This window comes from Haemaphysalis longicornis, unplaced genomic scaffold (genome assembly GCF_048455015.1).
Source record: "Haemaphysalis longicornis isolate Haplotype H1 unplaced genomic scaffold, Haemaphysalis longicornis Haplotype H1 scaffold_67, whole genome shotgun sequence".
Classification (NCBI taxonomy): Eukaryota; Metazoa; Arthropoda; class Arachnida; order Ixodida; family Ixodidae; genus Haemaphysalis; species Haemaphysalis longicornis.
Window position 1 is genome coordinate 924,856 of NW_027526419.1, and position 141,286 is coordinate 1,066,141.

General features: G+C 47.8%; 8 protein-coding genes, 1 long non-coding RNA gene and 1 other non-coding gene across 12 annotated transcripts; 5 read left to right on the forward strand and 5 right to left on the reverse strand.

Annotated features, from left to right (window-relative positions):
• Positions 1-19,782: 19,782 nt before the first annotated feature.
• Positions 19,783-46,067, reverse strand: LOC144144244 (F-box only protein 11-like). The gene is made up of 12 exons (XM_077675615.1): positions 45,547-46,067; positions 44,358-44,384; positions 37,849-38,112; positions 33,827-34,137; positions 32,951-33,235; positions 31,394-31,612; positions 28,013-28,420; positions 26,470-26,807; positions 25,180-25,619; positions 24,311-24,419; positions 22,757-22,855; positions 19,783-22,018 (listed from the first exon to the last, which is right to left on the reverse strand). Exons 1-12 carry the CDS (start codon positions 45,644-45,646, stop codon positions 21,889-21,891), a joined length of 2,730 nt encoding a protein of 909 aa, XP_077531741.1. The 5' UTR covers positions 45,647-46,067; the 3' UTR covers positions 19,783-21,888.
• A 30-nt stretch (positions 46,068-46,097) lies between these two features.
• On the forward strand, positions 46,098-47,066 carry LOC144144247 (BLOC-1-related complex subunit 8-like). The gene has a single exon (XM_077675618.1). The coding sequence runs from the start codon at positions 46,248-46,250 to the stop codon at positions 46,797-46,799; it is 552 nt and encodes a 183-aa protein (XP_077531744.1). The 5' UTR covers positions 46,098-46,247; the 3' UTR covers positions 46,800-47,066.
• Positions 47,067-48,485: 1,419 nt separating this feature from the next.
• LOC144144246 (serine/threonine-protein phosphatase 2A 56 kDa regulatory subunit gamma isoform-like) lies at positions 48,486-63,572 on the reverse strand. Its single transcript, XM_077675617.1, has 8 exons — positions 63,418-63,572; positions 63,221-63,298; positions 62,388-62,696; positions 60,235-60,987; positions 52,615-52,982; positions 51,882-51,954; positions 51,677-51,781; positions 48,486-49,612 (listed from the first exon to the last, which is right to left on the reverse strand). The coding sequence occupies exons 1-8, from the start codon at positions 63,442-63,444 to the stop codon at positions 49,469-49,471; spliced, it is 1,857 nt and encodes a 618-aa protein (XP_077531743.1). The 5' UTR covers positions 63,445-63,572; the 3' UTR covers positions 48,486-49,468.
• Positions 63,573-63,880: 308 nt separating this feature from the next.
• On the reverse strand, positions 63,881-92,530 carry LOC144144243 (uncharacterized). 3 transcript variants are annotated; one of them, XM_077675613.1, is made up of 21 exons: positions 92,232-92,530; positions 91,237-91,361; positions 91,077-91,163; positions 90,964-91,009; positions 87,900-90,004; positions 85,632-85,751; positions 84,458-84,485; positions 83,416-83,573; positions 82,660-82,758; positions 80,318-80,526; positions 79,332-79,422; positions 78,451-78,630; positions 76,818-76,838; positions 76,572-76,641; positions 75,686-75,824; positions 74,205-74,306; positions 72,684-72,744; positions 71,189-71,224; positions 69,502-69,569; positions 67,180-67,589; positions 63,881-64,254 (listed from the first exon to the last, which is right to left on the reverse strand). In XM_077675613.1, the coding sequence occupies exons 1-21, from the start codon at positions 92,350-92,352 to the stop codon at positions 64,154-64,156; spliced, it is 4,377 nt and encodes a 1,458-aa protein (XP_077531739.1). In that variant the 5' UTR covers positions 92,353-92,530; the 3' UTR covers positions 63,881-64,153. The 3 variants fall into 3 exon arrangements, with proteins under 3 accessions (XP_077531739.1, XP_077531740.1, XP_077531737.1); XM_077675614.1 differs by lacking the exon at positions 76,818-76,838 and having other exon boundaries at positions 76,572-76,662; positions 87,900-88,027; XM_077675611.1 differs by lacking the exon at positions 76,818-76,838 and having other exon boundaries at positions 76,572-76,662.
• A 96-nt stretch (positions 92,531-92,626) lies between these two features.
• Positions 92,627-106,721, forward strand: LOC144144245 (NADH-ubiquinone oxidoreductase 75 kDa subunit, mitochondrial-like). Its single transcript, XM_077675616.1, has 7 exons — positions 92,627-93,366; positions 94,304-94,621; positions 96,041-96,248; positions 99,438-99,703; positions 100,212-100,517; positions 103,658-103,813; positions 106,324-106,721. Exons 1-7 carry the CDS (start codon positions 92,707-92,709, stop codon positions 106,624-106,626), a joined length of 2,217 nt encoding a protein of 738 aa, XP_077531742.1. The 5' UTR covers positions 92,627-92,706; the 3' UTR covers positions 106,627-106,721.
• A 1,942-nt stretch (positions 106,722-108,663) lies between these two features.
• On the forward strand, positions 108,664-109,293 carry LOC144144248 (uncharacterized). Its single transcript, XM_077675619.1, has 2 exons — positions 108,664-109,010; positions 109,076-109,293. Exons 1-2 carry the CDS (start codon positions 108,820-108,822, stop codon positions 109,269-109,271), a joined length of 387 nt encoding a protein of 128 aa, XP_077531745.1. The 5' UTR covers positions 108,664-108,819; the 3' UTR covers positions 109,272-109,293.
• Positions 109,294-109,445: 152 nt separating this feature from the next.
• Positions 109,446-110,570, reverse strand: LOC144144249 (uncharacterized). Its single transcript, XR_013317207.1, has 2 exons — positions 110,115-110,570; positions 109,446-109,514 (listed from the first exon to the last, which is right to left on the reverse strand). It is a non-coding gene; the product is annotated as an uncharacterized LOC144144249 (long non-coding RNA).
• Positions 110,571-110,883: 313 nt separating this feature from the next.
• On the forward strand, positions 110,884-110,957 carry Trnat-agu (transfer RNA threonine (anticodon AGU)). Its single transcript has one exon. It is a non-coding gene; the product is annotated as a tRNA-Thr (tRNA).
• A 15,130-nt stretch (positions 110,958-126,087) lies between these two features.
• LOC144144253 (anaphase-promoting complex subunit 11-like) lies at positions 126,088-132,745 on the reverse strand. The gene is made up of 3 exons (XM_077675621.1): positions 132,610-132,745; positions 131,077-131,196; positions 126,088-126,413 (listed from the first exon to the last, which is right to left on the reverse strand). The coding sequence occupies exons 1-3, from the start codon at positions 132,626-132,628 to the stop codon at positions 126,298-126,300; spliced, it is 255 nt and encodes an 84-aa protein (XP_077531747.1). The 5' UTR covers positions 132,629-132,745; the 3' UTR covers positions 126,088-126,297.
• Positions 132,746-132,942: 197 nt separating this feature from the next.
• On the forward strand, positions 132,943-136,201 carry LOC144144252 (heat shock protein HSP 90-alpha-like). The gene is made up of 3 exons (XM_077675620.1): positions 132,943-133,090; positions 133,239-134,561; positions 135,167-136,201. Exons 2-3 carry the CDS (start codon positions 133,239-133,241, stop codon positions 136,040-136,042), a joined length of 2,199 nt encoding a protein of 732 aa, XP_077531746.1. The 5' UTR covers positions 132,943-133,090; the 3' UTR covers positions 136,043-136,201.
• The last annotated feature ends 5,085 nt before the right edge of the window (positions 136,202-141,286 follow it).

The following is a 141,286-nucleotide window of genomic DNA, read 5'->3' on the forward strand; positions in this document are numbered from 1 at the left end:
GTTTGCGTCCTCTGCGTAACGAAGGCATGGCGACGGTTAACCTTGATCTAACGAATTCGCTACGCTGATGCGCCATTGTTTTTTGCACTTTTTCTGAAAAATCGGCAGGAGATATGCACTAATTTTGCGAACTTGCCCGCACCGCAAACTACCGTGCGTTTCCAGTGTCGATTAGGTGCAAGCCCCGCCTGTCGCTGTGTAGTCGCGCGTCTCCGCTGCTTTCTGAGCCATATAGGTTCGTCGGTTGTGAGTTCTGCTGTCAGAAAACGAAAAGTTTTAAGTGCGAATGCACTTCTTAAGCGACCCTGAACCTGCGTCCACCGGCGATGTCCGCGCTCGTGCAAGCTGACATGGCACATACCCACGTGGGGGATTGGCCAGGAATCGGGCGTGAGAAGGGCTAATGCACCTGCTTAAAGGAGTACTGACACGAAATTTCAAAGCTGAGATCCGCTCTAGCAATCAAGTACAACGACAACACAAATAGGTGTCTGTGAATAAATGCATCTTTCTTTCTTTGTAGTTGTGTGTGTGTGTGTGTGATCTCTCTTTCGCGAACATTACCGAACCGCGCAAATTCAACTCGTGCATTCGCACTTTCACATTCTTCCCCTCGGGGAAATGCGGGGAATTTTTGCCGTTTCAAGACAAGCGCGCAGTTTCAGGTGCCGTCTCCGCCGGCAAGAAAGACCAACGTTTTCGTCCGGTACCGTATTTTTTTTGTTATCAAATCTTTATCAAATCAAATCAAATCTTTATTTTTCTCTTGAGAAAGAGAGGGAGGAGCAGGTAAAAAGCTGCACATTTGCAGCTAGCCGGAGCCCAAGACCCCCCATTTTATTTTGTCCGGTACGGTTTTGTAATATCCAATGGTTATCACTGATCAGGTAGCGTCACGAGTACACACAATTTTACAGAAGCAAATATTTTCCAACTGCGAATAAGAACGAAAAAAAAGTGGACGTTTTTTATGAATATAAGTAAAAGAAATGGTAAATAAGAGATTTTCGAAGAAACTATGGGAAATGCAACACAAACACGCGTACATCTATACATCTATACATGCATATACACATACATATGTATAATTGCAAAATATCCACGCTGGAACTCTCTCAAAAAGTTTGAGTGCGACAATGAGCATCCAGTTCGCGAAAAGGCGCCCTTTCAGCCTACGTTCGGCCCTTGAAAGTGGTTAAGGCACCGAAGATGGTCAAAAGGCAAAATTGATACTTAAGTTACGTTTGCGAATACAGGGGTAAGTGACCTTGATGCTTTGGAGGACCGTGTATGGGAAAGCAGAAGGCGCAAAGCACGCATTTTTTCTCTCTGGAATAAATTCTTAAGGGTGGTTCACTTTCCACAATGTCTAGCACTTTGATTTAGTTTCTGCTTCATATACGAGAGCCTTAACTCGAAACCTGCATGTAACGAAAACCTGCATTTAACGAAAAATTGCGAATTTTTATCAACTCCGTTACATCCAGGCTTAACTGTATATCTATGTCGGCCATTGTGGCTGAGATAAGAAAGTAACTAGGGGCTCGATTTTGTTTGGTGATGTTCTTGTTGTTGAAAAGGTTTATTAAGAAAAGAGGGGGAGGGAGTTGGGTTAAAAAGTGGAGCAATGGGTGGCCACCCTATTCCGGTTGGCCGCGGGCTGTGGCTGCAGTCTTCGCCCGGAGAATCAGGGCTTCCTGTTCTTCGAGCTGGCTGCGGCGCAGCGCGCGCTCCCAATGCTCAGGAGAGGGGGAGATATGGGCGTGGAGGGGGGATTGCACGGACATGTCCAAACTAGGTGGCTGGTGGTGTTGGGAGAGTTGCAGTGTGGACAATTGAATGGGTAGAGGGTGGAGGAGACATGGTGAAGGTGAGTGTGATTGTGGTACGTCTGTGTTTGTAGGCGGCGCCATATGCGGGCGTCGGTGGTTGTGGGGGAGGGAGGGGGGGATAGAGTCGTCGGGAGTTCCGGTAGTGGGCTAAGATGTCGGAGTACGTTGGGGGCGGGAGGTGGAGGGTTGGTGTGCGCTTGAATTACCGCTGCTACCTCCCGAACTTATGCAGCGTCATCGTTCGCGTGTACAAATGTAAGCGTCAAGTTCCGAAAGTACTTTTTGGCGTCTGCTTCCCGAGGCAGGAATATTGGCGAGGCACTGGCGTGTTCGTGTAGGAGAAGGCACAATGGGCGAATTCATATGAGTGGATGTCACAGAAACAACCTCACATGCCCCAGTGGTTGTAATTTCGGAACCCAGTTGAGCGGCTTTGTTTCGTCTATTGAGACCACCCAGTGTGTCTGAACGGCCAGCATAGCAATCGCATCTACAACGATTGGAAACTCATTAAGGAAAATTGTCAAGCGAAGATGGAAAGATTACAACTTTGGAAAGCCGCATTTTTTGCTCTAAGACTACGCCAGGTAGCCCGAAGGAGCCTTTGTGAAAATGAGACCACAGCCAGTCGGGCTTTGGAAGCTCAAAAATGTAGGGAGCAAGAGGTTTTGAGGAATTCTCAAATGCGGCAATAGCAATAAACTCCTCGTTTTTGAGGTTGGCCATAACATCGAGCTCCAGGGGATAGAGCGGCAGTTCCAAGGTGTTAAACTTGGTCCACAAAATCAGAACAAAAATTATTTCCTTCTTCACGACACTCATGTCCACACGCCACCCTAATAAAACTTTGCAGATACGTACATTTTCTTCCGTATTGAAGTTAATGCAGAGGCCTAGGAGGCTTGTCTAACATTAGTGCATGACGTGACATCAGTGGCATGACGCATGAAATCTTGGCCAAATTTATTTAACAGGATAATTAAAGACAAACGTTTCCTGCTCCTCGCCTATACTACGATCTCGCTAAAGCTATCGTATATTTAAAAGCAGTTGGGGAATCTGATAGCGTTATTCGTGTGAGATGCTCTTAGGATAACAAAAAAAACACTTCGATTGAAAATGACGGCTTCCAAATACCGACGAGATTGCCGGCCTGAAGACGCCATCAAGAAATTCTCGCACCAAAGTGTACCACGCGAAAACATTCGCCTCTTCGATCCTGGACAATTTAGTAAGTGGTTTCTTGTGACACCACCTGACGGCCATTTCTATGATTGGCAAACCGAAGGGTCGTTCTTGTGTTATGCCTTCTTGGTGGCAAATACACAAGAAATGGTTTTTTTTTTAACCGGTGGCTCGGATACTCTCACCGTCGAAATAATGGTGTCAGTACATCCATAAAAAAATACGTGAAAAAATACGCCCGTGAACCTATTACTGCTGTGGAAAAAAGTTCCTTCAGGTTATGCTTCAAGCATCCCGAACACTAATCAAAATTTAAATTAATTCTGCAAAAATTGATTGATTGTAGGGTTTATAGGGTACGCGCCGACGTAACGCAGGCGATGAGGCGCGCTGTAGTGGAGGGCTCCGGATTAATTTTGACTACCTGGAGATCTTTAACGTGCGCCGAAATCTCGTACACACGGGTGTTTTTGTTTTTCGCCTCCATCATAAAAGCGGCCGCCGCGGCCGGGAATCGAACCCGCGTCCTCGTGCTCAGCAGCACGACGCCTCAGCCACTGAGCCACCGCGGCGGGTGCTCTGCAGAAATTCAGAAAAATTGTATAGTAATGCCGCTCTTATGCCGCTTGTCTATAATGTGAGCTCTCTTTAGAGCCAAATTTGGCTGTGAGCAGCCACAGAGCTGTGTTATTTTTATTGTTTTAAAGTTTTCCTTTGTTTCTTCTGGCCGATGACGTAACTTTCAACTACTAAAGCGACCAGGTTCCTTTATTTCGCCAATTATAGATTTTTCCGCAGATTCAAGGTGTAGAACAGGTAGTTCTACACCTACCTCAATCTTACGGCAGAAATAACGTAACAGCGCAATAGTGCACAAAGAGGAATATTTTATAGCATTTAGGTTGTCGTCACCCAAAAAATTCCGGCTTTTTTGAGGTGTAGCTTAAAGGGACACTGAAGTTATTTGTAAACATTGCGGGATTACTAGCGCAAATTGTAGTCCGGAGTCGATAGTTCATGTTTCGACCACTCTGAGCGCGTTTACGCGAACTTATTTAGTATAAAAATCAATTCGAAAATGCTGTCCTCCTCTGTGCATCCTCGCCCATTTTCTGTGGAGTTTTCGTGTGTACGTCAGGAGGAGATGACTTGGCTTGACCGCGCTACTGCACGGCTCGCCGACCTTCCGACAGATTCAGTCGGCCCAGCGTTCAGAACGCCGGCCGACGACGGGCCGTCGTAATTCGTTCGCTCAGTTGAAACTAACCCACGACACGTTTGTGAATGGAAAAATGTGCGTTTCTTTAGTTAGTTAGTTGTACACTGTATCAAGCTCCAAGTCCAGGTGAATGAGTGAAAGTCCTTTATTAACACAAGGAGAGCCCAGCGACCGGAAGGGGAGCGGGCGAAAGAGGAAGTGAGAGGTGGTCACGAGCTGATGTTCATTTGAAGATCCTGGAGAGGAATAGTCAGTTCGTGAAGGCACAGATAGGGGTGGTATAGATCCCCGGTGAACTACTTTTGCGATGCCACTCTCGAGAGCGAAGCGCCCAAGGGCAGCAAGGAAATCGGGGTCGCTGAGTGTCATCATCATCATCATCATCATCACCACCAGCCTATCTACGCCCACTGCAGGGCAAAGGCCTCTCCCATTATTCTCCAATTACCTCGGTCCTGTGCCAACCGTGACCAATTTATCCCCGCAAACTTCTTGATCTCATCTGCCCATCTAACTTTCTGCCGCCCCCTGCAGCGCTTGCCTTCTCTAGGGATCCACTCTGTTACCCTTAATGACCAGCGGTTATCTTGCCTTCGCATTACATGCCCTGCCCACGTCCATTTCTTCTTCTTAATTTCTACTAATATGTCTTTAACACCAGTTTGCTCCCTGGGGGGTATCTCGCTTGTATTGGGTAGGGCATTCAAGGGGATGGGACGGAAGGATTGGTACGCAGAGCAGTGCCATATAAGGTGAGTCAGATTTGCTACTGTAGCTGCGTTTCAATATGGGCAGTAGGGCGGAGGATCGCCCGTCGGGTGATGTCATCTGCGTGTGACGTGGGGAGTCAATGCAGCGTTCGCGCGAAATTTATTAATAAAAACGTCAGCAGGACGAGTTAGTGATGGGGCGTTATGCAGAAAACCTACAGGAGTGGCAGCGGCAGGGCGGTTGTGCCTAGCCTGACGAGGGTGATCCAGCTGTTGCCCGAGGGAGAGCAGGGCTGTCAACCAGTGGAGGAGTTACTTGAAGGCTCTCCTGCGCTGCATCATGGGCAGCCTCGTTACCGGAACCCTGAGCCATGTGTCCCGGTATCCACGCAACACGTACGCAGGTACCACTACGAGCAAGCAGACTAATCATATGTTGAATCTGATGAACCAGGTCGTTCCACACAAGCACTGCACAAGCGCACATGCGACGCTTCGCTGACTGGTACTCTAGTAGGAAAATCTAAGTACACTTGAAGGCGGAAGAAGTCAGCGAAGTCTATATATGTACTAAAGGAATAAAAACAACTAATGTGTTTACCGTACAGCGTAAAACTAGGGAGCAGGAAGCACTTTTTTGCGCTGGGTGAACAAGCACAGCGGTCAGCAGCACGACTACGCATCTGCGAAAGCTTTTCCGTCTAAGAAATGCAATTGCTAAACGTGAGATATTGTGGAAATTTGGGGGAGGCTTGCTGCACCAGCGCTATACAACAAACAGTCACCTAAGCTGCTTAAAATGCTCAAACTAAATAAAAGTGTAAACTGGTTATACATTATATACTTCGTATTTCCAACGCCGGTTGCGCTGTATCAATGTAGTGTTTTGTTGTGGGTGTTTGTATTGTCAAAGCAAGGCAATAAAGAAAAAAAAAGTACCGCGGCCGAATGGTCTGGCGCGCTAGGCATGTTATTTTGCAAGTTGCAAGTTCGAATCCCCGAGGAGACATTTTTTTTTTGTAAGTTGATCTTTTTCGTTTTCGGCCGATGTTTTCTATACTGAGTTCACCATTTTAGGGCCGCAACGTTCACTGCTTCACGAACGAGTTCGCAGAACGCGCGCAGGCTGACATTGGTGCGCTAGCGAGTTCTCATTGGCGTGCTGTTGCCATAAGCAACGACTGCTTTTGGGCAGTGGGCACAGGCCAGAATCAGCAGACCCTTGGCCTGGTACGAACACGCTTTTTACGATACAGGCTTGAGTGAGGCAAGCTCCAAATATGGGAGAAAAGCGCATGGCATTTGAGCGTCTGCGGTGACGCGGAGGGCGTTCATCCACTGCGTAGGCCTCGGCGAGTGATTGCTACGATTCCAAGCCGTCCTGGGAGGCTTATCTAGGCATTTTACAGCCGACAACATGGCAGAAGTGTGGTATGGTGATTATTGAGATATCGAGGATGCCCATCCAACAATAGTGTCGGATGTCAAGCGTAACATTGTTTTACAGAAGCGAAACCGAAACTTGTTTGAATGATCTTGGACATCGTCCAATCACGGTGCACCTCCTCCCGACGTCACAGCGTTTAGTTGGTGCGGCCGCCGCAGACCGCGCATGGTAGTATTTCTTCTTTCGGGCTTTATAAAATAATTACCGACTTATAAAGCCGATAAACGATGAAAAGTGTGTTAATTGTGTTAAGCAAAAACGGGAGCTTCAAATTCACTTCAGTGTCCCTTTAAATGTAGTTTGAGGTGTAGTTTATTCTTCGTTTTTCGGCCTTACACCTTCCGGAGGCGGAAGTTGAAAGGGACTCCCCGTTTTTCAGAGAGAGATAACTCTTTTTTAATGTGCGATAATTTGCCCAATGGCTTATAAATAACATTTTACAGGTACAGGTAGGCACCCGTCCCGCGGAGGTAACAAGAAAAGGGCCCATCTCCCCGCGAGGGGGACTCGAGTAAATGCGTCGCATAGGGGGTGGGTGTATTGCGTTAACGTTTAGTGTTTGGGGAGTTAGTGGTAGTGAATGAGTTGTATCAGCAGCTTCTTGACGTAGTTTGAATGAGTCAAGGATATAAGGCGCGTTCGTATCCTTTCATTCTGTGTCGGTTTTGCGGCGTAGTGGGAAGAGCACCATGTACCTCGCGTTCCGCCCACAGGTAGTGAATGCGTTGTGTCAGTAGAAATTGGCGTAGTTTGAATGAGTCAAGGATATAAGGCGCGTTCGTAGCCTTCCATTCTGTGTTGGCTTTGTGGCGCAGTGGGTAGAGCACCATGTACCTTGCGTTCCGCCCGCAGGGTCGTGAGATCGAAACCGGGCGCCGGTAAGTATTATTTTTTATATAGTGTAGGGGGAGGGGTGCGGACTTGTTGTTGAGAGCGGGGAGGGTAGCGTGATGCGGGAGAGGAGGAGTGGGGGAGAGGGCGCACCTGGAACGGCTGTTGCGGACGCCGAGGCACGCCAACGCCGGGTGACATCGTGAGTTAAAGAAATGCTCTGCATTTAAAAGAGCGGAGGTGGCCAAGGTGTCCGCCCGGATTCGGAACCGACCCGAAAACCGGAACCTAACTCGAAATTTTTGCCTGCGACCGGAATTGAACCGAATCCGTGTTTTCTCGCCATTTTGTAACTGAGCCCGAACCGGAACGAATCCAAGAAACCATTCCGAACCGGTTCCGGGAATGCGTGCGTGCGCGCACGCGTGTGTGTGCGCGTGTGCGTGTTTGTGTGGGCATCATGTATGCGCATGTGTGTGTGTATGTGTGTGTTTATGTGAGTTTGTATGCGTGTGCGCGCGTGTATGTGCGTGCGTGTGTGTGCCAGTGTGTGGCAGCATTTGATGGTGCCCAAAAAGATGGCGGACGAGAAGGCCCTGTGCTGTCCAGATTTTTCTAAGCCATTTGATAGGGCCCCACAAACGTTTAGAACTCAAAATTCGCAATCTCAAGCTTGACAAAACTACAACACAATGAATCCTGGAATTTCTGACTAACCGTTAACAATCTGTAAAACTACAGAGCTATGTCTCTAACCGTACTATGGTGTTCCACAAGGCTCGGTTCTAGGTCCTGTTTTGTTTTTAATATATATTAATGACATAGCATGCAAGATCAGTTGCGAAATCACCTATTTGCAGACGACTCCGTAATTTGCAAACAAATAACTAACCCTGGGGAAATTACCATGTTACAATCTGACCTCGATAAGTTGACTGAGTGGTGCGTCACGTGGCAAAATGGAATACATGTAGGAAAAACTAAGCACTTATAATTTAGTTCTGTTTCAAATCCCTCCTATAACACATACACATTTAATGATACCCAAATTGAATGAGTGCTGTCCTTTAAATATCTTGGGGTGTTCTTCACAGACAATCTTAACTGGGCCACTCATATTGAACATATCACTACTAAAGCAATAAAAAAAAACTTGGCATCCTCAAAAGGCGACGTGACATTTGTTTACACTGCGACGGTTCATACGGGCCCCCATTTTGTTTTTTATGAATTTTAGTCCGTCAACACTGGTAGGCTTAGCTTGTCCTCCCTGCTCTGCGGCTGCGCGCGACTACGAACCAAAGATAACGCGTTAACAGCCTTTCGGCAGCAGAAGTATGTCCAAAGATGCCGTTTTGCTGCATCTTCGGTAGGGTTGTTAACAATAACGACCCGGTCAAAGTTAACGGCGAAGCCGTAGATGCCGCAGTCTCACTACACTGACGAACGACAAAATGGCCGCCGTTGCTGAATTGCGTGCCTCAGTGGCGGCACCACGTGCTCTAATACCTTATCTGCTGACACTACGCTCGGCTTCTCTGGTGGCAATGGATGCTAGGTCCTGCCTAGCCTGGCGCATTCGCTGGGCTTCTTGCGCAAGAACTGCTCTGTTTAGTGACACTAGTCCTGCCTAGCCTTCAAAGGTAATCTGCAAACATCATTTTTACGAGGAACACATGGTGGGGAGTTCCATTGTTCACAGGCGCCTTATCATCCATAATGCGGTTTGGATGTGTGTTTTGTAGTTTGCTTAAAGGAGCCATGAACAGAGAGCACAACTTTGTGTTATTCGAAAGATTTTGTGTTTTATAGTGGCCCCAGCACTTGCCCGAATGAAAACGATGCTTTATTCACTGAGAATTTAATCAATTTAAGTTAACATTTTTATTTTCCCGTTAAATCGTGTGTTTTCGTTGTCTGCAATGACGTCACAGGGCGTTGTTTACCGTTAGTGAACCTAGATGGCGCCACCACAGCACGGCAAGCCGTCTACCATTTCAAAATCTCACAAAGTCGGACGAGGAGCACATCAACGCCATAATACGCACAGCGTTCAAAGCTGCGCTCAATCTACCCCAGTTCACCTCCAATGAGAAGCTCACTCACCTGGGGCGCTCGAACACCATGGAAGAGATAAAACACACCACCCTTCAAGCACAACGAATACGACTAGAAAAGTCCCGCACGGGGAGGGCATTCTTATGGCAAGTAGGCGATCCACCCGATTATACACCCGATTACACCGTGACCCGATCGCAGACGCCAAGAGCACGAAACAGACCTAAACCCTGCACAACGATCCCGGCATCAAAGCGCTGCCCCTTCCAAAAAACATGCATCCTAATATCCACGTAGAAAGAACAAAGGCCGGGGTCAATTTCCTGCAAAGGAAATTCGAACATCACGATAATACGGTGTACGTCGATGCAGTGAAGTATGATGAAGAAACGGCGGCAATAGTGGTGACCACCCGTGAAGGGAACATCATAGATTGCATCACCATGCGAAACACCACCACAAAGCACGCGGAGACAGGAGCCCTCCTCGCGCACACCTTCATCGCATATACCCCGATCAGTACCCATCATTCCTATGCCCCCACTTCGGAGATGTCAACACCATCTGCCATGCGTGCCCTCGAAACCCCTTACCCCTAATCCCCTCTGCTGATCAGTGGGAGGCGGCGCTGGGCGGCTCAGGCCCCAGGGTCCAGAACGCCTTGATGGAACGTGCTGCCGAAGTCACCGCTGGGCTGCGCCCAGTGGTCACCACCCGCCCCTAAATTGCATACTGCAATAAAGTTTATTCCTCCTCCTCCTCGCGATTCGCTGGGGAGAACGAAATGGCCGCGGCCTCAACATCATCACCGATTGCAAGCGGCCGTGCGAATGCTAGCGGCAAGAAGAATACCACGTAGACCCCCGGACACGAGGGACTGCCGGGTAACGAGGCGGCGAACCGGCGGCGAGCGTGCGCCTTCACTCACCACACCCCTGTGACTGGCGCCTTACGATACCCTAGCACCACTACGTACGGGGAATACCTACAAAATACCAGAAAACAGCGTGCTACGTATCCAATCCCGCATCGCGAATTAACAGCAAGGGAAGCCCAGATGCTACGTAAGATTCAAACGAATACCTTCATACATAAATCTCGCTGGGCGAAGATTTTCCAACAACGGCACCCCGACTACACAGAAGACTGCGGGCTATGCGGAGAGACTGCTACCCTCTTCCATGCCACGTGGGCCTGCCCACGCCTCTGGGCAGGGGCCTAACACCAAAAGAACCCGCCACTGACCTCCCGTGAATCATGGGAGGCCGCCCTCGATCGTCATCCCTATTTACAGATCCAAAAGGACCTAATCAGCCGGGCGAAGACAGGAGCAGAAGCCACTGGAGCCCTGGACAAAGGGTTCCACCTATGATTCTTCAATCTTTTTCCCCCCTTCCCCCTTTTCTCTATCTTTACTTCAATAAAGTTTATTCAGTCAGTCAAGCCGTTTTCTGCCTTTGGTTTGTTTTTGACCGTATTTAAACCTGGCTTCTTTTTGTTCAGGGGGAAAATAATCGTTTCGTAAAACATGGTGCTCGCTCGACAAATATGGTCACGTAAGACACCCTTCCTTGCGTCAATCGGCCAGTGTCGTCTGAGAAAATCCCAAATCCCCGCATTCCTGTGCAGCTAAACCAAGGATAGTGTGCGCAGTATACCAACAGCAGTACGCATCGGTACTTTTATGTTTACGTGTGCGTTCGTAACTTACACTGTTTGTCTCACCATTCTTAGGGCTTTCAAAAGAATGTGCCCTAAATTTAAGCGCAGACAGCTCGTTCGGCAAGCTTTTAAAAAAGCTCTGCCTAATTTGCGTTTGCTTTTGCCGGCCTCCGCCAATCACAGAGCTGTCTCGTATGACATCATAGGTTCTGTTGCGGGAAATGGGCTAGTGGGTCGCATGGCCATTCCTTTTTTTCTTAATTATGCAGCTAGCTTATTTGAACGAAGTTCACGTCAAAATTGGTGTCAGTATGATTCTAACGAGGCAATCTTTTGAATGAACCAAACTTGTGTTTTCTCTTCATGGCTCCTTTAAACGAATTCTGGGCTATACGCTGTATGCCTGAATAGCCTGACATACGCGCTCGCTCGGCGTCGTAAGGGCCGGACATATTTGCGGAGAGCGGCGCGTTTCCGCAAGCGCTTTTTTTCCCTCTCCTAAACCGGTCCTGTAGCCTTCATGAGTGCACCTGACCGCGGCCGGACCGGTTCCCACAGAGGAAAGAAGCGTGCGAATACGCGTCTGTCTCCGCTCATGTGTTTCGCCTTGGTCCCTTGGCGTTTTCGCCCACGAAGATCATTTTTACCCAAGGCGATGAAACCGTTGGAAAGTAGAGGTATACTACAGCTTTGCTGTAAAAGTAAGATAAAAATCCCTCCTGCTTTTTGGTATACTGCAGCTTTGCTGTAGAAGTAAGACAAGAAAACCCTCCTGCTTTTTTTCTCCGAACCCGATTGAACCGATGCGAACCGGTTCGAACTGGAACGGAATGATGCTTGTGAACCGAACCCGGAACCGAACCCGCAATGCATGAACCCGAACCAAGCCAGAAAAAAATTCCGTTTCGACATCCTGGTGGTGGGGTCCCTAGAGCCGCTGCTGGAGGTCGGGGGTCTCCCAGGATGGAGGCCTGTGCCCCGAAGGTGTTGACTTCATGCTGGTTCGCGTGAAGGGCACGTCCGTAATAGATTATTGGCATCAGCTTGTTCGGCAGGAGTTGTGCAGAAGGGGCAGGCATCATCGAACGGGGCATGGACCCTTCCTGGGCCACAGCATGTGAAAAAGCCACTCCAACTCCAAGTCTGCGCAGCAAGACCTCCTCCAAGCGAGCAAGTCTACTGGGGAGGTCTGTTCCACAGAGTGGGATGAAGACACATTTGGCGCGACGCAGATCTTACTTGCGTTGGAGAGAGTTCTCTCGTGGAGCTATTGTCAGCAATGGCAGCGGCCTAGGAATAAATGTAGGATGGCAAGCTCCATCCCCCGCAGTGTGAGCGGGCAGCGTATTTTGCCGATCCCAGAACCGCCGGAGAGGGATGGGCTACTGTCCATTGCCCCATGAGATAGTGGAATCGTTGGGTACTGGGCGTAAATCCCGCACCGCCGATGTGGTTTCCGTATAAAGATGTAGAACCCACTAAGGCGCGAAAGGGTGCCCACGTTAATGCCTGTATCTGCAAGAGCTACGCCAGTACAGATGGCATGGTCGGATTATTTGGTGGTGGCAATTTTGAGGAGCGTCTCGGTAGACGGGACACTGCAACACGTAGTTGAAAAGGCATCGTAGACCCTATGGTGTCCACAAAGGCCTGTGCCACCTGGGCCTTGGTCTCACCCGCCAGTGCTGCCAGCACTATTCGCATCTGCATTTCCGGTCGATCGATTGTGAAGTCGTGTCAATGGTCGGTAATCAATGTAACCTGGTAATACAGCTGCAGGGCGACCTTGTTACAGGGCGATCTGTTCAGGCTATGGGCGTTGGCAGGATTTTGCCTTGTGGGGGCCAAACACGTGGCATCGCGGGGGGAGATGGAGCGGGTGGGGTGAGGGGGTAAGTGCTTCTTTGACTCAAAGGGGGCAAGCACCCCATTTGCACCCCCCGGCCGACGCCGATATAGGTCAGGCGGGTAGTGAACAACTCATGTAACTATCTATGGGTGCGTTCCAATTTACCGTTTAGACAGCTTCGTTGCCGTCTTCGCGGACAGTACGCCATGTTAAGCCCCGTTCCAATTCGAACGAAGCAGTCAACGAAGACTGCTTCGAGGAGACAGCATCGAAGTCAGCAACGACGCAGACTACCTTCCTGTCTAAACTGAAAAGCGACGCCAGCGCCACCTTTTTGCGTTTTTATGTTGAACCAAAAGCACCTGTTCCTTTATTGCAATATTTAGTAAAATTTACTAGTCATGAAGGTGACTTTGCCTAGTTTTTAAATTACGAAACGTTTGTAATAACAACGGTAATATTAGTTACGAAACTTGCGGCTTGCTCATCTCAACATGTCTGCAACGACGCTGTCGTCTGCTGGTCGTCAGCGCTGGTGTTGCGTTTGCGACCGAGGCGCCGTTCCAATTTCATTCCTTTAAACGTCTAGGTAGACTGCTTCGTAGACTGTCTACCAAGCTGTCTGCGAATTGGAACGCAGCATATGGCTAGTCTCACTAAACAGAGGCCTATTGAGTGACACTAGCTTACTATAGTGGCTCTAGCTAAGACCACTGCCTTCGAAACAGGTACGTTTGTGCTTACGGGCTGAGCAATGCTGTTCAAGAAGTTCATCAAACGTGTTAATATCGGAGTCATTCTAGGAAGACGGGTGATGGTGCAAATACTATGTATGGCTTCCGAAAACATCTGTGCATGCAGGCCATACACCTTCGCATAAAAGAAATTGTCGTATCAGCCCCACACAGTCATCTTGGGCCATTCTTTCATTGGACCTATACAGAGCCTTCAGCAACGTCTCTTATTCCGTGATACTCTCCCGTTTCAACGAAACAGGTTACGGCCTGCGCACTTCCCAAGCAAACATGGACGTCCGTGGAAGGTCGAAAAACAGCCGAGCATCCAATGCCAGGTTTGGACGGCCACTGTACCTACGTACATGTTTGGATGTACATTTTCGGGCGTACAGGTGACATGCAGCAATGAATGTAGGAAGGATATACATTTCCGTACCCAAGCAACCACGGATGTTCTTTGGACGTCCGAAATACAGCCGAACATCCAAGGCCCAGTTTGGACGGCCACTGTACGTCCATGTTTGGACGTACATTTTCGGACGTACAGTGGACATCCAGAAACGGATGTACAAGTCCAAACGTAAAAAGTTACTATGAAGCATCAAATAATAGCGTAAATTGAATATAAAAGCAAAAACAAAAAATCTACTGTGCTTTTCAATTAAAAAGATTTTGTACATCAACACCCTGGCTTGTAGGTTGGAAGTTTCATCTGCATATTTCTAATATTAAGCCTAATTTTTTAAGCTTTTTTGAAACACCTCACCGACTCCAACGATGATCTCTTTGGGGAGCGGTATATAAAAATTGAGAACTGCTAACAAAACGTGTGAAGCTAGTTTACCCTCTTCGTGTATGCTTGTCTGCTCGGTAGTGCGTTGGTGCTGTGCGGTGTATTCGTTGTAGGAACATATACTTCTCCTTAAAACATTTGTGATTCTGTAAATTTTTACTGAACATCCGAAATACATGTACTTCCGCACGTCCATTAGAATTTCCGAAATTGGATGCATCCAATTTCGGAAGTTCTAATGGACGTACGGAAGTGTTCAATCCATCCGTACGCCTCACGGACGTACATGGTATGTCCATAGGCTCTGAAACGAGTTGGAATGGACGTACAGTCTTTGTCAAAATTTTCTGGGCCAAGCCGGGAACGCCCAGGCTGCAAAAAGTTCGATGTGCAAGTAGGGTTGCCACCTGACCGGCTTTAGACCGGCCCGACCGGTTTTTTAGACAGCGGACCGGTTGCCGGTCTGTACCTAAACCGGCTGACATTGGCCGGTTTTTTGGCAATCGTGCCGCGGTTTTTTTTTTGCATTTTGTAAGCGTAAATACCGCAACAACGACAATAAGTATGTCTCAGCAAGCTGTGCAAAGACGCCCGAGCAGAGGAAATATGCGGCCGAGCGCGATTCCTGAAATGGAGGGGGACCAAAGGGAGGGACAACACAACGAAATGCCGCCGGCGCGGTCAGGAAGTGCGGTTATTTTTCAGTGCAGCACATTCAGAGCAAAAGCCAAAATATCAATCACCTTCAGTGCAAACGTTATGTTGATTTCTCTGTCGGAAAACGCTACAAGAAATGGCATTGCATGTCAGTTAAAAACGATAACGTTGCGTCTTTTTTTTTTCAACACAAATTTTACCTTCAACTTACCCCCCCCCCCCCCTTCCCCACTGAAAGGCCGGTTTTTTCTTCGGGGAAAGGTGGCAACCCTATGTGCAAGCTTACGTCCCGAGCGAGGCTGAAACGTTTTATGCAGGAAAGCTAGAGAAAACACCTTTCTTTCTTACTGCCTTAAAATATTTTTGTCACACTTAAGGGCAAAGCCGAATCCTAAGCCTTCTAAGTTTAGTTCTTTGTGGTCGAGAAGGCTTAGGATTCGCCCACAAAATTTTGACAAAGGTTGTACGTTGTGCGGCCGACGGGCGTCCGGTAGTTGCTTGGGTTACTCTCAGATTGCCGATTTTGCTGTCAGTCAAGCAGTCCTAAAAGCAGGAGTTGTCAAATCTGGTCCCATAGGCCTAGAAGACCGAATAACAACTCAAGGTTGTACTGTGGGAGAACCTGATGACCAGCGCCTGCTTAGATGCCCAGACACTCCTGGTTTCCAGGTCTGAAACAGCACAGTTAGCACAGTCGCCTCATGGCCTCCTGGAATGGGACTACTCTCACACCACCAAGCTTAAAATAACGTTTTTCAGCAACAGCTGTGTTGATTTGATTGATTGTAGGGTTTAACGCGCCGACGCAACGCAGGCGATGAGGCACGCCGTAGTGGAGGGCTCCGGATTAATTTTGACCACCTGGGGATCTTTATCGTGCGCCGAAATCTCGTACACACGGGCGTTTTTGCTTTTCGCCTCCATCAGAAAAGCGGCCGCCGCGGCCTGGAATCGAACCCTCGACCTCGTGCTCAGCAGCGCAACGCCTTAGCCACTGAGCCACCGCGGCGGGTAACAGCTGTGTTAATTGCTTCAAGTCGGTCCCCACTGCGTCTGGGTCATGTGCTGGAATTCAGCCTGGTAAACAAGTAGAAGCTGAAGTATTGATTCCACCAAGACAGGGGCCGTTTTAGTGGAGTCACCGGTCTTCTGCTAGATGCATCAGATCAGATGAAACATTTTGGCCTGCTTTTTGGCGGGCAGACCGAAGCCACAGGGCAGCTGACCGAGATGCAGAAATCTCCAATCCTAGCATGCCAAGAGAGGTGGCCATGCGTAGTTTGGCCGGAGCTGGGCCGTTTTGGAGACATCAAGTTTGCGACAGCCCCAAAGCACAGGCCACAGGCACAATAGCTGTCTTTTCCACTTTCGTGTTAGTCCAGCGTATTGACACAATTTCTGATTGATTTGATTGTAGGGTTTAACGCGCCGACGCAACGCAGGCGATGAGGTGAGCCGTAGTGGAGGGCACCGGATTTATTTTGACCACCTGGGGATCTTTAACGTGCGCCGAAATCTCGTACACACGGGCATTTTTGCTTTTCGCCTCCATCAGAAAAGCGGCCCCAGGCGAAAAAAACAATTGGAGGCCCAATTGGCCCTGTCGAAAACACAATTGGGCGAAATGAAACCATTTGCATTTTCAATCATTTTCAAATAGTTTTATTTGAACCGATTGTGTTTTGGGCAGGTCCAAATGGTCCTCCAATTGTTTTTTTCGCCTGGAGCCGCCGCGGCCGGGAATCGAACCCGCAACCTCGTGCTCAGCAGCGCAACGCCTTAGCCACTGAGCCCCCGCGGCGGGTTTGACACAATTTCTGCATGTCCGTCAAGGCTTGTTGGAAGCACACAGTTTGCCAATGCAGATTTGGAGAGACGGTCCACACTGTAATGTCCGCGTAGACTAGGAAATGCAGGTCCGGTATGGGGCCAAGATGTCAGGCATGTGGCAGCATTATACTAAATAGGAGGGTCGAAACAACCAACCTACGAGGCACTCCGCGAACTGGTGTTAAGTGGCCATAGCTTGCCCCAGCGATTCATATCGAAAAGGATCCTGTAGTACGAAAAGTACGTCTGAATGAAAGAGCAGACCTTGTCTGGTACAAGAAGGCTTTGAAGAATTCCCAAGATGGCACTGTGGTGACGTTACCTAGGCCTTCTGAATGTCCATGACAAGCACCATCCACACTGAGTGTAACCAATTCCCAAGTACCACCATTGACGACATATGGTCAAATCTATCCTCTATGTTCAGACGAGGTTTAAACCCCAACCCAATCTGGGCCGAGTGGTACCACAGGAATGTGTCCAACCACCATTGAAGGCAGGCTACCAGCATGCGCTTCAAGTGTTTACACAGAGTGCATGTCAAGGCAATTGGGTGCAAATTGAGGAGATGGCTGGGAAGCTTGCCGGGTTTCGGTAGAGGCATGATATAAGCGTGAAGCCATGACTCTGGTATGTGATCAGCAAGTCAAACCTCATAGATGGAGTCAAGGAGATGACTAAGCACTGGTCCATCGAGGTTCTTATAAACTTCATATGTAACACCGTGCAAAGTTTTGCGTGGTCAATCGCTGCTAGGAACTCAGCCACGAGGAAAGCTGATTTAATTCAATGGACCGCGTCGTTGGAAGAGTAACCAACATGCCATGACAGAGGAAACGGGCTGGAGAGCCCGCTTGTTGCAAGCACGGCCAATCCGCTCTTCACCATCACCGTCAGCAATGCTTACGGTGTTTGCGACGCGACTTTTACCAAAGACGGTATCTGAAAATGCCATTAGCCTCGTTCATCGATTGGCTGTGCACCTGCGCCAGACGAGATTGTGCAGCGCAGCAAGTCAGCTTCCAAAAGGAATCGAAACTCCAACGAGGTCCACAAGTATGATGCAGTGGCCACAAGATACCAAGATGGAAACATGCTGCCTGCAGCAAAAGCGGGAATGGTAGCCTGCCGTGACCTACAACCTCCTGGAAATGCAGCCAGCAAAATCGTGTGCTGTGCAGGCGGATCGCACGATCTGAAAGTGTTTACAAGCTGTCGAACACAGTTCACCAAAATGGTTGACGCTTGTCAAATTCGTGGCAAGGGCCGACACCCTCTACAGGAGGCAACGTTATCAACAAAGGAGGAGGAATTAGTCCTGCTGATTGTGGAGTGCCCAGGCTTTTTGTCTTTTCAAGTGTACCTTAGGATTAAGCATATAAACATTCAGAAAACATAAAATACTGCAACAGATAGCCTGTTTCAGTGATGGAAACCAGCAGGAAGCTCCTGTTCCTGGGAAAATCACAAAATTTGCACACATTTTTGTCCATTGTGCAGAACCCCTACCAAGCCCGAACGGCAAGATACAAGGTCTCTTTTTTTTGCCTGCTCAGAGCAGCTCTGAGCAGTTCCAGGCAGCCCAAAACTGCTCCCGCCATAGATGTTATATGGGCAAATAAAATACGGAGCTGCTTGGAGCTGCTCAGAGCTGCTTTGAGCAGGCAAAAAAAAGAGACCATCATTTTAACCTTTCTAACCCTGGATAATCCAACCCTGGTTGCTGAAACATCTAATGGAGTAAAGAGCGCAGCACAGTCACACCACCCAACACAGATGCAACACTTCTCAGCGAGAAGTATTGGGCAGTAGTAATACAGGGATCTTCTACCATTATTGACAATCTATAGTCTATTTCACAAGCTGTGTGCAGCAGGTGGTTCTAGTTGCACAGGGGTGGGACATTTCCTTCTCAAGCACCCACGGCTACTGTCACTTTCTTCAGCTGGCCTCCATATAATGCCATGGTAAAACATGCTCCGGTTGACAGCAGTGTACCACCAAGTGTGGCACACAGCTTGCGAACTGTAAGCCTAATGGACATATGCTGTCCATAATTAGTATTTTTTTTTTAAACTACAACAATAATGTTCAACATTTAATTTGTGCTGGTGTTGTACTTTGAGAAATACAAGTTACCAAAACAGCTACTTTTGCAAGGAAGGTTCGTCCCAGATCAGCAGCACAACACCCGCTTCTTCAGTTGTGTCTGGGGAAGTGGTTTAACTTCTAGCAGCACAAGTTTCACCCATCGTCGACAACATGCAACCTTAAAGTTGGCGGCTTTTGGTGTTTTCCACCTCGAAATTCTACCAGAAACTCCAAGCACTCACAACCCCGTCTTTCGGCTGCTGGCTACCCTGCCTGCCCATTGAGGGAATGCACTTGCCCAGACCACATACATGGCACAGAAGGCAAATTTGCAACTCCAGCTGACTTCACAAGCTGTGTGCTACACTGTTCTGAACAATAATCAACCGACATCAGCATGTGTAACACCTCGACATTCTACAGTGGCGAACTTTGAAAAGTGGTAATAGGTTGGGGTCTTTCAATACCACCTGCCAAGTGGAGCCACAAAAAAGTTCTTGCATGGCTCAAGGTAAATGTAACTGGTAGCGAAGCTTCCATAGAAGCCCGTACGTTCAGAAAATGGCGGCTCTCAAGCTGCTCATGGGGCTTAGCGCCCTCTGTGCGAGGAGGGATCAACACTTTCATTGAGTTTACTGTACACGAGTTACATGCACTGATGCAGGTGGTTTCTTGAGCAGTGAGTATCCACAGTGCTGCAAACAACTTGTGAAATGAACTGTAGGTCAGAGAAAACACGCCGGTCAGGTCCCGCCAGGCCTTTTTTTTCGGGGGGAAGCTCCAATCGGTGCTACACTGACGCTGTCCAAACTATCCAACACAAGAACGAGCATGCCAAGAGAGGAGTTGCGAAGCCCTCCACAAGTGAAGGTCCGGGTCGCTTTGAGGCGTCCACTGGTTGTTATCAGTGAAGACGTACGGGGTTTATTGCGCACAGCAGATGTCGCACATTGAGGGGATCCCCCCCGAGTTGTACGTGCATTCCAATGGCGCACAGGCTCCTTCATGCCATCGCCAGAAGACCTTTCGCCATCGCAAATGCTGGTGCAAAGAGCTGAGAGTGACGCGCGTGCTACCGGCAGTACCCACAGCTCGTTAGCCAATGCCAGACTACATTCTCTCTGTACAGCTGCACCGAAGAGGCCTTTCACAGCCTGCACGGTGATAAAGTACACTGCGAAATTTCGAATACAAGCGTCGCCACGCCGCGAGTCACGACTGTCGTGGCCCAACACATCCCACCACTGCTATCTCACACGAAATTCGCTCTTCAGGCAGTGTTATCCATCACACGACCCGCTGCCGTCGGCCAAGAACAAACTCGCCCCTTTCTTTTTCAAAAGTCTGAAGTGTACTTTGGGAGCCACAGACAGTAAACAAAGCTACCGTTTGCATAGGCACCGTTTCCCCCGACACATTTTTCAACCCCCACGAGTTACAACACTACTGCTCTAGTCGAAACACACAAAAGATCAACAAAACATTGTCGGTGCACCAGGTATGTTACACGCAAAATGACTCCGGCGTTGTTCGCAGCCTTGCCTCGTCTCGTACAGCTAAGGGGTGGGGGAGGCAAAATGAAAAAGGAAGTGAGCAGCGTTCTGGTGTTGTTGTCACGAGAAGTGGTGTACTTTATGCGACACACAGTTCTTGGCCAAGACGTCGATGGCAGACAATTGCTTTCGTAGACACACTTACTTCTTTCCACTCTTCTGTGTGGCAGCCCGTGGAGAGCCCCATGCCTTGCGGCAGAGTTTGGCACCTCTCGAACAGCATCCGACAAAATGGCGCACATTTTTAGCCGCAGCGCACTGCACCCTACTTGTGCTTTGCAGCGCTGCATTGTTATAAGGTATAGCGCTACAATCATATGCATGCCCAAGGGTGGGGGAGGTTGTTCCGCTAGTTTGCTCCCTATCCGACGACCAAAAAAAAAAAGAAATCTGTCTTCCAAACTGACGCACGTACACACAACACAGGCAGAGAGAGAGAGAGAGATGTCGGTCATCAATGCATGTCCGCAGTTGCTGAGGTTGTCACGGGCTGAAGAGTGGTACGCAAACACACGAGAAGGTGGGTAAAAAAAAAACGGAAAGACCATTGTAAAACGATTTTCATTACACGTAAATTGAATCGGAGAAATAAACAAGCGGCAGCAACGAGCTGGGGTGCAAGCGCTCGTCAGGTCGTCACCATCTTTCTGCGCTCTACGTTTCGCAAACGCAAAAAAAAAAGTACTCTGCTTACATACACTAGCCCGTCGAAAAGCGCAATAACCGAAGACAGAACTCAGCGGTTAAAAATAAGCTCTTGCGGCAGTCCATTCGAAATGCTCGATAATAGTTGTAGTAGTAGTAGTAGTACTTGTATAGGAGTGTGGGGTGGGGGGTGGGGTGGAGGCGGGTGGGGGTGGGCTTCGAGTAGGTACGCATGCAAAAACTGTCACCACAGCACAACACTTCATTCACTCGGGCGGGTAGGCGCAGTAGAAGTCCCATGAGTCCAGCCGTCGTCGAACCCTCGGCTTCCGACGGTCGAAGAAACGCGACCCCCGTTGGCAGCGGCAGTTTTTTGTCCCGCAGCGACGGGGGGTTTTCTCCACAGCAATGCGCACGCACAAGGCGAGAGGGTGGGGGGAACAGGGCAGTGATGGGGGAAGAGTTACAACACACTGGTGTAGTAGCAGCGATACAAAAACCACGTCGTCACCGTCTTCGTCTTTGCGGTGGTGTAGGTGGTGGTGGTGGTGGGGGGGCCAACTGCATAGCGCGACAGATCCAGCTGTCGGGTGGGGGATGGGGGTGGCCGTCGTCCACCCAACAACCCCCAATAAATAAAAAGGAGGGCCGCAGACACCGGGCAGTTCTTGTTTTTTGGCACTTTGGTCGGTCCACCCGTGACCGCGAAGTGGGGTTGGGGAGGGGGGAGGTGCACACGCGCGCGGTCGACACGATAGAGTCCGTGCTTGGCTTGGCTTGCGGCGGCTCTCAGTTGACCAGCAGGGTGTGCGACTCCATCGGGGCGGCCGAGTCGTACAGGGTGTCCGTGTCCTGCGTCGGCTCGCCCTGCAGCTGACACTGGTTGCTCAGCGTGCCGGCCCCACAGTCACAGAAGAACCTGGGGTGGAAAGGAATGCGCGCATTACGGGCTCGGACTCGCATCACCCTCATACAGGAAGACACCGAGCCCAAAAACAAAATTTACAGTTCCCTTCACAAGATGTGTGCAGCACAAAACTCGTAGTTCACTGCAGAAGCTGTGTGCAGCACAGCTTGTGAAGTGCTGCACAATCCGCCGCCACGAACACATCCAACTCACTGTGAAGAGAAGTGGCAATAGATGGGGGCCTTGCAAGATCCCCCCACGACCGGTGAAACCTCGAAGCCCCAATGCATTGTCGCTTTTTCCTCAGCCAAAAACAAAGGCTTTCCCACAAACAAGCGTGCAATTGTGATGATACAAACATCAATGCCAAAGAAAGAACAAAGGCCTTCCCCACAAACAACCATTCTACTTTGATACGAACAGCTAACAGCTACGCCTTAAATAACGTCCATAAGACTACCAGTAATCCCCAAAGTCGGCAACACACTTTTCCAAGAACAAGCATACAACTTTGATACAAGCAGCAATGCCCAGAATTCCCATGAACAAGTGTTAAACTTTCGGGTGAACAGCTATGCCCGAAATGCGGAAAAGGCTTCCCCATGAGCAAGCCTAACATGAATATGAACAGCAATACCCAAAACTTTGATATGGACAGTAATGACCAAAAAAGGAGAAAGGCTTTTGCCATGAGGATGCCTTTCAGGCCATATCCATGCTATAGACGGAACGGAGGAGCGCCGGCCTTACCTGTCGTGCCGGATGAACTCCACCTCGTGGCCCGAGTGACATGTCTTAATGCAGTTGACGCAAATGGCATTACGGTCTGTCGTGTTACACGTCTTGCAGCTGCAAAGGCAAGACGGGAGGAACCCAAGAAGTGGTGTCAAAATGCATCTCAGCAGCAAGCATCTATTACACACTGCAAACTGCACCTGATGCTGATACAGTAAACCTTGTTACCGGAGACACTCAAAGGATCTGCAACAAAATGTCTCCTGCAACTAAGGTTTCCTGTAACCAAAAATTCTAGAAGCACTGAGGAATGGGACTAGACCGCTTCGTTCTACATCAGCATCAAAGCGCGTTTAGGCGGGTTGACAAGGAAGTACTCGGTACGGCTTAAAAAAAGTGTTCACAGATTTTATTAGCTCCCTTCCCAGCTTACGTACGTAAAGCACTTCACTTTGCAAGCCTTCCTGTTCTCACAATACCATTAGTGCGCTCTTAGATGTTTATCAGCCTCAATTGCCCACTTTCTGCCCTGCAATGTCTTTATCGTGGTGCTCCTCCTCAAGTTCATTCTTTAGGCCCCCATTTACTTTTGCGAAAACCACATAACCAGTAAGCTCTTCCGAGCACACAGGGTTCACATCTGCAGAAACAGACAGCACAAAAAAAAAAAAAAAAAAAAACATCCCCCTCGCGAGGGGCACGATCAAATGCAGAGCATTTCCGGGGGTGCACGACGTTAAGTAGTTTGCGTTACGTTAATGTTGTTGCACTTGTGGCAACTGCTAAGAGAGCGCTCGTCAGCAGTAATTTGAATGAGTCAAGGATATAAGGCGCGTTCGTAGCCTCCCATTCTGTGTCGGCTTTGTGGCACAGTGGGTAGAGCACCATGTACATTGCGTTCCGCCCGCAGGGTCGAGGGATCGAAACCAGGCGCCGGGTAGTATTTTTTTTTTTATATAGTGTAGGGGGAGGGGTGCAGACTACAACTATGGACGCCTATGGACGTCAACGCGGGTGACATCGTGAGTTACTGAAATACTCTGCATGTAAAACAGCACGCGAGAGGCAGGAAGATGGTGAAACGTGTCGTGAACTGCCTGCCGCGGCTATGACGAAACGTGGCGCGGCTATGACGCAACACAATCCAACACAGTCCACTCTAATCCAATCCAAATCCAAACCAATCCAATCGAATCCAATCCAATGACAGACCGACGGGGAGCGATGCGGACCACGACTACGGACGTCAACGCGGGTGACATCGTGAGTTACTGAAATGCTCTGCACAAAAAATTATGGAACCTCTTAAATTCAGGCCCCAACTTTATTGTCAAGGCAGTTTTCCACAAGAGCACATAAGTCCCTCCATATAAGAATGCCCCTCTTCCATCATGTCTCTTCTAGAGACCCAAAAAAATTGCCCTTGGTAACAGAGTGTCTCCTGTATGCAGTGTTCCTAACACGGTGAACACTGAGAAGCCAACCAAACAATTTTCGAACGTCTCTCACAACCAAGCGTCTCATGCAACGAAGTTTTCCTGCACCCGCCAAAAACGTCTTAAAACTCACCGATAGAAGTCGTGCATGGGGAAACTGGTATAGCTGGAGATCTTGTACAGGCATTGGCCACTGGTGACCGCCTTCTCCACGGCGTTGTGGTTGTCAAAGATGCGGTTGCCTGCACGGGGGAGAGAGCACAGACTTGAGCCGCCATCCTCAGGAAGGAGAAAGCACAAGCACAGCCAACCGTGCGTCGCAGGAGGCCGCCAGTCATCTTACCAGACTCCTGTACCCCCACCCTTACCCAGTGGTCTCCACGCAAACGTTTTAGCCAGGTGGCAGCGGAATCCACAGCGTGACCTGCACATCCACTACTTCCACTGACCGCACAAAGGTGAGGCAACGGCCATTTCTCCAACCTAGGCCTAACCAGTGCAAGGATTGTTCAGCAAATTTTGTACCCTGTGAAAGCCTCGGATGATGCTTTGGCTTTCTCTATACTCGGTTACAACTCGAGAACGGCACCACCTCATGTAGTGTATCACTCCGCCAAAGCGCCGGACCCGTGACGTCAGTGCGCGCGCGTTTTGAAAGGGGTTTTGCTATGAATGCGTGATATCGTCTGCCTTGTCTCACGCAGTTTGTTTGTCGTCACTGAAGTCGTTTATAAGCATATAAAGTCCAAAAAATCACGGGAACGGCTCACGCCATGTTCAAAATATTCCCAGTAACGCCCTACTTGCGCCGCACGGAGAAACATCCGGCTACAGTGATAAGGCACAGCGGCAACTTCCGGTGCCGTTCTTAAGTTGTCACCGAGTATAGCTACAGCAGCACCGCAAACCTCACCAATAAAGGTAGCTATCAGTGGATAACCCCCCATTTTTTGCAGACAACATAATCGCCAGAGGTTCCGCTTAGGGCTCAGTTGCAGTCACCTTTGAGGATGGGCTGGACGCCGCTGGCCAGGCAGAGCCCGCCGAAGCGGTTGTTGAAGATCTGGTTGAACTCGAGCGTGGCGGTGGCGTTGTTGGTGATCTCGACGCCCGCGGCCAGGCCATCGAAGATGCGGTTGCGGCGCAGCACGGGGTGGCTCTGGGTGGAGATGAGCACGCCGGCCTGGGCGTTGCGGAAGATGTCGTTCTCCTCGAGGACCCCCTTGCCGCCGTTGAAGATGCAGACGCCCCCGTCGCGGCCGTCGTAGATCTTGTTGCGCCGCAGCGTCGGGTTGCTGTCCGTCTTGATCCAGACGCCCGCCATGGCGTTGTCGAAGATCTCGTTCTGCTCCAGCACGCCCAGGCCCCCGTTGTACACCAGCACGCCGCCGTTCTGCCCGCCCCAGATCTTGTTGCGGCGGATGATCGGATTGCTCCCCGTCCTGCGTTGTTGTTCGGGAGGACACTCTTGCGGAACGCGCTTCGACTGCTATACTACACTACATTTCACCAACCCCGCGCAGAAGGGAAACGTGGAAGCGCCAGTACTGCTCATCATCATCGTCCTCATCAGCCTATCTTTGCCCACTGCAGGGCAAAGGCCTCTCCCATTAACCTCCAATTATCCCGGGCCTGTGCTAACTGCGACCAATTTATCCCCGCAGACTTCTTGATCTCGTCTGTCCATCTCAATTTCTGCCGCCCCCTTCCCCCCTTGCCTTCTCTAGGAATCCGCTGTTACCCTTAATAACCAGCGGTTATCCTGCCTTCGCATTACATCCCCTGCCCACGCCCATTTCTTCTTAATTTTTACTAATATGTCCTTTTCACGGGTTTCTTCCCTGATCCACTCCGCTCTCTTCGCGTCCCTTGATGTTACACCATTCATCTTCTGTTCCATTGCCCGCTGAGTCATCCTCAATTTAAGATGAACCCGCTACGCAGCTGTCTTATACTTTCTTCAGGAACAATGGTAGGCTGCCATTCATTATCTAAGAATGCCTGCTGAATGCAATATTGATACATGGCGTCTAATGTGATCGCTAGAAAATTTGCAACTCTTAACGGATTGCAATGTGTGCCCATGTCTTGAAAACCACACTCGGTAAAACTGCAAGCAAGATCTGCTCATAGACCACTGAACCAGCCGATAGGTATACTGTTCTTGCATATGCAAACAGAACATCACTATTCCGTTCGCTACACTCGCAAATATTATAAGGTGCAGATCACCTTTACACCTAGTTTATACAGGTACAGGTTACAAAAGAGCAAACACGACAGGCCGCCTACCTGATCTGGACGCCCGAGTAGAGGTGGTTGAAGATGTCGTTCTCCTCGAGGCGCCCGTGCCCGTTGTCGTAGAAGTAGACTCCCACCTGCTTGCCCGAGTGGATGCGGTTGCGGCGCAGCACAGGCGTGCTGCCCGTCGTGATCCAGACGCCCGCCAGCGTGTTGGCGTACACCTCGTTCTCCTCTATCAGGCCCTGGCCCTTTTCGTGCACATAGATGCCCCCGTGCTGGCCGTGGTGGATCTTGTTGTAGCGCACTATCGGGTCGCTGCTCGTCCGGATCTGGATGCCCGCCAGGGCGTTGCCGTGGATGTTGTTGTGCTCAATCAGGCCCCGGCCCTGAAAATAAAAGGTGGGGGGCTCAGGGCGGAACCTTGCGGCACGCCCAAATTTTGCAAATGTCATGCATTACACAAGCAAGTGCATGCAGATATCGTGTTGAAGCACAATCTTGTTCCGCTCCCAAAGTGAGCAGTCGAGGGAGGAAAATAAAAAGTAAGGGGCTCAAGACAACACCTTGTGGCACACCCAACTGCCAGGGGACAAAATACACTAGTTCACTTAGCACACGTCATGCACAACACAAGCGAGCACACCGAGACTTCTCGTTGATGCATACTGCTGCTACGCTGCCATAGGGAATCTTGTTCTTCTTCAGCAATGTTGACAAGAATGAACATTAGACCGGACATAGACGGGTAGATTTAGCTGTGACTATATAAGACTATTGATACATTGAGTTTTTCTTTTTAATTCGCTTAAGAATTTGATCTATCCAGGGCTTTCGCACCTTTCGAGAATTTCTTTGTTGTGCCACTGGTTGAAACGCTAAGTTGTAGCACGGCAGTATGTACCTCAAAAATAGGCCATAAGCTTTGTTGGAGTCATTCTGATGTGCCCAGCCTCAAAACCACCCCACAATCTTGCAACTTACAAATAGACGGTGACCTGTTGGCAACTCCATAAATAGAAATAAATGCACGGCTAAGCTTTTACAGACGTAACCGTGCCTGCAGCTCGACTGCAACACCAGTTCATTTTTCCACCAGAATAGACTCCCAATTTGTAACATCAGGACACAATGCGATTCAACACAAACCACTGCAAAACAGACGGGGGAATGCACTCCTCAGTTCAATAACCTGATTGGTTGATTGTAGGGTTTAACGCGCCGACGCAACGCAGGCGATGAGGCGTGCCGTAGTGGAGGGCTCCGGATTAATTTTGACCACCTGGGGATCTTTAACGTGCGCCGAAATCTCGTACACACGGGCGTTTTTGCTTTTCGCCTCCATCAGAAAAGCGGCCACCGCAGCCGGGAATCGAACCCGCGACCTCGTGCTCAGCAGCGCAACGCCTTAGCTACTGAGCCACCGCGGCGGGTAGTTCAATAACCTAAGAAAGGTGGTCAAAATTAATCCGGAGCCCTCCACTACGACGCGCCTCATCGCCTGTGTTGCGTCGGCGCGTTAAACCCTACAATCAATCAATAACCTAAGAAAGCCCCTCTAAAATATTCGAGTTTACCAAGAAAGAAAGATTACCTCGCCAAATATGTAGACGCCACCCTGGTGTCCGTTGTAGATGTCGTTCCGGCGGATGGTCGGGTTGGAGTGCGAGGTGATCCAGACGCCGGCGAAGTTGTTGGAGTGGATCTTGTTCTCCATGAACTGTCCCCGGCCGCTCTCGTGCACGTAGATGCCTCCGGTCTGGCCGTGGTGGATCTCGCAGCGCACCACGGTGGGGTTGGCGCCCGCCTTGACCTCAAAGCCCGCAATGCGGTTGTTGTGGATGTCGTTGGCCTCGAAGTAGCCGAGGCCGTTGTCGAAGGTGAACACGCCCACGTCGCGGCCGTGGTGGATGTGGTTGCGCCGCATGATGGGGTTCGCGTGGTTCTTCACCCACACGCCCGCCAGCGCGTTGCGGCTGATCTCGTTCTCCTCGTAGATGCCCTGCGTGGATGGGAAGGCGGGAAATATTTCAATTTCAAATTCAAGTTCGGGAGGTTTTACAGACCGCATCTATTGGCCGTGGGGTTTGATGTGCGAAAGCATTTCACGCTCCGCAGTGGAGGGCCCCCAGTTGATCTCGACCACTGGTGGATTTCTAACATGCCCAAAAGTCATGACACACCGGTGTTCTTTGTATTTGCCTACACCCGAAAAGCAGCCACTGTGGCCTGGATCCAACCCACGCCCTTGGGCTCCGCAGCACACAACGCCTTGGCCACGGCGCCATTGTAGCGGGTGGCAAGATTTGAGCTCGTCAGTGCAGATGATAGACAAGAACCAGAAATACCGTGGCTTGCTAGCAAACACCGGTTTATCAGTGACCAAAAGCAACAGCCTGGCTGGCCGCAGCTCAGGAAGAACACTGGTCTCTAAAAAATGCAGGCTAGCTCCTCTTTCAGGCAACACAAGTGCCAACCATAAGCAACTTAAAAAACTCTGGTAACACCCCTCCCCTCCCCCCCTTTGGACTACACGAGAATACAGTTAAACCTCGTTATAACGAGATGGGCTATAACGAAATAATGGATATAACGAGCAAATCATAATTCCCCTTGAAAGTCCCCATACAAACCAATGTATTTAAAACCTCGTTTTAACGAGGTAAAATTTGCCCGTTACGGGATATAACGAACAAATTTCGTTGAGAAATCAAAATTTGAGCTAATTTTTAAACAGTGCGCAACGCGGATTTGAGACAGTGCGCAACGCGGCAACTGTATTAGCAGTTCAAAACTCCCGCCACGCGCGCGATGCTGGATGGCGCGCCATGCGGACGCTGTGCCCGCGAAGCCATTCCCACCCTCCTCTCGCTGCGCACGGCATGCAGACAATGGGGCCCTTCGATTTACAGTCTTGGACTCACCGCGGGCTCCCCGAGAAGCAGTCCGACGTTCGATTTTCACATGCATCCCTATGGCTTCGGGGAATCCTCGGACTACCCGCAGACTATCCGCGGTGAGTCCGAGAAGAGCCCCAATGTGTCGCCTTCCTCTCCCCCCTGCCACCTCCTCCCCTGTTCGTATCGCCGACGTCGCTGCGTAGTTGCGTGTGCGTGGGTTTTGGCAGTCTTCAGCCTTACCTTTTATCGTACTGCTCGCGTGATTCCAACAACGCGAGTGCGACAGGCGGGAAGCGAAAGCTAAAGGCTATCACGCTTGAACAGAAGACGGCTATGATAAAAGCCGTCGCATCGGGTGCGAAGGAAGGTAAGGTGCACTCCGTGGTAAGGTGGCAAGAGACTTTGACGTGTGGATGAGTACGCTGTCCACCATCGTGAGCAACCGAGAGTCCATCGTCAGCGCTGTTGCACGTGGCGTGAAAGGAAGCGCTAAGGACAGCGTCGGAGGCACTAGATGCGGTGGACGTGCTGCGCCGCTACTTCGGCACGCACGAGGGCAGCGAAGATGGCGTGAACATAGCGGCCGCAGCTGAGCGAGCCATCGCTCGCATCAGGAAGGTGCATCAACGTCCAATTACGGACTTCTTCGAGCCAAGTCTGTTTGAAATACGAGTTTTGAACTGCAATAAAGTAGGTTCGTGACTTTTCCTTTTTACCTCCGGAATGTGTTTATTTTGCTGACTACCGCCGTGCGGCAAGATGCTATTTCGCCCGCTTTTTGTTTTAGGTAACTACAATGCAAATATTTGCAGTAAATGTCGGCTACGGCTATAACGAAATATTGGCTATAACGAGCAAATCGCGGCGCCCCTTCAATTTCGTTATAACGAGGTTTAACTGTACTTACTTGCAAGGGACTGGAACCAGTTTTTAGACTTTGCATTGTGCAATTTCTGTTTTCCCTTTTAGTCCATTTGAATTTAAATGTACCATCAAAACATTTTTCACGTCAAAAACGTACAATACAATGCTCCGTTAGAATTTCCCACCAGAGTGATGCAACAAGGTTAGGATGCAATTAGGCAAGTTCTTCCCTTCTTCATTGGGGGAAATGATGTGTCACGTACAATGGAAGGCTTCTTCCGTATGATACAGAAGCTGTGCCAAGTTTGTGCCAACTGAAAAGATCAGAGCTCTCAGTCCTTGTTCAGCACTGAAAGGTGCTTTCTTAGCTTAGAAATGTCCCAACAAAAACAGAACTCCCTCCATCTCCAGTTTCGCCAAGATTTCTTTTCTTTCTCGTAGTGCCAGACATTGCAAACTCCAATGTTACACCACACAGTTTAGCAGCTGTAATGGTGAGAACGGCACTCTCTTCCATTTTCGGCATTTCCGAACCGATCACTCAGTATGGCGTGCCTGCAGGCTCCGCCAGTTAAAGGAGCACTGACACCAATTTTCGGCGTTAATATTATTGCACAGTTCGCTTCCTTCACTCAACATAATACCCTGGCTGAAATATGAGCGGCCTGCGACGCGAAGAACGTAGTTCAATTGGATCTCATTTATCGCGCCGACGGAGCAGCGCGCGGAGCGGCACTCAGCAAATGGACATCAGCGTGACGTCAATCCAAGAGCGGAAAAGAAGTGACCCGACAGCGCTCGTCAAAAACTCGTGACGTCCCTTCACGCGCGCGACCCCACGAGCGGCGAGCGGGCGCAACACCCTCTCAAGCGGGCGCCGGTGACGTCCGCACAAAGCGGTGACGTCTGTCCGGGAGTCTGTCATATGCGCCGTTCGGGATGAAAGCGCGGGAATTTGAAACAAACGATTTTCAGGCCGTTCAATGTAATTAACTATCGCGCGCTGAAGTATTTGAAGGGCTGTTTCGGGTTCGCCAGACCATTAAGCATCGATAAAAACAATAAAAGTGGAACATGAAATTTTCGTGTCAGTGCTCCTTTAATTCATACAAAAATACCCACCCTCCCCTTTTTTAAAATGAAGACCCTAATATAATCAGAGAGCTCAACTTCACTACTTAGTGACTCGTTCTCAAGAGCCTGGAACCCACCTGTGCGTAGTCCGTGATGTAGAGTCCAACATTCTCGCAGTCGGAGATGTCGCAGCTGCGCAGGCAGGGCTCCGCTCCGGCGCCACTGACGCACACGGCCGCTCCGACCACGGACGTGCTGCGGATGATGCAGTGGTCGATGGTGGGCGAGCAGTTCTCGTTGATCTCCAGGCAGTAGTGCTTGTGGTGGGGCACCGACGACGTGATGTCCGGCGTGAACTAAGAGGAGAAGATGCAAGTTGGATTGCTGAACAAAGCCTTTGAAACAGCTGCGGCTCATTGAATTTTTACCGCCCTGGACTGTCCCTTTTACCCGGGAAGGAAAGATCAACAGGCCAGAACAATGTCTGCGTAACAGTAAGGTTCTCAGCAACGAAGAATTGATGTGCTGAGACGTAGACAACCACGGCCTGTGATTTAACTCCGCACTGGCACTCAAGGGGGGACACCCCTCTTAAAACTATTTCTTTTAATTTTTAAGTAAACTCTGTGAAACTTGTCAGTCTTGCTGCTTTCCCCCCACTGATTTCAAATATGGCATTATTTTTTTAGTTGGTCAATTACGTCCTGAGATAATTAGTGGTAATTAACCATTTTTGGAGGAACAATAGACAAAACTGTGTTGGTCAGAAAACTGTAATCTTTACATTTTCCAACACTATGAACCCTGGCGAGTGCAATAAGACAATAAGTTTTTTTATTCATCGCTTGGAACTGATTTTACCGCTCATTAAACTTCAGTGTTTGAAGTTGGCACTCAAAATGGCTCCTTGCCAGTGTTGCCACCAAGGTTTAACGAGCTGTAAAATTAGTTTCAAGCGACGCATCAAAAAACTAATTGTCTTATTGCACTCACCAATGTTCATAGTATTAGAAAATGTAAAGACTACAGTTTTCTTACCAACACAGTTTTGTCTATTGTTCCTCCAAAAATGGTTAATTACCTCTAATTATCTCGGGACCTAATTGACCAACAAAAAAAATAATGCCATATTTGAAATCAGTGGAGGAAAAGCAGCAAGACTGACAAGTTTCACAGAGTTTACTTAAAAATTAAAAAAGTTTTTTTAAGAGTAGTGTCTCCCCTCAAATACTGTGGAGACCCGCATGCCCGCATCAAATTCCGCAACCGCAGCATTGCTGGCAAATGCCCAAGTACAACTTTCCAGCATTCAAAATCGAAGAACAGTAAAGAAGAACCACATCTCGGTGGTCACAAATCCAGATGTCCACAACTCAAATTCAGCCCACAAAAGAGGAAGTGCAGTATCTGCTAATGGCAGCAACAAGTTTGGCCTAAACGGGGAAACAAGACAGAAATCAATCCCGCAAAGGCCACTAGAGGAGTCAGCAACTTGCATTTGCTTCAAAAGGGACACAAGAAGTCTAAAGCCAGTCTAAAGGCCACTGAAGAAGTCGGCTACTGGCTTGGCTTCAACTGGGTCAGAAGACAAACCAATCCAAAGAAAGCCACTGGAGAGGTCACCCACTACTCTGGCTTCAACCACAACACCAGAAGGCGCAAGTCAATCCAGAGACGAAGAAGAAGCCGGCTACCTTGAGCGTGAGGTAGCCGAGGTAGGCCCCCCGGGCGCCCTCGACGAAGGTGACGGTGGAGTCCGTGTCCCGCTCGAGGATCACGTGTTCGGCAACGTTGCCCGGCGCGGCCCCGATGAGGGCCACGCTCGTGTCCACGATGAGGAACTCGCCCTTGTAGGTGCCCGCGTGCACGAAGATCACCGGCCGCTCCACGTCCTCGCAGAAGTTGAACGCCGTCTCAATCGTGTCAAAGTAGTTCAGCGACCGGCCACGGTAGCGCTGTGGCTGGTTGTCGTACTGCGCCTGCGTGGGGTCGGTCGGCAGGGGGACGAGGACAGCAGTTAGTGGACGTCGTCATCACGCAGGTAGTGTTCACTGCAAGGCATGTTCTGCCTCGCCCCGTGTTTTTCCAGTTGCTTCTGCTTTACAGTGCTCTAGAACATCCTTTCGCTCCAAACAACTTGATTTCTTCCTTCCGTCACGTTAATGGCAGGAGAGGAGGATGAGAGAGAACAAATGGTGAAAACGAAGGAGCGCAAGGGAGGAGGATGAGTATGATGAACAAAAGATGACGAAGACAGAGAACAAGAGATGTGAAGGATGAAGGAGAACAAAGGAGGATAAAGGTGGCGAACAAGGGTGAAAAACAACAAAGGATGAAGATGGATAACAAAAGAGGAGGAGGAGGATGAAGAACAAGGGAGGAAGATGAGGATGAAGACAACAAAGGATGAAGGTGGAGAACAAAAGAGAGAGGAGAATGAAGAGCAACAAAGGATGAAGACAGAGGACAAAGGATGCAGGACAACAAAAGATGAAGATGGAGAAAAAGGGAGGAGGCGGAGGACGAAAACAGAGGAAGAGCGAAAAGAGGAGGAAGAGGGGACCGCCCACCTGGAAGTGGGGCCGCACGTGGATGCCCCGGTGCAGCTGGCGGAAGCTCTCCTTCCAGGGGTTGGCGCAGTCGGCCTCGTCGGGGGCAACGAAGTCGAACTTGCAGGGGGCCGGGTGGAAGAGGGGCAGGTCATACTCAAACACCCCCTGGTACAGGGTCTTCCACAGCTCCGTGTCGTTAGAGATGGTGTGGAAGCGGCGGCACACCTGCGCCACCCGGCACAGGTCCTGCTCCAGCAGGTACGAGAAGATGGTCAGCAGCACCTCGTCCGGCACCTCCAGCAGCAGGTAGTGCGCACCGCTGCTGCCCTCTGCGGTATCGGGAAGGGATGGTTGCACGAGGTGAGAGGAGGTCGAAGCACACCGGCAAAGCACGCTCTCCCTCCCCCCTTCAGTCAACGTCCAAAACTTTACCACCCGTTCCCAAAGTGTGAAAGCTTTGTCGCAGCAAAACTGGGCCAAAAGTGCACCAAAACCTTTGCTAGAAGTGCATCTCTAACCTTCGCTGAAAGTGCGTCCCATCCATCGTCAAACCTTGAAGGACCCAAATCACAAACGGAGCCACGCAACGATTTTTCGCGCGCTAAATAAACGCACCTACGAGCGATCTCAACGCATACCGATACGTGGTTTATGAGATAATAGTATGTCACTATTGTACACCTTCTTCGCGATCATTTGCGTGTATTGTCTTATCTAGACAACCATTCTTTTATTAAACGCGATTTTCAATTAACCATTTTTGCAGAATGGAAGCCCGGTTTCACGCATGCGCTGTGTGTCCAGAGATCTCACGAGAGCTTTTGGGTCGGCCAACCGGACTGTGCGGAAATGCACTAGTTTTTTTGACAGGATGCCATTGGGCCCACTAAGAAAGCTTTCACTTTAAAAATTAGGCTTAAGGGGGGACGTGGCTTTCAAAATCAACTTTTTTATTTCTTTGTGGATTTTGATGAAAATTGGCACAGCAACTGGAAATGCTTCTGTGATAACACCATAAAAATTTGAAGTTAATATTTTGATAACTTTTTTATGTATGAAATTTTCTTTCTGTTCCGCTTGTACCGAGCTTGAGCGGCTTATCAAACACGATAGAAAACTTGTTCGAAGTGCTTTGCATTCCCAAATGAATGGACGAGGTCGTGACAGTTTTAGAATTTTTTTTTTACAACACAATGTTTTTTAGTTTTCATTTTTTTAGAGGTTAATGTGCAACAGGCATGTCAACTGTGAACGATTATTTGAATAAAAAAATCACAAAAAACAAATCTGGAAAACTAAAAGTGTCACGACCTGAACAGTTCATCAAGGAATGTAATGCAAGAAACGGAATCAAAATAGACCCAGCGGTCACGAAGAAATCCCTGGGACAAGCGACACAGGTGGCAAAAAAAACTGTTTTGAGAAAACGGCTTCCGAAGTTGCAACATAGGTTTCACATATCAAAAGTCGTCACAGTTGTAGCCTTTCATGTCCTTTTGAACATGGGGCTTCTGGAAGGCCTTGCCTTGAAATTGGAGTGCCTTTTCAGCCTTTCTCTTTCCAGAAAACATCATTTTCAGCTCCTCCGTGAAGAGTACATACCCCCCTTTGCAAACCAAACGGAGGGGAGATGGGTTTCAATGGGCTTTCAATGCAAAGTAGGTTAGTTGGTTGGCTGTATCGCACTGGACAACCTCCTTTTGCAGTGTTGTCACCATGGCAACAAGTTAAGCATTTTTTTTACTTAAATTTGAACATTTTGGCTTTTTTTATGTTTTATCTTGCCTGGCACAGCAACGTAGTACTCATAGTGCAGGTGTTCATTGCCAAAAGTTTGCATACCACAAGGTTGAAAATGAGCTACTTTGAAGCTTGGTAGAGTATTCTGCATAACTCCCAACTTCAATGCAAGAGCATATTTTTTTTTACTACTTTTGACATTCAAGGCATCCAATATTTCTCGCAGCACAGCTAGTATGCCCTGAGCAATGGTATCAATAATTTCTCTGAAAAAATCACTGTTAAATGCTGCCACAGTAACGTACATTTTTAACGCAGAGAGCATATTTTTATTCCTATATTACTTACTCAAACCTGTTTGCATGAAAATTACAAGTGCACGGGAAACGTTGCGCAAGAAAGGCGATATGGCTCGCGCGCATCGCAGCGCACGCTTACCGCGACATATCGAGCTTTGATTATACCTGATATGGCTGGTCAGGTCGCTTTTAAGATTAAAACTAACGTCGCAGGCATTAATTACAACTACTGGCGTTCAATCGTAACCGGTTGCCCAGTCATGTGATGCTCCAATGCGCGTCGGCTATGCCGTGCGCGCCGCAGCGTTTAACGCGTCGACCGTTTCTTTCTCAAGGCTAGCGAGCCCACAGTCAAAACACAGCAATAACTAAGCGTGTAAACATCGCAAATCCGACTAAAAGTTCACTTCACGAACCGCTATCGCAAGCGCGCACACCGCGTCACCCTCCGGGGTCTGGCGACGGTAGAGTCACGCGCACCACGAAGCGTTCTATGACCTCCGCCTTTCGAGCCACACAACTTCCCGTAATCTGGCTCGTTATCTCTGGCATTCCCATCGCGATAACGTCCGTGTTGAATACCACAGATTGAACAGAAACTCGGCTGAGCGAAGCGGCGAAAATGAACTCAATCCGCTCGCTACGCAGCTCAGGCGGCCGCCATCTTGCGTTGCGCCCAAGACATCCAATCAGGAGGGTCGGTGTTCTGCGCCCCGACCGGAGGACCAATAGCGCTTCAGCATCTATATCTAGCTTCGTTTGTGCGTCGTTTCTTTTCTGTCGTTTGTGCGTTTGTGAATGAACGAAGATAAAAGAGACGAGCGGAACGGGAAAGACGATCGCTCGGCCGATCTGACCATATCAAAATGGCCGCGCCCGGTGGCACCGTTGCGGAGATAGAGCGCTCCGAAAATTGCCGTTTTTTCGCCCTTTTGCGCTGATAGTTTGTCACCGCGCCTGACAAAAGTATTTTTTTATGCCACTTTGCGACGCTTTTCAGCGTAAAAACTTTGCAGACGCACAGAATAGGAAACATAGAAGCCGAATATGTTGGTTTCAAAAAAACGATGTTTTGGTCATTTTTCCGAAGTTGAAAGCCGCGTCCCCCCTTAATGTGAAAGTTTCGACGACGGTCTCATTTAGTGCTACGATTACCAGTGATAACTGTAAGAATCACGCAACGCAACCATACGCCGCAACAGTGAGTTTGCCCCCATCACTTCTGTATCAGGAGGCTCCAGTAGAGTTTATCTTGAAAGGAATGGGTCTTGGAGGTATCAGTAACGATGCAGTCTTTCCCTAGCTTCACCGCAAAATGGCGATTGACATCTCAGTGGAGACCACTGGGGCAGACCACTCCACAACGGAGTCCTCTCCTCCATACAGAAGGTGGCCTACAATGATTGTGCACCGCTAACACCGACATTGGGGCCAGCACTCTCCCTTGCACATCTCCACGGTTTTGCGAAGCAGAACGCTAGCCCTTACACCCGTTGCACCTTTTAAGAGCAGGAGAGGTGATATTCTCTGCATAACGTGCCCCAGATTATGATCTCGGGGAAGCTTCCAGTAAACAGCTTACAGTGCAGAGAATTTTCCGCCCTCAAGAAGAAAAAAAAAAAAAAAAAACTCAGCGCTGCCAAACACATTATCAAGGAAGGCAGTCAACGAATAACCCGAGTAAACACATTTCCTTCAATGTTCGCAAACATTTAAGATCTAAGCCATGCACCTTCTCTGGCACCGCCTGGCGACGTACCTGAGAAGGTGACAATACCAGTCATCAATACCAGTACCAGACAATACCAGAGAATACTAGATCTGTGCCACCGCTATACCAGTACCATCAATTCCAGTACCAGACAATACTTGATCTGTGCCACCGCTCCCCACCTTTCATGGGAAATGTCCAGTCAACAGTAAACAAGCACAGGTAAAAGCTAAGACCAACACCCCCGTCCGCACCTACCGCCACCAGGGCGACACCAGGGTCGCACTCACCTTCTGAGGAGGAGGAAGAGGAGGCTCCCTGGGAGGAAGAGGGGGTGCGGCGCTGGCGCTTGCGCGGCAGCGGACAGGGGGGCGCCCCATCGTGCGGGGGCAACTTGCGCCGCAGGTCGTAGGGCGGCTGGTGGCCCCCGCCGCCCGCCCCTCCCCCTCCGGCACCACCCCCGCCCCCAGCGCTGCCCCCCTGGGGGGGACCCCCGCCCCCCACCGTGCACACGCCGCCCAGCACGCTCACCAGCGTCTGCTCCACACCTGCACCTGCACCACCAAGGAGGGGGGGAGAGTAAGGCACCACTCTCTCCACCGACAGTCCCCCTCAACAAAGACAGCCCACCAAAAGACCCCCCACGATCACACCCCCTCAAAGTGTTGAGACCTGGCCTGGTTGTTCTGACTGGCCGTGAGGTTTAACGCGCTAAGCTACCCCGGGGCTACAAGACGTGAGCAACGGCTTTCACGGTGTGATCCTTAGGAAGGAGCTTTCATGTTTTCCTTGCAGGCATCGGTTTATTCCTGTTTACGTTCTTATTGCATTTCTGCCCTCTTTGTGCCACATATCTTTTTGCCATCTTTATGCCACTTCTGTACACTCTTTGTTGTATACTCACCCCATCAAACGTCGGCGCACAATATTTTCTCTACGTGTCAAGTTTTCTTTTGTTTATACGGTAAAGTTGATCATGCTATATTTGAAGTAAATCGTTGCTGTCTTAATGAATCGTACTCTATTATGTCTTTGTAGTGAATTGCCCGTTGCCATGTTAAACACGTCTTCACCCATTCCGCAACAATGTTCCCATACATCTCATGTACAAATGTGCTGTAAACGTCATATGCTGCAAAATGTAACGGTCTTCAGGAACTGGCCAAACTGCCTAGAGTGGCGTTTAGCCCTGAAGAACCACCCAAACTTTTCTGGAAAAATAAAGATTGAAAAAAAATAATAATAATAATAATAAAAAGCACACAGTAGTGGAGGGCTCCGGATTAATTTTGACCACCTGGTCATCTTTAGCACGGGCCCAAATCTCGACACACAGACGTTTCCACTTTTGAACTGCACCAGAAAAGCGGCCGCAGCGGCCGGGATTCAAACCCGCGTCCTTTGGGCTCAGTAGCACAATGCCTTAGGCACTGCGTCACCACGGCAAGTAGGTAGGGCTTGTTGTTCTAAAGATTCGAGCGCGATAAACACCACAACACCAAAGAAGTGGGACGGGACAAGCACTCCAGCTTCTTCTGCGTCGCCGTGTTTATCGTACTCTAATTTTTTGAGCAAGCCTGTACCAACTTCCCTAACAATACGTTTTAATAGGGCGGGTTGGCACATAATCGGAAGAACGAGAACACAGCCTGACAGACGGGAAACACGAAAGCAGAGGCAGCAAGATTTTGTCTCTTCTTTCGTGTGTCCCGTCAACCGCGCTGTTTTCATTCCTTCGATTGCCCCCTGAACTATTGAAATTGAGGTGCAATGCCGCTTAAAAGGGCCCTGCAACACTTTCCTCAACTTTTGTTCTCAATCCTAAATGGTTGCAGAACGTAGTCAAACAACACATCCAGCACTTAGGTTAGGAGTTCTCAAAGTACCTCAGCCAGAAATTCCTGCTCTATGCCCATCAGATAACTTGGAAACTTGCTCTCTAAAGACTTTTCACTCTTTCCCGGTCTTGGAGTTCTTCGAACGTTGGAATTGCGTCATTTACAGCGGTGTAGCAGCCGCGGCGGCCGAGAGTCAAACTCGCGTCCTTGAACTCAGCAGCAGAACACCTTAGCCACTAAGTCACCACGGTTCTGATTGTTCCCAAGTGTTCCTGTTAACACTCGCATTTGGTGTTTTACCTGACACTCTACAAGTATGCAATCTGACATTTCTGCCTAGATTTACTGGTAAAACATAGATCAACTATTTTATAACAAAACAAATAGGCATAAAATGTTCGCCTAAACCTCGAATGATTATTATTTACTCTGTTCCCAGGAAACCCAACATTTTTCATGGTCATCACAATACGGAGCACGAAAACTAAAGAAAGAAACCAGTTGTGGATACTGAATAAACCGCGAGGGGTCGGAGGAACTGCCAGTTTTTACGCAGTTTACGGGAATAAAAATTAACAAACGCAGGAAGGAGAGGAAACGAAGCAGTGTTGACAAAAAGAAAACTGAACTCTGACAAGCTGTGGATAATCAAAGCTTCTTTGCTGATGGGAGTTACCGAAACAGCTGCACCCTACTTCACTTCCATGAGTATCATTAGTCTATGTTAGAGCGTCACTACGAAGTACATCGGCAAGTCCTCTGCTAGTGCGTACAACAGTTTCTCCTTCTTTGGCCTTCACCCTGCATGGCCCTCCATTTTCAATTGTAGTCGGACAAATTTGCGTCACTCTGAATGCGTCCAAAAGATATCGCAATGCTTAAAATGGCCACACAAGGGGTTCAGGAAAGGGTCACAGAAGCAGGGTTCGTACGAGCTTCAAAAGCAAAAATTCAAGGGTTTTCAAGGACTTTCAAGGACTAGAAAACACATTTTCAAGGCCGCCGTCTAATGTTTTATCTGCGATTATTTACAACTTTTTCAACACAGTGCGAAATTTCGTTATTGCCCAATACCCAAGCACATTAGTGCACATTTAGATAGGCGCTAACGGGTTCGTGAATGCTGCCCCAGTTTTATTTTTTATTTGACAGCTGGCATTTAGAGGTCTTTCTTTTTTCCTGGTGTTTTGCTGAGGCTGTTTGATTTCAAAACTTCATAATGTTGCCTGCATCTTCTGCTTTGTCAGCAAGAATATGAGCTGAAATTAAATCAGCAAGTGTTGCTGCAAGGCAGGAATAACTATGTACACGTCCACCATTTGCACGTAAAAGCAAACGCAGATGGAGCGTATGAGGCACAGCAAACATGCAATGAGCGGCCGTCCACAGACTAAATAGAACATGCAAGATAGAGAAGAGAAGCCGGCCTTCACTGGATTGTATCATGACATGGATTCTATTGAGGAATTCTGTTCCCAATGTTGCCTCATAATAATGACAATCCACCAAACTCGTAATTTCATGCAATACACTGAAACTTGATTGTTACAATGTTTCTTTACATTTTTAACACCTAAAATCCACGACAAACACTTTAAATTCTTGTGAAAAGACAGAGTCATTGGTTCTCTCCAGAAAAATCAAGGGTTTTCAAGGACCATTTAAAAATTCCAGGACTTTCCAGGCCTTGAAATTGACACTTCTAAATTCAAGGGTTTTCAAGGACCTGTGCGAACCCTGCAGAAGTTGTTCGAGTTGCGGGGCAAAGTGCAAGACTAGAAGTGGGCTCTGTCGCTTTTGCCAAGTTTTCCTGTGTTGGTCCATTAGAGACAAGACAGCGGCCTGCGACAGAATACAATGTGGCCATGTCCCCACCAATACATACAGTTTCGTTGTTGACCAAAAAAAAAAATTTACACAAAGTTTGAAAATAACACAGCCCCATATAAGAGTCCTTGGTACAATGAAACTGCATAGGAAATCGAAAAAACAATAAATCTGTTGAGACAGTTTATCCAGAAGGAATGCCAAGTACATTACGACACACCACAACAGGCTGAATTCTCAAAATACAATGCAAGGTTACGATCAATCGCCTGTAGTAACGAACAGCTGTGCGAGACCATGAAGTACTGATACACAGCTGTTCTGGTGTATCTATTTTGACAAGCGCTGTTTTGTTGACACAGCCCCTATTTTAATTTGCGCGACACTTTAGGCAATGGGCAAAGAAGCTGCCACTTTCGCTGACTGCCCAATTTGTCGAAACGTGCACGCCTTCCTTGCTAAGTCTATGGGCTTAGGCAAAAAAGCTAAGTTTGCAGCAAAACAGTATATATACACTGTTTTGCTGCACTGATAAGCGACATGTGTTATCCCGTTCTCCGATGATACCGAACCGCCCGCTCGAAGATAACCACATGTGCTTAGATTTTTAATAATCTACAAAAACAAGATTGCAATATGCCAAGCCCTTTTAACCGCTTGTTTCTTGCTGACCTGTCTTCCTTTGAGAACCCAGTTTCCACATTATCAAGGCAATAATACTTTGAAAAGTATGTCAGTTCAACGGTACTAATATTACAAGAGCACTGTACACAAAACTTGACAAAAAAAAATGTATTGTAAAAAGTTTCAGGAAGGGTTATCACAAAAAGGAGGTGCAGTTAAAACTTCCGATCTTTTACCCCTACCCGGGATTTTTTACATCCAACACGAAAATATCGGGCTCTGGTTCACAAGACGTCACTACAGTTAACTACAACCACACGAGGTCACAACGCCTACAACGCTAAAGAAATAAAATTTAAGAAAAAAAAAGGCATTTAGCGGTGTGACGGCAGCAACACGTGAAAAGCCAGAGCAGTGCACAAACTCACTTTCCACACGATCGACTGGGGATTCAAGTTTCAACCACTGCCACAGTGATGGCTTGTTTCTTCGTTTTTTTTAGTTTCTATTTCATAATGCTGTCAAGCAACTTGAACTTTGGAAACTGATATGCGCAGCCTCGTGAACCTTTTCTTCCTCCTCGCCACACTAAACTCCAACACAACACACTTCACAGTGTTTGAATAACAACTCCCGCACAAATTACAGGATAAAGCCAAATGCTTATTAATTGTCTTGGTCTCGTGAACAAAACTGGTCAGTAAAGAAGAAATTATACATGAAGTTCACCGGTGCTTGTCACGGAACGTGCGAAGAAGTATGGGATCACATTAGGAGGGGAAAATATTGCAGAACTGCCACTATGTTTGTTTATAAATTTTGTCCCCTTCAAAAAAGGTTCCAAAGAGTCATATACATGCAACCTTACTTCATTCGAATGGCTGCATCATCAGGATTGTCCTGACGCCAATTCTAAAGCTAACTTCAATCAAATAAGCTCACCAGCTTCATTGCCTCGTGAAACTATCACCCTGGTTGAGCTTCAAAACAACATCAACACGCCATAAACGGATACAACGCACAAACATACAGGCAATTGCCACGAACCAGATGTGAATGGCGCAAGTGGTGAGGGCATTATTGCACTGCCACTGAGAGGGCATCATAAATTTGAAATCGAAATCACAAATTGTTTCGACTCCCCTTTCTTTCCCCCAGAGGACTGCTAAGATACAGGTGAGCTTGAGTCCTTCAATATCTGTAGTCTGTCTAACTGCCTGAAGCAAGAATGAAGCCAAACAGCATAGTGCCTTTACCCCGTTAAGTGCCCTAATATGTTTGTCTTGGTTTGAGTGGCAATACCCAATGTCTAGCTTCTGTCGAGAAAATCAAATTTATGTACTTACTGCTCCACCAGGTATATCACAGAGTGCTTTGCACGTCATGTTATGGTGGCCAGAAAGAAAAACTTGGAATCCACCCATTTAACCACTAATTACTGAGAGCGACTGCACGAATGTTTCCTACCAAATGGTGAAGTATTAGATGCCCAGGTGATTAAATTAAACAATGTTGGTTATGGTACCACCAGTTACTTCGCAGCTTTAAGAAGAGCAACTTTGTCATAACAGCACAATCACAATCATAAATTTTATTTTGTCGACAGAAGCTAGGCATTGCCACTCAAACCAAGAGCAACCTAGTAGGGCTCTTCACAGAGGCTGACGTTTTCTTTCGATGCACAATCTAATGAAAACTTCTCATATTCGAGAGCTAGCGTCAACATTGGGGGTAACCTCTAATGTCAACGACCAAGTGGTCCAATCCAATTGCCGCTGTAACGCGTAGGAGTGCATATACCACTCAGCGCCCCGATTCAAAGATTTCAGGGGATTCCCCATGCGACATCAGGTGGTTCCCCTTGAGATTTCTCGAAACTCTTTCCAGAAGAGCCAGTTTCTCCTCAGCATCACATAACGGCACTACAACTGCCGGGTTTGAGGGGTTTCCCCTTCCGATTCATGGCAGCCTTCTTAACCATTCTTCGCAGTGCACTCTAACGTCACACTTCGCACGCTGCATTTATAACATCGCAACTCTCGTGCCCTGTGCAGGACCTCACATGCAGTTCTTGCAGCATGCTTCGCCAAACTTCACACAAACCAGCAATGCTACTACCCCAGGTTGTGCTCAAAACTGAAGGAAAAACAAGGAAACGGACAGTTTTGGAAAATTCGCAACAAAAAGCACGAGGCAATCAGTTTCCACAATCTCCCCCCATACAACACACCCCGCCACTGTGACACTTCACTCGCAAAGCACTTTTGTCACGCGAACAACGAAAACAATCTTTGCAGCAACCTTTGAACAGTGCGGGCACACGAATGCAGGAAGGCGCACAACTGAACAAACTTCTAGTTCACATTTTCCCTGTCCCGGTTCAACGGAACAAATTTTCTCGGCGTTGCTGAGTACACCAGAACGTCAGCAACACTCGGCCAACACTGACAAGCAACAGTGCTTTGACTAGTGTCAACAGCAAAAGAACTGACAGAAGTGACTGCGCTTACCACAATCCTGCGGACCACTGGGCTCATCTGCAAAGGACCGGAAAAAGATAAGCTTGTATCTGCGCACCAAATCTTTAAAAGTTATCTCCGCAATATTTTCTCGCGTTTTCGACAGCCAAGATTTCAGTGTGGTGTACAGCCGAACACAGAGCGACATGCAAAAGTTTCTCAATCAATTTCCCGGATGTCTAGTACGTTTATCCGCGTACTGCAATTAACGGCACAAAAAAAAAACGCTCGACGGACGGTTCCTCACACAAGACGCGTCACATTTAGCCTCCGTATATGCCCAAGCTGTAATTAACGGTTTTGCGTTTAAACGCCTTCACGCCTACAAGCCACGTTACATTACATCTCGTCCAGCAGATGAACTCTCCAGCTCGGCGGACTGCGAAGACCGATTTCGCTTGACTATTGTGCGTGTGCTGCTCTCAGCGACAACAAAAAAAGGTCAGCCCGACCTAACATACGCATCCGGGCAGATTCAGCTAAGGCTACACGCTAGCACACGCACTTACAAGAACCTCATCGGAGACGCGGACAGCTAACACGAGACATGCCTTCCGAGACATCCCTCGGCGATCGGTCCGTCAGCGCCCGTGTTACGCCACAATCCGACACAGCTCACCAACGCGGAATTTGACGCAGACCTTCCAGAGGATTCGCTCCCACCATACGGCCACACACGACTCGATCGGCGATGCACGCCGAACGCGCCTAATGACGCGTGCTACAAGAGCCGCATTCCCAGCGCAGATTAGGGCCGCATCTCGCGTTTCACACGCGTCCGGGGTGCGTAAAACGCACAGCTTGTACGACGGGGCAGGGCCTAGTTGGCCCAACAGTCAAGCTTAACGCTTCGATCGCCGGCCGCCAACCACGCGGGGTTACAATCAATGCCGCCGCCTCTGTTTTGCAATACCGAAGCATCTTGCCGAAAGGAGCATTCGGTGACGCTGTCGGGGGCCCCGAATCGAACAAGGGCCTCCGATGCACAGCCGAGGCACGCGTTCGAGAGCGGCTGTTCGGGTCTAGGACCGCGCCCCGATCAGCGGACAGAAGGAACCTAGCCTCCGGAACGTCGGCGGAGGTCTAAACAGCGCGGGGAGGCGATAATCGCGGAAAATATTCCTGCCGACTAGGCCTAATCGAGGCCCAAAGGATCCCCCACAAAAGCAGGACCGCGTACCTTCGTCGAATGCCCTGGACGTGATCCCGGCTCGCTTGACGGGCTTCTTCCGCGTTTTGCGCACAGTCTGTCTCGACGGCCGGGTCGCCGCACTGGACATCTTCGGGGAACAGGAGTCAGCGCGGAGATTTTTTCTTCTGCACCACTTAACAAAGGCAGAACTTGTCAACCACCCCCATCAACCTTGCTGTGGGGCCATTTTCTTGTTCCATGTCGTGAACGTCGGGAAACATTAGGCCGACCAATCGCGGCGCCGCTGGCGGTCACGTGGGGTGCTCTTTTGGTTGACTACCGCAAAAACCACGCGCAATAAGCGATGCACAACAAAAACAAAACCGGAAAAGAGTAAGAACAAGCTGTTCGCAGTTAGGAGCAGGCTCACAAACAATTAAAATTTACCGTTGATACTTTTTTTTATATTGTCACCGCTTCGCTGAAGTAAAATACAAACGTTTTTTTCCGCGGCGCAGCTGGAAATTGGCGCTGCATGCCGTGTTACTCGAATACCAAACTCACAATAATGCGCAGCTCTATGATTGGCTGCATCTACGATTGCATCCATCTGCGCTATCGATCAGCTGAGTCGGCGGTGGTCACGACCGCCAAGGATCCGGCTTAGGTTCAGTGCTTTTCATTTTCCATGTTCGTGATCGCGTCAACAATCCTTCCCATTCCGTGATTCGGCTGTGTAGAGGACAGCCATGGCCACCGAAGCCGTGACGGTCGCCGAAGAGGCCCGTCCCAACGTGGACCTGGAACTCGAGCAGCGCGTCAAAGGCACCTGCGGTCGCATCTCCGAAAACGTGCACATCTTCGCCAACGAACCGTCTCTTGCTTGCTACCGGCTGCAGGAGCACGTCCGCAAGTCTCTACAGCCGGCCGTGGAAAGAAGACTGCAGATGGCCGAACTTCGGCAAGAGCTCCGAGGGAAGTGCTACGACCTGGACTACGCCATCGCGGCCCTGCGCGGATTCCAGCAGAGCGGGCAGCATCTTGCAAACGTCCAGGACCTGTTACGCAACGCGGTTTTTATGAAGCAGCAGTTGTCGCACCGGGAGTCTAGAGCAGCGGCGGCTACGGCTCAGCACAGCGCCGGTGCGTCTGGACGGCGCCAGCAGCTTCAGCAGAGGCTGTCGCTTGAACTGCCCCAGTCGGCGGCTCGCCTCAGCAGCTCGCCTTCGCTGGGAGCGGCCGACATGCGGCCTGCGGCGCAGCGCTCGGCCTCGCCCCGGCGGACTAGCGAACAGCGCTAAGACGAGTTTGTCAGCGCGTCGCTGGAGCTGTTCGAGACTAGTCGTGGCCTGGCGGTTGTGAATCTCTCGTGCTGCGAGGACCCATGAAGCTTTCTGTGCGTACGTTAGCCAGGACTTTACCACGAGAGCGTTACACGCTTCATATTAAATGTGATAATGTGAATCTTATTATGGTTCAGCTGTGCTCAACAAGGTGGCTGGTAGACAGTGGACGGTAATTATGCCATGAGCAAATAAAATCAATATCTGCTTTGTTGCAGTTGAGCAGTCGTGACCAATAGGAAGCCTTGTATTGCTGGTGCAGCGGTCCCTCGTGGCATGATTCGACGTCAGTCTATCACAGGAAGATATTGACAGGTTTGCCAGTCTGGTTTGGAAACAACAGAGGTAATGACTCCAACTGTAGGACAAAGTACCTCTCTTGTAGGACAAAGTACCTCTCTCCTAAGTGTCTGGGCCATGCTGCAGCGAAATCTTTTAATTGGCAGATAGCAGGTCACCAAACATCCATTACTGCAGAGCACAGTGTAGAAATTTGTCGAGTTTTCCAAGTTAACAACTTCGGTTATCTCCTGTTCCCTCAATGTGCCTCCACCTCAGTCACAATTAGACCGTGAAGCTTACAGAAACAGAGCCCTTGCTTGCTCTTGCTGTTCGCTACGTGGACTGTTTTCGTGCAGTTACAACTTCAGACAACGCCTAATAGCACCATTCCCTTTTTTTGGCAAAACAAGCAACAAAAACCAACTAGAGCCCCAATCCACACTTATTGCCACCTTCACGATTCTGCTCATACTGTCAGCCACAAACTTTTGTTGCACACTCTTTATTCCACAGAGCCAAAAGTCTATGGCCCAGACATAACGTGAAAATTCAAACAGAGCAGCAATTCGCTAGAGGGGCTGAGGTGCCTTCTCTCGACTAGTTTCAGCATCAGCCTGATGTTGATACCGCAGTCACAAGACGAGTTTCGTTGATGTAATTATTGCATTCACATTTTTTTTTTTTTTACCATTGTGTACTCATTTCTCGCCTAGCTACGGCAGCGTCCATGGCAACGGCCAACCGCAAAGATCACCCCCAACAGTTTGCAGATGAGTGCAAACGTGCGCCTCCACATTGAAAAGAATGTGCACATCGTGCAACAAAGCAGATGACTGTTGTCGTGAGCAACATTCCGTGCATTAAGTGCCCCTTCTCCTTTATTGGACAAATAAGAACGTCTTCCACAACAAATTCGGCAGCACATTACATTAGACCAAAAGGGCGCTGTGCAGTTTCCAAGCCCTGCGAGACATCCGACTACACAACTGACTTCCATGAAACAGCCATCCTCGAAAGCAAGATCAATTCAGCTACTTGAGTCGCAGCCCAGTCGGAGAACAGTACCATTCACCTGGAACTCTCCCGACTGTCTGCACTCACAGCGAGGCACTTTGCAAGGGATCGCTCTTGCAAAAACACTATAAAACACCGTGACATGACCACAGTCATCCCTGAGGAAGCAACCAATAATGCGGTTCCACAACATTGGGTTCTTTGTAGTCCTTCGCATGTTCTCCCATTCCACCCGGCCAGCCCACATACTATCCAGGAGGCTACCTCCCACCACAAGCAGACCAGGCATTGAAGTGCACTTCGCACGACTTGAAGCAACAACAAGACCACACAATCTCACACGTGGCATGAGATTATCGATACTCTTTATTCAACTTGGGATAGTTAGGCGTCACGCCTATACTGCCCTAACGACGTGTCATGGGCCAGACACGCGCGTTCTCGCTTGTCTGTTACGTACCGCGCCCGCGGTGCCTCGTAGCGGCGGCAACACGGCGAGGCCTGGCGTCAAAAAGTGTCCGGCGGCAACCTCTCCCGTCACTCTCTAGCTGCATACAACTGCAGCGACCCCTTTCGGTCGTGCCAAGGCATCCGGAAAAAGACTGCCCTCGCACTCACGTCGCCGCCTACTCCGCTCCCGTGGATACTCTAACAGGCACAGTGTGTGACTCGAAAACATGCTGAAGCCAAGGCCCCCGACTCCTCGCACAAGCGACTGGCAAAATACTCGTCGAAGCTACCTCCAACGGGGGGAGACAAAAAAAAGAAAAAGCGTGAAACAGAAAGCTACTACTACTCGTCCTACTACTGGCACGCGAATTGGCAGATCATAAGAAACCTCAAAAAAACCGACATCATCGGTTGCTGCCCGCACGAGGTTATCACAAAGTCATTGCACGCCGCTCGTCTACCGAAGAGAGATTGTATAACGGTCGCCGAACGCCGGCCGCTGTGTTGCCGCCGCTGAGAAGAGAGAGACCACGGGCGGGTCGGCCGCCGGGCTGCCTGCTGAGCGCGAACGCCACGTGCCGGGTGCCGCCGACGCTCCTCTAACGGAAAGCGCGCCGCACTCGGCGTGCCTAGCGGTCCGTCGGAGGCGGAGGTGCGTCCCTCCGCCCCCTGTTGTCGTTGCTAGCTGGTCCTCGGGCCTCTCCCCCTCCGTGTGGTGTTGTAGTAGTGGTAAGTGCTACGCCGCCGCCGCTGTTCGGGCGGCGGCCGCGGTGGCCTTGCCCAGCGAGGCGCCAGAGGAGAGGGGAGAGGGCGTACAAAAATAAAGGCAAATAAATAAGCCGGAGGAGGAGGAGGGGGTGGAGGTGGGGAGAGAGCGGTCATCAGAGGGGGGCGTCGGGGGGAGCCAGCAGCTGGTCGGCCCTCTTGTGGTCGCTCAGGGCCTTGAGCGTGAGCGAGTCCAACGGGAGCTCCGACTTGCGCCGCAGCAGGGGCTTCTCCTTCTTGCCGGGGGCCAGGGGCGTCACCTGTGCAGAAGCATTGGCAAGAGCCCTCAGTCTTGCCACAGAGAACGCACTGGCTGGCATACGCACGTGTGCAGAACAAGCCTATGCGGGCCACGTGCGTAGTCTAGTCCACTTAAAACAATATTAGGCGCCAAGATAATTGCGAGAGAAAAAAAAAAAAGATGAAACAGAGATCAAGAACATTTTATTCGCATGCAAGCAAAGTCATATTACTAATTTGCAGAAAAGATGCCGGAGTCAGCTTTGTTTGCTTCACGTGAAGATGGCGCACATCTTTTTCAAGCGCATTTATAGGTACTTCAGCTAGTTGAGCGAAAGCACCTAGGCAAAAACGGAATTCCCTGAAAGACTGTGTCACGAGTTGGACCTCCTGCAAGACGCTACCCGAGTAGGCCGCGCAACCACGTCGTCAGAGTCGTCACTATCCCCGCTGTCCACAGCACATATCCATGTAACGACTGCCTCTTCAGTGAGGCACTCGGACATTTCCACAACATCGTCCCCCGACGTCCCTTCCTCGGAAAACTGGGGGCAGTCGAAGAGGCACCCAGTCGAATTCAAAAAACAGAGCACACGTGACACAAAAATTAGTAGTGGCTTAGCTCTGCTATGCCAGGATATACGTAGCGTGAGCTAAGGTTCAGCAATCCAGTCCAGTCCAGTCACTACTACTCGCGCATGCTCAGCACGGCTCTTCACGAGCCACGCGAAACGGCTATCAAGCGGCTCCGGTGCAGTGCCAGACTTGGCTACTGCACAATTGAGGCGCACACCAGAGCACACGCAGGCGCCAGTGCGTCTGCCGCAGCTATGACGCAACACAAGCCAATCCAATGTCTCTCGCGCTTGCGCAGAACGGCCCTTCACGGCACACGCGAAACTGCTCAACCTCGGCCAGTGCAGCTTACGCTACAAAAAGCGAACGCGCAAGCGAGCGGCGCCGCGATTTCGCGAGCGAGCGCGGGGGTGCTGCCGATGCGCGGTGCTGGGAGGGGGTCCGAAAAAAAAAAAAAAAAAAAAAACTGCTTTCCTCCTCTCGTCTTGCTCGTAAACGGTGCAGTCGACTCGTTTTCTCAGGTGTGGAAGGGATGCAAGACGCATTGCAGCTCACGGGGCATGCCGTCGGCGCGGTGAGCCGGCGGCAGCTCGCATTTTCAGCATGCGCTGGAGCCAGATTCAATCGTCACTTCCGATATCGCTGCACTGGGGCATTGTAATAAGCGGTTTATTTTACCATAGAAAGCATACGAAAGTGGATGGTGCTATAGTTTGTTCATCGTTATATCAGATACCTTGTTATGAACAGATCGCTGTAAGTTGGCTCAACTGTACGGTACTTCTCAATTTGGATGGTGCTGCTCAAAATGGTCCAACAAAATGACACTTGCTGCTTTGGGCTCCAACACTTTCTGTTCCATTTATTGGAAGGGTTCACCAACGAAGGACACCAGAATTTCCTTCGAGCCAAACAGCACACTGCTGGGAACGGGATTTCGGGCGGAGGTCTATGCAACACCACGCCAATGTGTTACACCACTGGCTCACTATCATCATTTAAGTCTGCTGCAGGACAAAGGCCTCTGCAATTGACCTCCAACAAACAAGCAAATCCTGCCCTACACTTTCTTCTTTGTTGCACCAGAATTACGTCACTGCACAGAGTGCAAGTGCTGCCTGCTCTGGAAGCGGCCGTCATCCTGGATACCCACGAGGCTAGACTAGGTGAGTGAAACTATGCTAGGAAAGCTCTTAGGGACACAAATAGCACTCCCTCACCAGAGAAGGATCTGGCCACCCTAGTGTAGTAGCTGGCCCACACCTCCTACGACTGACCAAATTAAAAAACCAACGGAGTTATTAAACCACTACCTTCACAGTTTTGGGCCTTTGCACCCACAAACGTGAGCTGTTTCATTCTTCCAAAGCTTTTCCCTTCCACACAATTTCTTTGCGAATACAGCTGCAGGAATGAAATTCGCGTGCAGTCAGCTCTGCAACTGTCTAGCGAATTCGTGGTTCGCGCAACTAACTTGGCAACCCATGCAGCGCGTCAACGGCACCCACCTCCCTGGCTTGGCTCTCCAGCCTGTCGTAGAGCATGTCGTCGTCTTCCGGTGGGCTATCGGGTGCCTGGCTGGGGGATCCTATCGGCGGCCGTACCAGCTGGAACTGCACAACGGAGGAGGAGGAAGAAGTATGTATGGAACCTTCGTTTCCGCACACGCAAGGACCGAGCGCCAACAGCGAAGCGAGAGCCCCCGAAACGCACCTGGGGGTTCTTCTCGGCTAGGGACTCTATCCGACTCCAAGCATCCTGTCGTTCCCGCATGCGTAGCTTCTCGCTGCAAGGCAGGGCGCAGTCAAAAAAGCGATCAGAAGGGAGAACACTATCAAGGAGAGAGTAAAACTTGGTGCACACAAACTCTGGCAGTCATAAGGTGCAGTTCAGTGGCGGGCACTGCTTCACAAACAAAACACCCCCAGGGCTGCCACATTCTGATGCAGCAGCAGTCATTTAAACACACACTTCTCAGCTTTTTTTTTTTTTAATGTTAAAGGAACACTGAGACCACCACCTGATCACACCAGTGTCTAATGAGTAGGCCATGCTGACAGTTGTTCCAGCCCACTCTTCATCGTGGAAAGATGGCACGTGCACCAGTAGACTACCTAATAATTGGGTAAACACTGGCTGTGTGTGTTTAACAAATGCCAGGCATGTTTAACCTAACCGTAACCAGCAGGATGCAACAACAGGGCAAAGTACCTCGAGTTTCCTCTCCTTACCAGCTTTTCATGTACACCATAAGCCTCTATACTTCAGCGGGTTAAACTAAAGTAGTAGATACACATCCACAAAGAAAGGACCCACGCATCCACTTCAGCGACCCTTAACAGAACAAGTGCAGTTCTATGGCAGCATTCTGGTGAGCCTTCATTCCCACTCCTGGCAACGGGCTCAGAGATACGAGAAGGAGAAGAAGAAAGGAGAAGACGCTCACATGTGCCGCTCCTGGCGGTAGTTCTGGACGCAGTCGTCGAAGAGCTTCTGGTTCATCTCCATGAGCAGCTTGAGGGCGTTGTAGACGAGCCCGTAGATGGTCTTGTTCCAGTGGGCGCGCGAGTTGCGGTACAGGGCGGGGAACACGATGGGCAGCAGGGCGGCCGCGTTGTCGCTCACCAGGCTCATGACGTACTCGTTGTTCCAGTAGTACAGGGCCCGCTCGGCCACCTGGAAGTGGGGCGAGGCCACGCAGCGCGCCAGCTGCCGGAACAGGGGCACCATCACCTTGGCAAACTCGGCCGGCTCGATCACGTCCAGGATCTCCTCCAGCTCGTTCAGGAACATCACCTCCTTCGGGGAGTGCACCTGAATGCAGCACCGAAAGCGTCGCCCCCTCTCATCGAGTGGCACACAACTGAAGCTGAAGGTCCACATACAGTGTACCATCTCAACATCCGCCTCACTTCAACCCGTCCTAAGGGTATGCGCAAGCATCATCACCGCATCATCGCCTCACCATCGTCACAGGAGGCTACCCTCACAGACCATGACCCCTCTCTAGAAGAACTATGCCACGTAGCAGAGGACGCTGCATTGCCCCGAAGTGATGCGCTTGCCCAGTTGGCCGTTTAGCAACTAAAGTTATCTCTTTCTCCAAAGGCCTCTATATTTGTCTTTTTGGGCTGCTCAGAACTGCTCTAACGCAGCTCCATATTTTATTGGCAAGTAAAAATTTCGTGCTACCCAACAAGTTCCCAAGAGCAAGTTCCCAAGGACGACTCTGAGAGCTCGGACGAGTGACTTCGGCAGGCATAGTGAGTGGCAGTGACGGACGGGCGTCGAAAATATAGACATTGTGAGTGCGCTTCTGTGCCGAATTATTTTTTTTGTCAACTTTTCCCACCTCAAGGTAGGGGGTCGACCTATAATCCGGTTTATACGGTACTCACAGCCCGCAGCCCATCAAAAGCCACTTTTGACACATGCCACTTGGATTAGAGGGGAGCACATATGCAGAGTCTGAGAGAATCAATCATCACCATCATCAGCCCCTCTGTGTCCGGCCATTGAAGGACAAAAGTCTCTTCCATGTTCCTCCCCCCACCTGTCTTGCAATGCCATCGCCCATTCTTTGCCAGCGAATTTCCTCATTTCATGAGACATTAGCATCTGCTTACAACAGTTGGTAAAGTCGCAGAATTGTAACATACCACACTACATTTATCTAGATAGTCCTCCACAATACCGTAATGTTTGCAAGAAAAGAAAAAAAACCCAGTCGTTTCTTTTTATGATAAAACCTACTTTCCTGTGCATGGAAATAAAAGTAGACTGACAGTTTGTAAAACTGATCCCTTGCTAAAAAGAAGATATAAACAAAAACTAAAATTGTAAAATTAAGAACGTCATATCGTTCCAGTGGTAAATATCAGTAGACCCGCAAGCAGCGACAAGCTACCGTCCGCACATGATTTCGCAGTACACCCTGGGCAAAACTTCAAAGCCTGGCAAAGCGCTTGCAAAAGGTCACAAACAACACAGCAGCCTGATATGCGCTTGTCAAACGAGCATATGTTTGTGAAACACATTGTCAAACTGGCACATGCAGCAAAATACGAAAGGGCGGGGAGCAATCCCTTTCACGGAAAAAAAGAAACTAGTCTTTTGAAATGTGATTCAGCCTCAAAGTGGTTTTTATCAAGGTCAATAAAGGTTTCCCGATACTATCTCTCGGCAAATTTCATTCAGTCACTTTTAAGAGGGGACATGGCTCTTTAAACAATTTCTCTTAATTTTTAAGTAAACTCTGTGCGACTTGCCAGTCTTACTGCTTTTTTTCCCCACTGATTTCAAATATGCCATTGTTTTTGGAGTCCCTCAATTCCCAAGATAGCTAGCCATTTTTCGATGAACAATAGACAAAACAGTGCTGGCCATGAAACTAACCTTTATATCTTCCAATACCACAAGCCCTGGTGAATGCAATAAGAGGATCAGTTTTTGATGCACCTCTTGGAATTGTATGTATGTTTGTGTTTATTGGCGCAAGGGTATCTAAGACCAAAGAGTGCCAAAACTATGTTACATGGTCCTTCAATTGTCAGGTTTAATCATAAAACAAGTATGAGATGAGTGTGATACATTCTAAAATATTGCATATATGGATGTAGAGGGCCCATAGATTAAAACACGGAGATGTTCATAATGGCTGATGAAGCGGATTATGGAAGCGTGACTGCAGATCGAGCCAAGCGGGCTCCCCCGTGCGAACCAAGGAAGGCTCTAATGTCACGCACTGTATGAAATAAGTTTCAAAAAATTTATGTATGCAAGAAAAATTAAAAGATTTCTTTGTAAACAGAGGTTCATCTCCTGAAAACAGTGACGGATGTAGCTGAATGTTGTAGCTATAGATTTTAGGAAAGTGCCGTTTTTCTGGCCTCATTGCAGGATGTGCACTCAATTAATACATGGAGGATGGAGAGCCGTTCCCCACACTAGTCACAAACTGGTGGGAGTGTGCCATTTAAAAGATATGCGTGTGTTCAGGGCACAAGTGTGAACAAGTTCCCTTGACCCACAAAAGTGCAATTGAATGTTTTTTTAACTACATTTGAGATCACCACTTTCAGTTGAGATCACCAATCAAAACTAATGTCTGTGTCGTGAATTTCATAATTTGAAATACCAGTTTTACCGCTACAATAAAATAGCAAGTTTCAGGCATAAAAAAAATCTTGCAATATCATTTTCCAGCAGATTTACTCGTAAACACCGAGTTTTGCAAAAACTGGTCCCATTTTTAAAAGTTTAAGTCAATGTACTTTGTGCTTAAGGGGGGACGTGGCTTCTACGTTTTTATTTCTTAGTATATTTTGACGAAAATTGAAACAGCATCTGGAAACACTTTTGCGATAACACCATAAAAATTTCAAAATATTTTGAAAATGTTTTTTCATTTATGAAATTTTCTTTCTGTTCACTTTGTATTGAGCATGAGCGGCTCATAATTCAAAGTACTTTGCATTCCCAAATGAATGGACAAGGTCGTGACACTCTTGAATTTTTTTTAATTTACATTTTTTTTTTTTTAGTTTTTCAGTCTTCTAGAGGTGAATGTGCGACAGCATATCTACCAACCTGGTAATTCGTAAAACCCGCGAAACTGTTTTTTTTTAAGGGTTAACGTTCTGTGACAACCATTCTCACGTGTTCACAACCATAACTGAAAACCATCAGTCTTGAAGAGTAATGAGCAACAACTCCAATGGGCGTGATCGCTGACGCTCAATGGAATGTTGAGTTCGACTAAAAAGGCATTCTGCACAAACCACACTGAAGTCCCCATCAGCACACACAAAAGGTGTCAGGCTTTGTTGGTTGTCTGTGACTTTGGTGCTTTTTCGAGGCGATGTGAGCCAGGATGTCAGACTTACCGCCATGCGAAAGGTTTACATGTGCAAATTCCACGCTTCTCTCCTGTCTTCAAAACGGCACTAAGCAAGAAAATTCTGACGTGCACGATTTCAAGAACACTGGTAATACTGTCGTGGCTTAGAGCCAGCCATTGTGGTGTGAAGCAACTACCGCGGTCGTACCCCCAGTCGTATAGCATCGAACGCAGCAGTCATACAAAGCGCAACGCGAACACAGAAGTCCTAACCGGCCTACGAACAATGTGCTGTAAACAGGCTTGCTGAGGTGGTAGCAAGTTTTGGATATGGATGTGTAGCCCTTCCCGAGAAAACAACAACAAAAATAGCAGCTTCTGCTGATGACAAAGTGCGTATTTCTCTCTCGTGACGGCACAAAGAACCACAGTGTTGTTTTAATAATGTTCCCCTTCGCTCGAAAAACAGAATATTTCCCGTAAAACTTCCCGCAAGATTCGTAAAATAGTAAGACGGATCGAAATTTGTACATCTTATGGAAAATTCGGAAGAGTTGGCAGGTATGACAACAGGCACGCTGACTGTGAACGACTACTTGAATAAAAAATTCACAAAAAGTAAACCTGGAAAACCAAAGGTGTCACGACCTGAACTGTTGATCAAGGAATGTAATGCAAAAAAATGGAATCAAAATAGTTCTAGTGGTGACAAAGAAATCACTGGAGCAAGTGAGCAGGTGGCAAAAAAAAACTGTTTCCGAAGTTGCAACGGCTTCCGAAGTTGCAACATAGGTTTCACTTATCAAAAGTCGTCAGGGTTGTAGCCTTTCATGTCCTTTTGAACATAGGCCTTCTGGAAGGCCTTGCCTTGAAATTGGAGTGCCTTTTACAGCCTTTTTCTTTCCACAAAACATCATTTTCAGCTCCTCTGTGAACAGTACATAGCCCGGTTTGCAGACCAAATGGAGGGTGAGATGGCTTTCAATGCAAAGGAAGTTAGCTGGTTGGCTGTATCGCACTGGACAACTTTGCAGTGTCGTCACCATGGCAACAAGTAAAGCACTCTCTTTTTTTACTTAAATTTGAAAACTGAGTTTTGGCTTCTTTTATGTTTTATAACCTTGCCTGAAGCAGCAACTTCGAACTCGTACTTGCAGGTGTTCACTGCCAAAAATTTACATACCACAAGGATGCAAATGAGCTACTTTGAAGCTGCACAAATCCAACTTCAATGCATGAACATTTTTTTAGTACTTTTGACATTCAGGGCATTCAATATTCCTCACAGCACAGCCAATGTGCACTAAACTATGGATGAATACATAGGTATTAATGATTTAATCAATCAGTTAAATGCTGCAACAGTAAGGTACATTTTTAATGCCGTGAACACGTTTTTATTCCGAAATCAGACCTGTTTGCATGATTATTAGAAGCGCACGGAAAACATTGCCCCAGAAAGGCGATATGGCTGGCGCGCATCGCGGCGCAAGTTCCCCGCAACATATCATACTTTATCTCCGATATGGCTGGTCAGGTCGCTTTTAAGATTAAATCTAACGTCGCAGGCATTAATTACAACTGCTGGCATTCAATCGTAACTGGTTGCACAGTCAGGTATTATGCTCTACCGTGAACAGTTAGAGCGTCAGACCAAGAACATCAGCTGTTGGTGCGTTTGCCGTTTCTTTCCCAAGGCTAGAGTACCAAGTCCACTGTAAAACATAGCAAAGCAATAACTAAGTGTGTAAACATAGCAAATCAGATTAAAAGTTCCCTTTGCGAGGTGCAATCACAATTGCGCACACCGCGTTTCACCCTCCGAGGTAACGCACACTATGAAGTGTCCGATGACCTCCGCCTTTCGAGCCACGCAACTACCTGTAATCTGGCTCGCAATATCAGGAATTCCCATCGCCATAATGTCCGTGTTGATTACCACAGCAGATAAAATGACTGTACAGAACCATGGTCAAGCGAAGCAGCGAAAAATGCACTCAAACACACACTACGCAGTTCAGGCAGTTGCCATCTTGAGTTGTCGCAGCGACGCCCAATCAGGAGGGCCGTTTCATCGCGCGCCAACCGGAGGGCCAATCGTGCTTCAGCATGTATTTCTGGCTTCGTTTGTGCGTCTTTCTGTTTCTGCCATTCATGCGTTCATGAATGAATACAGATAAAAGAGACGACCGAAACCGGAAAGGGGATCGCTTGGCTGATATAATGGTACCAAAATGGCCGCACTCAGTGGCAATGTTGCGGAGATACAGCGCTTTAAAGATTGCCTTTTGTTTTTACCACCTTTTGTGCTATTTTGTCAACACGGCTGGTAACAGTTTTTTTTTTTTTTTTTTTTTAGCGCATACGGGTGAAGAGGGCCTGGACTGGCCAACCAAGGCCAGGGCGTTCCGGACTAAGGACACCCCCCACCGGGCAGGTGCCCTAACAGCAGCACCAGCGCTCGTGGAATAAACATTTATTCCTCCTCGTCCTCCTCCTCCCTACACCACTTTGTGACTGTGTTTGTCGGAAAAACTTTGCAGACGCGCAGACTAGAAAACAAAGAAGCCGAATAAGTGGTTTTCAAGAAAACATTCTCGTCATTATTCCGAAGTTGAAAGCCGCGTCCCCCCCCTAATTACTTCAGTGTACTGAGGCAAGCTGCACCCAGGCTGCGCCCATATATACAATGAAGAAACCAAAAGTAGTTTGGCATGCTTAGGTCCAGAGTAAGACTCGATAACAGTGTAAGGGCCAAAAGGGGAATGAATGACCATTCCTACTCAACAATTTTGCTGGGTTTTAATATTCCTATTCACCATGCACCCATCAGATATGCCGACAGAATGCTGGATTACGGCGCTCATTTTGCTGGATTCTCTCAATGGCAAAATGAAATGAAAGACTTCACAGCAGACACACAATGAACCAAAGCGCAGGCACTACAGGTATGACCCTGACCTCATGGTAGAAATCTTAGGGGAACGTTCCCTTATTGCGATTCACAACTATAGTGAGATGCTCTGGCAACAACATGTCAGCTCAGAATGTCAGATAACCTCTTTGCAACTAAAGTCAACTAAAAAGAAATGGCATGGTAAAAGAAGTAAAAGAAATAAAGGGGTACAAGTAGCGGTCCTTGCGAAATCTCCCAACCTAGAGCCAGAACTTGAGCATGGCCGCTACAACGATCTTCTCGCAATTAAAATAAACTAAGCATAACTAGCAATCTTAGTAGAAGAAACAAAACAAAACAACCAAGAAAGAAGGAAGGAAAGTAAGCGGAAAATAAAGATAAGAGGAACAAGTAGCAGTTCCTGTGCCGCCACCCCACCCCCCTAACCTTGCACAGGGACAGTGCAAGAGGCTCAGTGATGTTTTCGTACCGTAATTACCCGATTCTAACGCGCACTTTTTTTCCGGAAAAATAGTTAGAATCAGATACGATACCGAAACAACGGAAATTTTGTCCCACCCATTGCCAAAGCTTCTAGAAATGATTTTTTGGACGCAGGAAACAGGCGCCTAGGCTTTTCTATCGGCATTCACACAAACCATCAAATCGGTCCACTTGCGCGCGTGATAACAGCAATGGCAGCAGTGGCTCTCACGCGTTCAAAACGAGTGATCGGCTGAAGCGTGCGCCTCTGGAGAAGCTCGCGGGATGGGCGTGTGAGGTGTGGGCCACGATCCCATCGACCATGGTTGAACATTCGTTCAGAAGTGTGGCATCGCGAACGCGCTTCACGGCACCGAGGACGAGATGTTGTGGTCAGTGGAGAACGACGAGGAGTGAGATTACTTTGGGAAATAAATCGCCCGTTTCTCTCGCATTCGTTTTTGTTGCTCAATTTCCGTGCATGTTACAATCAGAGGCGCAAGTTTTTTCGTTTTTTTTTTGCCAGGAAAATCGGGTGCGCGTTATAATCGTGGGCGTGTTAGAATCGGGTAAGTACGGTAACCAAAGTAAACTAAAAGCACCAGGCATCTTAGTGGAAGAAATAAAAAAAAGAAAAAGGTGGAAGGAAGGAAAGCAAGATAGAAAGTGGAGAGGTCACAGTAGCGGCCCTTGCGGCATCCACCCTCCTTGAAGAAGTGAGAACTTCAGCAGAGCACTACATTGTGTTCAGTGAACTTTTCAAAAACAAAGTAATACCTAGCCTTCCTAGCAGAAGGAGGGAAGAGGAGAGGCACGAGTAGGGCTCCCTGTGGCACTCCCCCCCTCACCTTGGGCCAGAACTTGAGCAGGGCCAGAATGACGGGCTCGGTGAGGCTGGGCTCCTTCTCGAGGAACTGGACGACGCAGTAGGCCAGCTGTGGGTGGTACACGCTCAGCGACTTGACCTTGTGCAGGGGCATGAGCACGCGCAGCAGGAACAGCTTGTGCTCCTCCTTCAGGGGCAGCGCAAAGCCGTTGATGATGGAGCCCAGGATCTCGAGCAGCTCCGCCACCCCGTTGTGGTGCTCCGTCTCGTAGATGAAGCGGTAGAACATGTGGTTCACCTGTTTGCGCACGTACGCCCGCAGGCCCAGGAACTTGCCGTAGATGCGGTGCAGCGTCGTCTTCAGGAAGTCCCGCTCCCGCGGGTCCTCCGAGTCGAACAGCTCGAGCAGCTGCAGCACGAACCGCTGGTCCAGGTGCCGCTTGGCCAGCGCGGGCTGGAAGTCCGGGCTCTCGAGGAAGCGCAGGAACAGCTCGTACACCAGCTGGAGGTGCGGCCAGGCCGCCTCGAGCGTGGGCTCGTCCTCCTCGGGGTCAAACTCGGCGCCGTTGGGGTTCGAGGAAGGCGGTAGGGTTCGGAAGACGTTGGCCCCGAACATGTGGATCATCTCCGGGTAGACGGGCTCGGTGAGCACGCCTCGCTGCGAGGTGATGTACTCGACCATCTCGTGCAGCGCCGCTCGCTTCACCTCTTTCCACTTGAGGTCCGACAGCGGATCCGTGACAAAGTCGAACAGCACGCAGCACTGCCGGATTTTCTGCACGGGAGGTGGGGGAAGGGGGCGGCCATTTCACCTGTCGAACATGTACACGACATAGTCCCATATATAGGACCACACATTGAACATATATAGATCGGCTGGAGACGTATCTACACACAATTAACCGTTGATGTATACAGGACAGTAGAGGACGCAACAACGTCCTTTCATCTCCTAACACATTTGCCCACAGAGAAACTGTTCACAGACACCCATAACAAGACTCCCCTCGAGGCATTTATCTGTTTTTGAACAGTTCTTTCACCACCTGTTTATTAGCCACCTCTATTGTGCTATGACACTGCTCCGCTGGGAACTGTCTACAATGGCGACAGTCAGCAAGTCAACTGCACGAGAACTTGATGAACTCGAAACCCACACCAAGCCTACAAAATGCTCCTCCCCTTTCTCAGCTACCATCATCAAGGAACGGCCGCAGTGCAGTTAAATAAGAAACTACACCGAAGAAACACTTCACAAAGCAGTCTCGGTGACCAGCTGCACAGGTCACAAATGCTTGATTTCTTCCTTGAAGTGAGTAGCAATACAAAAAGGTTGTTGCTCTCTCAAGACATACTGTAAAATAGTGCTTTAGGGCTGCATTGTCTTACGATATGAGTCAATCTGCATCAGGGCTTGTTTTTTTTTAACGGTCACAAGTTCCCAACGCTGTCAATCTGCATCAAGCTACACACCACTAACCAGTAAACAAAACCACACACCACTATAAGTAATCACACAATAGGGGTACGAGGGTTTGCACACGAAATATACAGAAACACTGCTGTTATCAATCATTTACATTTTCCGCCCTGTTAAATGAGTAAGGCCATTTGCAATCACAATGATTCTAATCCATCCCACCATCCCATCCAAACTTGAACGCAACGCACTTGAGTATGCGTCCCACTAGCAATTGTCTCATTAGCCATGCTGCGAAAATGAATGAATGAATAAAGTTTTCATACACCACCCTGAACGAAGACGACATCGCAGCGTATTGCAGTGTGTTTAACAATTAAGAGGCACAGGTTTGACCAGTTAACCATGTTGGAAACACTGGCTGAAAGTATATGCCTCTATGAACCATCTGGAACCATTGCGCAACAGTCAGTAAATCCACAGTAGCGACGGCTCGCCACAGGCATGGCGTGTTCAAAATATTAGAACCACGAAAACAAGACACGTGCTCCTGACCTTGACCTGCATCTGGCCTTCGCTAATTAGATCAAAAGCTGGGCTACGTGACACACAGTTGTCCACTTTTTAAGCAACAAAAAACCTGCGATACCAACAACACGCGAGCTAAGTGCAGCAATCGAGTGGCCATAAAAACACTTTTCCCACCAGCCCCACGCTTCGCACCGGGGCAGCGACCTCGAAAGGGCTATCCTCACCTGGAGGAGGAGATCTTCGCGCTCGGCCAGGGGCGCGTCCTTGAGAGAGGGCAGCTTCTGCAGCTCGCGGTTGTGACTAACGTTGAAACGCGACGAATTCTGTCGCTTCTCCTTGCGTACCCCGCTTCCAGGAGCCGTCGGCACGGCTCCGGCGAGCTTACACTTGGAGACCAAGTTGGCGGGCGGGGGTGCAGACTTCGGGGCACCCCGTGTAGCAGCAGCCGCCGTGTTTCCAACACCACCGCCCGAACCATTGCTGCTGTTGTGAACACTGCCGGCGCCGCTGTTATTGTTGCAAGGCTGGCTCACCTGCGTGGACGCCGAGTAGGACATTCTCACGACACCAAAGCGACAAAAAAAAAACGTCCGCGCACCACCGGCGACAACTTCCTCAAACCGAGCACGTAGTGTTTTTTTTTTCCAAGTCCGACAGTTGCCACGTATCACGGCGTATTGACAGGCGTAGTGCTTCTACCTCCCAGGGCGGGGCTGAGAACGGAATCTCAAAGGAAGCTGGGTTTGGCTGAAAAGCTGCCCCGGCTGGCTGGCCTGTCAAATTGCACATGGTTTTCCGGACAGGTGGTGCGGGGTCAACACGGACGGACACCCCGCCGAGACGCACCGGGAGGGTCGCGCCGACGAGACCGGAGAATAAAGAAACGTCAAGCAGCGCTCGCGGCTCCGCGAGCGACAGAAGCCCGAGCCCCGCGCGCGCGGGGAGAGCACCCGGGCTGCGCAGCCGAGCGGCCGTTCTCTCGGAGTCGCCCGCCATGTTGCGCAGGCGACGGGCGGCCGACAAACACGAGACGCTCGCGCGCGAACGTCCAGCTCACCTCGTCAGCGGCGTCGCTCGCCTCTTTGCCGGTGCCATTCTTGGCCGTCGCGCTGGAGCTGTTGTTTTTCACAGGCACCTGCGAGGGGCCGGAATGGGCGAGCCGAGTTAAGCCTAACGAGCAGCCAAACTGCCAGCGCACGTCCGACGGACGGCCGGCTGTCCGGCTCTCGACGCGGCTGTCAGCGCTCGACCCACCTTTTCTCTGTCAGTCCGATTAGGCATTATTTTATTAACGCTTCACCCGCCATGGGCTAAGTGCAAACTTTGCAGAGCAGTACTCGACACCCGCCAGCGAGTGCGACTACCAACAACTGACGCGATAGGTCCGGGGGGCGCACGTGACCTTTCAATGGCGCAGGCACGCTCGCGTAATCACAAAACAGTCGTGACAGCGCCGTGACGTCACGAGCGCTTGCGGCAACGCTTTGTTGCTGCGCAAAATTTGAACCTCTCCAAAGCGGCGCTTTGCACGACAAACGGCAGAAAAGGACAAACGCATGCCAAAAAGCGACGCCCGCAGAAGCGGTTGTTGCAGACACCTGCTTTTTACCAGCTCGTTAGGACTACTTCGCGCCCTCCCCCGTTTCACCCTTTCCGCGGCGCTTCGCAGCAGCCGCGAACACAGCTGCTCAGCATGCGGCCAGACAAAGACAATGCGGACAGGATCCATCATTTTTATTTACACACGTCTTGGCGATTGCGCGCAGACGCAGGTGCCAGGATAAAAACTGCAGTGTCTTCACTCGGGGCTGCACTGCAAGTTCGTTGCAGATGGGAATCGCGCAGTTGGTTGTCCCCCAATGTTTTTTCCAGGGCGCATGAGGGCAGGGTCGCACTGTCCTAGCGAGAGTCTATGATCGTCGTGGGGTCGAGCGATGGAACAGTTAAATTTCTTCTACCCGATGACAGTCGTCGCCTAAGGTCAGGGGGATCATAGCGGTGTGCTGCGCCCGCTGGTTCCGTTTCTCCGGTCGTCGGAAAGTGGAGACTGCGGACTAGACTTGATTGGCCGGCCTCTGCTCTCGGATGCAGCTGCAAATGAGACAAGGGAATCGCTCGTCAGACATGAAATTTTCGCATCTTCCGCACTGCACATTTACGCACAATCTTGCCAACACAAACTTCCATTTACTTGAATTTTTAGCCAACTTTAAAAGGAACAGCTCAGTAAATGATGCAGCACAACGACAAAGAAGAGACCATACAAGAACAGACTCGTAACCACAGCGCTGTTACCATGCATCATTTACTAGGCTGCTTGACGACTCTGACCGACTGCCAGATATTTAGTTTTATCATAGCACTAAATTGGTCGATTGGCCGCAACACTCCCAATCCCACTGCAATGGAGGATTCTCCTAGCATCCTCTTTTATAATATTTTGCCCACATTAGACTTTTTTTTTTCTTTTTCACTCACGTATGTTGTGCGCAAGCATCTAGGAGCATGACACTTTTTTCCGTAAAGGCATACTTCTGCAGGAACTGGCTTGCAGGAGCGATCTGAAGGGCTGAAAACTTTTTGTATTAAAAGCTCAAAGAATTAGCCCCAAATTGTTGAAGGCAACATTTTCAGTGCTATTCCATTTCAAGAACAAAGGGTATAAAAATATTGGTACTCAAAAGGTCGTAGCACTGCTGTTCCTCCTGCTCTACAGTGCTGCATATTGATCAGCACATATATGTCTTAGTGACCACATCACAACTACAAAGTACACTTGCTCAGCTTAGCACATGTATCTGAATGTACAGTCTTTGTCAGAAGGTTTTACGTCATGCCAGAAGTCTTCCCTTTTGAGTGACACTGAAATCTTTAACACCAAAAAACTGGTGAAAGCACGCCTTTTTTTTTTTTTGTACCGCCATCAAATAGCTCGATCACACTTGAAGGTTAAGCCTTTGCTTTGAATTCTCCGTGTTGCAGAAACATTTTGCAAATCATAGCAATCTACACATTTGCCACCACAGACAAATGAACTTTGCGTGCTTGTTCCAACTCCCGGATAATTACTACAAATGACTTCTTATTTGCTAGCTCAATATTCCATGAATCCAACCAAGTCCTGGAGTAGTACATAGGCACTGAATTTTGCGAGAAACGGGGCCCGGAAAACATAACATGTTGCAGAAAACTCCACCCACTTCTGTAAGGATGTGTCCAGACACCAGTTATGCGCGGACTTCAATGTCAGAGACTGTACAAACTACTGACACGCCTACATGTGAACAAGAAGCCAATGGAAACCTTTCTTAGTTGAGACAAAAGAGCCACAGCGTCAACAGCTTCCAGTCAATGCAGCTTTATTCGGGTGCCGCCAAGAGCGACCACTTTATTATGCGCAGTCTTCAATGTCAGAGACTGTACACACTACTGACACGCCTACATGTCAACAATAAGTTCGGGGAAACCTTCCTTAGTTAAGACAAAAGAGCCGCAGTGTCAACAGCTTCCAGTCAATGCAGCTTTATTCGGGTGCCGCCAAGAGGGACCACTTTATCAGGACGCAAAAAGAGAAGCAAAAGTTGGCCTATTGCCAAGGGAATGACAGGCGCTCCAAAGGCCCCTTCCTCTCGCCTTCCAGCGACACACTGGTGCGTTAAGGGAAAGCCCGACAACACTAACGGAGGAAGCCACCAGTGGTCGATAGATACAGTATCCAACTTGGTGCAAACGGTATATCTTGAGCGTGTTTGTTGCGGCGCCCTTTTGGTTCTCAGCGAGGCATAATTTCATGTATCCGAGCCCGTCGAGACAACTGCCTATTTGCAATTTCAAATTTGAAGTACTACCCTACTTCTAGAATATTCAAAGTTGTGAAACAGTACTGTTCTGTTCGAAACAGAATAAAATACTGTATTATTCACCACGATATCTGAAACTTTCAAACATTTGCGCACACCTGGTTTTAAGCTATGCCCAGCCTTGACGTGGGGAGCTTTACAATCGTATTATACTTTGTAGATTCTGAAGACAAAGGGGTCAAGTGATATTTGTTTCAAAATGTTGGGCAGATATCAAATAAATAAGTAAACAAATAAATTTTCCAGTTTGAAAAATTTGCTGTACAGCCATTGTTAATAAAATGAGGATCACTCGAAGATTTAGCGAAAAGTAGGCCATTCATAATGTACTGAAATTACTGCCCCACTCAATGCCAGCAATTTTTTTTCCACCTGCGCTACACATTAGCTTCTTCAGCAAAAACACCTGTCTTTAATAGTGAAGTAAAGAATGCATTTCCTTTACTCAAGGCATCCCCTTTACTTAAACACCCCAAGTGAGTTTTAGTGTTTTTTTTTTTTTTTTTTTTTTTTTTTTTTTTTCCCTGAAACTTTTACAACCACACCGAGTTTAGATGTCGCACTGTCGAGGAAGCGCAATTGACAAACCTGTCCACATAGACTAACAGATTAACTTCGTTGTTCCACCTCAGTGGCCCAGGGCTAGAGCTTCGGGTTTGCATATGAACAGCCTTATTTTTCTGTTGAGAGCCATTCCGATCGATTCCTGGGGCGGTATTCTCGAGTTTTGTCCCCTTTGCGTTCCTTTCAAAAGTGCCCCTTTTGGGGAGCCCTGATTGGCTAAATGCAAACTGGAAGTGACGTAACGCAAGCGCGGCAAACCTACTTCCAACACCCACTGCTTAACCGGAAGTACGTCACGATGAAAGGGACGCAAAGAGACGTTTTCAAAAGGGACAGTTACGAGAATACCGCCCCTGGGCAGTTCAAAACTGTTCTTGCAACAGAAATTTTTAGAAATTCTACAAGAACTAAAATAGAGAGCTGCTCTGGTGTAGTGCAAAATGACAAATAAAACAGGCCTTCTCTCCTCTGCACACACCCACAGACGGTTCTGTCTAGGAAGACAGTTCCGCCTTCCACAAACACTGTGGTTTCCCGGAAAGGTTAACCCTCAACCAAAGGAGGAAATGATCAGGTGGAGAAGCCCACTCACAGGAGCTACGCGAGGTCCGGCTCGACCGCCCTTCCCTGGGCGGCGGCGCCATGTAGTGGTGGTGGTGGTGCGAAGGCGGCGGGGGCATGGGGCTACCCAGCTCGTCGTCGTCCTCGAAGTAGCCCGGGCTACCCCTGCCTCCTCCTCCGCTGCGCATCATCTTGCGGAGCTCGGGCGGCGGCGGCGGTGGCGGCGGTGGGAACGGCCCGAACATGCCGAAGGGCCCGAACAGCGGCGGCGGCGGTGGCACCAGCATGTCCGGAGGGGGCGGCGGGGGCACGGACCCGTCTAGGGACGAGACCTCCCCGTCCTTGGACCGGGGACGCGGCGGCAGGGGCGGAGGGGGAAACATGTCGGGGGGAGGGAGCAGGGGAGGCCGCTGCTGCAGCTCCCGCTCGGCCAGAGTCAACCTGCCGGAGAGAAAAAGACGACGGCCGCACGAGGGTGCTGTGAATTTCGTCACCGTTTGGCGCGGTGTCTCCAACTAACGGGGAAACCAGCAGGCGGGTGAACTATACTCAGGTATAAGTTAAGAACGGCAATAGCTCGTGTAGTGTATCCCTCTGCCAAAGCAACAAACATGGATGTCAACACGCATGCATGTTTTGAAACGAGATTGCGCTTAATGCGCAACATTGTCTTCTTTTTCACACCTAGTTCTTTTGTCGTCACTGCAAGAATTTGTAAACAGATTAAATCTCAGAAATCACGGAAACGACTTGTGTCACAATCAAAATTCTCACAGTGAGGCACTTTTTGCACCACGCAGAGTAACATTCGGCTGCGGCAACTAGGCACAAAGGGCACTTTCGATGTCGTTCTTATGTTGTCCCCAGATTCCTCAGAGTTGACGTTCCCCATGGCTGTGTCACACGTGTTCTACTTCACGTGCCGTCACGTCCGCCTGTCACAAAGCACAAGGCTAGCTCTCATTCAAAATTCGAAAAAAACTTGTGGAAAAAATTTGGGGCAGAAAAATTTGGGGGCTATGAAGCACGCCGCACTGGTGGGCTCCAGATCAATTTAGACCCCCTGGGGATTTTCTGCCACTGGCAGGGTGATGCACGCAGCTCCTACTGTGGAGATCGAAGCTCTACTTCCATTCAAACTCAAACGTGCATTTTTTTTTTTTTTTTACTCTTTAGGGCTCAGCCCACTTTCTGTACCAGACAACAACAATGCCAGTTTTGCGCACAATGAGGCAATCACGGCCGGTATTTTCGCCAACTCCAACTCCCACCGTGACCCCACTAGGTCCTCCGCATTGCCACCATCAACCAACATCAGGTACAACAGCACACTGCAAGCTCTGCTTCTAGGCAACCACAAAAACGTGAGCCGTGGTACATAAGGCAAAACAGATGAGAAACAAATGTCTTAGACGCGAAGCTTTACTACGCCCCAGCGATGCCAACCATACACACCAAAATGTGCTGCAGGAAAGCAGAGTTTACAGAGTTGGTTTCACAACACGGTGGTGATGATGATAAGTAAAGGCACATCATGTGGCTCAAAAAAAAAAAAACTCCCTCTGGTGGGATTTGAACCTGGGTCCCTCGCGTTATAAAGCCAGCGTCTATCCGATTGCGCCCTTCCGACAAGGCACAAGCAGTTTGAACTTTGAGAGTTTGATTCCAGTTGCATGGGAGAAAGCTTTGCGCTTTAACCATCTCTCTTTTTAGAAAGGGGCTTTGATTTTTTTGTGTGTGTGTCCATCCAATTCCATCCAGTTTTCACCCATTAGTCAATGCGGTTGCGCTGTACATTCTGACAGCTGCAAACCGTGATGCGGCTTCACACACAACCCCTTTTCCGCAAGCACTACCTCAGTAAAAGCAAGAAACCGCAGAAACTCTCCGAGTATATTGTGCAGGAACTGTACGCATGTGAGAAAAAAAAAAGTTGGACAAACAGCAAGCCAGAGTTGGCTGTCACCGAAAGCCCATCATTCGCGATTCGAAAACGATGACACACAAACTGGGCAGGACAAAAACTGCAAAAGAAGACCCAACAAGCGCCAACTTTTGTTAAAATATGAGGAGATTCCCTTCTGGTGTAACCCCATTTTAGGAGCTTCCGATTATTCTGATGATGATTATTGCAAATGACAGTAATTTTGGCCGTGTAGCAGCGTGTCAACAAAATCGCATTAGGCTGAACGAATGACATTCGATGTAACCCCATTTCAGGAGCTTCTGGTGACGATCTTTGTCACGAAGAACCACCAGGTCGTGCAGGAAAGGCACAAGAGGAGGCCAAGGCGTCGCCGACCCCTTCCAAGCAAACGATACCGGGATTCGTCCAAACGTTAGGACGGCGTACCTCTGGCGCAGAGACGACAGCTCGCGGTTAGCGTCCTCCAGCTTCCTCTCGGCTGCCCTCGCCGCCAACTGAAAGGAAAGAGGTGAGCACACTCAGCAGGTTGCTCTCGCAAGCTCATTTCCTCGCCCACACGAGACTACCCCTGCCACACGTCAAATTTAATGTCATTCCCATCGAATTTCATTCCTTCGAAACGACATTTGTTCGCTGCCACATGGGAAAATGTAATAACATTCGATCAAAATGACATTAGGGACCTAATGAGTGTGCGGAACCCAATAAACTGCGCTCAACCAGCAAATGTGCTACCTCGACAGCAGAGACTCGGGTGGGAATTCCGACCCAAAACAGATTACTAAAGCGTCATTATTGTAATACAGTAAAACGTTGTTATAAATAACGAGACCCTCAGGGGACCTAGAAAACGTGTCTCTTTCAACCAAGGTCTCTTGTATTCGATGTTGCCAACATTGCAAACATGGGGAAACCAACCAAAGTGGTTTCATTCTAACGTCTCTTATAACCAAGTGTCCCTTGTAACAGTGTCTCTTGTAATGAGGTGTGGCTGTATATTTACAAGCGTATAATATTTTAGTCATTTATTCATTTATATGAAACAAGCCGAATAGAGGTATAAAAACGAAAACTGCTAGTCTGGCTACCAGGCCAGCCTCAGCCGGTGTGGTGGGCGCCAGCGGCTTATATACTCCGTGCTGGTGCTACGGCAGTGTTGAATCGTGTTCAATAAGTAGCTGCAACTGCACGTAAAGTGCAGTAAAGGTGCTTAAATTAAGCTCTCTTCGCTCAGTTTTCACAAATATTGAAGCGCTCACTAAAATGTTTTTTCTCTGCAAGTTTTTACCATCGCAACTGCCATCATTTTTGCAAATTACATTAATTTTGGCTGTGTAGCAGCGCATCAGGAAAATGGCATTAAGTTGAACGAACGACATTCAATGGGAATTACATTAAATTTGCCGTGTGGCGCGCGTACAAGTCCACCACAAAGCAAGCTACCCTCGCAACCACAACCCCCGAAACCTCCCTCTCTCATCAACAGAGGCACACCCAGGTGAAATACGAGACACGGCGGGAAAAGGCATCACCTCTTCGAGAAGGTACAACTTTCCCCGTCTCGCTGGTCTGGCGCTGGCCACTTTTGCCGAGTGCAAGTTGCTTGTGCAAACAAAAATACTGCGAAAAATACAAAGGCGAGAAGTATTGCTTCCGAAGCGCATTTCTTGGCAAACGACGCGTGGTTCAAAGGATGTAGGTTCAAACTCTACCGGAAAACAGCTCGCTTTTCTACCTTAAACTTTTTAAATTTTCGCCCCCCATACAACTAGCACTTACGCCCAAGCCTTGCTTTGCGTTCTCCCTTGGCTATACGGCTTATGCAGGGAGGTACCACTTTCAATGCAACTACTTGATTTTTTTTTTTTTTGCATTCACATTAACTACGAGAAAAAGAAAAAGGACTGCATTGTTTCTTTTACGAGTGCGGCAAGCTACGAAGTACCGATGTTTTGTTGGCAACAAAAATGCATTGCGCGTTTTGCGAGGAACCATCCCTTAGGCCACGCAGCAGGCTTCTAACAGCTTGCTGGCAGGGCCAGCAGTGTAGCGCACATTCCCTACAAGTTCCTTTGATATTACCGATGCAGCACTCCCTTTGTCTCGCACTCACCCAATTGTCGTGTGCCCTCTTCTCCTGGTCGGTGACCTGAAACGACACGCAGAGAATAAGCGAAGAATCGCTCACACCGGTTACACAGCTGCCACCGTGACTGAGATGCAGACACACAAGTTTTAGGGGCTGGGGCTGTTGGCATCTCCTGTCGTCGCCGTAATAGTCACTCGTCTGATGTAGTCACGGTACTAAAACACCGGGAAACTCATTTACACCTTGCTTTAGAACGCAACGCGTACTAAAAAGATACACCGGCACACTCGTTTATGCCTCACATTAGAGAGCTTCATGCTTCAAAGACGAGAGAGTTTTACGGCAAAGCTGTACACCTCTACCCCTCAATGGTTTCATCTCTGTTGGCAAAAACGGCAAGGCGCCAAGAATACACTTATACACTACACGCTTCGCTCCTCCTCAAGTTTCCCGTTAGTGGAGATGGCCCGGTATTTTTTTTAGTTAGTAGTCCTGTACTGCTTCCCGTGTTCGTAACCCGAGTCCCATTAAAAGAGAGTAGTACACCGGGAAGAAATTTACAGGAAGATTAAAAGTTACGAGGGCTTTGAAAGGCACGGTTGTGGTGTCAAAAGGGTTTGTCAAAGAGCTCCACTTTTAAGAACGTTCAACATAGAGTACATGTGCTCACAGTAACGGCAACGAAGTTACGAGTACTAATCGCTAAAGCTGCAATTAACGGGGCAGACTGGTCTTAGAGCTATTTTTTTTATTTACCAATCAATTTTAATGAAACTACACTGCATTATAGCTTTTTGTGCTGATTTAAATATGCCATTAGATTTTTTGTAAGTTGATTATATTTTGAGTTAATTAATGATTAATTGCCATTATTTTGGGTCACGGTTACAAAATAACCACTCCATACAGAATGGCAATTACCATGTGGCTAAGCAGACAAATGACTAAAGAATACAATGTAGGAAGAACTTTTTTGATTCAGCGATTTTTGGTCGTTCTACAACTCAGTGAACATTGCTTCTCCCACGCTCTGCCAGAAATGGCTCGCGGGTGGTGCCAATTGAACACAAAAATATTTTCCAAAGCCTCCATTTGAAAAATGTTTCCAACACTGTATTCTCCACACATTTCAGTATCAGAAGCAAAAGGAATTACAGTTGTACCTGCTCTGGGTGCCGAGATATCTGAGGGCGAAATGCTAGCTTTGCATTGCAAGAAAAGTGCCGTTTCACCATCAAATTCTGCGCTAACTGAGCTGTAGAGTGCACTTTAAAATGCTATTATAATATAATAACAACAAAATATGGTTCCTTTTGATGAGGATATTTACAGAATGATAGCAAAATGGCCGTGAAGGCCAATAATGCCATTTTTCAGAAAACGCTTTTTTTTACCGTTTTTCGGCCCCGAAGACCCAACTGCCCCCTTAATGCCGGATGAGGGCTTCGTCGCTTCCGGCTAGCGTCGAAGTGCCACAGCTTTAAGTCCGAAAGTCTGCACGACGCTGTCGCCGCCTCACCTGGTTTTTGTAGTTGCGCTCAGTGAGCTGCATTTCCTGGCGAAGCGAATCCAGCTGAGACCTGCACAGTTGAGTACAAACGCGTCACGTCAACTTTTTCTGCACCGCGCCAAATCAGCGTCTGCTGTTAGGCTTCAAGGGATCGTTTCAAACGCAACGCAGTCCTAGAAATCGAGTACGCAAGCCATCTTTTTGTATCAAATACTACCCACAATCGTGAAAATGTGTGTTTTGAGCCACCGTTCGCTAATCATGCATGTTTTATTTTGTAGCAACGCTTTATTGTCTCGTTGCTTTCCCCTCCGCCCCCCTGCCCTCTAAATAATACCCCAAAAGGGGCCCTTAAAGGAGCCATGAAGAGAAAATGCAACTTCGTTTAATTTGAAAGAACTGGGATTCAGTATCTCACTCAGCTCAATTACAGCCGCAAAAGATGTTTTTTATTAACGAAAAAAAAAGCAAGAAGTATTTAAAAACTTTCAAATTTTGTGCCACAGTGACGTGTTATGAGCAAGAATGACGTCATACGGGCCAACAATAAAACACAATTTTTAGTGCGTTAACTGCACGTTTGCATTCAAGTGATGCTGTCAAATGGGACTAGAGGCCCCATCACAGACGTCCAGTCATGTGTCGTCGCGACAGGTCAGTTAGGCGGCCGCCAATTGCAGAAGCAAGGTTCCGTGACGTCGTAGAAAAGTTGCGGGAAATTGGCTAGGGGGTCGCGACGGCTTCACACATTTTCTTTAATATCTCCGTTATTTGTTCGAAGATTGCGATGATATTGGTATCATTGTTATCGGGACTAAGCAGTCTTTCTAATAAACCCATCTTGTATTTTGTCTTGATGGGTTTTTTAATTAAGAGAAAAATAAATAATGACGATGAAATTTAAGTCTGCTGCATTTGTGGGGTTCAATGCGGTTTACCAATTTTTCGAGCCAATGATCGGATCGTGGTTTGATAGAGATCACTGCCTATACAGTCACTGTGTACGCTCCCAAACGGCGCCAATCATGCAATCAACCTTCTACCCGCAGTCAATTTTTTTTCATTGCCCAAGCAGCAAATAAATCCAACGATGCAACCAGAACTCAATTCGGGCGGTGCCAACCTCAGAACTATAACATTCAATTGTTGGGGATTCGGCTGCAATTACAAGAAGAAAAAGGTAAAAATTCTGATCTTAGGTACCTGAACATTAAGCAAGATCACAATAAACACATAGTAAGTATTTGATCCCTTTTATGATTTCTACCCCCCCCCATCAACCGCTCTTTGTTGGGGTTGTGAACAAAGGGGGACGGGCATAAAATGCGGGGGACGGGCATTGGGCATAAGCAGATACTGACTGCAAAGTAAAATGTGTGCCTTTAAGACACCTGAACGTTAAGCCAGGATCTCGATAAACAGCAAAAAAGCATTTGACCACTCTTTCTTATTTCTACCTCCACCGCTCAACAATGGGGGGGGGGGGGAATGGGCATAAAAAGCAGGGGATGGGTATAAGCGGATACTGACTGCAACGATTGGCACTGCTGCTCCAGCACTGCAACCTGCTGGGCGGTAGTGCTGGCGTCTGCCTCTCGCTGTCTTCGCTGGAATTCCTGCAGGCCCACTTCCCTGCAATGCAAGAGATAAGTCCCAGTTATAAAGGGAAGCTCTCTGCAATGTCAAAAGGAATCGACACGTACCTCATTAGTCGTCAGTAACCAGAAAAAATTTTCAAAGAAATGGCATCATCTTCAGCTGCTCTCTTTTGAGAAAAACTGAGCTCTCGACTATGGCCATTAATGTTTCCGTAATATCCACTACCATTAAACAATATGTATTACATCTACAGTGACAAGGAACACGATAGGTTAAACGACTAAGATTGATTGATTGTTGGGTTTAACGCACCGATGCAACGCAGGCGATGAGGCGCGCCATAGTGGAGGGCTTTGGATTAATTTTGACCACCTGGGGATCTTTATCGTGCGCCGAAATCTCGTACACACGGACGTTTTTGCTTTTCGCCTCCATCAGGAAAGCGGCCGCCGCGGCTAAACGACTTTAAGAGGAACGGCATATTCAACCACGCCACGATTGCAGGAAACAAAACTACGACAAAACGCCTACCATGCAACACTAAACTAGGCCCTTACGAGTTACGGCAGGGACAAGCACTCCAGCAAGAAAACACCCTCCCTCTTAGTTTTAGAAAAGTATAACATCGTGTGAAATATTTTATAACGCGGCAGCGTCAGAAAGACAGATTGCAATATGATGCAGCTCTCGTCTATCAAAACAAAAAAAAAAATGGGGCATGCCCTGATATAAGTAGGCAGGGCCGAAAGAAAAAAAGAATGCGGATATGAAAAAAAAAAAATAATCCCAACCTGCCCTACGTGTCTGTGCCCTGCCCTTAATAAATAGACTCGTTTTTTTTTTGTTCTTTTAACACATCTTTCACCACATTAAAGGGACCACAAAGAGGATAAGAAAGCTTGAAACGTGAGAATAACAGTCACGCCAGTTTTAGGCCTAACGGCTAAGCTAGACTTTCGTAATACAAACAGACATAGCAGCATTTCATCAGCCACATTCTGGGTATAATATCTCAGTTTGTACAACTAGCAGCTGTTGACCAAAGCTACCACCAACGGCCATGACTGCGCCATTGAAGTGGTGTCTCAGGCCCATTTAATTAACCACAGCGCTTGAATGTCAGCATAGTGAAAGCACACATGACAACTACGCTGTTTTTGGTACTGCAGATTTCACACCGCAAAAGAACTTCAACATCTGCAATCCCCTCTTGGTCAAAGCTGTTTTCAGGGCCACAGCGGAGCCGAACAAGTCATCAAAACCTCGTTCTCTCAAATAAAACAGGGATTTACATTGCCTTCACGGTCCCCTTTTTAAGAATGAACCACATAACGCAAGTTGACTCGCTGCCACCAAGCGAGACAAAAGTTTAGAAAACACAAAGCCTGCACTAATTGTCGAGGCCACCTCACTTCTGCAGCTGGACTTCGCGATCCTTGAAGTACTCCGTGAGCACCTCCAGCTTGGTCTGCGCTTCCGCGCACTTGCGCTCCGACTCGACCTTGATCGCCACGCTCGACTCAAGCTCCTTCCTCAAGGACTCCACTTGCACTACGAGCAAAAAAAAAAAAGATTTGAACATTTTCACAAGACCAAATGGTAATCCTTCCGGGAGTGTACAGTCTTTGCCAGAATTTTCTAGGCCAATCCAAGCCTTCAGGACGACAAATGCAAAGAATAAACTTAACCTTTAACGGCGACAATTATTTTACGACACTAAGAAAGAAAGGCGTTTTCTCTAGCCTTCCGGCATGAAACGTTTCCGCCTCGCTCGAGACGTAAGCTTCTACGTCGAAGTTTTCGCGGCCTGTGGACTTTCGTCTCGGCCTAGAAAGTTTTGACAAAGACTGTACACGCAGGAATGCGACAGCTAGAGGCAACATCGTCACTGATATCACCACTGGAAGTGGAGTCATTATCGGTGGATAACCATCAACAGATTGTTTCAAAATCCCAAAAAATCCCGCCAAATTTAGCTCGAAATCTTATTAACCAAGGTAATATAAAGACACTTAAGTTCATCCGAAATGCATCTGAACAGCTAAACTTGATCGAATTGAGAGGTAAAGCAAAAATACTGAGCTTTGCGTGGACGGTCACTTTACTGAGTGACCGTCCAGCCTTAGTTAACAAAAAGGATTAACTTCACAGATCAAACTTAAATCCTGATGATGCTCAGAGCCCCCCTTTCCCCAAAGACACCAACTTCCAGAGTGTTCAGAATCACTCATAATTACAACTCAGCTTCCCCTGCAGCCCTTTAGCCAATCCCCCCTCACAGGCCAATCCCCCTCGTACCTTCCTGGGATTGGAGTTTTTCCCGCAGCTCGTCGAGTTGTGCCTGCAGTTGCCGACACTGCTCCTCCGCCTGGTCACGCTCCCGACGAGCCTGTGTGGGAAGAGTGCGACACTGGGGCAACACTGGGGTGCCACTGGGGCAGTGTAGGCAGCACAAGAATGAGACGGGGAATCGGCAGCTCTGCCCTTCAAATAAAAACAAAAGAAATGAAAAGTAGAAATAGACTTTTTTTAATTTTCCGTCACCTGGTCGCGCTCCCGACGAGCCTGTGCGGGAAGAGTGCGACACTGAGGCAACACTGGGGTGCCACTGGGGCAGTGTAGGCAGCGCAAGAATGAGACGGGGAATGGGCGGCTCTGCCTTTCAAATAAAAACAAAAGAAATGAAAAGTAGAAATAGTCTTTTTAATTTTCCGTAACTTGTATTGCAATTTCCATACCACATTCAACTATCATTGCAGCAGAATGGATGAAGGGCATATCACCCGCACTGCCTAGTAGCTTGTCGATTGGCCTCAAATTCAATTTGCCGTTTGACGTACAAACCGCCAGCCAAACCATAACCTTTGATGTGCTACAACACGCTGGAAAAAAAAATTATGTGTCTTGCAATAAAGCACTCTGAAGTACTGTGAGTACAATGAACTGCTGCTTCGCCCAGCCACACGATTTAACGATGCCTGTCAACACAAATCCCCCGCTGCGAATTGGTGTCAACAGCCTTGGTGCTGAAGTGTTGATCCCAACCTCTCCTCCAAGCACATAAAGGGCATCAGGTGTCAACAACCTCTGACATCACCTGTCAAAAATCTAAGAACAGCTCCTTACTTGCAGGCCACATCTCGCGACAAAAAGGGGAAAAAAAATCATAATAACGAAGAATTCCCCCCACAACTTAAGTACGCTTATACCCCCAGCTACACTAGGGTCCGAACGTCATTTAAACTAAATGTCATTTGCCTCAAATGGGGTGCTTTGAATGCCATTCAGAATCCACCGTGCTCCACTACAATTTAGATGTCATTTGAAAGAGCTTTAACAATTGCTCATTATGCTGCATGGCGCTGCTGCTGTCGAGCTCTGTTTTTACACAGTAATGCAACAATAAAATTTACCGGTAGTCTGTGTCATTAAAATGATATCAAATTATCAATAACGTAAGCTTTGACGCAGTTTTTGCTTAATTCTGAAAGGCAATCGAGATTTTTTTTTTGTGCTGTTTTTGCACTGTCTGGCCACACTGGTTTGCCGCTTGCTCGCACTGGTGCTGAGAGTACAGAATTATTACATCTCGATATCACGATTTAAGTGAACGAGAAGTAAACAAAGTCCCACAATTAAGAATATTTTGTTTGTTTTAAGAATGCCAGTAATGCATTTGTTTATTGACTCTGAACGCTGTGCGCGAGAGTGCTAGAAATGGCATTTGAGAAGCCCAAATGTCTCTCTGTGTGCTCATTTGTCTCAAATATCATTTGAGCCGAATGACATTTCAAAACCCGGTGGAGCAGCACAACTTCGCATTTGAGTCAAATGACATTTGGTTCAAATGACATTTGGACGCTAGTGTAGCAGGGGTATTGGATGCTTTTGAAGGCGAAACCCAGCCATCGTCAAAGACTTCTAAACTGCCACATAGTGTTTGCATCTCTTCCTTTGCTTTCACTTCTTCGTCTTTTGACGCAAATTTTGCCTTGAAACAACCCAAACTCAAAATCCCACACAAATCCCGTTTATTTTCTCTTTCCGGCGGCGGCCATTTTGGTACGATTCACGTTGACACCGACATTGTTACTTCCAACTAAAAACACCTTTCATGTTCAATCAGACACCCAAGGCTTTTTTCGTCATAAAATTTCTCCTTGTGTCGAGCACCCACCTGCGTGGCGTCCAAGAGCTCCTTCAGCTCGGAATGCCTTCTCCCTTCTTCCTGACTCGCCTCCTCACTGTCCTCCTCATCCACTTCGTTCTCGGCCCCATTCTCAGACTCGTTCTCGCTCTTTCTGGTCCTCCACCGCTTCTGCAGCAGCTCCAGTTGCTCCAGCGAAGACTCCAGCACCTGCGACGAGACAACTCGTCAAAACTCCGAAGCAGCAAAAACAGCAGACGGAGCGATGTTCAGCTGGTATCATGAAAAACCAGCTTGTCACGCATACCAGCTTGCATACTATACCGTACTGCATACTACGCGTACCATACCACATGCATACCTGCACAAACTTGTGGGTTGAGAATGAGTAGCAGCTGAACATAATAGGTTTTTAGCTTAGGCTAGTTGCTTCAGCAGCCCAGTGACACAAAAAAACGAAACGAGGACATCATCCAATGGCAGAGAGTGGCTTATCTTGAGACATCATCATTTACTAACGAACCTGAATTAACAAGGACCAACTGGCCCAGATTTTTAAAAGAAAAGAAGAAAGGACATAAACAAGCTCTATTTTCAATTCACTGAGCACTTTTGGAATTCCTTAAAAGAATAAACAGCGCGAAACAATGAAACACAAGAACGAGAGTACAAACATACACAGTGGTGTGCGTGTTCATACTCTCTCTCTCGTGTTTCGTTGTTTTGCGCTGTTTACTCTTTTGAGAAATGAACCAACTTGCCCAATCTTCCATTTCAGCAAGTCACTTCTCCCATCCAACATTTCTCCCAATAACGAGAGAACTTTGCTCGCCCTATCAATTTGTGGGAGCAGAGAGGGGAGAGTTGTCTCCAGCTTTTTCGAAAAAGCCCAACTGGTGCCGGAAACCCACCTGGATGCGGTCTTCCTTCTGTCGGAGCTTCTCGGCCACACTGTCGGCCTGTCGGTTGCTGGCGGCCACCTCCTCGCACAGCTCTTCTTGCCTGCCAGGAGAGACAGCAGGCGCAAGCGAACAGTAGGTGAGAGGGGGTTCATTGTGTAACCCACAGATGGCGCCCCCACCCAGATCTCCCACTATAACCCCCCCCCCACCGGAACTCCCCAACCCCTGCCCAGATCTCCCTTACCTCGATGCCCCAATAGTATGCCCACATCGTATACACGTGTATAGGGGGAAAGGGTGGGAACGTGTAAGGTGGGAAGGGGCATGAACCTCTCACGTTCAGAGTTAAAATTAAAAAATCTGCTCGCAAGGTTGCATCCCTGATATACCGAGCCTCATTTTTCAAAGAAAATTGTAACTATCTGTTTTAGGTGCCGAGATATTAGTGTGGAAAACTTTTAAAGTGGCCAAAAATGCAGTGTTTACAAAAACAAGATACTAGTACGTTAAAAGAAATGTTGGCAAAAATGGGCATTTCGAGCATTTTAGAGAGCGACAGCTTCGTCAATATTCCTGACAGGGCTTTAACACTTCGCACGCGTTTTCTCTAGAACCTTTGTTTCAGAAAGTTTACTTTGGGGGCTTTGATTGATTGATTGTGGGGTTTAACACGCCGACGCTACACTCGCGATGAGGCATGCCGTAGTGGAAGGCTCCGGATTAATTCTGACCACCTGGGGATCTTAAACGTGCGTCGAAATCTCAAACACACGGGCGGTTTTGCTTTTCGCCTCCATCCGAAAAGAGGCTGCCGCGGCCGGGAATCGAACCCGCGGCGTCGTGCTCAGCAGCATAATGCCTTAGCCACTGAGCCCCCGCGGCAGGTTACTTTGGGAGCCATTTTTGCTCCCCAAGACTTACATCCCCCTTTTTAACAAAATCCCATGATCAGGTGAGTCGGCACGAGCGAGTGACCGGCGGGGAAAGCGACCGACCTGCGCTTGAGCGCCTCCAGCTCGGCCCACAGCCGGTCGCTGGTCTCGGTGGCGTCGGTGAGGCTCTGGCGCAGCATCTGCTCCTGGGCCTCGCTGTCCCGGGCCTGCTCCTGCCACCGGTCGCGCTCCTCGCACGCCTCTCGGAGCTGCTCCTCCAGGGAGGCCGCCGCATCCCCCCGCTCCTGGGCCTCCGCAGAGCGCTGCTGGAGCTGCACACAACACTTCTTACAACCCACTCTTTCTCTGTAGGCGCCCAGACGGCTGTATGAGGCCAAAGTGCCCCAAAATTCACTTACAACTACTACTAGTAGTAGTAGTACGACTGTGTTTATTTGCGCAAGGGTGTCTACAACCAGAGAGAGCCGAGACTCTATTAGATGGTCCTTCAATGTCAGGTTTGTGCTTAAAGTGTGCATGAGATGAGGATGGTGCTGCCTAAAAAGTTGCATATATGGGTGTAGAGGGCCCGTAGGTTAGTAAAGCATGAAGATGCTCATAATGGTGGATGAAGGGGACTGCGGTTGACACGTGACAGCGCCCAGAGCCTCAGAGTGTGCTGTGCTACTGGGGCTCCCTATGGGCACAAAAGAATCATCAGGAACCCCTCACGGATGAGGGGGTCTGAGGTCAGGCCCTGTACGATACGAGTTTTAAAAAATTGATATCTGCAAGATATATTAAGACACATCTGTAAGTGAACATTGGTTCATATCCAAAAATAGTGAAGGCTGCAGTGGAATGTTGTCTGTGTAGATTTTAGGGAAGTGTCGTTTTCTGGCGGCATGGCAGGATGTGCACTGAATTAGCACGTGGAGCACGGAGAGCCATTCTTCCAACTACATGCCCTAAAAGTTTGTATGCGGCAGCAGGCTTTTGTGTATAGCTTGATTACGTACGATCATAAGAGACAAAATAAATCTGAAACCGAGAAATGGCATTCAAAGCACCGTTTGGCTAGACCAACCTCAACAACCCTCCAGCAAAGAAAATAAAACAGAAGGGAAGGGGCAACTTAGCTAATTAATTCTGGAGGCTTAACGAGACGAGGCTGCACCTGGATTAAGAAGCGCCCCGCAGTGGAAGACTCTCCCGGATTAATTCCAACCACATGGGGATCTTTACCATGGGCCGAAATCTCGACACACGGGTGGTTTCGTTTTTTACCTCCATCAGAAAAGCAGCCACCATGGCCAGGATCGCACCCACATCCTTCGGCTCACCAGAATGTCTTAGAAGACAGTTTGAGCTTGGGCTAGTTGGTTCTGTTGCGTTGCAGTGATACACAATGCATGGACACGGACAAATAGCGCTCGTGTTTGTAAATTCCTCTTCTTAGTCCTCGTCTAGGCGCCTCTTGTTGTCTTAATGCACATTACTCCTTACACGCCAGTTCTTACACATGACCTCTTACAAACAACCCTATCTTTCTTTCTTTCTCGGCACCGAAATGGTCGGCTGAGGCACAAGTTAGGAAACAACTACACGCCTCAAATTTGCTACAGAGTAGCAAGCTTCTGTGCTCTCTACTTGAACCTTGGTAGACCTACTAAACCTCCCATATATGCAGCATTTCGCCTGTACATGCGGCCTCTTTGAAATAGTATCCCCTATTAGCTATGCTGGCAAAAATGTACAGACTGAGGCTTCACGAGGTATACACAAGGTTCACATCACAGGAATTTTATCGTCATGCCAAAAAACGTTAGTTCAAAGCCACAAAATGCATCCTGATGTCACAAAGTCAGTGGTCACTTTCTTTGTGGAACTACTGTTCTTTTGATGCCTTTGCATTGTGCCACTTTGACCCCTTGCTAACAGTTCCATGAACAACCAGAATGTCATTAGTCAACGGTGAATAGAATACAGAGAGATTAGATAAACAGGCACACAGTACACAGTGGTAATTTCAATGTTTCCAGCGCTGCTGTCTGGGCAATGCACACAGAACTTTTTTATTTTCCTCAACAGCGAGTTAATCTAACAGCAGAACAGGACTCCCAGTCGAATCTGTTTCCTACAAAGAATTTATTTCAGCAGAGGCATTTTGGAGAATTATCTTTCGTGAGCAAGAATGGTGCCGCACTTTTAGGTTACAGGAAACTGCGATGTCTGAAAGCTATGAAAAATTCCCGCACTCCCCTACCACTTCAAAGACACTTGAAATAGCAATAAGCATGAAAAGTCTGATCACCTATGTTCACAGAACATGACGAAGAATTGCAGCCCTGTGTCATCGCTGGCCCAAACTAGCTACTGGCATTCAAGGCACGATTCAGTTACCCCAACCTCAAGAGTCCTCAGGCAGCAAAGAAAAGGAAAATAGAACAGGAGGAGGAACTCACCAATTTTTGTGCCTGCTGGAGGGCTGCTTGGGCAGACTCCAACTGCTGCACTTTTTCCGACAGCTGGCCGGTCAGCTTGTCCACCTTCTTGCTGCGTTCCTGACACCACCAAACAGAGAAAACACCCGCGTGAACACAGCGACTTGATGGGAAGCAAAAAAATAAGTAAATCATTATCAGAGGCACTAATTCTCTCACGGCACTCACAATTACAGATAATTAGCCATTTTTGGAGGAACAATGGGTAAAGCAGTGTTAGTCATAAAGCTGTAATGCTTATATTTTCCAAGACTATGCACCCCAGTGAGTGCAATTAGAGAATCGGATTTTTAATGCACCGCTTGGAACTAACTTCACAGCTCATTAAACTTTGGTGTTTGAAATGGGCATTAGAAATAGTTCCTTGCCACTGGTGCCACCAAGGTTTAATGAGCTGTAAAACTAGTTCCAAGTGGTGCGTCGAAAAACCGATTCTCTTATTGCACTCACCAGGGTTCATGGTATTGGAAAATATAAAGATTACAGTTTTATAACTAACACTGCTTTACCCATTGTTCCTCCAAAAGTGACTAATTATCTCTAATTACCTTGGTAACTAACTGACTTGCTCAAAAAATAACGGCATATTTCAAATCAGTGGAACAAACGCACCAAGACTGACAAGTTTCACAGAGTTTACTTAACAATTAAAGGAAGCTGTTTTAAGAGCAGTGTCCCCTTAAACACGGGTTTTGAGCTGGCCTATCACGGACTCACCTTGGCCTCCTCATGAAGCGTCTCAAGCTCGCGCTTCTGCTCGCAGAGCGAGCGGTCGTTCCCAACCGAGTCCTTCTTTGCCTGAGCCAACTGTTCCGACAGCACCTGGCGCTCCGTCTTCAGGGTGAACAGCTCCTGCTCTCGTTCTGACAGGATGCCTGGGCACGCACGCACGCACACAGCCAAGCCAGAGCCACTTTTTAAGCCGAAGCCGCAGTTCACGATTGAAAACTTCTTGGGAAGCTTAAAAATGAGGCAGGCAACATAAACAGAGGCACGCACGCATCGTAACAATTGCACAGTTTTTTTCATTGCAATTCTAGATCATTATGCCTGACCTACAAAGTGAACTCGCAAAGGGTTTTCTTGTTTTACAAACAATAGCCCTATCTGCCACTTGCCAAACCACTCAATGCACTAAAAGGGTTCACGTACACACAATTGTTTCCTGATTCGTGCTTAGTAAGACACAAATTCAGTGATTCGAGCTTAGACACAACAACTTCTATGTCCAGCATAAGGTACAGTCATGGTCAAACTAAACCCGATTACAAAAAATATCAACCAGAACACACGAACAGCGTGATTTCTTCCCACGCAAGTCGAATTCACGCGTGGCTTAATTGCAGTAACAAAGGTGGAAATGTGGCTTTCCAAATATATTATAGCGAGCAATTTTTTTTACCTCTATGAACAGTATTTTCCGATCTTGCGTGTTCTGGTTAATATGTTTACGTTCGAGTTTCATTTGCCCACAAGTGCACATTGTTTCACTCTTGCATTACTAAAACCTTTTGGCATTAAAACCTATTGGCAGAGCTAAATGTTGTTTAGGACCCCGTTAAGTCTCCGACGTAACGTTGTGACCGCTGCACTCGTTACTTGGTGGTTCAGTTTCACCTTCCTTGCGCTAAAGTGTTCAAGGAGTGCAAAAAGTGCGAGTCTGAGCTCTCAACACTGCCAAATGGCCCAAAAATGCCTCGTATAACATTATTCCCCGCAGGGCAATTACATTAACTCGTCAGCAAAAACAAGCACTCACCTGTGAGGGACGAAACTTTACGACGTTGCTGGAGGAAAGGAGACAAAAACAACGAGAGGTTAAAGATCACTGAAACGATTACCGTAACTTTGACAATTTATGCCAGATTACAATTAAGAAGAAGCACTGCGAACATGTTTCTTTTTTTTTTTATATATAAAAAACAGTACTGCACAGAACCAGAAACAGCTTTAAACGTTCGACTGAAAAGACGCCCCCCACAGTTCGAATTCGTAGACAATTTGTTTAAGCCCTTGAGTCGCACGCATTAAAAAAAAATATCAATGGCTTTCATCTCCAGCTAGGGTGATGATGATGATATCAAACAGAATGGCACATCAGATGGCATAAATGCTTTGTGCAAAGCCAACAACCGCACTCATAGACGAACCTTAGTAAAATACTTCAAACTTGGGTTTAATGCGTGACAATAACACGTTGACAGTTGACGACGGGATAAGTCAGAGCCCCCATAATTCTTTCCTCTCATTGACATAAAACCTTTGATTGATTGATTGATTTATTGTAGGGTTTAACGTGCCGAGGTCACAAAGCGATGAGGCATGCCATAGTGGAGGGCTCCGGGTTAATTTTGACCACACGGGGATATTTAACGTGCGCCGAAATCTCGTACACACAGGCGCTTCACATAAAACCTTTCCCTTTTGCCATGATGGCTCAGCTACATTATTATTTAACGGTTCGAATGAACTTTTGCAGAACAGCTTAACTACAACATTCTGCCTCACTCATTAAAAACTAGAAATTTTATATAGCAATGTAACGTTATCTGTAAACAAAAACACATACAATACGAAGGCAAAGATATCGTCCATATGTGCACCTAACCGTGCATCTAACACCTAATAACCAACCCCACTGCCGGTTAATTTCTCATGATTTTCTTGCCAGATTAAAAAAAAAAAGGCTGCATTGAACCACAAAACTGAAAAGGCAGTTTTTTTTGTTGTATTGAAATGGCAATCCCATGCCTGATGCAGCTAACATGCCAGTGTTTGTATGCAAAACTCAGTTTTTAAGAAAATGTTGACTAGGAAGAGCTAATCACACCCACAATATGTGGTCTGCAGTGAATAGGAGGATTAAAAAGGTCGAGTCATAAGACAAAACAGAACCTCACAGCTCCCAGAAACCTCGTAACAAAATCCCTCACCAGCCAGGCAGTGTGAAGGCTGGCTCCCAGGCTGAAAACCAGGAGCGCACAGCAGGCCATCAGCAGCGGCAGCGAGGGCACCAGGGGCCACTCTAGGGCCGCCTGGAGTGGCTCCGGAACCTGCACCACACGTGCACTGGGTGTCACTGCCCCGCCACTGAACACACATAGTTGAACTCGGGAATATTAAACTAAATAGGAACAGAAAATAAGTCAATGCAATTTGTAATTTTAAATCAATACTTGCATGGAAACCCGTCTGGTCCGAAAAACACAAGACGACAATTAGGCTGACACTGACTGCGAAAGTTTATCGAAACAAACAGACTTTCAAAGCTTCCATACTGGAGCCAAAATGTTAAGTTTTTACAAACTTTCGTGGCCGCAAAATGTCCGACACATGCAAAGGTATGTTTCAGCTAGACTGCTCGACTGGCGCAAAAACTCGAAATGGCCAGTTTGTTAAAATGGGTTCAACACTGTTGGTTGCATTCAGAGCACATGAGAATACACAGTATTGCGTGAACTTCTTGTCGCTGAGAATCAGAAAAGACGTCATCACCCAAAGCATCAGCAGTCCCATTCGGCCTGGCACAAACTAGACCAACGCGAGGACATTGTGAGGTAGGACATGTGCTGTGGCAGACGGTTGCGAGACCAGCTGTTGTTCACAGGCTTTGACATCTCCCTCCACACTTGTACCATTTCCTTTTCTGTGCAGCCAATTCCCGGCAGAACTTATGTTTTTTGTTTGTTTCCTTGCACTTTTTTGCGAAGGGTAAAGGACAGGGGGAGACAGCTGTTTGCACGGCTAAAGCCTGTACTACATGGAGCGATTTCGACTGCGAATTCGCTGATGCGGCGCCGCTCGTGCGGCAAAACCACCTTTTTTTGTTGCTGCGGCAAAGTGCCAAACATTTGAAGCGATTGAGCAAACGCCGCTCGTGCGGCGTGTGCGGCGTAGAGGGGCCGGACCTGCGGCCAATAGGAGCACAGCTCGGCACCACTTGCACGCTTGGAAACCAGATGGCATTGCTTGTATGAGCGCGACAAAAGCGCGGGCACACCAAAACGTTTGTCTTCTCTGCTGTGTGTGCGTATATTTATAAAGAATTGGCGATTCTTATATAAAACCGCAAATAAACTTATATTTACCCCAAACCAGGCAGAAACAACTTGCCAAGAAAGAAAAATAAAACCACCCTTGTTAAAATCACAACAACCTTTACTGGTGGCAAACTTAATTCATTCTGCAAACAAGGCGCATCTGAAATGCGAAAATCGCGGCGTTCGCAGGCCCCATGTAGACGACAATTCCTGGCATTGCAAACTTCGCAAGTGCGAATGTTCGTTCCAGCGGATTTGCAGGCGAAATTCGCTCCATGTAGAACGGGCTTAACTGCATGTGCCCAAACACCTGAACTCTGAGCAGCACGGCAAATTTATTACAACGTACAAAATATGCATGATCTAGAATGAAACTGCAAACTTCTGCACGTAAGTCTATTGTGCATAATGCAAATTTTTCCTTTTTTGCTTTTTTTTTCTTAATTTATTTAAGGCAAAACACTGACATACAGATGCCAGGCTACAGGTTTAAAGGCTAACTAAATTTGGTTCGTTTTAGGCACATAGACAAACAGTGCTGTACAGCCAAATAAAAAACAATCAGTTTCTATCTTCTGACTACAACACTTTGACAAGTACTCCAGGCCTTATCTATCCACTAGAGCCGCCTCCCACTGTAAATTCAAACAGTTGCTATCATAAGATGATTAGGAATGGTAAAGAAATACCAGCAATTTTGACTTATATAAACAACCATTTGGGTCTACATGCTAGCTCAGATCACCCTATCATCTTGCTCTTTTCATTGCTTCTTTGTCTAAGAATCTACAAACTTTCAAACCTTTCTTTTAATCCCCACAAAGTCTCACAGTGGCACGCACTCCCACAACCCATTTTTTCCACACAAATGGCAAATAAAATTCTCACAAGCGACCTGCAGTTGACATGCCGATTTGTCAAGTTCCCAACTCCTCGTGGGAGCAATCATGTCTGAAAGAATCGCTTTTCAAACTAATCTCGCACATGGATGCCCGATAGCCTAGCTAGTGCAAGTACCAGGATAGCATGCGAACGTGCGGCTTCCTAATTAGACACTACACAGTTTTCTTTTTTTTTTTTTTTTTTGAAACAGTAAAGTGTAAGCCACAGCCAAGCCGCAGCCAATCCTATCTGCGACCGGCCACGGCCAAAGCCACTCACCAGTGCCAAGACTTGCCAGAGGTACTCCTCGAGCACCTTCCAGTCCATCAGAAATCCACTTGGCTCGTCTTCTGTCGGCTGCGTCAGCTTCTCGGGCAGGGGGACTCCCGGGGGCTTGGCCAGTCCATCTGCCGGCAGCAAGGAGGGAGGCGGCTCTAAGGATTCGCCCACCGGAACCGGCGGAGTGGTGTGCGCGTCCAGCGTCTCAGTAGCTCCGATTGCCCCTGCGCTAGATTCCGACGGACTTGCGGTCGACGGAGCCAGGGAAGCCGCGGGGTCGAACTCGGATGTCGGCAGAGCGGACGAAGGGGCTTCCTTCGAGAAAGCCGACTGGACTTGCTGCGGGTCCAGGGACTGCGTTACGAAGTTGGATGGAACGGACCCACCAAGATAGTCCGACCCGAGAGGTTCCTGTTGGAATTGGTTCGGTGGCACCGATGACAGCGTTGGCAAGGTATCTTCCACGGTTGGTGCCGCAACTGGTTGTTCCATAAACGGCGCCGTCGTGGCCGATGCCAACGGTTCATCCACTGTACTTGAGGCACTCCAAGCATCGAGGGGTGGCAAAGCGGCCGTACTTGAAGAATCCTGGAGGACTGATTGGGACACGGCTGCAGAAAGGTCGTCCACCAAGTAAGCCTGTGGTATGGACAAGGATGCAGTGGACTGACCAGCAGGACTCTCACTGGGTACAGCCTGTGGGGACATTGACGCAACCAGGGAGGAAGACTCGGACTCTTGATGAGCAATGGAAGACAACGAAGGCAAGGAGGGGTCTTGTATCGAGGACGTTTCATCTGCCGGCTGTGGCTTCACTTGTGGCACATTCAAGGACAGTGGAGAATGTTGACTAGCAAAACTGTCAATGGGTTCTTCTGCCTGCACGGGTGTTGAAGCGGCAAGAGACGTTGGCTCAGACTCCAGATGTGCGGTGGAGGACAAGGCAGGTAAGACTACGTCTTGAGCAGAGGCAGTTTGTTCGGACAGCGGTGCTTCTGCTAGTGGCGTGGTCGAGATTGAAGATGAAGGTTCATCTGCGGAACTTTCAGCGGGGCCAGTTTCGACAGAAGCTGCTAAATCTTGGGTGGTTGCTGAAGAGGCATCTTCAGAGGAAGCAGATGGAACGGATTGCTGCTGTTCTAAAGACAGCATGGCTGTGTCAGACGTCACCGCAGATTCATCTACAGGACTTGCGCTGGGACTCGCATCCGCTGCAGCCATGCTGGAAAACTGTTCAGAAGGCAGTGGTGAAGACGCATCCAAGTGCTGCTTCGGCAACTCAGCAGACATGCTGAAGGCCGCTTTAGACTCATCTGCTGTTTGACTGTAACCGTGACTCGTCTCTTGAGCTATCGAAGCTTCACTTGTCGAGGTGGACGACTCTTCCAAACTAACGGTTGGGGAGGTGCCCTCTGTAGAATCAACTGCCCCGGACTGTTCCAGAGGTGGTGTGGCTGAAGTGGACGGCGCCGCCTCATCCACAGGACTCGCATCAAGGCTCGTTTCTGATGGCAATGACGTGTGCACTTCCTTAGACGCCGCAGAGGAACTTTCCACTTGGTCGCTTTCATCGGGCGTCACCTCTTCCACGTGCCCGTCGTCATCATCATCATCTCCTTCTCCGGGGATCGGCTTTGGCTTCTCTTCAGCTTCTTCACCTTCCTCCTCCTCCTCTTCCACTGCACCTTCATCCTTTGATGTCTCGCTATCAACTTCCACTGCTTCTGAGGACGAACCTTGCTCATCGGCTTCCGCCGCTTTCACACCGGTATCTTCACCGGTGGTATTTGTATCAAACATTTCCGTTGTGCTGGCCACTGGAAGGCTGTCCAGGGGAAGCTTGGTGTCTTCACCCACTGGTGAACCAGGCTTGGCACCATTCGGGGCACGAAACAGCGGCAACCCGGTGTACGGCAACGCACCAGGACTGTCTATACTGGTCTGTAACCGGGTGGGGTCATCGCTGGTGTCGGTGGCCTCTTCGGTGGCATCCACATCATCGCAAAATTCGCCGTACATGACGGTACCGTGGATGTTGCAGCTCCTTGTGATGGGCGAGCTGGGCACGGCATCTGTGAGCATGGGCTCCGCAGTGGCTTTCACCGCTAAAAACAGAGGCACGTGCACAGGGGTTAGGTCGTTCCCAGCGTATTCTAGACCGCAGAGTGCAAGCAAAGCCATGCAGGAGAGGCAACGGCATGCTGATACTGTTAAGTACTAAAAGCAAAATGACGCAGACCGACACCGTTACCCATCTGCTCTAAAGAAGCAGGACATTAGAGAGAGCGGAGCAGAGAACCGGTCCTAATACGGTACCCGGTAGGCAACCGGCACCACTGCACGCGCACCGAGGCGGTGAAACCGGTTGTGCCAATCATGTACCGGTTGTGTTACTGGGACCGGTTTTCCTCTCGGCTATAACTCTATTAGCGCACTGTTTCAGATAAATGCAAGCGTAGCCCCCCACCTTTGATCGCGCAAACGTCATTTGTTTCTTTCCATTGTTTCCACCCTTGACCGCGCAGAGATTTTTTTTTATGTTGTTGTTGGCATAGTAGCAGCTGTGTGTTAGACAATGAAAATTGTGTGCTTGATGCATCTTTGCTGCTCTCGAAACACGCCATAGAGTGTCACGGCATAGGTCCGTTTTTAGCGGCATTTGTGTCACATATGCGCTGAGTGCTCAAACCCCTGACTACACCAAACTTTCGAAAACATTTCCCCAGATTTTGTAGATGAATCCTACCCTTAGTATGTTAATATTCACGCTGAAACCACAGTGTGCCAGATCTCTCACATGCACGCACATTGGCACCCTAAATTCGTACTGATAGGTTTTAGCTCAGCGCAGAATAAGAATGACAAGCTTTTTTGCGCATGCAAGCTCTTATCAAAAGTAAAGCAGTAGCTTTTCTCGGATCAATGTTGCCCAAACCACACCTCTTCACATTTTAGTGCCTTGAAGTTAGAAGTATAGCGCTTACGTATGGTTATACGTCACCTTGAGCAAGCCCTTCTACAAGCCAAGCAAGTTTTAATTACGACGAAAAGCGGATAGCATTACCTTCGGTCGCATCAGTTGAAGATGCCTCACTTGAAAGGCCAGGAATCTAAAAGATGGTAACACAAAATTGTTAATGAAATTCCTGTTGTCACTGCGTTTAATCGTTCAATTACCTTGCCTTCCACAAGATCAGCTTTTTTCTTAAATTGCTTGTAAATTTTGACGAAACTTGCTGTAACATAGCCTCGTTGATTGCCAACCTGGAAAGAATTAATGCAGTCAGACCGACAAGAATTCACATCTCCACAGGCAGAGTACGGCACAACAAAGTACCTCCACGTGAAGGACATCGTCCTCTCCCATGCCATAGACAGTGACCCTGTCATTTCTTTTGAAGTTTACGTAGTTCTCGTCAATGGCCCGGTAGTCCTGGACTGCGATTCCTTCCCCTATTTTTTCTGAAATGACACGCAGAAAAACATTTATTATTCTACTGAATACATATTCAGAATACGTGTAGAACAGTGTTGACACCCGGGGCGTCCGGATTGCAGTTTTGTAGATGTGTTTCGGAACCCAATGTACGAAGCAAGCGTGGTTTCTTGTACTGCGTTTGTGTAGGCAGATGTCGTTTTATGGTATTACTGCAATTTTTTTTTTTAGGGGGGGAAGGGGGGGGGGGGGGTTAGCAATGTACACCAGTAAGTGGTGTTACTGCAATTTTGGGGGGGGTTCTTACAATGCACCCCCGTAAGAAACATCTAAAAAGCTTTCTCGGCTCGGATTTCGTGGTACTGCCCTTTTAAATGGAACAGGGAAAAGTAGTCGCAAGGTAAGCCAAGACAACACAGCTTACTGTAGCTAGCTAAAACCGTTACCCGCCCCAAGCTTCGTGATGCTTCAGCGCCTCTTGCATAATACGGTCAACGGTGCGCGCTAGATCGGCGAAAACACTTTGGCGTTGAACGAAACAGGGTGGAATAATTGCTACATGGCACGCTCAACTTTCGTCTGGAACATCGCGAGCTAGGAAAAAAGCCGGCAAGGGCATGCGAGATACACGAGTAGCAAGTCCACCCTTCGGTCACCCAGTATGACGACGGCGTCAAAGGAGTTTTTGCAAACACGCCAAAACGGCTAGAAAACGTTGGCCAGTTTCTCACGAACACATCCACGACCCACCACACTGTCATCGAATCAAACGGCACACTCGAAGGAAGGAATGTTGCTGGCGAAAGATAGGACAATATGCGTGCATTCGAGTGACACAGCGGCAGTCAACCGAGACACGCATACACTCAGGGTCCGCATCTCCAGCCATATCTTACCTTGGCAATTGCTGTCGACGCACCAGATTCGTTCCGGCAGGCCCGATGCTCCAGCGAGTCTACTTTCACATAGTAAAGTTAGTAAGAGCGCGGCGCAAGGAAAACTGCTGGCGAGCGCCATGCTCCCGGTTGTGGTAGTACACGTCAGGAGCTACGGAGGCAGCGCCGTCAACAGGAAAGATATCGGCCGCACTCACAGCTGATCCGCCGGCACACAGATCCGTGAGCACGGCACCTTAGGGGTGACGAGAAAGCTGGCAAAGATGATAACAGCATCGAATCAGGCTAGGTCAGTCACTAGTTGCTCAATTCACAAGCAGAGAAGGAAAAAGAAGAAGAAGCTCCGACTTCTTGCGGAGCTTCTTGGGCCTGCTGCTACGCGGCCAATGAAACGACGGCGCAGGGGGCGCTGGCGTCAATGTGACCTCCATAATCTTCGTGCGGTCCCAGCCGGTGAGCCCGGACGGCTGTAAACATGCTTCGCGTACCGCTTAATCAGGGCCTACGGGCCTCTTTGAGGCCCCTAGCGCAAAACTCGCGTGCCCTGCGCACTGCCGCCTGCCTGCCGCAACAGCAGAAGCAGCAGGCGAAGCCGGAAAAAATCGAGGTCTTCATCGACGACAAGCCCGTGCTGGTCGATCCCGGCACGACGGTGCTCCAGGCGGCCGCGATGGTCGGCGTCGAGATCCCGCGCTTCTGCTACCACGAGCGTCTCTCCGTGGCCGGGAACTGTCGAATGTGTCTCGTGGAAGTGGAGAAGTCGCCCAAGCCCGTCGCGGCGTGCGCCATGCCCGTAATGAAGGGCTGGCGAGTGCGAACCGACTCGCCCATGACCCGCAAGGCCCGCGAGGGGGTCATGGAGTTCCTGCTGATGAACCATCCGCTGGACTGCCCCATCTGCGACCAGGGCGGCGAGTGCGACCTTCAGGACCAGTCGATGGCCTTCGGCAGCGACCGCAGCCGCTTCACCGACGTGCACTACTCGGGCAAGCGCGCCGTCGAAGACAAGGACGTGGGCCCGCTGGTCAAGACCATCATGACCCGATGCATCCAGTGCACGCGCTGCATCCGCTTCGCCAGTGAGGTCGCCGGTGTGGACGACCTCGGCACCACCGGCCGTGGCAACGACATGCAGGTGGCGCCTTTAATTTCAACTACCCCTCCCCCAGACTTCAAGATTTGAGGTCGATTGTCAATTTGACAGAGAGGGCAAACGCGGGGTTCGCTAGTTTGTGTCACCAGAGCTGTTTTCACTTGTGGATCGCACCTGGTGTTGCTATGCGCTGTTTCGTTTAAGTTAGCTTAACCAGTTGCGGGGAAATGAATGAACTCGGTGGCTGGAAATCTTTTGGAGAGGCTGGTTGGTTGGTTAATTGACTCAGAGCATGAAACATACCCAGGGGGGATTGGCCAAGAAGCTGTCTACCAACGACGTGCAGGTGCCTGTGTTTTCAAATGCCCCTCCAGACGTTAAGGTCAAGTGTCACTTTGACATAGCTGTACCAAGGGTTTGTTTAGTTCATGTAGCATTACCAGAGCTGTTTTTACTTGTAGAGTGTACCTGGTGCTGGAGTGCTGTGGTGTTTAAGTTAGGCAACCCGACTGCGAGGAAAAGAATGAACTTGTAAGAGTGGCTGTTTGGGCGAGTTGGTGTGACATAAGGGTTCTAGAAAGCACGAACCATCGACAGGGGTAAGAGAAAAAGAAGATGCTTTGTGTCGTCATCTTTTTCTCTTCCCCCTGTCGATAGTGCACGTTTTCCCAAACCGTGAAAAGAACGAACTGGACAAACTTGCAGTGGAAGCATCTGGAAAGCTTCAGGTGAGGCCTTGAGTGGTTAGTCAGAGCCAACATAACACTGGCACATACCCACTCTGGGGGATTGGCCAAGTCAGACTTTTATCTTATTGGGGAAGAAGGTTAAGAATTGAAACTAACTGAAACATGTAAAGTAAGGAAGACCTCTGTCATACAGTGAACTTTTGGATAAGATCAAAGTGTAATGGACGTGAACAGTGTAATGGACGTGAACAAGCTGATGATGATGATGAAAAACCGATTTCACCACCCAGGTGGGCACGTATGTGGAGAAGATGTTCCTGTCAGAGCTGTCGGGCAACATCATCGACCTGTGTCCCGTGGGGGCCCTCACGTCCAAGCCGTACTCATTCGTGGCGCGGCCCTGGGAGACGCGCAAGGTGGAGAGCATCGACATCTTGGACGGCCTCGGCAGCAACATCGTGCTGAGCACACGCACGGGAGACCTGCTCCGGGTCCTGCCGCGGCCCAACGACGACATCAACGAGGAGTGGATCTCGGACAAGACGCGCTTTGCCTACGACGGCCTCCGACGACAGCGCCTCACCACGCCGATGCTGCGAGACCGGCAGGTGGGGGGGTGGAGCATCTACTACGCAATTTCAAAGTGTGACAACTGTGTAAAAGAAAAAGCCCGATGTGTGTTTCATCCAACCAGTGCCTTGTGATCCCACGCAGTATTGGTTATTAATAGTAACCAGGGGCCTTCCGATACGGTGCATCTTGGAGGTGAAATCGCTTCGGTGTGTAAAACAGACAGCCCTTTTAGCTGAAGTGCATTGGTGGAGTTTCTCAATCCCGGAGTGCAATGCTTTATTGTTTCCATTTATTGGTGCTCAAAAAACTGCACTGGGGTGTTAAAAAACGCAGAATAAACTCCACCGCTGTGGAGTATCCGCCACATGGTGTCAGCATCTATGGCAAAAGGTTGTGGGTTTCTATGCAGCTTCATTTGTGTTTGTAATCCAAGGCAGAACTATTTGGTGTGTCAATGAAAATGTGCTAAGATTTTGTTGAAGCGCTGCATCAGCTTTGGAATAACTTAAGCTCTGCTCTCGTATACTCTGCACGTTACACTTGTTCATGCTTTTTTCTTCTTCTTCTACGTAACCTGCTAGTAAGGCATGATACCTACTTGTAAGCTGACCGCATGAAGTAGAGAATAGTGTGTCAGTTGTGGTTAAGAGCATTAATTGCTTTATGAGATACACACCATCATGCCTCAATTTTAGGCAAACCGATTTTGCCACAAATGATACCATACAGCACGTTGCACCATTATTCAAGCCACTTCAAAAACATTTTCTAAGGTGAGTTGCTCACTCACTTGCACTCTAGTATTGCACCAAAATTTCATATTATAGCCCCATTAGTGCAACACCAAGTTGGTGACCACACTTTTACCTGGTTATTGGGTCCAGTACAGTATTTTCTGTGGGCGCTCTATTAATAGTGGAAGAAGATTGTCTCGTAACCAGACATGCGGCAGCATGGTGTGACATGTGCGATGGCCATTCGTGTAGCCGATGTACAGGTGCCGTCATAAGTAACCTGAACAAGGATTTGTGAATATCGCGAAATATTTGTCTTACTGGTTTATGACAGCTGTTACCAGTTTACAGGAAGATTTTTCTCTTTGGGAGGACTCTTTTAAACGTGCAGCCGAACAGCCAGGCAGCTTCTGCAAGAAGAAATTCTAGTAAATTCACAGGACTGCGTTCCAACTACTTTTGACAGCACCTGTACACCTACAATGTATATGCGAACTGGCAAACAGATTTCAAATGCCTATGCGTGAACACTCCATATGGTTCGTGTATACCTGTAAAGGGCATTGTGTCACGTTATGAACTTCCTGGCAGAGGCTGGATTTGTGACGTCTTACCATGTCGTGCGTTATATACGCGTAGGACAGACAGATTTCTGTAAAAAGTTGCCTAAGAATGCTCATGCATTAGCAGCAATACCACGCTGGTTCGCCTTTCCTGCAGGGCTTACTGCAGCCATGCAGCTGGGAGCAGGTGCTGTCGGCTGTGGCTGACCGCCTGTCGGCTGCGGCTTCGGCTGCGTCTCCCGATGGCACGGGGGGCATTGCTGCCCTGACGGGCGCACTCGCTGACGCCGAGGCCCTGGTTGCGCTCAAAGACCTATTCAACAGTTTGGGCTCGGAGACTCTGTGCACGGAGGAACGGTTCCCAGGTACGATATTCCGTTCCGAGGTACAGTAAAGCCCGCTTATATCGAACAGCGCGGGGAATGTAAAATAGTTCGATATAGCGAAAATTCGATATAGAAAGCGAAGCAGAAAAAAAATTACATGAGAGCAGTCCTGCCGGCGGAGTCACGAGCTAAGGCTGAGCTCTTACCAGCCTGCAGTTCACTATTGATATGACACTTTCTTGGAAAGAAAGGAATCATTTATTGGGGTGGAAGCACTGCATGAGTGTAGCCTGCTTCTTGGAGCGCAACGCGTTGCTGGTGACTACTTGCTTCACGGTATCTGAACAGTCCACAAGCACGAGACCGCTGCCCTCAATGGCACTGCAGTATCGCCGTAGCAGGGCCACGGCAGCGACGGCTTCGCTTGAGCTCGGACGCGGTACGGAGTCCTCGGCGTCTTCGACAGAGCGGAGACAAGCATGCATACAAATGAATAACGGCGAACCCGGCGAACCCAGCGAATTGACCAAGTGCGGGCAGTGAGTGACGCGGACTTGAAGATCGGTGACACACCGCAGCCCGCAGCGCACAATGTGGCGCTTTCGGCGCCAAGGCATGCATGCGTTGAGCTGGTCCACTCTGCCAAGGCCGGTTTGGACGCGCCATTGCTGCACGCCGATGTATTGCGGGAAAGCCTCCCGTGTCTTTAAAAGGAGAGCGAAAAATCCAGCGCGGGACAGTTCGATATATCCATTGTGAGCAAAATCGCATTTGATATGAAAAGTTTAAAATGCATGTAATTTTTACCAGAATTATACAGGCGTTCAATATAGACAATAATTCTATATATCCGTGTTCGATGTAAGTGGGCTTTACTGTAGATACAAAAACGACACTTTTGATCTGATGCAAAACATTAATTAAACGTGTCGATATCCCATGCTCACCCCTGAATTGACCTACAAGATACCAAACCACCCTTATTTACGAAAGGATGCGTAGAACTGAGCCAAGACAACGTTTTAGAATAAAAATTCACATGATTCTGCTTCACAATAGGTGCCGTCAAGAGAAAATGATTATAGACTGCGGAATATGCAATTTTGAGTTATTTCTCTGCCACGTGGCAGCCTGGGGCATTACGAATGGTATTTTTGCAATACTTGAGTAATTATACGACATCTCACGTGTATGCCCCTGTTTGTGGGTTACTACTGGAAGAAAGAAATAACCTAAAATTGTTATTTTCGTGGTTCGTAAACTTTTGCTCATGGCTGTACAAGCCTGGCCTTTCCATTGCGATGCAGAACATCAATTAAACGTGTCGATATATGCCATGCCCCACCTCTAAAACAACTTGAAGGATACTAAAGCACTTTTATTTATAAAGTGTGTAGAATTGAGCTAATAGAACATTTTGCTCTAAAAAAAAAAAATCACGGGTCTTGGGAGGGGAAAAAAAGTGGCACTGCTTGTGCTCCAACCCGGGGTGTTCGTTCCAAAACCTGTGGTTCTACCCGTTAGGCTACTGAGGGTGAACAGCAGGGTTCTCTTGGCAGTTTCTCGAAACGCAGAATCTCGTTGCACCCTTCGTTGTCTTTAGTGGATGAACCTGTGTTTTTAACCATGTGACTTTTATCCTTTTAACCTTCGTGGCACGTAAACCTCAGGCCTTCTTGGGAACGAGGGCGGTCCTACAAATTTCCCGCTATGTACCAGGACTCTTACTGCCCCGGCTGAAGCAAGTTTCTTGCTCTGGGGCACCTGGCACCCTCTAGGCCTTCACATCATCATTTTCACTTTTCATTATGACCATCTGCAAGTTTTAGTTCGAGGGCCTTTTACACTCATCTATCATCCGTTTCAATGTACGTCACATTCGCCTCATCAGTACTTTAATAAGGGGCCATGGAGACAATGTGCAGCTTTGTTTAATTTGAAAGAACTAGGCTTTAGTGCCTCACTCTGCTCCATTCCTGACACAAAAGACATTTTGTAATCAAAAGAATGCAAGAAGTATTGAAAATCTTTCAAGTTTCGCGCTTCAGTGATGTGTTATGGGCAGGAGTGACATCATACAGGCCAGCACAAATCAAATAGCATAATTTTCAGTGCATTAACTGCATGTCGGCATTCAGGTGATGCGATCAAAAAGAACTACAGGCCCCTTTGCAATCATACAGTCATCTGCCTAATACCAGTGTCGCACGGCAGATCTAATAACATTTACAGCAAATGTCATTCACTCTAAATGTCATTAATTTGGCGCTACACGAGAATAGTGAATGACATTTGAGGCGAATGACATTTAGCGACTAACTGAGGTTCGAGAGTTCATTCAGCAGCCAAGTGAGTAGCCTCGACGGCATTGGCGCGTCACTAGAGAAGAAAGTTCAGTAATAAATCAAAGAATACTGTCTGTAGAAACTGTTAGTAAATTTATATTTTCCTTTTCGTGTTGTTTTTCAAATAAAGAAAGACAAGTGCTAACAAGAAAGAAAATCTCGTCTCCATTGCGCACGTTACCCTAATACGGATTTCTTGCGGACTTGTCTCGGCTTGTAATGTCTACTGATGTCACCTAAACCGGTGATTTTCTTGTTTTTATTATAAAAAATAATCCTTTGTTATGTCCTAAAAAGATGTTACGTATGAAAACATTCTAGATGCACTTGAAATATAATTTCACAGATCTTGCGAGCTCGCTAATCGTCACCTCTATTGCTATCAGATTGCATTTGTTTCGCCTTGTAGACCCGCACAACCAAACCCCGAATGTCATTAACAGCTGATGTCATTCACTTTGAATGACATTAGATTTGTCGTGTGACAGGGGTATTAGCGATGGTTAAGGTTGGCAGCCGCCAATCATAACAAAGTCGTAACAAAGTTGCCGAAAAGTGGCTAGGCAGTCGTCATTGCTTTGCATGTTTTGTTCGAAGCCTGCCATAAAATTGGTTTATCATTGTTATCGGGACGAAGCAGTCGTTCTGCTGAACCAAACTTGTATTTTTTCTTCACGGAAGACAAACATTGGAAGACCAAGCAACATAGTCTTGGCGCTCTTTGGCGTCAGACACCCTTGCGCCACTAAAACACACTGCTACTGCTGCTAGCAGTTGCTCAGAACAATAGCAGTAGTGTTTGAAGTGAACCGATAGGTGGCACCGGGTTCGCACAGGAAGTGGGGGGCTTGTACCCATGAGGGAACGGGATCTCGCCTCCCAGGTACGGCAGACGTGCGCGCCGACTACCTGTTCGGCGCGGGACTGGCGGCCGTAGACGAAGCGGACTTGGTGCTACTTCTCGGGGCCAACCCGAGGTGGGAGGCGACGACGCTGAACGCGCGCATCCGCAAGAACTGGCTGCACAACGAGTTGCGGGTGGCCGCCCTAGGGCCGCCCGACATGGACCTGACGTACGACTACGAGCAGCTCGGCGACAGTCCGGCCACCCTACAGGCGCTGGCGGCCGGATCGCACCCCTTCTGCAAGGTTGGGGGGCGGGTTATTGATTGTAGGGGAAAGTGTGGCGGTATGTTTGATGATGATGGTTAGTGTTTAGTGGCACAAGGCCTGCTAGGGCAAAGAGTTATTGAATGACACTGGTGTAAATGTAAATACTAAATTAAGTAACTAAAAACAAAAGTGAAACAAAACGAAAGGCAATGAAGATGGCTAGTGTATACAGCGAGGATGATTATGCATGATGTGTAAGGAGGTGTAAGAATTTGACGTCTTTTAAAAACTGAAAAACACACTTGATAGAAAATGTTGGGTTGCTGCCAAGAAGTATGGTGAATGTAGCTTGATGTGTTGTCTGTGTAGTTCAGGAAAATGTTGTCGTCGTGTGGTGTTGAGTGCCTTGCATGTAATTGAGACGTGAACTACAAATAGGGCCTTTTGGAACAGGCACCTTCGCCCTACAGTGGACATTGCGCCCTGTGATGATTGTGATGATGATGATGTGCCACCTTCTTCCCGGCCTCTTGCCTCCACACAGGTCCTGGCGCAAGCGCAGCGCCCCCTGGTGCTGGTGGGCAGTGTGCCGCTGCAGCGGTCGGACGGCGCAGCCGTGCTGGCGCTCGCCCGCCAGGTGGCGCGGTGCGCAACGGGAGCGGAGTCTGGCTGGCGGGTGCTGAACGTCCTCCAGCGGACTGCCGCCCAGGGAGCAGCCCTGGACCTGGGCTTCCGGCCAGGCCCCGACGCAGTGCGCCAAGTCAAGCCCAACGTACTCTACCTGCTGGGAGCTGACGAAGGGGCCGTCAGGAGGGAGGACCTGCCCGCCAACTGCTTCGTCGTGTACCAGGCAAGGACCCCCTCTGGCCCCGCTTCTGTTCGCAGCAGGAAGGGATCAAAGCGGGAGGGACGCCCGCGTGTACACACTGGCGCTGCTTTTCAATTTGCAGCCTGAGTGGTAGACTCTCCACACAAGATTTTATTGGAAAAATTAAATCCACCGGATTGCTTTTTGGGGAGTCGAGGGCCAATGGTCGAAGAGCCCTATTGTGTGAGCAGAGTGGTGCAGGTGACAGAAGTAATGACCGTAATTGGTCAATCATTTAGTCCACTTGTGCATTGTAACCGACTAATTACAGTAGCTTTTGTTACCTACTGCAATGTTGGGGCAGCTGAAGAGTTGTGATGCTGAGCAAGAAGAAGTTTTTGAAGTGTGAAGATAGGCGTGTGTGCAAGCTTTGGGCTCAAGTTAAAAGAACGGTGATTTGAATTGACCTCTAGCCCTCTGTTACTGTTTGACAGAGCTGCAGTCCAGGCTGATTCAGGAAGTCGATGGTGGGCGCTGTAGAATTAAGCTTGTTGCAGCATACACTTGCCAACATATGCAAGAAAAAGACCTGGCAGTGTGACTGAGCTTTGCTTTTTTTCGACGTATTATGGGATTGTGCAGGTGGTCGGGCAGAAGAACAATACCTAAAATACTTTACAGTCTAATCCCGCTACAACGAAGTCCGCTTCAACGAAATATTTCCAATTCCCCATCAGCTAGCCATAGAAGTCAATGCTAAAAAGTCCTCGCCACAACGAACCATTTGTCTGGCTTGTTTTCGCTTCAACGAAATTTTTGATGAATTGGGCTGGGTTTGAACAATTATTTTACAATAAAACAAGCATAGCGCCAACTATCTGTAACTTTTTAAACATTCAGGACGCTTAGTTTCACCGAAAACATACGCGGTGCGTCCGCACCACCAACAACAAAAAAAAAAAAACTCATAGGCGGACGCCATTGTTTGATGGTGATAACGATGTGGCTGGCCGTCTTTACATGAGGCACAGGCCCGGTTCGCCAAGCCGGAGCTACAGCCAATCTGTATCCAATTTAAATCGCACAAATGTGCTCCGCTGCTGGCGCGGCGCCGTCATGTATGCGTTGTGACTCATGAGCAGCTGTCTTTGCCATTTTCCTTCTACCATTCTTCATAGCCAAGAGCAAAAATCATGTTTGCGTGTTTGGTCTTGAAGCCAAGTCATCCTATCTTAGCCGCGAGCGCGCGTCTTGCCTGCCAAGGTCAGTAGCTGCCGTGCCCGGTCAGAGGATAAGATAACGGCACTGCTCCTGCCACAAGCGAGAGGGGGGCTTCCGACGGCCTAGCAGCTATCTGCAAGTAATCAGCTCGGTGGGCACGCCTTGTGCAGCAATATGTTTTGCGCCTGCATTTCTTCACCCCCCCTCCGTAACGCGTTCTTTGCATGCAGTGAACACAGATAACCATTGGTATGTTTGTTATCCGAATAAACATGACGTTATTGCGCGTCGCTCCTTTTTCTAAAGATTGTTTTTTTGCTGCCAATGATGCGGAAACATACGGGGCTATTTTTCGGGCCTTTCCGTGGTGTGTTGGGGCAGATTTCGCCTCAACGAATTTTCGCTTCAACGAAATTTTTCGCGCGCCCCGTCAATTTCGTTGTAGCGGGATTCCACTGTATTTCAACACAGAAGGGCTGGAGTGTACTGGAAGGGTTGGAGGACTACACCGGCCTAGACAGTGCGGGATTAACATCAGTTCGTGAGGTTTCTCGGTCGTTGTCAATAGGAGGGTGGAAAATAAGAGATCCGTAGTTAACCCTTGTGCACTGTGGCTCAGTGTGATGCCAGCCAGTTATGGTTAGCTTTGGCCAATTTTGGCTCGTTTCAGCACTGAGTGAAATCACACTTGCACTCCAGCACAACACCTATACTGCGGCTTGCTGCTACACGCACAGATTTGATGTGTTTGCACCCAATTTGCCTGCAATCTTTAAGGTGACTGAGAAGGGAATGAGCAGTTAACCTTCTCTGCTTCTCCGATTTGCTAGGCCTCTGTTTTATGCGACCCCATTCGAACCTCTCCTGCTCAATGGCTACAGCCACTTAAATTAACTGCTCTCATAAATGGTACTGGACTTACTGCCACCATTGGATCACCAAAGTGTACAACAAGCTCATAGCAGACACTCGTCAAAAACTGTTACTGATGATGTACCTGGAAAGAGAACTCACTCTTAGGGGAACAGAACTCATTTTGGCAAGAATTGTGCTACTGATGGGTTCTCTCCTATGCGTGCCTTTTCCTACCCTTGCGCTCCCAAAAATTAATGGGGCACACTTGTCTTAAACCAAAAATGTTTATTTTTAGAGTTATGATGATGAAAATTGGACGGCTTACATAGTTTTTTATGCTAATCGTAGATATAAAGTTTGCTTTTGTGTAAAACGACTACATTCAAATTTATTTGGACTTTTATGTTTGATTTTGTGACAGCCTTTGTAAACAAACTGTTGGAGTGATGCAGCTGAACAAGGTACCAGTGAACTGGGCACAAATCAAGGTTGGGCTAGTTGGTATCGGTAGTTGTACATGGTTGGAAAAGCGCTTTTTTGTAACACAGGGGACAAACGTAGAGCGTTCTGTCTGGTTTTCGTTCTGTCTGGGTTTTTTTTTTTCGCTCTACGTTTGTCCCTTGTGTTACAAAAAAGTGCTTTTCCAACCATGTACAACAAATCAAGGAGTGCAATAAGACTAACAGTATCATTCTATCTGGTCTGTAGCAGAAGGTATGACTGTTTGAAGTTTGGGCTTAGAAGATTTGAACCAGAAAAACTGGTTTTGCCTTCAAAGCTCAAACTTCAAACGGTCATAACTTTTCCTGCAGACCAGACAGAATGATACTGTTAGTCTTATTGCACTCCTTGATTTGTGCCCAGTCGACTGGTACCTTGTTCAGCTGCATCACTCCAGCAGTTTATTTACAAAGGCTGTCACAAAATGAAATATAAAAGTTCAAATAAATTTGAATGTTGTTGTTTTACACAAAAGCAAACTTTGTCTACAATCAGCATAAAAAACTACATATTCCCTTCAATTTTTACCATCATAACTCTAAAAATAGTTTTCGATCAAAGACCCATGTGCCCCCTGAGCGGTCGGTATGTGCGCACGTGCGCAGGGCCACCATGGTGACCGGGGTGCCGAGCTGGCGGACGCGGTGCTGCCCGGAGCAGCCCACACGGAGAAGCAGGCCACCTACGTCAACACGGAGGGACGGGCCCAGCAGACGCTGCCTGCCGTCAACCCACCCGGCCTAGCTCGCGAAGACTGGAAGGTGAACGCGTCTACGTTTTCACCCTCGCCGGTTTGAGCTATCCCACGAATGGCTTGCGAGAGACTGAACTCAAAGCAGGGGAAGACAGTTTAACTCAATGTAGGGACAAAATAGGGAAATTTGGGGGTGGACATAGAGTTTCATACTGATATGTACACGAAAGAGAAATATGACACCAGTGTCTAGGCAGGCTCTGCTTCGTCGACGGTGCCGTCATGTATGTTCCACTTGTCCTTGGCGTGGCTCATAAAGAGGCTGAAAAGTTGCCTGTGGCTGCAAAGAAGCAATAATACTAGTCTAAATGATTATTTAGATGTGTTTAATTATGAACAAAATCGGGTTACACAAAAATTTTACTCATCAGAAATGAATTAGAAGCTTTTTGCGAGACAAACAAGAAAATAATGTTACTTTTCGTTGTTGCTTTTGGCTTCAAGAGAAAAAATAAGCTGTATGGCTAGCCAAGTCAAGTAGGCGAGGAACGTCGCTTGCTACTCTGGTGGTACCCATGACAGCATGCGACTGCAGCGACAGATTTCCGTCTAGTATATATTAGTATGAAACTCTATGGGCACAGAGGACAGGTTACAGAATAGCAAGATGGGAATGGCTGGAGGAATTTAGGGGAGGCCTTGGTTCTTCACTGGGCACAAACAGGCTGATGATGATGGTGGTGGTGACAGCTTTCTAAATGCACAGGGGGTCAGAGTAAAGGCAGGAATTGAAGCTCGGATTTAGTGTTGTGTGTAACCAATGGTTCCTACTCCCATGGCTGTTCGAGCGAGACTGGCTGCTCCCCCCAGTTGTTGCTCCGCGTGCGAGAATAATGTGCAGTGCGTGTGAAATGTGACAGAAAAAGAGGCAGGGTGTAAGTCTGATGCCGAGGCTTGGCGTGACGCCAACATTTGTCCGTGCATGCATTGTGACACATTGCAGCTGTCATCATAATGCTTCCCACCTTGAGCTAGCGAGGTCTGTAACAATGTGCAAGTTGCAATAATGCTTGCCATAAGAGATGTGGTGGTGTGTCGGTGGTAAGATAGAATTTCAGAACGCCTGTACAGTTTCAGAACTGCACAGCAAAGACGTACTGCGTGCCTGGAGGTGCTAGTTGAAGGTGTTATGTGCCACTTGAAGATAGAAATTCCATCGAAAAGGTCTCCCTTTTAGCAAGGAGTTCCTTGAGGTAGCTCCAGCTAAGTGGGAAGAATATCGCAAGTGGAGATATTGTGCAGTGAAAACAGCACCACAAAACTTGACGAGAGGGGGTGGGGGGGACTGTTTTGTTGAGGGCATGGGTCTGAAAACAATTTCTTTAAACCCTGTGAAACTTGTCAGCCTTGCTGCTTTTTTGCCCACCGATGTCAAATATGCCCTTATTTTCTGAGTCAGTCAATTAGCTCCCGAGATAATTAAAGATAATCAGCCAGTTTGGGAGGAACAGCAGACAAGAAAAACATTGCTAGCAATTAGTTCCAAGCAATACATCAAAAAAATGCTTCCTATGGTACATTCACCAGTGTTCGTAGCATTAGAAAATATGAAGATTACAGTTTTATGACCAACATTGTTTTGTCTAACGTGGTGCGTGCCATGTGGACGGTGGTTGTGTTCGTCACGTGAGCAGAGCAGGTACACGCCAGTTACAAAGAACTCTGATTCTGGGGAAGTTGTTCATGGGAGGTGTCGCCAACGTGCCTATCTTAGTAATCCGCCCTGAGAACCACAGAAACGGAAGCGAAGAAAGAGATGTCTTTTCAGCGGCTGCAGTGCTCTCTCTTGACTACTTTCACTATCAACGCCAGGCTGATACTGAATTTTGTCAGGAGAGGGTGCCGCAGCCCCTTTGGTGAATCACTGCTCCGCACTTGAGAGCTTTCACATTGAGCGGAACCGGTTCAATTTTTTAAGTGCAGAGCACTCTATGGGCTCACCTTGTCGTAGCTCGCTAACAGTCGATGTCAAGCGACTGCCGAAATCAGGCGGCGCAGCAAGATGACGGACCCAAGTAGAGCCCGGCGTTCCGTCGTAGGGTGTCAGAGGCTTCCAAAACCAAGCGGTTTAAATAGTCAAAACCGTTCGAAACTCGTGAAACACTGGCACTTGTCATACATCTCCCCGTTGTTTAGCAAATAAAAAATAAAAATGAACAACTGCAGGTATAAAAAACTGCAAAATATATGTAACTAGCCGGCAGCGCCCACGTTCATTTAGTTAGCAATGCTCCTTCGGTTGGTTTTTACGATAGTAAGCGAAAAAAAAGTGGCAGTGCAACGCTGGCGCATGCAGGAGGAAAAGCAAGCACAAAAAGAACAGAACTCCTGCTGTGCAGCTTCAGGCAGGGGGCACGCGAGCACTGCGGAGGCGGGAAATTTGAATTGCATTGGGTGGTAGCAGTGAGCGGATAACGGCGCCGCAGCCCATAATGGCGAATCACTGCTCTGCACTTCCGACAGCTTTCACATTAAGCGGAACGGCTTTAATTTTTTTGTTTATGCCCTCCAACCCAGGTCGTGCGTGCCCTGTCGGAAGTGCTCGGAGCGCCCCTGCCCTATGACAGTCTGAGCGAGGTGCGGGGTCGCATGAACGAGCTGGCGCCCCACCTGACCCGATACGGGGAACGACAGGAGCCCGGCCCCATACCGGACGACGATGCCGCCGCAAAATCCGCCGAACTCTCGGCCCAGGAACCACTGAGGCCACAGCTGCTGTCGCTGCGGGACTTCTACATGACGGACGCCATTAGTCGGGCGTCACCCACCATGGCCAAGTGCGTCCAGGCCGTCGACCAGCAGGCATCCCGGCCCTACTAAAGTGGCCGGCGAACGGCCAGCGAATGGCCACGCGTGTACATACATAGGAGATGTCAGTGAATGAGTAATAAAGGCCTATTGATTTGCCCCCCTTACCTCCACCTTTCTTTGCCTCCATTCCTGTACCACCTGGAGCTTGTGTGTTTCGGAGATCTCATTTGCTTCTGAGCTCTCAATAATGGGACCATAAAAAAAAGCATGCAACTTTGCTTCGTTTTAAAGATTACCGGGTGACACTTGCATTAGCATGTCACCCAGTGCAAATTGATTTTTATCAAGTTAGTTAAAAGCAAAAGAAAGAAGGAAGGGGGTGCCACGACTCCTCAAACACAAACAGCGGAGTGAAACGATACACGTGGCTAAAGAAATGCTGGCCCAAGGTCACTTTTAGCTACATGCGTTTGTGGAAAACATTCAACATCCTTTCAGTCATTCAGCTTTTGCCACATTCCACGACCACCTTTCAAAGCTAGAACCAAGTAGATCACAGTCTTCTGTCGTATAATGATGTGAGGACTAAAAGTGGTTTAAATGCACCAAAGGCTGTGGGTATGTATTGAAATGGCTACTGGTAAGTGATGATGAGCCTTGCATGACATAGGGCTGCGCTAGGAGTCCTTCCCAGGCAGCAGAAGATATTTCCTTGTGAAATTGCGAAAATTTGCAAATTTCGCACACTCTGTGGTGGTTGTTGAGGTGTTGACAAACTGTTTCAAGGGCCCATGACCATATCCCACACTTACGACCAGGATGTGCTCATATGTATTCCGAAAATGGTAAGACTTTATCAGTCTTCATTAATTGGTATAGTAATGGTGTACTTTATTATAACTTGCCAGTAATTATCAGGCAGTCAGTCGGCCCAGCGTTTCGTCCGCCGGCCGCCGACGGGTCGTCGCAATTCGTTCGCTCAGTTGAAACGAAGCCAGGACACGTTTGTGAATGGTAGAATCTGCCTTTCTTTACTTGGTTACTTTGTACACTGTATCTAGCTCCAAGTCAAGGTCGCTTCACACAAGCGCTGCACAAGCGCACATGCGACGCTTCGCTGACAGGTACGCCAGTAGGAAAATATAAGGCCTCTTGAAGGCGGGATAAGAGTCAGCGAAGTCAATATAGGTTAAGGAAATAAAATCAACTGATATTTTTACCGTACAGCGTAAAACTAGGGTGCGGGAGGCACTTTTTTGCGCTGGGCGAACAAGCACAGCGGTCAGCAGCACGACGACGCATCTGCGAACGCTTTTCCGTCTACGTGTACTTTAAAGTAATTTACCAGTAATCAATTTGTGATTTCAGTCTCTCAAGGCCACGAAAATTATCCTAGGGTGTTCTTGTTTTTTTATACATATAAAATGTGATATTTTTGAGCTCACATGACCATGCAGTACAACACTATTAGCCGGTTCCCAAGCTCATCATCGGTGTATAAACTCTATGGTTATTGCTGCCATTTTATTAAAAAATTTGTGTTGCCACCATCTGAGCATTATTTTATAATGTAGGACGTCTTGCAATTAAAGCTTGTAAGCTCTTGTATGTTTTGTAGGTAGTTTGAAACAGTTGGTACAACTTCCTTGCCCCAACAATGCCTCCATATGTAGTTGTGAAGGCGGCTTGAACGGGGCTCAATGCATTGAGCTTTGCAGAGATACACATGGTGTTATGGAGATATTTATCCCACCGTGATATCAGGCTGATCATTTTTGCCCAGGAAAAATGCCTTCCGAACAATGCATTCGTGTGTAGTAGTGAAGACGACTTTACGGGGGCTCGCTCTAAACAGTGGTTTGCGCATTCATCTGAGAACTCCGATTTTGGAGAAAGTTTCTGTATTTTTTTTTCTCTGAATCTAAAGACAAAGTGTATGCGATCAATGACTGCCCGAGCTAAAACTACGTATGACCGCATAGTCGACTCGAACCACGATGGAAGAATACTTCCATCGTGACTCGGAACTTTTCTTTTCTCCATGACATCAGTCGCCAATCGACGCTTCAACCCATTGAGAGCCAATCCAATCCAAACACAGCCACAACAAAATGGCCGCCTAGGCGATGGAATAGCAAACAAGTGCGCCTGCACAAAAATAGCTTTCGCATACTGCTCACTGGTTTTAGCAGTAGCTTGAGGACTCGCTTGCTTAACTAGTAGAAGGTATGGCTGTGAAGCTGCGACAGCGGTGACGGAGTAATGGCCGACGACTGGGAAGCCCACGTCGCAGACGTCGAGTGGCAGCGGCTGCAAGCGGCCCGGGACCAGGACGGACTTCGGGACGGCCTGTCCGAAGGAAAAGAACGCGCCCTTCAAGCGGGCTTCGACCAGGGCTTCCGAGAGGGCTTCCAGCTGCTGCGCCAAGTTGCCGTCTGGAGAGGTTTGGTCCGGTACGTTCAAAGCCCTCGCAGCACCCAAATACCGACCACTCACGTGTCTTTTCGTCTTCGCGCAGGGGTGCCTGCAGCTTCGCTGAAAGCGACGACAGACCAGAACTGGCCGGCCTAGCCGGACGTTTGGCCCAGCTCGAACGAGATCTTCTAGCCGGACGTGCCGGAGCCCCGCAAGTACGGCAGGCCCGTACCGAGGTCCAAGCTGCTCTTCAAGCGCGCCAACTACGACTGCCCGACGACCAACCCCAGCAGCAATAAAGAAGTCGACTTGCACTTTTCATTTTCCTTTATTATCGCCGGCCGGCGGTCCATCGGCCGAACCGCCGAACTTCTCGGTTAAGTAGTTCCGGAGTAGGACGTGGGGCGGTGGTTTCCGCTCGTGTGGGGGCACGAACAGGTCGTTCTGACTGATCTTCAGCCATCCGCAGTAGATGATCGCCATCCAGCCGGTCACCAGAATGGTAGCGCTACCCGGCATGGCCTTGAACTTTTCCCAGACCACTGCAACACAGTTCGACGAGAGAAAAACTCACTCTTCCGGGTCTGACTAGAGTCTCTTGCGCTTGCAAACTGCTAGCATCCTCCGCGACTCTCTGGCTACAGTGCTGCTTCCCTTGCGGACAGCGCGCAGGCTTTGGAGACACGTTCGTTTGAGTAGCGCGGAATCGCCGCTGCCCGATTTCACCAGCTTGCGGTACAACCGCTTGAGAGCGACCACACCGTCATCTTGTCTGCTATGAGCTCGCTGGGCAAGCAGTGTTTCAACCAGACAACGCGTGCGAGCTGTGACAGCTAGCAGCATTAGCAGCGTCTCCAACTGATGGCCCTGATGCATCCGCTGCATTAAAAGAGCCCCGCACAACTCGCAGTCTGCGGCTGCTTGCGCCAAAAGCGCTTTCCCGGGTGGCCTGCGCGAATGCGCTACTAGAGCTCGCAGGGTTCGGCGCAGTCTGCGCAGGCGACCGAGACCGCTCTCCGGTGGTAGCCGAGGAAATACGGTTCGCATGAGCACGCACAAAATGCCCACCTCGACGCGCAATTTATCGAGTTCTGCACATGGGGTAGTCGGCGATGACATGGTCCCACAAAACGGCTACTCACTTGCCCTTGGAGGGCGCCCTCGCAGTCCGTAGGCACTCCGTCTGCTACGCTCGACGATTCATGAGTTCCTCTTTGGCGACGGCAAGAGCGGTTGACGATGATCAGTCCTGAGCCTTATTAACGCGGAAAGCCACCGAATAAAGTTGATAAACACTTTTCAGGCGTCGATCAGCAGCGGTACAGTGGCTAGCAGCGGAATCTCAATATTTGGCGGTCCGGCTTGGAATGGATAATGACGGATGCGTGAATGTACGAATGGATTGGAAGCTGCTTGCGAAACAAAACAGGAAGCTGCCATGCGGCCTCATTTTTCGCTTTATCGAAAGAAAACTGTAGGAGAAAAAAAAATGTATTTTCACCAGTATCAATTTTACCTTGCGAAGCACACTGATGCTTATAATAAGTGATGGCTGTAGACTGGAACATGCTAGAACTCAAGTTCACTCTAGCGCAAGATTACCCGCTCGCTTCAAACATGATGTCGTTCTGTGTTTGCTAAAATGGTCACTTGGTTATTTGTTAGCCTCCTTAAGACAGTTTCTGAAAGAATACGGCGTAGCAAGAAGAGGTTAGGATCCAGAGAAGCCCCGCACCCCATTCCCAACCCTCCTCCTATCTCTTAAGCCACAGACTACTAGTTTTTACATATGTGCACGAATAAATTCATATCATCTGTTGCAAATGATAATGGTAGCAGCAAGACGCGAAGTTCTAACGAATATTTTGATGACGTAACACATAACCGCTTGTTCGCCCCTGATGCCTCGTCGGCGCCGTGGCTTAGTTGGTTAAAGCGCCTGTCTAGTAAACAGGAGATCGTGGGTTCGAATCCCACCGGTGCCTCACCGGGAATTTTTTTTGTTTTGTTTCTACGTTACGTTTTTTACATGTTTCAAGTTTTTCAACAGTCATTACAAGTGCGCAGCATATGCGTTGTGCCTTCATACGGTGCCCCCTGGGAAGGTACACCCGCAATTAAAGTTTCCCGTTGAAAAACTGCTCCAAAGTTGACACATTTTTGCCAATTCCCCTGCATGGTCTTCTCTTCTATTTTTCCTTTTTCTTTTTCTCTGTCCCAAGCCATTCACAAGTGGTAACACGCTTGCAGCAATGTAGGTAGGTTGAATAAAGGTCAAGCAAGTTGACCTTTATTTGAGCATGGTGGTCAAAGATCGATGCAGTAACACCAATGAGAAGGATGAAGTCATCCTCCCAGTACTTTGTATGGTCCTTTTGATGGTCCTTTGTATGGTCCTTTTGAGATAACTTGATTAAGATATTTTCCAGATGTGACTCTTCAAAAACTACCCCATAACATTGCAGATGTTTTTACTATTTCTGAGGACATTTTTGTTATTTTTGAGTGTATTTCAACATCCTGAGCACAAAATTTTCGTCTATGGGGTGTAAGTTTAGAGTTGTGCAACATGTTATGTCACTCCGTTACGGGCAATATTTTGAAATACTCGCTTTTGCCCCTTTGTGCTCTAGAAGGACCAGGGAGTGCAACTATATATACCACTGCAGTAATTTTAGCATGGTTTCTGCAAACGCTGTAAAATTCATAAATGTCAGGTCATCAATTCCCAAGAGAAAATATTTGAACTGGTTTTAGCTGGTCTCTGCTGGTCTCTGCTGGTTTCTGCTGGTCCCAGCTGGGCCGCTGCTGGTTTCTGCTGGTCCCAGCTGGGCTGCTGCTGGTCCCAGATTGGGTGCTGCTGGTCCCAGCTAGGCCACTGTTGGTCCCAACAGGGCTTCAGTTGGGACCAGCAAGGCTCCAGTTGGTCCCAACTGGGCTGCTATTGGGACCAGCAAGGCGTCAGTTGGGACCAGCTAGGCTGCTGTTGGGACCAACAAGGCTGCAGTTGGGACCATAATGGCTGCATTTGGGACCAACAGTTGCTCCCAGGACTTCTTTGTACCCAGACAGTCTCTGCTAAAGGACCTACTGGAATCAGCAAATCATTAGCCGAAGGTCGTCTAGGACGTCTACAGCTCAACTTTGTGCTCTTAAAACGAATAAATATAAGCCTGGTCCCGAAACAATTGGAGAGCTGCAGTGTATGTGCCCACTTCGGTCCTTGAGTCCTGGTTTTATAGCTATTTCTAGGCATAATATACTCGCCGAATATTCTATTTTCTAACCAAAGAGAAAGAGAAAGAAAAACGGACCCTCGCCCACCAACAATGCAAAAATCGGCCATGCCCCAACCCACACTTGTGCCCTTCATAAAGCAGCCAAGTCGGAGCGGACCTAAAAGCTGACAATTGTACAAGGAACCTGAATTTGCAGCTTCAAGGTATAAATGTGTTTTTGCCGCTGATTGTTCGTTAACGTACCGGCAACGTTTTTTTAACAAGCCGGCCGCGAAGCCAACTCGGCCAACTGAAGCCATGCCAAGCTAGTTGTTTCCTAGCCAACATGGCGACGATTACGAAGTGCGCTGTGTGATCGTGTGTTTGCGCGGGACGAATACGGCGCCAACTGAGCATCTTGTAGCGAAATTCGACATCAAAACAGTCGGCGTCATGTCATCGAGTGTTGCCGAAGACGTTTTTTTTTTGCCCACCGAACTTTTGTGAGCGTGAACACGGCCGCATGTCGCGGCGTCATGGTGTGGTACGTAGGACTCGCCGCTTCGTGTGTCTTTGTTAGAGGTCGTGTGTCCTATGTACTAAATTCCTGATGACGACGAAAAGACGCTACCTGCATCGCTTGCTGTGCAAAGGTGAATGCCGTTCTGATATAAATTCATAATGGGAATGCTGTTCAATATCGATTGTATAAGTTGTCCAGAGGAGTTCAAGACGCCAGGAAATTAATTCGCTGTAAAAACGACAAGGGAAGTGTGCATGGCAGTTGCAACATTTGCTGGTAAATAAAATGCATCATGTGTAATGTGTACATCATGCTGTTCTAGCTGGAGGCACATGCCACTGGCGATATATATTTTGCCCACCAAGTGACTAATTCTAACTGGCAGCAGCAAGCCTGTGGGTCCCAACGGGGACCAACAGCCTGCTGGGACCAACAGCTTGCTGGTCCCAACGGGGACCAACAGCTTGCTGGTCCCAATGGGGACCAACAGCCTGCTGGTCCCAGCTGCTTGCTGGTCCCAACTGGGACCAGCAGCCTGCTGGTCCCAGCTGGGAATTTGGCCATAAACCACCTCAACGGGGACCAGCAGAAACCAGCAGAATATTTTCTCTTGGGTTTACAATGTTTTTGTAAAACTAACTGTCTTGTGCCAGCAACAAGAAATTCTGTACTTTTGTGGTTTTATTGCACTGTTAACTCAGTTCATAAGCTTTCGAATGAAGCAAAAATGATGTAAATCGAACCAGTACATTCCAAGATATATTGTACCCAACAGCTGACCATGTGGTACAAAAATTGGTTCTGATAAAACAGGGCACGAAGTTTGCAAACATAGGCAAAAATGGTCATTTAGGTGACTTCAGGGTGACAGCTTTGTGAATAGTTATGATACAGCTATGATATTTTGCAGGTACGTTCTTTGACATGTGTAGGCGGCAAATAAAATTAATACAGAAAATTGATTTTTTGGCAAATTTTCGGTCCTCAAGACCAGTGTCCCCCCTTAACAAAAGATTCTTCCATCTGCACCTTCCGTTCAATTGTTCCTCATCAGCTTCGTGAGGTTCAGTTTATTTATGTAAAATTTATTTCAGATACCCTCATGGCCCATTGGGCATTATTGAGGGGAGTGGTACAAAGCACTGCAAATACATCAATGAGTGCGGGTCCCAGGCCATGCAAGGATTTTGTACGTACAACAATTAAAGTTGCAAAGCCAGTATGTCTCTTGGTTATGCAATGTCCAATTCCAATCGACAGTTTTCTGTTCAAACGTTTTCAGCATATACAAAGCCGTCGGCAAGACGCTTTCTCTCATCTCCCCTAGTAGCACAAATTGTTGCCGCAACGTTTCTGCCGTGTTGCCAATGTTGTGCAACGTTAGGCAACGTTACACAACGTGGTGACAATGTTGCCAAATGTGGGCCAACGTTGGACACATTCAGCAACATTCACGCAACGTTTACAAACAACGTATAGGCAACGTTGCCCGTATGCACGTATTTTCACATTGCAGCAATGTTGCCAAATGTGGGCCAATGTTGGACACATTCAGCAACATTCACGCAACGTTTACAAACAACGTATGGGCAACGTTGCCCGTATGCACATTTTTTCACATTGCAGCAATGTTGCCAAATGTGGGCCAACGTTGGACACATTCAGCAACATTCACGCAACATTTACAAACAACGGATGGGCAACGTTGCCCGTATGCACATTTTTTCACGTTGCAGAAATGTTGACAAATGTGGGCCAATGTTGGACACATTCACGCAACGTTTACAAACAACGCATAGGCAACGTTTCCCACAGGCACGTTTTCTTGCGTTGCAGCAATGCTGCCAAATGTTGGCCAACGTTGGATACATTCATGCAACGTACGTTTCAACGTTGCCCTTTACACGCTTTTTTTTGCGTTGCAGCAATGTTGCCAAATGTTGGCAAATGTCATATTAGGCAGTTTTAGCATATCGTTACCGTGTTTGCGTTACCGTTTACCGTGTTTGCGGGAGTCGACTGCGCAGCGCGAGAGTTGCCGCGAACGGTAACTTACCGGCACAGGCTTCACCGTCACCAGCGGTTTTCGGTAACACGGTAAACGGTAACGCAAACACGGTAACGATATGCTAAAACTGCCTATTTATGATGTTAAACGATTGTATGGGGAGTTACATAAGCTGCCTAAAAATTCAAATGATCCCGTACAGCAGAGTTGAATGTTTGCGATGTAGTACATGTAACGTCGGGATACGTTAATTTCGGGAGTGTGGTTAAATGTGGTCCACAGTTTCTACAATGCCCACGAAAAACCCAGAAACAACATTGCTATGTGCATGTTTATCTAGGTTGCCGCAATATTGAGGAATGTTGAATGTATAGCAGCTTTCCATTTATTTATTATGTGAACACCAGTTACACCACACTAACCCATGTTTTGGAGGAATTACGTCGCCTATAAAAGTTCAAATGGTTATGCACAACGGACGCCTTAGTTCACTAGCTGTACCATCGCCTCCTGCACTTTGCTGTACTTTAGCTGCGTAGAATACGGCACTTACACACACACGCACGCACGACGCACGTACATAAATGAAATCCCCATCGTCAGCCTGTCCACTGCAGGACGAGGGCCTCTCCCAGTACGGGAAGTTTTCGGCGAATGCTACACCAAATGGGCAAATCTTGTTCTCGTGAATGAATGCCGTTTTCTTAGGCATCGCCTATCTGGTTTAACCTCTCTGATATCCGCTGGTGATATACCACAGGAGCACGGTGTGCACAGGAGTCAGGACCAGGTAGCACCCCCAGAACGGGGAATATAACGGAACAAAGGGCGGTACCTTACTTGATTTGAAGTTATTCAGAGGCAGACAGCAGGGCACCCTACACCGATGTGTGATCATTTAGAGACACGGCTCTCGAAAAACTGCAGAAATGCATGTGGAGGAGTGGTTGAGGGTGTAGATCCCCCCCATGAAATGTAAAAGGAACCGCGAGCGTTTGAACGTTTCTCAAAACGAAAGAAACGCGTGGTGCCGGTTCGATGGATGGCGCAACCAATCTCGGCGGCAGATCCGTTTATTTTATTCTCTCATTTGTTGGATGATCACACAATATTACTACATGTAGAGTGGATACAGCCTAGAATAAAATAATACCGTCTTTCCGCGCATCATGCGTTTCATTAAAGCCAGGTGCTGCGCCGTTCTAAGACGGTCATTTTTTCAAGATGGCCGCCCGCTGTCCCATAAATGAAATTCGTTGTTACTTCATTTTTTTAGTAAGCGGGTAAATCCCATCGCCGTTCTTGGTGTTAATCAAAATAAACCACAAATATGGGACCTTCGATTGAATATTGAGCGCGAACAAAAGATTGTTTTGTTCAGGAAAACTTGCAAAAACGCTCATTTATTGCTGTATCATTCTGTATAATTAAAATACACAAACAGGCTTCGTTTATGTTGGAGAACAGAATTTTAACAGGTTAGGCAGGCAGATTCCTGATCATAGCCAATACTTTTTCTAGCCTCACTAAGTTATTGGTCTCGTGCATGAGCTCGCGTCATCCGCAATTATCGTGTATGGCCGCGACATTGCTTTGTGTCGAGCGCATGGGCCCGCTACGATTTCGTCCACGTGGAAGAAATCGAACCTCTGTTAGTCATGCAGGCGTAATTATTATAACCATAATTACGTCCTACAGATATAAATGTCCGTATTCTACCTGTTTCCTCTTAGTTTTACGAAATAGCAAGCTCAGTTTAAGCCAGTCTTTGCAGCGCGTTATTTGTTTTCAGCAATAAACAATAACGAGAAGTTTGCATTCCCCCTCGCCTCCTACTTGTTGCTTACCCCTACTCCATTTATATGTCCAATTTGTACTTCAGCCTTCGTAATATCGCTCAAAAACAGTCACTTTCAAAAGCAATAATGAATTCTCTACCCGTCGTGCGGTAGTCGCACTTTTAATTCTTATGAGTTGCTGAACAAATGTGTACTTTTTTACGGTGAGGTGCCCACAATAATTTGAAGATATGACTCAACAACGAGGCACCTTATTTCTATGCCCGTTTTTTTTTTTGTCATTCACTTTTTCTAAATGTATATACGCGTACGACGTATACGCGCAAAAATTTCTTGGCAGCGTGCATCTGACACATGAATTTTTTTATGACGGATTGGACTTACAATAACTGTAAGTGGTCGCTTTTGTTAGCTATGGACGTGTTTCCGTGAAGTCCAGTCCCCGTGAAATTTATGAACGCCCACCTAAAGCGTCGCTGTGCCACACCTAGATGAAAGCCAGTCAAGTTATGTAGGTGCGACAGTCACGCTCTGCAAAATCACTACCTCCAGTGTAAAACAACTTAGATCCGTGTAAATGTCACCCAAATAATACCATTTCACTGATGTACGACACCAAATTTGCCATTCTGCGAATGCGCTCTTCGAACATCCGCGCGGTATACAGGGCTAACGGTTCGCACCAGCCCCTGCAGGCCGTGTCGCTCATGCAATTGGTATACCGATTGTCTCAGTGTGATTTAGTTATTTTAGGAACCCACCACAGTGGCTGTTGTTCTGCTGAGCCCAAGGATTGAGCCCAATGACGCGGGTTCGATTCCAGGTCGCGGCAGCCGCTTTTCTTGCGGGTGTGGAGGCGAGAAGCGAAAATGCCTGTGTTCGAGATTTCGGCGCACGCTAATTAGATCCACAGGTGGTCAAAATTAATCCGGAGCCCTCTACTACGGCACGCCTCATCGCCTGTGTAGCGTCGGCGCGTGAAACCTGATAATTAGTCAAATCAGATACTTTAGGGCGATTTTAACACATCATTAAACTTAAAGAGCAAAACACAGCTGCTGCGCATCGATAAAGCCGCGCGCAGCTTTCACCCTCGACTGCGTTGTCACGCATGGCCAGCTATCAGGCTGTTTTTGTGAGTATTTTACAAATGCCAGTCGGGTGCGTTTTTGTCTACGTGCATGCCGCATATATCCAGGAAACTGACCGAATACAGCGCCTGCTAATTAACCCAACGCGCGCATGAAACGGACGGCGCAGCATTCCGACGTCAGTACATACGAATGAGAACTTGGGTTTCATTGCCGTGTGTTATTTCGCACTAATTATTTGCTGAATAAACTGGAATTACTACAAGAAAATAACTTTTTATGCCGTCATCAAATAGTATCGAGTTTACTCTGCTCCGACTTAGCTTCCTCTACACTCACTTCACCATGTACATCCCAAATTTTACGCGGCCTCTTTACAACGCACGTTCTTTTGGGGAACCTGCACCATATGGAAAGACAAACTGACCGGGTATACTCCGTGTTTTTCATTCGACGTGTTGACCGTATCTTTAATTGAAGTCCGCGCAGATGCACCTTAATACAGCTTTTTTTCATACCTGCCAGAAAACAGCACCCACAAATGTCTTCCCAACTTTCCTTTCCTATTGTTGAAACATTGCACGCCTTTCTTAGGTAGTAGATTACAGCTGTATTATAAAAAGGTAATCGTGAATCGACAAGGGAAACTTCCAGTTCCATTTTGCTAAGTTTTCACAAGCATCTCGCACTGTTAACTTTCTGTCTTAAAGGAGTACTGAGACCAAATTTTTACTTCATGTTTTTATTGGTTAGGTGTAATAGGTGTAATATTTGGTATACGTTGCCGTGAAGGGGTATTCTAGCGATTGCGCAATTGAAATGGCGACCTTCGGAAGCGTATTTAGGGCCCCTTTAAATCATGCATGGCCGGGTTATTTTTATGTTGCCGCCTGTATATCCTTAGACAAAAATAATCTAGATAGAAGGCTCAAACATTTCCTTGTTGCTGGATTCTCATAACTGCTTGAAAAATTTAATGTACAGGAAAAATTTTATATGTAAGCTATATAAACTTCTGTGCAACTATGACGTGGGAGTGCGAGCCCTACATGTCGCCAGCTAATTGCAATCGTATGTGTTTTCCCTTCATGTTGCCGCAGTAATTACAGTTGATTAATGAAATGGATTCAAACCCAAAGTTCATGTTCTTTAAATTGCCCCCCTTCATGTGAAATTTAGTCATTTTTATAGCCCCTCTGATCAGCGAACGTTCCAACTAGTCCACACCTTGTACCCTTGTTTGAAATAAAAAAACATAAAGTGGGCTGTTTTATATTTCAACTTCCCCATAGACATTTCCCCTACGTCGAGCGCCAAAGTCAGAGCACCATCATATTGTAACATATATGAAACAATAAAACAAAACAAAGACCTAACCCTGGTGAACCTTCCAAGTAACCTGAAAACTAACTTCCCCATTTTCGCTTTTGTTCCCTTTTATTAGCATTGTACATATATCTTCAGATTTTCCCTGGTGTAATTTTTATTCGTAAGAGGCTCCAATACATCGAACACTTGTCGCGTTCTGCTTGGCGCGAAACGAAATACAGAGCGCCAGGCGTTCTCAGAAACGGGGCGGGGTGCAGGGAGGCACGCCGTCTCACGCGTTCCTTTCTTCCTACATGCCTTATTTTTTTTTTTGTTTTCGTCGTCGCCCCGTCCCTTCTAGAGAGAGTCGCAAAGGAAGTTTTAGCAGCCGAGCGCGAAGTGGGGGATGGCCGTAAAAAAAAAAAAAAAAAACACCGAAAAGAAAAGGCTTTTTTTCGTCCTTGGCCAGCGTACTACCCTCCTCTCACACGCGCACACGTGCGCGCACCTCGTAGAGCGGTCCCCTCCTGCTCCTCTGCGCTTGGCAGCCGCGTTGGGTTGGGGAGAGCGAACGAAAAGCGCGCGCTTTTGCAGAAACGAGCGCGCTTTTGCAAAAACGAGCAGCCCTCCTGACAATCAAGCGGAATGGAGAAGGCAGAAGGCACCAATACGAAATTTTGTTGTGTGGCCGCATGTTACGGCGAATATTTGTGGGCTGGAAATTAAGTTCATAGCAACAGACCAGTGAAGGTAAGCGCTTGTTTTTTTTGAGCTCGCCTCGTTCTTTCGAACGCAGTTTACATCGTAAAAGAGCGGGAACAAGACTGCCCTCCCGTTTCTAGCTTCTAAGCATATCCTTCTTGCTTTTGTGAATGCGTACGTTTGTAAACGGTGGAACATGTATTCTGCGCTTAAATTGTATGGAAAGAATTTAATGCGAAATGAGGTGGGCGCTCAGTAGATTTTTTGTTGTGATGCTGAAATCGAGTGTAGGTTCTGCAAGAACCTTGATACGTACGATTGGCTTTTAATTTACTTCTCGCCACAGCTGCTAACGCACGCGAAAAATAAAACTAATAAGTTTAACTTCGTTGTCATGTTTAATTTCACGCGAGTTTCAGCGGAATGCTGTTCCAGAACACTATTTAGCGTTGCAGTTAAGCCATGTTATCAGCTGCTTATGCTAACCATCTTACGATGTAAAACAACGCCTCAACGTCTTTGTAGTATTCACAAACTTTCCATGTGAAAAGCTGGTGTTCGTCGGATGCTGATAATTTTAAAGAAAATGGCATACGAAAAAAAAAAACAGCTCATTGCCAGTAGCACATTTTTCGAGAGCAAACGGTAAATTTAAATTAGGCAACCAAGGAAATACATGGTTGTAATTTGTGTAATGTGATCCATTCTTGACAATAGCATGTTTTCTAATTTTTGTTCGTTGTGTTTTATGTCTATGGGCACTGAGGCAATTATCGTCTTCTTTCAATTAATATTGCCGACGTGCCACGTCGTCATCAGTTGGTCGGCTTCTCTTCTTAATTGAAAATTCTCTTGCACGCTGTCTGAAGACTTTTCACTTAATTACTCAATGGCCTGTAAAGAAAGCTGTGAGGTATTTTCTACAATTAAGTACTTTTGTCCTTTTCTGTTTTCCAGGAATGCTTGAGAAACCCACTCATGCGATGTGCGTGTCATAAATTTAGTTGACACAGGCATTAGAAAAAGTTAAACAAGCAAGACAAAGTGGAAAGTGGAGAGGCCTGTTTTGCTATATTCCTTCCTAAAGGTAAGATTTTCCCCATTAGCTAAAATTTGCTTCACTTCAGTTTTCTGCACCACTTCTGTTTTGTTTTCAGAAATGTCTTCAGATTTACCAGCACCACAAAACTGACACACGAATAAGCTCATCTGGCAGCAAACGTCATCCAAAGTGCAGGTGAGTTTTTGAGCACACTATGTGTTACAGCAGTGCCCTAGCTTTTGTTTGTTTTCCAGGAATGGTTGTAAAATCTCATCTGAACTGCCAGTACAAGAAAATCGATGCGGCCATATTGTATACCAAAATTCCTCGTGTTCTGAGAGGTGAGATATTGTCTATGCTGCAACAACTTCGTAAATTCTAAACTACAGCTTTCGTTCATTTCGCAGAATTGTCGCAGTAACAACCCTATACTGGGTTCATGGCCGTCAAGTATGTCATCAAATTGACTTGTCAAGACAAACAAGCAAGCCCAGGAGGAGGAAAACGAAGACGTCGTCTGAAACAGCGTACTTGCGAAATTCAAGGCTTTAACAGCATACGTATTCGGCTCGATTGTTCATAGTAAAATAAAACGCACATGTCCTTTCATCTTAAAGAGTGTCAATGTTGTTATTTACGCTAGCTGCATGTTCCTTGCTTTAAAATTTCGCTATTTCTTAGTTCGTTATTTTGCCGGACTGCCTTAATTGTGTGTGTTGATCAGTGTAGGGATCAAATGTATGAATATACAGGTCTAAAATACCGGTTTATACCTTTCAGGAGTTTATGCAGACGAGGTTTGAACTGCTCGCTTATCATGCCGTCAACAATCGCCTCTCTAGGAAAAAGTTAAATTATATTATTTTCATCTAGTTATTGTTGCATGTATATCTGTAACTGTAAGTTACCTGTACATTGCTGCAATATTATTGCTTCGTAAGAGAAACATCGCTTGAACGTCATATCAACAGTGCGCGGATGTGGCCCTGGTGGTGAAGAAACGTATCTATAAAGTCGCGGTAACGTTGTAGGAAGCATCGCTTGGACATTAAAGCGACGTTTTCTAAATGTTACCCGCACGTTTGAAATATGTAGTTGGAAAGTTACTGCAAAATTGCAGCAATGTTATTGCAACTTCATAAAAACATTGCTTGAACGTTGAAGCAACGTTCCTTGTATGCTAACTGCATGTTAAAAGCGTAGATCTAAAGTGGCTGCAAGATTGTAGCGATGTTATCACAACGTATGAATGGTACAGTGACATGCTTAAATGTGGTATGCACGTTGCAAAAATGTAGGTGAAAAGTTGCTGCAACGTCATCAAAAAACGTCTCATAAACGTTGTTCAAATGTGTCCCGCACGTGGTTGGAAGGTTGCTCCAATAGTGGAGCAACGTTGGCGAACGTCAGAAAAACGTTATCCAAACATTAGACCGACACCCTTCAAACGTTGCACCCATGTTGGAGCAATGCTAATATCATGTTGACGCAATGTTTCTGGGTAACATTGCACGAACGTTAAAAAAAGCGGACATTAGCCACGTTTTGGCAACGTTAAGGGGAAACGTTGCAAAAATGTTCAGGCAACATTCTGTGCTACCAGGGTCATGATTATACCACACCTCACTTGATCATTATAATGGAAGCCAAGATTTTGTGAACCTATGAAATGAAGAAGGGTAACATTTTTCAATGAATAATTCCTTCTTTACTTCTTTATTTACATAAATCCAGTCTGACTTCATCCTGTCAATTCCCTTTATGCGATAAACCAGATACAACTGAATGCTCTTTTCATTTTAATTGCCCCAGCTTCTCCCCAACATGAAGCACTGGGAAATACTGGGATACATTGGAAAGGAGGCGGTGGCTACCATACCACCACCATATTTCAAGGTTGGAGGGTATCCTGACCAGGTAGCTTCCAAAACCTCTTCACCGTTTTCATGTAGTACACCTTAAAGAGCCACATCCTGGGAGAAGGCGTCGACAAAACCACGAACAAGGTTGGGGAGTTTCTCATTTTTGCTCCGAAAAGCACTATGGCAAGGTTAAAACTACGTCCCATGCCTACACTTGCCCTTCGCAAGTTTTGCCTTGTAAACGTGCTAATGCATCTTGTTGTTCTGCTGTGGCTACCTCATTGATTTTCATTTCTTCCTTTCTTTTGTCCTCAGTTTTGACACTTTGAAGTTGCACTAAAATCGGTGAAGGATAGATTAGAATAAAATGGACACTGTATAACCCATACCTTAATCCATTTGTGTTTTTATTGTGCTTTATTACGAAAGTCTGGTTGAAATGAGTGGAAAATCGTTTGACGTAACTTCCCAAACTTTGTCGTTTGGGAGTGTGTAGTATATTCAAAGTACCTGAACTTACTCCCATAGTTGTCTTGTTGGTAGGTCTAACTGTAAAAGAGAAACTAGGTCTAACTGCAAAAGACAAACTCAGCCACAAGACGACGTCCACCTTTACTCAGTTAACTGCTATTATGGCGGCACTCCTTTACATCGCCAACAGTCCCACTCAGCAATGGATAATCTTTGTCAACTCTGTTTTTATTGAAGCACTGATGAAGCCATCCCACCGCTGGAGCCAACTTGAGCGTGAGTTAAACGCATTGCACATAATTGGACTACGAGACGGGCACCAAATCTCGCATCAGTGGCTGCCAGGTCATTCCGGCATCCAAGGGAACGTCGTCTCTGATGCAGCAGCGAAAGAGGCGCACAATCTGCTTGTATTCCAGACAAGACGGAACTACAGCCGTGAATGCAATGGGATGGAAACGGCAGCCGTCAGCTTGGCAGGACCCTCTTGGGATCTGCATGCGATTGACCCTCAGTGCAATTTAGTTTCCGTGAGGCCTATTAAAACTAACTGAGGGTGTCCATCACTGACTACGCTTAAACACTGCCTTCCCTCGCAGTTTTCTGTTTCAGATAGGGTGGGCGGACTCATCATTATCATGACATCATCATGACATTCAGCATGTCATGTCCTACTGCTCACAGCATGTAACTCAACGCTAAACAGCAAAAATAACTATTGTGCGACTGCTACGTGGAAACTCTTTAGAATTGCATCCCTTTCATGGTTCATGGCAGAATCACGCCGATGCAGCGCTAGGGAAAAAGGCTCTTTCAACTTTTTTGTCTGACTCAGGAGTAATCGAGGTTCTGTAACCTTGGGATCCTCATATTTTTTTTTCCCTATGCTCTAAATTTTTCTACGCTCCTAACAGATTTTACTTTCTTCTGCCCCATACTTATTGTTACCATGCACTTTTTCCCCAATCTTTTCTTTTTTCACTCCTCACTATGTTCACCCACATCTGAAGTAGCAAGCCCTGCCGTTTGAAGGTCTCACCCCTTCACTATTCATCATTAAACCTCTCTCTCTCTATATATATATATATATATACATATACACATATATATATATATATACATATATCTTCAGTTGCCTTGTATTGGCCCCATACTAAAGCAGGAGGTTTCATGTAACGTGACGTACATCACGATTCAGAGGTGGACTTTAACTTCAGCTAATGACTTCAAAGCCTTCATTAGTGAGACAAACAAAGGGAAAGAGTGATTTCATTGGCAATATACAATTTTTTTCTCGTGCAATTTTATTTTCAACGCGTATTTTGAACAGTTTTTGCTGTGTCCACAGTATGGAAACAGACAACAGGACAGAGCAATACAATCGATGTGCTCGTGGGTCGGCCCAATAACAGCTCAGTGTGCAACAGTATTTCAGATCAACACGGTTGCTGCTTGCAATGCCGGGTGTTGATTCCAAGTTGACGGAAACCACTTCCACTGACGTGACAAGAAACACAATTAGGTGTTTGTTTAGGCTCAACGCCAAACGGGGTCTTTCACTCGTTTCAAGGAAGACACATTTTCCTAAAAGACTAGCAACTGTCGATGACACAGGTCAGTCTCGCATTTAAACTAGCAGTCAGACCTGCTTCCACTTTAAAAAAAAGAAAGAGACCAATGTGGGATCTTCGACCCACCGCTGTGGCTCAGTGGCTAAGGCGTTGCGCTGCTGAGCACGAGGTCGCGGGTTTGATTCCCAGCGGCGGCTTTTCTGATGGAGACGAAAAGCAAAAACGCCCGTGTGTACGAGATTTCGGCGCATGTTAAAGATCCCCAGGTGGTCAAAATTAATCCGGAGCCCTCCACTACGGCGCGCCTCATCGCCTGCGTTGCGTCGGGGCGTTAAACCCTGCAATCAATGTGGGATCTGGTTCCCAATACCTGAGTCATTGCATTTGTGCGTATTATAGGAGACAGATAAGCCTCAGGGCACTCTAAAATAATCCAAAATTGAACTCTGTATAGAGAGCACGTCGACAGTGAGTGCAAAGGCAAAATGCAAAAGAAAAAAAGTTGATCACATTTATGAGATTTCAGCTTGCATAGAAGGGCCCCAGCAGGCCTAAAAGAAATCCGTAGCCTTCCACTACAGCGCACTTTAGCAAATGACTCCTAATTCAAACAGCCATTCCTACCCCTAAGTAACGAAGTTATGAAGAAACACTGCTTATTTCAATGGAGGTCAGACAGCCTTTGGTTTGAAGCTATATAAGCTCGGATACAAAACTTCAGGGCTCTCTGTTTCCGCATAGTTTCGGTTAAACAACAGTTACAGCCATTTTCTGTAACGATACTCCATCCGTAAATGGCCTTGCATTGACAGCAGACTGTTTCTGTAACGTTTACAACTGCACTGCGAACTGACCAATCGTGACAAGTAAATGAAACTTGGCATAACGGTACAGTTGTCTCAGCGGCTAATTGGTATAGGATTTGTTTCGAGATGCTTTCGATAACACTGAGTTAAAGACGTTTTCTGTCAGCACACTCCCTCCATAGATGGCCATTCTTCACTGTGCAATGTGGGAAAGCCGGCTCACAAAGACCAAGCTCGCATCAATATCCTTAAAGTTCACTTCACCTATGAACACAAGTGTGTTGCTATGAAGACATTCTTCCAGGGGCAATATAAGTAATCTTGTATCAAAATATGAAGGTCCCAGGACCTTTTTTATTTTTTTCTTTGTGGATTTTTTTCCATGTTGTAACTGGTTTTTGGGCAACAGAGAAACCTGCACTAGAGAGAGCGTGACATGATGCCACCAGAGACCGTGACCAGGAACCGTCCTAGAACAGCTAACCGGCATTTTTCATTACTAGTTTGAAATGAAAATAAGAGAAGGTAGGTGACCGAAAGAGAGATGGGAGAGATGGTAGTTGAACACTTTACCATCTTTTCAACCGATAACCCGTCGACCTCTTAGTGTTCCATCTTGTCCTGTCCACTATCCCTATTATAACTCACCAACTTTCCGTTGCAGGAAAGTCCACCATGTTGCCCCCAGCACCCTTTTTTTAATAATTCACAAAGAAAAAAAGACTTGCAGTAGTGGGAATAAATCAGTGTCTTATTACCAAATCCAGTACAACGCACTTTCTTTCAAACTGGTCCATATCCCGTGTCACACACAAAGTGGTTTCTGAGATCCGCTGCCTGACACACAGCTACTGGAGTGCGGAAAGTCCAGGATAGACACACAGGTCCGTAGCCGCATCCACATCCAAATCCATGTCTGCACGGTCACTCCTTGAACTTCCACTCCTGCCGGCACATGGGGCACAGCTGCTGCACCTGCTGCGAGTTGAGCCACTTCATGATGCAGTGGATGTGGAAACAGTGCGAACACTGGCCCCACACTGAAAACACAACGAGAGAGGGGAGGGGTGAGAGATTAACGGAATCGCAAAGATAAAGCACAAGTTCGGTTTATTCAAAAGATTTCTTGGCCCTGATAACAATGATATCAATTTGGCCGCAAACTTCAAACAAACAAACAAAAAAATAATTAAAGCCGTTCCACTCAATGTGAAAGCTGTCGGAAGTGCAGAGCAGTGATTCACCATAATGGGCTGTAGCGCCGTTATCCGCCCACTGCTACCACCCGATGCAATTCAAATTTCCCGCCTTCGCAGTGCTCGCGCGCCCACTGCCTGAAACTGCGCCAGCGGGAGTTCTGTTCTTTTTGTGCTTGTTTTTTCCTCCAGCCCGTTCCGGCGTTGCACTGCCATGTTTTTTTCATATCGTAAAAACCAACCCAACCAGCGTTCCTAACTAAATGAACGTGGGCACTTCCGGTTAGTTACGTATATTTTGCCTCAAATGTACCTGCAGTTTTCTTTGTGCTAAACAACGAGGAGGTGTATGACAAGCGCCAGCGGTTCACGAGTTTCGAACGCTTATGACTATATAAACCGCTTGGCTTTCGAAGCCTCTGGGTTACGCCGTGACGACAGCCGCTACGACGGAACGCCGTGTAGCTCTACTTGGGTCCAGTGAGCAAGTTACGACGACAAGGCCTTAAGTGCTGTGCACTTAATAACTGAGATATTGAGGAAAACACATAAAGCAGTAAAAATTCCCAGCCACTTTTCGGTGAGTTCTCAACATCACAGGCGTATGGGTCGTGTGAGTGGCGGCTGCCGACCAAGGTCACTGCTGAGAAACATGCCTGGCCGATTGTTGCAGTGCATCCAACCCCATTTCATTGTATCATCATCATCATCATCATCATCATCATCACCAGCCTGTCTACGCCCACTGCAGGGCAAAGGCCTCTCCCATTATTCTCCAATTACCTCGGTCCTGTGCCAACTGTGACCAATTTATCCCCGCAAACTTCTTGATCTCATCTGCCCATCTAACTTTCTGCCGCCCCCTGCAGCGCTTGCCTTCATTGTATCACTCTAATTCTAACAAGCAGTTAACAGTGATGGCTATGTTATTAGACTTCCCCCTATTATGCAGCAGCTGACGTCGGGCACAGAGAAATTTGAAGCGTTTTAATGTTTACTATCTTTTCTTGGTTAAAAAATATCTTTTTCAGCTGGAATTCAGGTGTGTGGCTAGCTCTTTCAAACGAAACAAAATTGTATCTCATCCTCATGCCCCCTTAATAGGTCAGTGAAGGTCAAAAGTGGTCACAAGATGTTTTAAACTGTGTGCAACTTCAACAGGTCCAGACCAGGCCCAAGGCTGAAAAGAAAGGGATACATTCAAGTCACAACAGCTTTCGAACGGAAGGAAGAAAAATGTCCGCGATGGCGATAAAGTGCTGATTTCGTGTACTATCCACTTGTGAAGTATTTCAGCTTAATTCTTCACCACTCTGTCCGAAAACACCAATCGTGCACCTCGAATTGGTGTGGAACGGTGAACATTGGGTTGAATGCTGTGATTTTTTATAATGACCTCACTTAGCCTTAACTCTTTTTCCATAGGGCAACCTCTCTCATGGGACGCGGGGAAAAAAAAAGAAGCCTCCTTTCCCCATTTTGCATTCCAAACAGACTTTCACGTAATGACAGAAATTTTAAAAAATTACCATCTCTTCTAAAAGAAAGTTGTGAGGAGTGCGAAAGCTAAAATTGCATCCCACCTTCACTGAAAGCACATCCAATCAGTCATCAAACTTTCAAAGACCCAACTCGCAAACGAAAAACAAACCCATGCGACAATTTTCAGTGCACTAAGTAAACGCATCCACGAATGATCTAAATGTATACCGATACGTGGTTTATGAAATAAAGATATATACTATCGTACTCCACCTTCATGATCGATGCGTGTATTGTCTAATCTGGTACTGTTCCTTTTTCTCGGTTTTCAAGTAACCTTTTTGACGCAATGGAAGCCCAGCTTCTTGCGCGTGCCGTGTGTCCAGAGCTCTTATCAGAGCTTTTTCGATCTACCAACTGGTCTACGGGGAAATGCATCCATCAGTTTTTTGACAGGACGCCATCAGCCCCACTATGAAAGCTTTCACTTTATAATAGCATCAGTTATTGCGGACTGGCAATGCATTGAAGCAAAACTTGGCTTTTTCTGTTCCAAGAAATTTCATTGGTGTTAACTATTTTAGTACTGAGGCTTCAAGTCCACAATGTGTCAAGCCAACTAGGGCTAACCACCAAGTAAATACTAAACAAACGAAAAGAATGCTCAACTTATAAACATGGCACAAAAGTGAATGACGACAATCTGCAACAAATAATGTGCAGCCATTTTGTCGGAAGGAATAAAAATGAGAATATAAAAATTTGATTAATTCACCAGCATAATCAAGAAGGCCGTCTGAAGTTCAACAAAAACAGGTAATAGCTATCTAATTGCTCACTGCATTAGCATGGTCACCGCTGTGAACAGAGTAATCACAACTGCAAAGTTAGCCACCTAAGTTTTTACGAAGAATTGGTCCATAACCTCTGTACCACCCCTTAAAAACCAAGGATACCAAAAAGAAGCTTTTTCATAGCAGCTATATTCTATGCAGTGAACAAACATGACCCCCCATACTGCATTTCTACCACGTTGTTACAAGAAGGATACGATTTCCACACACTTACTACTTCGATAGGCTTTGGATTTGGTTACTTGCTCTCTAAAGAGTAGAATTTTTATCTCAAAATCATTAACCTTTTGGCTACAGGTTCTTTCAATGCATGCTCTCTAAACAGGATGGGAAACTTACTAAAGGTTTTGTGTTTTTGCGGCCAAATGTGAACAATTTTTTTCATTTTTCTCAACTTGTTTGGGATGAAAAGCTTCGTTACCAACATTCTTACCCGGCTGTAAATTGACCACACTGTCAACGCCAACACTGATCCCACTACATTTTTCAGCAATATAAACTACGCGAGTAGTAAAAGTGCAGCTTATCCCGCCAGACAGAGAGCTTAGATAATAACCTGCTATTGTTATTTGGGTCAAAGTGCAACTATTTGTGGAGCACAAATTCGGAGTGCACTATTGTCCAGATTACAAAAAAGGCTAAGAAAAAGAAGTCAGTTTTTATTGTTTGGCTTTTTTGTGTATGTTCCCGCAGGTCCACCATACAACAGGCACAGAAGAACTTTAGTAGGGGGAGTTTAGCTTTGTCTTGAGCTCAGCAGCTGCTACAAACTGTTTAAACGACACTTGAGAAACGAGATGCTGAATTTCACTAAGCCACAAACTACTAATTCAGCTGATACTCTCGACATACCTAAAAAATGCTACTTGCTATGCAGTTTTTCTTTTAATTTTTTTTTTTAAGAATCGTGAGGTACTGAGCTAGAGGGAGCACCTGGTCCAAATGAGGCACTTGTGTTTCCACTGCTGTTTATGGACAATGCTTACAATTGTTATGTTTTTAATTAGGACAATTAACGACGAGGAGATGAACAATATGCCAATAAACCACAATCTATTTGTTCGCTTAGAAACCTGTACTTCATTTCAATGTTTGTCTTCACGAAGCATCAGGGAGTGACCATCAACTGATTTCGGTTGAGTAGAATCGAATGAACAGACCAGTAATCCATTCGTTCAGTTAGAAAACTGCACTTCACTTCAATGTTGTTCCTATTACACACAAAAAAGCAAAAGGATATTCCAAGCACTACCCATCGGAGGGTCTAGCTTACATGAAGCTGTGATGTAAACTTCAATGTAAGCAGCTGTCATTGAAAGGTAAATTAATTGCTTTCCTTATCTAACGAGCTGTTACACCCAGACCAAACGAACAACAAGGGTTGCATTGATAGGCTGCGTTAGGTAAGATAAACCAGTTCACCCATTCAAGCGGCAGAAAAAAAAAGGAGAAGGGAGAGAAATCTAACCACTGACAATAACAACCGGACACCACACTATATACACTGCTTAACCAAATGATAATTGTATGGGCAGATTTTTTTTCTTTTTTTAATTGGCGGCTTTGCGATCGAAAGCACCACCAAAAGAGAGTTTGTGGGGACTGACTACGTATGAGTGACTACATACCGGTCTACACTGTTCTCAATAGAGAACTGCAAGAACTGCAAGTCTGTTAAATAATATTGGGCAGTTATGCGGTCTTTCAGGGAAGCTTATCAACAGAACCGCTTACAGGGCTTACAGCTACACCTCTTCGAATCGGAACACAGAGATAACTGGGACATGTTTTCTAGTGCAAAAAAGACGGGAACTTAGAGAAGAATACAGCATTAGAGAAGAATAGAGAATACGACTGGCATTATTAAAGAAGGAACTGAGTTATCTCAACAAGAAATGTGCAGAAACACGTTTTTTTTTTTTTTTTGGAGGAGGGCCCAGCGTTTTAATGGTTTAACGTTTTGTACTATCAGTTGATGTCTAGCATTTGTCCCGTCTTTTTTTTTCGCTAGAAAACCTGTCCCAGTTATCCCAGTACCAACTTGCCCAACTTTCCGCACCAATTAACGAAACACTGAGGCATGTCGTAGTGGAAAGACTTTTTTTGGATTTATAATGCACTTTGCATTAGAGTGCACAAGGTTGGAGGGACTGGGGTGTTTAAAATCGTACCCAAAGGGCACTCATCGCCAGGCATTTTGCAGTCGGGGCAGCATCCATCGAAAGGCACCCGGCAAATACCGCAGTTGTCGTCGTTAGCCACCCAGCGCCACGACGCAACGCTGGTCCAACCTGCAATACCAGTGAAATACCGGTCACTCAAGGCCCTATACCACTGCCCTGCTATGGTTACACCTAGCTTCTTGCCACAAAAAAATCATGTTTCTTTTATTTGAGATGATGTTTCACATTTTTTTAATGAAAACTATGAAGGTAAGTGAAAAGAGACAGCGCAGGTTGCAACCTTGGCACACACGTTAACAGCAATGCACTTGGCGTTTTTCTATTCCCTCCTATCTGTCGCAAATCAACCGCTATTTTAGTGCGACGTGTCTATTGTATCGCCGAACCGCGAAATCAACGGTGGGGGGTGGATAAAATAACGGAGGGCGCAGTTGGCACGTGGTCTGTCGGTTTTGCAGAGGCAAGCGCTCAGTTCTAACGGTACTGATATTTGCACTTGGCTGCATCGCTTGCACGTAGGCGATGCCCGCGGTGCGGGCGCGGCCGAGTCATTCCCGGACGCTGCATCGACGAGGTAGTACGTGATACGTTTGACCGCGCCGCACTGGACAATGAAAACTCTTCTCAATAACTTCTCTTCCTTACGATATTCTCTCCAGTGTCGAGTAGAATACAGGTGCAATCTTCTCCGCACTTTTATTCTCCTTTTCGTTCTCTGAGTCACTTACTACACCGGCGAGATTACCTCGCTGAGGGAAACACGAAGGTCGCTCTTTGCGGCAGCAGAAATTAAGCAACGTGTTCCGCCGTGCGTGTGATCTCACCGGTTCGGTGAACGAGGTTTTTAATAAACGCGCAGAAATGTCGACGCACAATGGACGATGCTGAATCGACCGCAACATGCGTCTCTCAGAAATACGGCGGAATTTGTCTTTGTCGCGTACTCGAATATAACGATTAGGTGAATTTTATTTTACGAGTTCGATCTCAGGCATGGAACGTAAGTGGAAAACAGCGGCGCGCCTTTTTTCTCCAAGCAAAAAAACGTGTAGTACGCAGTTAGACACGCCGGCGAGGTTGCGTTTAGATGCGAAGCCGCTCGCAACGTGATGTTTTACACCTTGATTAAATTACTAATACAACGGGGTGGAGAAAATAATGCCACAAAACCATTTCGCAAGGAATAAACCGCGGATGGGCGGCAAAGCATGCGTGTTCGGTTGGCGCCAAGACGCCAGCGAGAAAATCAAAGCAACTTCGCTGCGCTAAAAAAACATGCTGCACTACTATGATCGCAAAAAAAACGTCGGCATACTTTTACAAGCTCAACATGCGCATAAAACATTTTTCATTGCCTGCAACGACAGAAACGCCGGGCGGCACATGGCAATTCAACACGAAAATACCGCCCGATTTCAACCAGAAAGTAAAATTCGACGCCACATCAGGTGCTGGGGACGTTGCTCTACGCTTCGGGCACTATTTGCGATTAAAAAGTTAAAGATTTGAACACTGGCATACGTTTAATCGTCACTTTCATGCCGTTGCACCTAGACGCTTCCCGAACATACTAGAAAAAATAAACGGGAACAAAGGCTACGACGTCACCGCCGTCAAAGCGACTTCCGCCGGAAAAGGGACTACATTGGATCGAACCTTCCAGAAACTTCTAGAACATTCTGCCTTTTCACTCAAATATTACTGTTTCCGGTAAAGAGTTCTCAAAGTAGGTTTGCTTTCGTTTTTCTAATTAAGTTTTAAACACACAAAGTGCAATATTTATCCTTTTATGGCTTTATTTAAGTGCACTAAAGGTGGACTAAAGTAATTTTTAAATTTATCTCTTACGCTTCTGGTTTCTCGTACCGGAAGTGCGCAGTGACACGCTTAAGAACGGCGCCGAGAACATTCTGCGGCCTCTTTAAAAGTCAGCGATCACCTCGTGGGCCACTCATTGCTTCGCTCGTTGCCGTGGAAGCTACGGACTGAGTGACATTTCAAAGTAGGTGCCGCTCTTTTTGCGTTGCGCAGTTGGCTTAATCACGATTTGAGCTCGCTCTTATCGCCGGCATCTGACTCTCGTGACGTGCTTGATAGTTGTGACGGCATTTTCTGACCGAACCGCTCCTTTTTCTCGCTTTTTTTCGCAGATGCCCGAGGAAAACCGCATGGAGGAGTCCGGGGAGGTGGAGACCTTCGCCTTCCAGGCGGAGATCGCTCAGTTGATGAGCTTGATCATCAACACCTTCTACTCCAACAAAGAGATCTTCCTTCGGGAGCTGATCTCCAACTCGTCGGACGCCCTGGACAAAATCCGCTACGAGTCTCTCACCGAGCCCAGCAAGCTCGACGCTCAGAAGGAGCTCTTCATCAAGATCATCCCCAACCGCGACGACCGCACCCTGACGCTGATCGACACCGGAATCGGCATGACCAAGGCCGATCTGATCAACAACCTCGGTACCATCGCCAAGTCCGGCACCAAGGCGTTCATGGAGGCGCTGCAGGCCGGCGCGGACATCAGCATGATCGGTCAGTTCGGTGTGGGCTTCTACTCTGCCTACCTGGTCGCCGACAAGGTTACCGTCACCTCGAAGCACAACGATGACGAGCAGTACACGTGGGAGTCGTCGGCCGGCGGCTCGTTCACCATCCGCACCGACAACACCGAGCCGCTCGGACGCGGCACCAAGATCGTCCTCCACCTCAAGGAAGATCAGACGGAGTACCTGGAGGAGCGGCGCATCAAGGATGTCGTGAAGAAGCACTCTCAGTTCATCGGATACCCGATCAAGCTGCTCGTCCAGAAGGAACGCGAGAAGGAAGTCTCCGACGACGAAGAGGAGGAGGAGAAGGAGGCCGACAAGCCAGAGGCTGACGCCGAGAAGGCCGACGAGGAGGGCAAGCCCAAGATCGAGGACGTCGAGGATGACGACGAGTCGGCCGACAAGGACAAGAAAAAGAAGAAAAAGATCAAGGAGAAGTACTCTGAGGACGAGGAGCTGAACAAGACCAAGCCCATCTGGATGCGCAACCCGGACGACATCTCGCAGGAGGAGTACGGCGAGTTCTACAAGTCGCTCACCAACGACTGGGAGGACCACTTGGCCGTCAAGCACTTCTCCGTCGAAGGCCAGCTCGAATTCCGCGCTCTCCTCTTCGTTCCCAAGCGCGCTCCCTTCGACCTGTTCGAGAACCGCAAGCAGAAGAATAACATCAAGCTGTACGTCCGCCGCGTGTTCATCATGGACAACTGCGAGGACCTCATTCCCGAGTACCTCAACTTCATCAAGGGCGTCGTCGACTCTGAGGATCTCCCCCTGAACATCTCCCGTGAGATGCTCCAGCAGAACAAGATCCTGAAGGTGATCCGCAAGAACCTGGTCAAGAAGTGCCTCGAGCTCTTCGACAGCGTCGCCGAGGACCGCGACATGTACAAGAAGTTCTACGAGCAGTTCAGCAAGAACATCAAGGTAAGCGTTTTTGAATCTGACCCGCTCTTCGTATCGTAGTATAATCCCTTCCCGCACAAAACGCGCCGCGTACAAGCGCTGGCATTGGGCCTCCCTGTGGGGCTCCGGTGACGGTCGCGGTGATGTCTGCGGTGGTGCATTAACGGAAGGATATTAACCCCGGGGCGAAATCTCTGATCTCGTCAGGGCCTCTCTCTGTATGCCCAATTGGCGTGGTCAGTCGTACACGCCCTACATATTGTGTGCTACCTTCATTGTAAATTCGCGTTGTAATGCACGATATAAGAGTAATTTCTGCTTATATTTCTACTGAATTTCCTGTAGTACCATAGCTCACACTATATTTCTGGCTCTAAAGCCCGTTCTATAAACATTTCTGCATTACTCGCCCATGTAGTTGAACTTAAATTTGTGCCCTTGCATGCTCTTGGCATCAAATTGCGCTGTGTATGACAAATTGGGCGATGAACTAGGATAAAGCGTTTAGTCAGTCCCCATAGTCATGGTATACCCAGTGCAATTCAATATGGAGCAGTACCAACTAGCTCCATCCTATGTTCTTTTTTGGCATGTTAGCTCATGAATACCCATTGCTTTATTTGCAGCTGGGTATCCACGAAGACTCCCAGAACCGCAAGAAGCTCGCAGAGTTCCTCCGGTACTACACTTCTGCCTCCGGCGACGAGATGTGCTCGCTGAAGGACTACGCGTCTCGGATGAAGGAGAACCAGAAGCACATCTACTTCATCACCGGCGAGTCCAAGGACCAGGTCGCCAACTCCGCCTTCGTCGAGCGCGTCCGCGAGCGGGGCCTCGAGGTCATCTACATGATCGAGCCCATCGACGAGTACTGCGTCCAGCAGCTGAAGGAGTACGACGGCAAGACGCTCGTCTCCGTCACCAAGGAGGGGCTCGAGCTGCCCGAGGACGAGGCCGAGAAGAAGCGCCAGGAGGAGAACAAGGCCAAGTACGAGAACCTCTGCAAGGTCATGAAGGACATCCTCGACAAGAAGGTTGAGAAGGTCATCGTGTCCAACCGTCTGGTCAAGTCGCCCTGCTGCATCGTCACGTCGCAGTACGGCTGGACGGCCAACATGGAGCGTATCATGAAGGCGCAGGCGCTTCGGGACTCGAGCACGATGGGCTACATGGCGGCCAAGAAGCATCTCGAAGTGAACCCCGACCATCCAGTCATGGACACCCTGAGGCAGAAGGCGGACGCCGACCGCAACGACAAGGCGGTCAAGGACTTGGTCATGCTGCTGTTCGAGACTGCGCTGCTTTGCTCGGGCTTCGCGCTGGAGGACCCGCAGCTCCACGCCGACCGGATCTACCGCATGATCAAGCTGGGTCTCGGGATCGACGAGGACGAGGTTGCTGGGGCCGGCGACAACACGTCGGCTGCTGCCGCGGCGGCTGAGGAGATGCCGCCCCTGGAGGGTGACGACGAAGACGCGTCGAGGATGGAGGAGGTCGACTAAGCTGCTGCTGGTCAGCTAGTGTGGTCGTGTGAAAAAGTCACTTGTACATTTGCCCACCGTCACTGAACTTTCACGTCACCTGTGTTCCTAGTGTCGTTTTCATGCTTGTGTTTATATAAAGTACTGTTGTGTTAAAATAAATTTTCATTTGCTGAGTCAGCTGGTGTGCTTCCTGTGTGAAATGGGGCGATCGTTTGCTTGCATTGCACGCCGATTTGCGCAGTTAGTACAACGAATTCCCTGCGTCTGCAAGCTGTAGCGGGTGCTAAATTTATGCTGTAATAGGTTAGTTCGGGACGATACGGGAAATGTGCACGTACAATGCGCAAGTACAGCATTGCAAGCACGCGGCGCGCCCTGTTCCGAAGCTGACGTGGCTTCACTGCACAGCGCAGGAGTAGCGTTACAAAGCCTGCCTTAATGAGACTGTAGGGAAGAAATAACGGGAGCGTATATTGGCCTGGCAGTTCATACGGTGAATTAAGCGTACTAAGATAATCCAGTCGGAATGTCTACTCGTGAAAAGATTGGCGATTCGCCAACTTTGATAACTGCCTAATGATCACAGATCGTCATCGAAGTAGCTCCCGGTCAGGTTGAAAGCCAAATAACAGCTCTAGATAAAATTAGAAGCAAAATGTGTGCGCCCTCAATATGGGGATCAAATTGAAAATACAGAAAATATGTGGCTAGAAAAACGGGTTAGGTGGAATTTCGCTTACGTTTTTTTAGGGGAACAGGCATTTGTAACCAGTAAATTTCGCCCCCCCCCCCCCAAATGGTATTTTTTGGAAGCGGCTCTACGGTCGCGAGCAAGCAAAGCTGCCATCCCATAATGCAAAGTGGGATCATTTTTCTCATTGAAGTCTTTAAACCCTCTTTTCAATGAAGTCTTTAAACCCTCTCTACTACAGAAGACAGTCCGCATGGTTTGGAGTCTAAATGGACACACATCACAGATAGCAAGCAGTAATTAGGTGAATTTTCAGTCCTGCACTTGGAAGGTAACTTCTAAGAACAATGAGGCTTTGCAATTTGATAATGGGCACCATATATTCTCCAATGTTGCAGCAGGTGAAACGATTGCAGTTCTTTAGTGCACACTGCAACAAAATTAACCATTAAAAGCATTTGACAGAGTCTTGTTGCTAATAAAAGAGCCTTCCACCCCCCACGCACACCTCAATTGTTTGACACCCTGAATTGTCAGGCAGCAAGGTGGTGGAAGGTATGTAGTAGCTGAGAGAGACAGTTAATGTACTGTTTTTTTTTTTTTTTTTTTTGGCATCAAGACTGGGTGTCATGTGAACTCAAAAAATGGCAGTGTTAACCCAGATAGTTCATCCTCCAGGAGTTATCCTTCGGACAACACACCAGCCACACTCGCCAACACACATCACCACAAGGCTAAATATCAACTTGGTGGAAAACAAAAGCACTCGAAAAACGGGGACGAAGGAAGACGTAGACAGCATGGCACTTACTCGCAACTACTCGTTTATTCTCTGTACTCTGGATGGTTGTTTTTCAATAAACGAGTAGTTGCGAGTAAGCGCTACGTCTTCCTTCGTCCCTGTTTTTTTAGCACTTTTGTTTTCCACCAAGATGAACACCTACCAACTAGCCCAACTTTTCATTCTTCTGCTAAATATCAAACCACTAACCGCGCAATACGCACCCCGATCATTACACAGCCAGGACAAAGGAACAGGCTGAAGAACTCGTAAAATACACAGCAATAACCCAAACACCATCTATGCATGGACGCAGAAGAATACGGGCACTGCGATGCACACGCAGTCGCTAACAAGCTGTGAACTTGGCAACATTACGAGCCACCCACCCGAAAACGGCAGAAGAGGCAGCCATAGCCATAGCAATAATACGGACAATACAATAGTAATATCTGATTCCAAGACAGCAATTAAAAATTTCGCCTTTGGCCAGTTTTTACGAGTGACACTCAGAATTCTAGAAAATTATAATTCTAGAAAATGAGGGAAACCAGACGGCCCACGAACACGGCCGAGGGCTCGTGATCCGGGCATGGCCTAATCTTTATCCCTATCACGGGGCACGATCCACGAGGAATCGCCTGGTTACATTTAATGACATAACTCGCACTACCGCCTCTCTTGCCGGATCTACCCACTGGCGGACCAGCCAATGCCACCGGCTACAAGTACGGCCTGAGTGGCACAAACCAAAATGAAGTTTTCTCTCTCTCTCTATCTTGCATACTACACCTGCTACTTCTGAGTGATGACCGCACAGCGTGGGAGAACGCTGCCTCTAACTGTTAGAATGTTAGAAAACTGTTAGAATATCAGAACGAATGACGTATACTTGAAAGTCACCTGCATTTAACTACTGCATAGTTAAACTGTCTCTCTTTTAATTTTCACTCACTCAACTGTTATCTTGTCTTCCCCTGCATGACAATTAACCTAAACGTACCTGAAATCGTTACATTATTGGTTTCTTTCTGGCATGAAAACACCATGACCAAAAAGCACCAAATGCAATCAGATATGCTAAGTTGGGTTAAACTTTGCGCTTGTGTCTACAGATGTTTTTTTTTTTTTTCTTCAGTAATTTCAAAGACTTCATGCAACCAAGTATGTGGAACAAACAAGCCCTTAACCTCTCGAGTTGTACTGCTACTGAGTTATGCACTTGACAGTAGTATGTAACCAGGCAAACCCATTACACAAGTCTTTGACAAGCTCCACAGCTGTATCAGAGGAGTTCCGCTCTACATAGTCCGGGGCTGTACCCATAAAGATGCCCCCCGAACGTTTCACCTAAAATCACAGCAGTGCTATTCTTGACACTCGGTCCAAAGAATTAGTCAATTCACTTGCTTGCAAGTAAACAAGAATATGCGTTGGAAGAAATCTGTAGTAAGCAAGAGAAAGGTGGAAGGCTACACACTGTCCAGCACCTTGAAAATCCCTTACCTTAGCTATCCTATACCATTTACATAACCGCAAAGCTGCTCATGGCTACGGTTTCATGGGTTGTCATGGATTGACAAAAACTGTGGAAGTTCACTCAGGACAAAGTCAGCTCAATGCGCGACAAAGTGAACGTCCCAGTGTGCGTGCTATTATCATGCGGTACCCGTTAAAGTCACATGCCATTGAAGACGTGACTTCGACCTCAAGTTGATACATCTTATCACTAGGATATGCATTTCTAGCAGATCACTCATCAATATATGCACAATTTTCAAGATCAGTATACTCGCAGGTAGACAATAAAGGCAAGTTTCCCCTGGCCTCTTGTGCTGACGATTTTGACTTCTTTTCCATTGTCGCAGTGTGAAGGCTGGGAGGGGAGCTGGGGAGGCTGCTCTTAAATCTTTTTTCAACAGCAAAGCTGTTTAGCAAATCGTAATTTTTACATTTCCGCAGTTACAAAGTACCAAAAAATTGCCGAGTGCGCACACGTGAGCACGGGCCTCGCGTCGGCCGCCGAGCATCCCAGGTGCACGTTTGCTAAGCCAAGCATACACCTGGAGCGACTGGACAAAAATGGTCAAACAAAAAAGTTCCAGCGTTCGCCGTAATCGTGCCAACACTTGCTCGGAAACGAGGAAGACATGTCATAGCGTACGCCCCTCCAAGGTGATTCCCAGTGAATATCATTTCCAAAAAAAATGAAAGAAGCTCGCATGTATAGCAACATTGACGGAGTAAAGGTCATTGCGGCAGCGAAGGAGAAGCAAATCGGCTGCAATCGAACAATTAAACCTTCGGGTTGGTCGTAAAGAATGCGTACAGTTTCGCTACCTTCAAGTCTTGCGCTTTTAGTGCGAGCTTCCTTCATTTTTCTTTTGCCTCCCTTTGTCTTTTCCTAGCTGTACAACTCTCACCAGATACACCGATACCCCCACCCTCCATCTTCTGCGGGAACATTTCGAGATTTATTCAAAAGACACTATTGGTTTCTTTCTCCCCCTCTTTTTTCGCAGTACACTTAACAGCATATTAGCAGGTCACTGGTACCATGAGCCCTGCACCTCTGGTCAGTGCAAATTTAAAGGAGCCATGAAGACAAAATACAAGTTGGGTTTAGAAAGACTGCTTAGTCCCGATAACAATGATACCAATATCATCGCAATCTTCGAACAAATAGCGGAGATACTAAAGAAAACGTGTGAAGCAGTTGCGACCCCCTAGCCAATTTCCCGCAACTTTTCTATGACGTCACGGAACCTTGTTTGTGCGGTTGGCGGCCGCCTAACTGACCTGTCGCGACGACACACGACTGGACGTCTGTAATGGGGCCTCTAGTTCCATTTGACCGCATCAGTTGAATGCTAATGTGCAGTTAACGCACTGAAACTTATGTTTTATTGTTGGCCCGTGTGACATCATTCTTGCTCATAACACGTCACTGTGGCGCAAAATTTGAAAGTTTTTAAATACTTCTTGCTTTTTTTTTTCGTTAAAAACATCTTTTGTGGCTGTAATGGAGCGGAGTGAGATACTGAATCCTAGTTCTTTAAAATTACTCGAAGTTGTATTTTCTCTTCATGGCTCCTTTAAAGGCAAGAGCAGATAGAGGTGCCTGCAGTCGTGCAAGGCTAGACCAACTGTTTTGGTAAAAGGTAGATAGATAATGGGGTTTAACACGCCGAAACTACGCAGGTTACGAGGTGCGCCACAGCGGAGGTTTCTGGATTAATTTTCTCGAACACACGGGCGTTTGTGCTTCTCGCCTCCATCAAAAAAGCGGCCGGGAATCGAACCCGTGTCCTCTTTGATAAAAGGTGGAGTTTGGCTAGTTTGTAGGAGACCGCCTTGAAGGAGACACTCACCGTAAAATCCCGAGAGATGCCCCACCCCTGAAAGATAACCCAGCCCTGGCAATAGCATCATCCCAGCCAGGGATGACGCCCGCGGAAACGAGGTTAGCTAGCATGGGTAGGGTGCGATAACAGGTCACAGGAACCCGAAACCCGGCTGCGATAACAGGTCACAGGATCTAAAAATAACATGTGCACGTTTAGGTTCGCAATGCAGCCCGCACACATGTAGAACTGTAGCGCGCCAACCACGTCCAACTCCGTGCGTGAGGAGGTGGTCGACCTTTTGCGTGGCAGCAACAGCGACTGTTCGTTCGACGGTTTGGACGGCGAATGAATACAGTGCTTGGAAACACATGTTCGTTCTTTGGCTGCGATACATTTCTCAACTTTTTTTTACTGCACACCGAAAGTTAGCCCGCGGCATATTT

Bases quoted from the DNA above. Each gene is read 5' to 3' on its own strand.
- LOC144144245 (XM_077675616.1), top strand. From the start codon at position 92,707: ATGCTTCGCGTACCGCTTAATCAGGGCCTACGGGCCTCTTTGAGGCCC. The intron at 93,367-94,303 runs GTGGCGCCTTTA...TTCACCACCCAG, and splicing joins GCCGTGGCAACGACATGCAG to GTGGGCACGTATGTGGAGAA. The intron at 99,704-100,211 runs GTTGGGGGGCGG...GCCTCCACACAG, and splicing joins GATCGCACCCCTTCTGCAAG to GTCCTGGCGCAAGCGCAGCG.
- LOC144144244 (XM_077675615.1), bottom strand. From the start codon at position 45,646: ATGTCCAGTGCGGCGACCCGGCCGTCGAGACAGACTGTGCGCAAAACG. The intron at 28,421-31,393 runs GTGGGTTCCAGG...CCATCCACGCAG, and splicing joins ACATCACGGACTACGCACAG to GGCATCTACGAGGAGAACGA. The intron at 22,856-24,310 runs GTGAGTTTTAAG...TTGCCTTTGCAG, and splicing joins CCCATGCACGACTTCTATCG to CTGCAAGACGTGTAACACGA.
- LOC144144253 (XM_077675621.1), bottom strand. The intron at 126,414-131,076 runs GTACGATTTTAA...TTGTGTTTTCAG, and splicing joins TGGCGATGAGTGCCCTTTGG to TGTGGGGCCAGTGTTCGCAC.
- LOC144144248 (XM_077675619.1), top strand. From the start codon at position 108,820: ATGGCCGACGACTGGGAAGCCCACGTCGCAGACGTCGAGTGGCAGCGG. The intron at 109,011-109,075 runs GTACGTTCAAAG...GTCTTCGCGCAG, and splicing joins GTCTGGAGAGGTTTGGTCCG to GGGTGCCTGCAGCTTCGCTG.
- LOC144144243 (XM_077675611.1), bottom strand. From the start codon at position 92,352: ATGGCGCTCGCCAGCAGTTTTCCTTGCGCCGCGCTCTTACTAACTTTA. The intron at 80,527-82,659 runs GTGAGTTCCTCC...TGTTGTGTGCAG, and splicing joins TCCAGCAGGCACAAAAATTG to CTCCAGCAGCGCTCTGCGGA. The intron at 79,423-80,317 runs GTCGGTCGCTTT...CTCTCCTGGCAG, and splicing joins CTGGAGGCGCTCAAGCGCAG to GCAAGAAGAGCTGTGCGAGG.
- LOC144144246 (XM_077675617.1), bottom strand. From the start codon at position 63,444: ATGCCTAATCGGACTGACAGAGAAAAG. The intron at 63,299-63,417 runs GTGGGTCGAGCG...GGCCCCTCGCAG, and splicing joins ATCGGACTGACAGAGAAAAG to GTGCCTGTGAAAAACAACAG. The intron at 51,782-51,881 runs GTGCGTTTCGGG...TCCGTTGTGCAG, and splicing joins TAGCCGAGAAGAACCCCCAG to TTCCAGCTGGTACGGCCGCC.
- LOC144144247 (XM_077675618.1), top strand. From the start codon at position 46,248: ATGGCCACCGAAGCCGTGACGGTCGCCGAAGAGGCCCGTCCCAACGTG.
- LOC144144252 (XM_077675620.1), top strand. From the start codon at position 133,239: ATGCCCGAGGAAAACCGCATGGAGGAGTCCGGGGAGGTGGAGACCTTC. The intron at 134,562-135,166 runs GTAAGCGTTTTT...CTTTATTTGCAG, and splicing joins AGTTCAGCAAGAACATCAAG to CTGGGTATCCACGAAGACTC.